This window comes from Mercurialis annua, linkage group LG2 (genome assembly GCF_937616625.2).
Source record: "Mercurialis annua linkage group LG2, ddMerAnnu1.2, whole genome shotgun sequence".
Classification (NCBI taxonomy): Eukaryota; Viridiplantae; Streptophyta; class Magnoliopsida; order Malpighiales; family Euphorbiaceae; genus Mercurialis; species Mercurialis annua.
In genome coordinates this window covers 26,541,775-26,685,953 of record NC_065571.1, presented here as the reverse complement: position 1 = coordinate 26,685,953, position 144,179 = coordinate 26,541,775, and the positions used below count along the sequence as shown (strand labels likewise).

At 34.5% G+C, this 144,179-nt stretch overlaps 1 long non-coding RNA gene across 2 annotated transcripts; it reads left to right on the top strand.

The window, feature by feature from the left end:
- The first annotated feature begins 172 nt into the window (after nucleotides 1-172).
- Nucleotides 173-2,705, top strand: LOC126669994 (uncharacterized). 2 transcript variants are annotated; one of them, XR_007638607.2, is made up of 3 exons: nucleotides 173-309; nucleotides 814-953; nucleotides 2,372-2,705. It is a non-coding gene; the product is annotated as an uncharacterized LOC126669994 (long non-coding RNA). The 2 variants fall into 2 exon arrangements; XR_008790183.1 differs by having other exon boundaries at nucleotides 814-1,652.
- Nucleotides 2,706-144,179: the final 141,474 nt, after the last annotated feature.

The following is a 144,179-nucleotide window of genomic DNA, read 5'->3' as shown; positions in this document are numbered from 1 at the left end:
AGATTTAGTGTTCGACGGATTAAATTGGACGAAAGAAAATTTATTGATTTAAAAGTAATGAGGTGGCAACTTCAAGGATTAAAATGGACTTTAATCCAAAACATACCAAAGAAGATGTTGACTCCATCATATTCCCATATTTATCTCATATCCATTATTCATTCAAAGAAAAAGAAAGAAAAAGATGGAGAAGAGAGGAAGAGATGGGGTTTGGAGCGTTTTTGGCAAAATCGAGCTACGGAGCTCATTTCTCGACCAAATTGAACGATTTTGGTGGCTATGGATTCAGGACGCAATCCTCTATTCATGGTAAGCATCAATTCTAGTTTTTATTGGGTAAATATTGGACGAAATTGAAGAGTATAGGGCTGTTTATTTTCGGCAAAATTGATGAATTGGTGATTGATGTGTGTTTGATTATTATGATGATTATAAGCTTTGAATTGCATGTTTTGATGATGGAATTATGAGTAGTTATGGTTGAAATATTTAAGATAGGTCATGGCCAAAATTTATTGAATTTAAGTGATAGATGTGGATGAGAAATTGAAGGTAAGTTTCGGCAATCATGAATGAATTTGGTGTGTTAATTATGTTGATGATTCTTGATAAATTTAAGCCATGAATTATGAGCTTTGATGGTTGAATTATTGATAAGCTAGGGCTGATATGTAAGAATTATTGAGTCTGAAAATTATGGAATTTTGAATGATTAAAATTGGACGAGAACTAAGTGATTTCGGCAATATGTCGGGTTTGCGTGTTTGAATGTTTGTTTGGCGATGATGAAACGTTGAGCGTATTTCTTCCTAGGTTCGGCAAGGCAATCGAACACACATGTCCTGCCCCTAGTAGGCAAAGGAATGTAGACCTTAGGAGCTTCGTGGGCAGTCCTCACATGACGAGAATGGAAGCATTCGTCGTTGGTTAAGCTCGACGAGCAACGGGTCGAGGTAAGGATATAGTTCGACGTTTTCAAAATAAGTATTGATTGAAGTTTTGTATGGTTAATATTCAAGGAATTTGGCCCTTGGCTAGTACAATGGTTTATGATATAAATACTAAGGTATTAGGTTCCGATAAGTTATAATTTACGAGATAAGTTACGCAAACTAGTAGGACGTTTTGCAGAAAACTATTCTGCAAAACAGCTCCGTTGCAAAGTCCGTATCTCGAGCTATATAACTCCAAATTAAGTTCCGGTTGTTGGTACGAAAACAAAAGGATGTTATCTAAATATGTCTATGTATATATTTATGAAAATTAGGAACCTAAGATGTTCATTTGGGACTGAACATTTTATTGTGCAGTCTGCCCTGTACTTGTAATAAGCTTTAAGGAAATAACTTCCGAGCTAATTTCTGACACCTTCGGATGCTAATCTCAGTCCGAGACCTGAACAAATGTTTTAGGAGACATCCTAAAATTTAATAATGTTAAGTTTGTTTAGAGGTCGGACTGTTGTAAATGAGCGGTTTCGATAACCGAAGTTGGCTAAAAATTATATTTTTGATATATAGCTATAGTTAGAATGTTAATAATTTAGGTTACTATCGAATTTCTGAAGACTCGCCGATGCGACTACTAACGGAAAACGAAACGTGATGAAAGATATTTCTTTGTTAGTTCTAGAAGATTTTGGATAGCAAGTGGTAAGTTTACAGTCTACTTTTACGTGTTGTTAATAAAAGCTATTTGTTTTGTTATTATTATTATAAATGCATCGTATAAAGTATTATTATTCATAATGATTATTATTTCTCATTGAATTTTTAATCTTTATGAAATAAAACTAGTATAGTGTCCGAGAAAACGAGCTACCTATTGGGCGTCAATAGGCTGTGTGATCACCAATGTCGGGGTCGGTCATTGAATTAGAATAGATAGATGCTTGTATTTAAAAATGTTTGATATGATCTCGTTAAATGATGACTGTGTTTGGGAGTAAGGAGGATTATGTTTTTGGTAGATACGAGGTTAACTCGGTTGAACTATCTCGGGACCCGTATCTAGTGAGTAACTCGGTTGAACTATCTCGGGACTCACACCTTGGGATTAAGCAGTGGCATGAGTAACTCGTTTGAACTATCTCGGGACTATGCCACATGGTAGGGTAACTTGTTCGAACTATCTCGGGACCGTACCACTTGGATTAAATTGATTTAATATAATATTAATGGATACAATATGAGTAGGATACGTATAGGAAATAGTATGAGTTTAAGATTAAGGTTTCAATCAGATCTACTGCTTGATATATACTATGTTCATATATATATATGTTTTGTTTTAAATGTGATGTTATTTTAGATAACACCATTAGTAAACGTAAACTCACTCAGTATTTCCCAAAATACTGACCCCCTCACAGTGTTTCATTTCAGGGTCATAGTAAAGGATGTGACGGACTTCTATCCTTGTTCCAGAAGTTCGGAGTTTGTACATAATCATAAGTGCTGCAGTAGTCGAGTCCTAGTAAGCGTGTAATGGTTTGTCAAACGGTTTTGAATATATAAACTATACTCTGATATGTATGATAGATTTTGAAACTGCGCTATTAAACCGTTTGTTAAAGGTGGAACGGGCTGTGCTGGATGTGAGACATCGCACTATAAGACCCAGGTTCCTATGTAATATCTTCAGGTTTTGAACTAGACATTTGTATACGTAAAGAATGGAAAGGCTTTCATGAAAATGTTTTTGTATATGATTATGGTTTTGTATTATCAATTTATTCACAAAAAATTTATACTCGTTTCAGGCTTGCTACGGGTTTCGGAGCTACCACTCCCATTCCATAGCGCCGGACGCGGCTCGAGATTTCGGGCCGTGACAAAAACAAATCCAAACGTTTAGCCATTTTAGTGATTTAAGCCAAACGTTTAAATCGTTACGAAACCAATCCAGACATTAAAATCGTTATGAAACAAATCCTAATGTTTCACCATTTTAGCGATTTAAGTCGAACGTCTAAAATGTTACGAAACAAATGCTAATGTTTCACCTTTTTGGCGATTTAAAACAAACATTTACAAACGTTACGAAACAAATCCAAATGTTTAACCTTTTTAGTGAATCAATCCAAACGTTTAAAACGTTACAAAACAAATCTAAACATTTCACCTTTTTAGCGAGTTAAGCCAAACCTTTCCAAACGTTAAGAAACAAATCCAAACATTTCACCTTTTTGCGATTTACGCCAAACCTTGAAAACGTTACAAAACCAATCCAAACGTTTAATACGTTACGAAACAAATCCTAAAGTTTCACCTTTTTAGCCATTTAAACCAAACGTTAACAAACGTTACGAAAAAAATCAAAACGTTTCACCTTTTTAGCGATTTAAGCCAAACGTTTAAAACATTAAGAAACCAATCCAAACATTTAAAATGTTACGAAACAAATCCAAACGTTTCACCTTTTTTAGAGATTTAAGCTAAACGTTTACATACGCTACGAAAAAAATCCAAACGTTTCACCTTTTTAGCGATTTAAGCTAAACTTTTAAAACGTTATGAAACCAATCCAAACATTTAAAACATTACGAAAAAAATCCAAATGTTTCTCCTTTTTAGCGATTTAAGCCAAACGTTTACAAACGTTATGAAAGAAATCCAAACGTTTCACCTTTTTAGCGACTTAAGCTAAACGTTTAAAACGTTATGAAACCAATCCAAACGTTTAAAATGTGACGAAACAAATCCAAACGGTTCACGTTTTTATCAATTTAATCTAAACATTTACAAACAGCAGGAAACAAATACAAACATTTCACCATTAGCGATTTAAGCCAAACGTTTACAAACGTTACGAAACAAATTTAAACGTTTAACCTTTTTAGCGATTTAACCCAAACGTTTAAAACGTTACGAAACCAATCCAAACATTTAAAACGCTACGAAACAAATCCAAACCTTTCACCTTTACACCGATTTAAGCCAAACGTTTAAAACGTTACATAACAAATCCTAAAGCTTCGCCTTTTTAGCGATTTAAGTCAAACGTTTAAAACATTATGAAACAAATCATAGACCTTTTTAGCGATTTAAGCCAAACGTTTAAAACGTTACGAAACCAATCCTAACGTTTCACCTCTTTAGCTATTGAAGCCAAACGTTAAAATGTTACGAAACAAATCTTAACGTTTCATCTTTTAAGAGATTTAAGCCAAATGTTTCAAACGTTACGAAACCAATTCAAACGTTTAAAACGTTACTTAGAAAATCCAAACATTTCACCTTGTTAGCGATTAAAGCCAAACGTTTACAAACATTACGAAACAATTCGAAGCATTTCACCATTTTAGCGATTTAATCTAAATATTTAAAACATTGCTAAACCAATCCAAACGTTGAAAACGTTACGAAACAAATCCAAATGTTTCACCTTTTTAGCGATTTAAGCCAAATGTTTAACACGTTACGAAACCAATCATAATGTTTAAAAACATTATGATACAAATTCAAACGTTTCCCCTTTTTAGCAATTTAAGCCAAACGTTTACAAACATTACGAAACAAATCCAAACGTTTCACTTTTTTAGTGAACAAATCCAAACTTTTAAAACGTTACAAAACCAATCCTAACGTTTAAAACGTCACAAAACAAATCCAAACATTTACCCTTTTTAGCGATTTAAACCAAACGTTTACAAACACTGCGAAACAAATCCAAATGTTTCACCTTTTTAGCAATTTAAGCCAAACGTTTAAAACGTTATAAAACCAATCCAAACGTTTATAACGTTACGAAACAAATTCTAAAGTTTCACCTTTTTAGCCATTTAATCCAAATGTTAAAAAACGTTACGAAACAAATCCAAACATTTCACCTTTTTAGCGATTTAAACAAAACGTTTATAACATTATAAAACCAATCCAAACATTTAAAACGTTACGAAACAAATCCAAACGTTTCACCTTTTTAGCGATTTAAGCCAAACGTATAAAACGTTACGAAACCAATCCAAACGTTTAAAACGTTATGAAACAAATCCTAACGTTTAACCTTTTAGTGATTTAAGCCAAACGTTTAAAACGTAACGAAACAAATCGTAATATTTCGCCTTATTAGCAATTTATGCCAAATATTTAAAATTTTACGAAACAAATCCTAACGTTTCCCTTTTTTAGCGATTTAAGCCAAACATTTGACAGGTTTCAAAACAAATCCAAACGTTTCCCCTTTTTATCAATTTAAGCGAAACAATTACAAAAGTTGCGAAACAAATCCAAGCGTTTCACCTTTTTAGAAATTTAAGCCAAACGTTTAAAACGTTACGAAATCAATCCAAACGTTACGAAATCAATCCAAACGTTTAAAACGTTACGAAACAATCCAAATATTTCACCTTTTTATCGATTTAAGCCAAACATTTACAAACGTCATAAAAAAAATCCAAACATTTCACCATTAGCGATATATGTCAAATGTTTATAAACGTTACGAAACAAATCCAAACATTTCACCTATTTAACGATTTAACCCAAAAAATTAAAATGTTACGTAACCAATCCAAACGTTTCAAATGTTACGAAACAAATCAAAACGTTTCACCTTTATAGCGATTTAAGCTAAACGTTTAAAACGTTACATAAAAAATCCTAACGTTTCACTTTTTTTGCGATTTAAGCCAAACGTTTAAAACGTAACGAAACAAATCCTAACGTTTCTCCATTTTAGCGATTTAAGCCAAATGTTTAAAACATTTCGAAACAAATCCAAACGTTTCCCCCTTTTTAATGATTTAAGCCAAACGTTAAATTTTTTTTGAAACAAATCCAAACGTTTCACCTTTTTAGCTAATTAGGCCAAACGTTTAAAATGTTACAAAACAAATCCAAACATTTCACCTTTTTAGCGATTTAAGCCAAACGTATACAAACATTGAAACAAATCCACACGTTTCACCTTTTTAGCGATTTAAGCCAAACGTTTAAAACGTTACGAAACCAATCCAAACGTTTAAAATGTTACGAAACAAATACTAACGTTTCACCTTTTTAGCGATTTATGCCAAACGTTTAAAACGTTACAAAACCAATCCAAACGTTTATAACGTTACAAACAAATTCTAACGTTAAACCTTTTTAGCCATTTAAGCCAAACGTTTAAAATGTTACGAAACTAATCCAAACGTTTAAAACGTTACGAAACAAATACTAACATTTCACCTTTTTAGCGATTCAAGCCAAACGTATAAAACGTTACGAAACCAATCCAAACGTTTAAAACGTTATGATACAAATTCTAACGTTTAACCTTTTAGTAATTTAAGCCAAACGTTTAAAACGTAACTAAACAAATCGTAATATTTCGCCTTCTTAGCAATTTATGCCAAATATTTAAAATTTTACAAAACAAATCCTAACGTTTCCCCTTTTTAGCGATTTAAGCCAAACGTTTAACAGGTTTCAAAACAAATCCAAACGTTTCACCTTTTTAGCAATTTAAGCGAAACAATTACAAAAGTTGCGAAACAAATCCAAGCGTTTCACCTTTTTAGCAATTTAAGCCAAACGTTTAAAACGTTACGAAATAAATCCAAACGTTACAAAATCAATCCAAACGTTTAAAACGTTACGAAACAAATCTAAATATTTCACCTTTTTATCGATTTAAGCCAAACATTTACAAACGTCATAAAACAAATCCAAACATTTCACCATTAGCAATATATGCCAAACGTTTATAAACGTTACGAAACAAATCCAAACATTTCACATATTTAACGATTTAACCCAAACATTTAAAACGTTACGAAATCAATCCAAACGTTTCAAATGTTACGAAACAAATCAAAACGTTTCATCTTTATAGCGATTTAAGCTAAACGTTTAAAACGTTACATAAAAAATCCTAACGTTTCATTTTTTTGCGATTTAAGCCAAACGTTTAAAACGTAACGAAACAAATCCAAACGTTTCTCCATTTTAGCGATTTAAGCCAAGTGTTTAAAACATTTCGAAACAAATCCAAACGTTTCCCCTTTTTAATGATTTAAGCGAAACGTTAAATTTTTTTCGAAACAAATCCAAACATTTCACCTTTTTAGCTAATTAGGCGAAACGTTTAAAATGTTACAAAACATATCCAAACATTTCACCTTTTTAGCGATTTAAGCCAAACGTATACAAACATTGAAACAAATCCAAACGTTTCACCTTTTTTGCGATTTAAGCCAAACGTTTAAAACGTTATGAAACCAATGCAAACGTTTAAAATGTTATGAAACAAATACTAACGTTTCACCGTTTTAGCGATTTAAGCCAAACGTTTAAAACGTTACAAAACCAATCCAAACGTTTATAACTTTACAAAACAAATTCTAACGTTACACCTTTTTAGCCATTTAAGCCAACGTATAAAACGTTACGAAACCAATCCAAACGTTTAAAACATTACGAAACAAATACTAACATTTCACCTTTTTAGCGATTTAAGCCAAATGTTTAAGACGTTACAAAACCAATCCAAACGTTTATAACGTTACAAAACAAATTCTAACATTACACCTTTTTAGCCATTTAATCGAAACGTTAACAAACGTTACGAAACAAATCCAAACAATTCACCTTTTTAGCTATTTAAGCCAAACGTTTAAAAAAATTACGAAACCAATCCAAACTTTTAAAACATTACGAAACAAATCCAAATGTTTCACCTTTTTTAGCGATTTGAGCCAAACGTTTACAAACGTTACGAAACAAATCCAAACGTTTCACCTTTTTGGCGATTTAAGCCAAACGTATAAAACGTTACGAAATCGATCCAAACGTTTAAAACGTTATGAAACAAATCCTAACATTTCACCTTTTTAGTGATTTAAGGCAAACGTCTAAAACGTAACAAAAAAAATCGTAATATTTTGCCTTTTTAGTAATTTAAGCCAAACATTTAAAATGTTACGAAACAAATCATAACGTTTCCCCTTTTTAGCGATTTAAGCCAAACGTTTAACACGTTTCGAAACAAATCCAAACGTTTCATCTTTTTTGAAATTTAAGCGAAACGATTACAAAAGTTACGAAACAAATCTAAACGTTTCACCCTTTTAGCGATTTAAGCCAAACATTTAAAACGTTACTTAACCAATCCAAACGTTTCACCTTTTTAGCGATTTAAGCCAAAAGTTTATAATGCTACGAAACCAATCCAAACGTTTAAAACATTAAGAAAACAATTAAAACGTTTCACCTTTTTAGGGATTTAAGCAAACGTTTACAAATGTTACAAAACAATCAAAACTTTTCACCTTTTTAGTGATTTAAGCCAAACGTTTAAATCGTTACGAATCCTATCCACACGTTAAAAACGTTACGGAATAAATTCTAATGTTTCACCGTTTTAGCGATTTAAGCCAAACGTTTAAAACGTTACGAAACAAATGCAAACGTTTTACTTTTTTAGCGATTTAAGCTAAACGTTTAAAAAGTGACAAAACAAATCCAAATGTTTGACGATTTTGGCAACTTAAGCCAGACGTTAAAAATATTACAAAACCAAACAAAACGTTTAAAACGTTAAGAAAAAATCCAAACGTTTCTCCTTTTTAGCGAATTAAGCGAAACGTTTACATACGTTACGAAACAAATCCAAACGTCTCACCTTTTAGCGATTTAAGCCAAACGTTTAAAATGTTACGAAACCAATCCAAACGTTTAAAACGTTACGAAACAAATCCAAACATTTCACCTCCTTATCGATTTAAGCCAAACATTTGCAAACGTCACTGCAATACCCCGTAAATTTTCAGCGTTTTTCCGACAAATTTTCTAATCGTTTTGAAGTAAAAATTGAAGTTAATGGTCTGATTTGGGTCGGGATTGAGTTTATTTTGTGGTTCAACCATTTAATATTTAAATAAAAAAAAAAGGAAAATCATTTAATTCTCGTACGAGACACAAGGTCTCGTACGAGACCTCTTTTTTCAAGGCCAGGTCTCGTTCGAGACCAGGAAATTTCGAACGATACCCAGCCTTAAATGGCTGAGTCTCGTTCGAGAAATGTCATCAGCGTTTGGGCTTGGTGACTGCGACTCTTGTCACTCGTTATTAACCTAGATCCGTGCGGTATTTAAAAACATTTTCTTGACAAAAAATCTACACCACACTTCCCTTAAACCCTAGCCGTCATCCTCTTTCTCGTTCTCTGAGAAACGAAGCAGTTATCATCCTCCAAAGGTTGCTGTTCCGGTAAGTTTTCTTGTTCCTCAAATTTCAGTTTTGGTTTATGAGCGGCGTTCCGTATTTTTGATCGTTCTCATTCGTTTCTTGATCGAAATCAGAATCGTTTGTTTCCAGACATTCTAGACTCGTGTACCTTTGAATCCCTATCTCGTTTCAATCGCCGTACGATTTCCGTTTTTGGATTTGCTTTAACTGTTCTTGATACTGTTGAGTTGCTGCCGATTGTCCTTTCACTTTGTGGTTTGATTTAGTTGATTCATGTTGTTTAGTCTCTATATTTTGGGTAGGCAAATCGTTGAATCTCAGTTTGTGCTTCGTCTCGGTTTCGCTTACTTCGTTTCCGTGTGATGTTAATTAATGGGTATTGATAAATCTCAAACATGAGTGTTGTTCTTATGATTTTGAGTTATTGTTTAGGTTATGTTTAATGATATAGATTGATTAAGTTTGAGAGTGAATTCTTATTTAAGGATAACACAGTAGCTAAAAAATGGAGTTTTACTTGGTGAATTGTTGTGTTAGGCGGGTTGTTGAGTTTTAAAATAGAGAAGATGGTTAATTTCTCATTTTGATCACCAAAATGTTTTGCTCAAATCAATTAAATCCTTAGAGTTAAACTTCACTAAAATACTTGGATTTTATTTGATTCATAAATTAAATATCGAAAACGATAGTTGATTATAAATTTAATTAATATAATTACTCGGGTAATTATATTTAATTAAGAATATAAATTTGGCATGAAATTGGCTAAATTACAATTTAGCCCCTGAACTTATTTTATAACTTAATTAAGTGGATTTTTGGTTGGTAACTTTATATTTTGTTTTAATTATAAACAAAAATGTTTAATTTGATTTTGAAAATCAAATTGGCTAAAGTACAATTTAGTCCCTAATTGGCTAAAGTACAGTTTAGTCCCTAAATTTTTATGAACCTAAAATGGTTAGATTTTTGGGTTGTAACTTGGGTTACTTGAAATTTAAGTTATTGAGTTCCGTTTTTTTTAAAATGGATTATTATTTTGTTAAATTATTTTATAAATATAAACTCGGGTTTATATTTTATAAACGTTTTGAGTTGGGTTAGACTTGGGTCACCCGACAAATAAGGTTAGCTTGGTAGTTATTAGTAACTTGACTAACCCACTATTTGGAAATTAATCATTATTTAAAGATTATTAAATAATATTTCTAAATCGAATTTTAAGCGAGAACTCAATAGACTTGTAATAATTGTGCATTGTTACCTTTTTGAGTATTTTGTGTTGTTCTGGATTGTTTTATTCCAACGTGTTAATTGTACTAGTCCTATGTGGTGTCTAGTACTCTCTAGAGATAGGGTCTGTTTTTAATAATTATTTTATTTGTCTTGACCCGTCTATTGTTCGTGCTTCAGAGGCGAACCAGGATTAGTTGCTTGCCAGTTATCACGTGGATTAGCAAGTAGTGAGTTTGTACTTACTATTTACCGCTTTATTAAATAAATTGTTATTTTAATATTAAATATATATACTGTACGTATATTTCGAACTGTTTTTATATTATGGCTCTTAGTTGGAACATGCTACCTAATGGGCATCATTAGGACCGCGTGCGCACCGGTAATGATCTGGGTAAGGTAAATATGGAAATGTGATAACTCGGTATGAGCATAGCTCTCGGGACCAAATAGAGTAACTCGGTGTAGCACAGCTCTCGGGACTCTGGATATGGTAAAGTGTGGTCAGTGGTAACTTGGTGTAGCTCAGCTCTCGGGACCAGACCTATTGGATTATGTTATTTATTTAGAATTGTGGATTAGGGTTCCAACTATTATTCCTAATATTGTTATTAAATGTTTTAAACGGTTTTAAAGGTTTTCCACTTAATAATTGTAGATAGTGGTATAAACTCATCTCAGTATATCTGACCCCGTTGTTTTTCCAATTTTTCCCGGGGTTATGATCTGAGAGAGTCTGGTGATCTCCGCATTTACTTTTCCTCGGAGGTTCCATTTATTTTTGATAAACTGTAAAACTTTTTTATTCTTAGACCGCAGTAGTAATTAGACGTCTTTATTATTATAGTTTTTGTCGGATTGGTTCGACTAGTTATATTGCTTTGGCATGTTACATTATTTACATTGGTTTATGTTAAATCTATTTTAGACTCGAAATTAGATAAGCAGGTTATATTAACTGTTGAATATTATAATTGTTAGATTTAGGCTGAAGTCTCGGTTGCGCCCGAGCATTGGTTTTCTGCAGGTTTACGTATTTATATGTTAAATGAAAGGCTAGCTACGGGTTTTGGTACTACATTACCCATACCCTAGCGCCGGTCGCGATTCATGAAAATGGATCGTGACAAACTTGGTATCAGAGCTTTGGTTTCAAACCAAGGCCATTTGGTTGCTATGTGTTTACTCTGTTAAGTATGGTTGTGTCTTAGGAACTACTGCGGATATAGGTTTCTGTCATGTCTTTAAAAATGTCATCTTTTGATTTTTAAAAATATTCTGCCTACACCAATAGGATTGCGTCGAGTCAGTCGTTATATGTTGATTTGATGCTGTTAAATGTTAATTTTATTTAACTTGGGTGAATACCTTGTTGCTGTTGATTTCTCGGGAAATCCTAATTGTTACTTGTTTTGTTTCATACTTGGGTATGAATTACGTGTTATTTAAATTGTTGTTCTTCAACCTTTAGGATATGGACAACGTTGTTCGTACTCGTGCTCGTGTTGCGGCAGAGCAAGAAGCTGAGGCTGATGATACGATTTCCATAGAAGTCGATCAGAACGTACCACCAGTTCCGGCCAATGCAGGACGTGGTAGAGGTAGAGGTGCTGGCAGAGGTAGAGGTAGAGGCAGAGGAGCTGGTGCTGGTAGAGGTGGAGCTAGAGGATGTGGTGCAGCAGGTGTTTAGGCACCGAATGTGCAGCAGGCACTGGAGGTGCAACAGGCACCGAATATGCAGGCGTTCGACTTCACTACTTTCTTGGCTGGGATTGTCGAGATGCAGAACAACCAGGCTCTTTTGCAGAATCAGTGTACTGTACTAGGTCAGTTAGCGCAGCAACAGCAACCTCAGGCTGGTGCTGTAGCTGGTATGGGTAGACTTGCTGGTGTCGATCATATTTTGACAGACAGAGAGGCGGTGATGACCTACACGAAGTTGACTCCGACTTCATTTGATGGGACAGGGGATGCTCTTGACTTTTTGGAGGAGTTTGAGTACAACAGTCAGAGGATTCAAGCTACTGATCGTCAATCAGTGATGCTTGTGGAGATGTCGCTAAAGGGTCCAGCTAAGGACTGGTTTCGCGATAACATCAGGCCAGAGATGGCTACATTGTCTTGGGCTGATTTTGTGACCAGGTTCAGAGGTTACTATCTACCCTTCTCCGTTACTGAGAATTTCAGAGAAAAGCTGCTAAATTTGAAGAAAGGGGATAGATCAGTGACAGACTACACTACAGAGTTTATACGTTTGTGGCGGTTTGCTACAGATATACAGGGTGATCGAGGGCGAGGGAACGACCGCTATGTTAGGGATTTAGGCTCGGAATTTCTTCATTTGCTGATAGGAACATACATGGAGTTTGCTCGGGTAGTGGATAATGCTCGACGGATGGAGAATTCATTGATTCAGTTTGGGACGATCTCTGACCCTTTCCAGAATCAGAAGGGAAAGAGTGATCTTCCTAGTGGGGGGCAACAGGCCCCAACGCAGCATCGTAGTGGAAACTACTACAGTGGCTCTTCTCAGGCCAATAGGGGGAGTCGCCGTACGCACAACAAGGGGAGGCATAATACTAGGAGTGCTCCGTACAGTTTTAGTAGCAGTGGGAGTAACCGTGGTTCAGGACGCGGGTACAGTGGTGGATCGAACATCCCGTTCTGCCAGAATTGCAGACGCAGACACTATGGTCAGTGTCAGTTAGCTCCTGGAGGTTGTTTCTCTTGTGGCCAGCCGGGTCATTTTTCCAGGGAGTGTCCGACATCTGGGCAGCAAATGTCTAACTCCAGTGTGGCGCAGTCGTCTTACTAGCAGCAGAGACCTGCGTTTACATAGGCTGTAGGGTACTCTCAACCTGCAGCATCTTTTGTTGGCCAACGGGGTCGTGGTTCTGGTGGCAGAGGTTTTGGTGGCCGTGGTAACGGTGGTAGAGGTTCCAACAATTATGGTACTGGGCAGAGTTTGCAGCAGCAGCCGCAGGGTCAGGCCAGAGTGTTCGCACTTACTCCTTTGGATGCGCGTGCATCAAACGCTGTGGTGCAATGTACCATTCCGATTTCTTTTACTGGTGCTTTGGTTTTATTTGATGCGGGTGCAACCCATTCATTTGTGTCTACGTGCTTTGCTGGGAAATTGGGTATTGCACCATCTATTTTGAGTGAACCTCTAGCTGTGTCTACACCTATGTTTGAAGGTGTAGTAGTGGACGTCGTTTATCCTTCTTGTCCAGTGGTTATTCAGAGTAGAGAATTATGTGTTGATTTGATTGTGCTTGACGTTCTTTCTTTTGATGTCATCTTGGGGATGGATTGGCTGTCGCGCCATTTTGCTTCTATTGACTGTCGAGGGAAGTCAGTCGAGTTTAGGATTCCAGGTGATCTACCTTTTTCCTTTTAGCGAGAAAAGGCGGAGACACCTAAGAATCTGATTTTCGCCATCAAGGCGAAGCGGATGTTAGGCAAGGGTTGCCAAGGTTTTCTTGCTGTGGTTCGTGATTTGGAGGCGGATAGTGGTGATATGCATAGTTGTCCGATAGTGAATGAGTTCACTGATGTGTTTCCAGAGGAATTTCCTGGATTACCACCTAACCGTGGTTGAGTTTTGCATTGATGTGGTTTCTGGTACACCTCCAATTTTGATACCGCCGTATCGGATGGCTCCTGCAGGGCTGAAGGAGTTGAAGGACCAGTTACAAGAGTTGTTGGATAGCGGGTTCATCAGACCGAGTACTTCTCCGTGGGGTGCTCCAGTTCTGTTTGTGAAGAAAAAAGACGGTTCCTTTCGACTGTGTATCGATTATAGACAATTGAACAAGGCTACTGTCAAAAACAGATATCCTCTTCCTCGCATCGATGATTTATTTGACCAGTTGCAAGGTGCAAAGTGTTTTTCCAAGATTGATTTGAGGTCTGGGTATCATCAACTTCGGATCCGTGATGTAGATGTGCCTAAAACTGCTTTTCGGACGCGGTATGGACATTTTGAGTTTCTGGTTATGTCCTTTGGTCTGACGAATGCACCAGCAGCGTTTATGGATATGATGAACAGAGTGTTCAAGCCGTTTTTAGATCAATTCGTTATCGTTTTCATTGATGACATTTTGATCTATTCTCGGAGTGAGGAGGAGCATACTTACCATTTGAGGACTATACTACATACATTGCGTGAGCATCAGTTGTATGCTAAGTTCTCAAAATGTGAGTTTTGGTTGGATCAGGTTACCTTTCTAGGACACGTGGTGTCGAAAGATGGGATCAAGGTTGATCCGAAGAAGATTGAGGAGGTTATGGATTGGCAGAGGCCGAGGTCAGATACCGAGATTAGGAGTTTTCTGGGTTTAGCTGGTTACTATCGTCGGTTCGTGCAAGATTTCTCCAGAATATCTGCACCGTTGACTAAACTGACACAGAAGGGTGTTAAGTTTGAGTGGACTGACAAGTGCGAGGCGAGCTTTGAGAAGCTCAAGGAGATTTTGACTACAGCTCCAGTTTTGGCATTGCCTTCTGGTATTGACGGTTTCACAGTGTATTGTGATGCGTCTCGGATTGGTTTGGGTTGCGTTCTGATGCAACATGGACAGGTGATTGCCTATGTTTCTAGACAGTTGAAGAAGCATGAGGTGAATTACCCTACTCATGATTTAGAGTTGGCAGCTGTGGTTTTTGCGCTGAAAATTTGGAGACATTACTTGTATGGTGCTACTTGTGAGATTTTCACCGATCACAAGAGTTTGAAGTATATCTTTGATCAGACAGAATTGAACTTGAGACAGAGGAGGTGGCTAGAATTGCTGAAAGACTACGACTGTACTATTCAGTACCATCCTGGTAAGGCTAATGTGGTAGCCGATGCGTGCGTTGAGTCGCAAGTCTTCGGGCAGTTTGGCTCATGTTTCTGAGATTGGGCGTAGACCCATGGTTAGAGAGTGCCACAGTTTGATAGCTTCAGGCTATGGTTTTCAGGTTTCTTAGGCTAGTTGTTTGTTTGCACAGTTGCAAGTGCAACCTGTTTTGATTGATTGGATCAACGCTTTACAAGCTGAGGATCCACAGTTAAAACGGATTATTGAGGAGGTTCAGCCGGACGATAACTCTGAGTTTACTTTTGTGGATGGTGTTCTGAGACATGGTTCGAGATTGTGTGTTCCGGATTCAGATGGTTTGAGGGACCAGATTCTGAAAGAAGCGCACAAATCTTCTTATAGTGTTCATCCGGGTTCTACTAAGATGTACCATGATCTTAAGGGTACCTACTGGTGGAGCAGAATGAAGAAGGATGTCGCTGATTATGTTTCTAGGTGTCTGACTTGCCAGCGGGTGAAGCTGGAGCATCAGAGACCTTTTGGCTATTTGCAGCCACTACCTATTCCAGAGTGGAAGTGGGAGCGGATTGCCATGGATTTTTTGGTTGGTTTACCACGTACTCGACAGGGGTACGATTCCATCTGGGTTATAGTTGACCGTATGACCAAGTCAGCTCATTTTCTTCCGATCAAGGTTTCGTATACTGCTTCGAGGTTGGCTCAGTTGTACATCGACAAGGTTGTCAGTTTGCATGGTGTACCGGTTTCTATTGTTTCAGACAGAGGTTCTGTGTTTACTTCGAGGTTCTGGAAAGCGTTACAGGAATCCTTGGGTTCTCGGTTGGATTTCAGTACAACTTTTCATCCTCAGACTGACGGTCAGTCTGAGAGGACTATTCAGACGTTGGAGGATATGCTCAGGATGTGTGTTCTCGATTTTCAGGGTAGCTGGGATACTCAGTTGCCGTTGATTGAGTTTTCTTACAACAACAGTTACCACGCAAGTATCGAGATGGCGCCATATGAGGCTTTGTATGGGCGTAAGTGTACATCTCCTATCTGTTGGGAGGAGGTTGGAGAGCGTAAACTCTCGGGAGCAGAGATTATTCAGATTACCTCAGAGAAGGTACCGTTGATCAAACGGAGGTTAGAGACTGCTTTTAGTCGGCATAAGAGTTATGCTGATCCGAAGAGAAAATACATTGAGTTTCATGTTGGTGATTTCATGTTTCTTCGGGTTTCGTCTATGAAAGGCGTGGTTCGTTTTGGTGTCAAGGGAAAGTTGGCACCGAGGTATATTGGTCCTTAAGAGATTTCAGAGAGGATTGGAGCTGTGACTTATCGTCTGGTACAGCCGCCAGACATGTCGTTAGTACATCCTGTGTTTCATGTGTCCATGTTGAGGAAGTGTATTTCTGATCCTTCGCACGTGATTGTGCCTCAGAGTGTTGAGATTGACCAGGAGTTGTCCTATGAGGAACAGGTAGTTGAGGTTGTTGATACGCAAGTGCGTAAAATGCGGAACAAGGAGATTCCGATGGTCAAACTTCTCTGGCGCAATCATTCTGTAGAGGAGTGCACTTGGGAGACCGAGTCGGATATGCGGAATCGCTATCCTTTTCTTTTTCCGTGAGGTACGATATTCCGATTTTATGTGATTTTTATGAGTTTTATTGGGTTACGTATTTTACTGCTGTTAATTGCTTATCGTGTTAAATTCGAGGACGAATATTTAATTAGTTGGGGAGAATTTAATACCCCGTAAATTTTCAGCGTTTTTCCGACAAATTTTCTGATCGTTTTGAAGTAAAAATCGAAGTTAATGGTCTGATTCATGTTGGTTCGGGATTGAGTTGATTTTGTGGTTCAACCATTTAATATTTAAATAAATAAAAAAAAAGGAAAATCACTTAATTCTCGTACGAGACATAGGGTCTCGTACGAGACCTCTTTTTTCAAGGCCTGGTCTCGTTCGAGACTAGAAAATTTTGAACGAGACCCAGCCTTAAATGGCTGAGTCTCGTTCGAGAAATGTCATCAGCGTTTGGGCTTGGTGACTGCGACTCTTGTCACTTGTTTTAAACCTAGATCCGTGCGGTATTTAAAAATGTTTTCTTGACAAAAAATCTACACCACACTTCCTTAAACCCTAGCCGTCATCCTCTTGCTCGTTCTCTGAGAAACGAAGCAGTTATCATCCTCCAAAGGTTGTTGTTCCGGTAAGTTTTCTTGTTCCTCAAATTTCAGTTTTGGTTTATGAGCGGCGTTCTGTATTTTTGATCGTTCTCATTCGTTTCTTGATCGAAATCAGAATCGTTTGTTTCTAGACGTTCTAGACTCGTGTACCTTCGATTCCCTATCTCGTTTTCGTTGAACGGTACGCTATCGATCTCGTTTCAATCGCGGTACGGTTTCCGTTTATGGATTTTCTTTAACTGTTCTTGATATTGTTGAGTTGCTGCCGATTGTCCTTTCACTTTGTGGTTTGATTTAGTTGATTCATGTTGTTTAGTCTCTAAATTTTGGATAGGCAAATCGTTGAATCTCAGTTTGTGCTTCGTCTCGGTTTCGTTTAGTTCGTTTCCGTGTGATGTTAATTAATGGGTATTGATAAATCTCAAACATGAGTGTTGTTCTTATGATTTTGAGTTATTGTTTAGGTTATGTTTAATGATATAGATTGATTAAGTTTGAGAGTGAATTCTTGTTTAAGGATAACACAGTAGCTAAAAAATGGAGTTTTACTTGGTGAATTGTTGTGTTAGGCGGGTTGTTGAGTTTTAAAATAGAGAAGATGGTTAATTTCTCATTTTGATCACCAAAATGTTTTGCTCAAATCAATTAAATCCTTAGAGTTAAACTTCACTAAAATACTTGGATTTTATTTGATTCATAAATTAAATATCAAAAACAATAGTTGATTATAAATTTAATTAATATATTTACTCGGGTAATTATATTTAATTAAGAATATTAATTTGGCATGAAATTGGCTAAATTACAATTTAGCCCCAGAACTTATTTTATAACTTAATTAAGTGGATTTTTGGTTGGTAACTTTATATTTTGTTTTAATTATAAACAAAAGTGTTTAATTTGATTTTGAAAATCAAATTGGCTAAAGTACAGTTTAGTCCCTAAACTTTTATGAACCTAAAATGGTTAGATTTTTGGATTATAACTTGGGTTACTTGAAATTGAAATTATTGAGTTCCGTTTATTTTAAAATGGATTATTATTTTGTTAAATTATTTTATAAATATAAACTCGGGTTTATATTTCATAAACGTTTTGAGTTGGGTTACACTTGGGTCACTCGACAAGTGAGGTTAGCTTGGTAGTTATTAGTAACTCGGCTAACCCACTATTTGGAAATTAATCATTATTTAAAGATTATTAAATAATATTTCAAAATCGGATTTTAAGCGAGAACTCAATAGACTTGTAATAATTGTGCATTGCTACCTTTTGAGTATTTTGTGTTGTTCTGGATTGTTTTATTCCAACGTGTTAATTGTGCTAGTCCTATGTGGTGTCTAGTACTCTCTAGAGATAGGGTCTGTTTTTAATAATTATTTTATTTGTCTTGACCCGTCTACTGTTCGTGCTTCAGAGGCGAACATGGATTAGTTGCTTGCCGGTTATCACGTGGATTAGCAAGCAGTGAGTTTGTGCTTACTATTTACCGCTTTATTAAGTAAATTGTAATTTTAATATTAAATATATATACTGTACGTATATTTCGAACTGTTTTTATATTATGGCTCTTAGTTGGAACATGCTACCTAATGGGCATCATTAGGACTGCGTGCGCACCGGTAATGATCTGGGTAAGGTAAATATTGAAATGTGGTAACTCGGTGTGAGCATAGCTCTCGAGACCAAATAGAGTAACTCGGTGTAGCACAGCTCTCGGGACTCTGGATATGGTAAAGTATGGTCAGTGGTAACTCGGTGTAGCTCAGCTCTCGGGACCAGGCCTATTGGATTATGTTATTTATTTAGAATTGTGGATTAGGGTTCCAACTATTATTCGTAATATTGTTATTAAATATTTTATACGGTTTTAAAGGTTTTCCACTTAATAAATGTAGATAGTGGTATAAACTCATCTCAGTATATCTGACCCCGTTGTTTTCCCAATTTTTCCCAGGGTTATGATCTGAGAGAGTCTGGTGATCTCCGCATTTACTTTTCCTCGGAGGTTCCATTTATTTTTGATAAACTGTAAAGCTGTTTTATTCTTAGACCGTAGTAGTAATTAGACGTCTTTATTATTATTATAGTTTTTGTCGGATTGGTTCGACTAGTTATATTGCTTTGGCATGTTACATTATTTACATTGGTTTATGTTAAATCTATTTTAGACTCAGAATTTGATAAGCAGGTTATATTAACTGTTGAATATTATAACATTTAGATTTTGGCTGAAGTCTCGGTTGCCCCCGAGCATTGGTTTTCTGCAGGTTTACGTGTTTATATATTAAATGAAAGGCTAGCTACGGGTTTTGGTACTACATTACCCATACCCTAGCGCCAGTCGCGATTCATGAAAACGGGTCGTGACAGTCACAAAACAAATCCAAACGTTTCACCATTAGCAATTTAAGTCAAACGTATATAAACGTTACGAAACAAATCAAAATGTTGCACCTTTTTAGCGATTTAATCCAAATGTTTAAAATGTTACGAAACGAATCCAAACGTTTCAAACGTTACGAAACAAATCCAAACGTTTCACCTCTATAGCGATTTAAAATAAACGTTTAAAACATTTCATAACAAATCCTAACGTTTCGCCTTTTTAGCGATTTAAGCCAAACGTTTAAAATGTTACGAAATAAATCCTAACGTTTCTCTATTTTAGTGATTTAAGCCAAAAGTTTCAATCATTTCGAAACAAATCCAAACGTTTTCCCTTTTTAATGATTTAAGCCAAACGTTAAAAACGTTCGAAACAAATCCAAACGTTTCACCTTTTTAGCGATTTAAGCCAAACGTTTACAAACATAACGAACAAATCCAAACGTTTCACTTTTTTAGCGATTTAAGCCAAACGTTTACAAACATAACGAACAAATCCAAACGTTTCGCCTTTTTTGATATTTAAGCCATACGTTAAAAACGTTTCGAAACAAATCCTAACGTTTTGCCTTTTTAATTATTTAAGCCAAAGGTTTAAAACGTTACGAAACCAATCTAAACGTTTAAATTGTTCGAAACAAATCATAACGTTTCACCTTTTTTGTGATTTGAGCCAAACTTTTAAAACAATAATAAACAAATCCTAACGTTTCAGCTTTTTAGCGATTTAAGCCAAACGTTTTGAAATGTTATGAATCAAATCTAAACGTTTAAAACAATACGAAAAAAAGCCAAACGTTTTACAGACGTTACGAAAAAAATCCAAATGTTTCACCTTTTTAGCGATTTAGGCCGTACGTTTAAAACGTTGCGAAATTAATCCAAACGTTACAAAACAAATTCTAACGTTTCACCTTTTTATCCATTTAAGTCAAACGTTTAAAACGTTTCGAAACAAATCCTAACGTTTCACCTTTTTAGCGATTTAAGAAAATGTTTAAAATGTTATGAAACAAATCCTATACCTTTTTAACGATTTAAGCCAAACATTTAAAACGTTTGTAACAAATCCTAGACCTTTTTAGCGATTTAAGCCAAACGTTTAAAATGTTACGAAACAAATCCTAACGTTTCACCTTTTTCGCTATTTAAGAAAACGTTTAAAATGTTACGAAACAAATCCTAGACCTTTTTAGCGATTTAAGCCAAACGTTTAAAAGGTTCGAAACAAATCCTATACCTTTTTAGCGATTTAAGTCAAACGTTTAAAATATTACGAAACAAATCCTAACGTTTAAAACGTTACGAAACAAATCCAAACGATTAAAATGTTATGAAAAAAATCCAAACGTGTAAAATGATACGAAAGAAATCCTAACGTTTCACCTTTTTAGCAATTTAAGCCAAACGTTTAAAACGTTATGAAACAAATCCTAATGTTTCACCTTTTTATCGATTTAAGCCAAAGGTTTAAAACGTTACAAAACAAATCCTAATATTTCACCTTTTAGGATTTAAGCCAAACGTTTACAAATGTTACGAAACGAATCCAAACGTTTCACCTTTTTAGCGATTTACGCAGAACGTTTAATACGTTACGAAACCAATCCAAACGTTTAAAAAGTTACGAAACAAATCCAAGCGTTTCACCTTTTTAGCGATTTAAACCAAACGTTTAAAACGTTACGAAACAAATCCAAACGTTTCACCTCATTAATGACTTAAGCCAAACATTTACAAACGTTACGAAACAAATCCAAATATTTACCTTTTAGTGATTTAAACCAAATGTTTATAAACGTTACGAAACAAATCCAAACCTTTTACCTTTTTAGCGTTTTAAGCCAAACGTTGAAAACATTACGAAAGTCCAAACGTTTAAATCTTTATAAAACAAATCAAAACGTTTCTCCTTTTTAGCCATTTAAGCCAAATATTTACAAACTTTACAAAACAAATCCAAACGTTTCATCTTTTTAAAGATTTATGCCAAACGTTTAAAAAGTTACGAAACCAATCTAAACGTTTAAAACGTAACGAAACAAATCCAAACGTTTCCCCTTTTTAGCGATTTAAGCCAAACGTTTACAAATAAAACGAAACAAATCCAAACGTTTCTCCTTTTTAGTGATTTAAGCCAAATGTTTAAAACGTTACGAAAAAATCCTAACGTTTCGCTTTTTTTAGCAATTTAAGCCAAGCGTTTAAAACATTACAAAAGAAATCCTAACTATTCCCATGTTTAGCGATTTAAGCCAAATTTTTAAAACGTTTCGAAATAAATCCAAATGTGTCCCCTTTTTAGTGATTTAAGCCAAAGTTTAAAACTCTACGAAACTAATCCAAACGTTTAAAACGTTACGAAACAAATCCTAACGTTTCACCCTTTTACCGGTTTAAGCCAAACGTTTACAAACTTTACGAAATAAATCAAAATATTTCACCTTTTCAGCGTTTTAAGCCAAATATTTAAAACCTTACAAAACCAATCCAAACGTTTAAAACGTTACGAAACAAATCCTAACCTTTCCCCATTTAAGTGATTTAAGCCAAACATATAAAACATAACGAAACAAATCCTACCGTTTTGCGTTTTTAGCGATTTAAGCCAAACATTTAAAATGTTACGAAACAAATCCTAAAGTTTCCCCTTGTTAGAAATTTAAGCCAAACGTTTAAAACATTATGGAACAAATCCAAAAGTTTCACCTTTTTAGCGATTTAAGCCAAACGATTACAAACGTTACGAAAAAAATCCAAACGTTTCACCTTTTTAGCGATATAAGCTAAATATTTAATACTTTATTTAACCAATTCAAACATTTAAAACGTTATGAAACAAATCCAAACGTTTCACATTTTTAGCGAATTAAGCCAAAAGTTTAAAACGTTACGAAAAAAATCAAAATGTTTCACCTTTTTAGCGATTTAAGTTAAACGTTTACAAACGTTAAAAAACAAATCCAAACGTCTAAAATGTTACGAAACCAATCCAAATGTTGAAAACGTTACGGAAAAAATCTTAATGTTTCACCTTTTGAGCGATTTAAGCTAAACGTTCAAAACGTTACGAAACAAATCCTAACGTTTCACCTTTTTAGCGATTTAAGCCAAACGTTTAAAACGTCACGAAAAAAATCCTAAACCTTTTTGGCGATTGAAGCCAAACGTTTAAAACATTACGAAACAAATCCAAACGTTTCACCTTTTTAGCGATTTAAGCCAAACGTTTACAAACGTTACGAAACAAATCCAAAGGTTTCACCTTTTTAGTGATTTAAGCCAAACGTTTAAAACGTTATGAAACCAATCCAAACGTTTAAAACATTACGAAACAAATCCAAACGTTTAAAACGTTACGAAAGAAATTCTAACGTTTCGCATTTTTAGCGATTTAAGCCAAACGTTGAAAACGTTACGAAACTAATCCTAATGTTTCCCCTTTTTATCTATTTAAGCCAAACGTTTAAAACGTTGCAAAACAAATTTTAGTGTTTCACCTTTTTAAGGATTTAAGCCAAACGTTTACAAACATTACGAAACAAATCGAAACGTTTCGCCTTTTTAGCGATTTAAGCCAAACGTTTAAAACGTTACCAAATAAATCCAAACGTTTAAAATGTTACGAAACAAATCTAAACGTTTTCCCTTTTTAGCGATTTAAGCCAAACGTCTACAAACGATACGAAACAAATCCAAATGTTTAAACATTTTAGTGATTTAAGCCAAACGTTTACAAACGTTACGAAACAAATCCAAACGTTTCACGTTTTTAGCAATTTAAGCCAAACGCTTAAAACGTTACGAAACTAATTCAAGCATTTAAAATGTTGCAAAACAAATACAAACGTTTCTCCTTTTTAGCAATTTCAGCCAAACGTTTACAAACATTGCGAAACAAATCCAAATGTTTCACCTTTTTAGCGATTTAAGCCAAATGTTTAAAACGTTACGAAACAAATAAAAACGATTAAAACGTTACGAATCAAATCCAAACGTTTCACCATTGTAGCAATTTAAGCCAAACATTTACAAATATTACAAAATAAATCCAAACGTTTCCCCTTTTTAGTGATTTAAGCCAAACGTTTACAAATGTTATGAAATAAATAAAACGTTTAAACCGTTACGAAATAAATCCACATATTTCACCTATTTAGTGATTTAAGCCAAACGTTAAAAACATTACGAAACCAATCCAAACGTTTCACCTTGTTAGCGATTTAAGCAAAACATTTAAAACGTTACTTAACCCCAAGCGTCTCGAACGAGACCCATTATATTTTTGCTGAGGAACGATCGTGCCTCACCCTTCAAGCCTTGTATATAAACATCAGTTCACGCTTTTCTTCTTCTAAACCTAAATTTCCATATCATTACTTCCGAACCCTAGCCGTCAATTACTCAAAAATGCTCTAGTAATCACAACCTACACTCCTCTCGATCACTCTCAACACCGGTAAGTAATTCTCATCGCTTTTCTCTGATAAATGTTCGATATCGTCTCGTGCCGTTATTAACTCGTAACTTCATTGTTTTAGCATCGTTTAAGTTGAGTTATCGCTGTTACATCAGACAACCTCATTCTTATTGATCCGTACGTAATTCTTATCAAATTGGTACGTTGAATCTCTTGTTTTTAATGCCGTTCAGTTACTTACTTTAGGGTTCGTATGGCTGCCGTTTTCTGAAATCTCATGAGCATGAAATTTTGTTAATGTTAGGCCTTGTTTAGCTTGTCAATTCGAACCTCATCCCATCTGTGAATCATCAAGACTATTGTTCTCCAAACGGTACGTACCAAACTCTCGTTTCGTCGCCGTTTTGATTTCATAGTGTTCATGTTATATAGCTGCCATTTCTTGTGTTCTGGTTACTGCTATTGGTTCCTGTGTGGTAGATGATTGTTCTATTGGTTTTTCTTTGCAGATGCGACACAGTTTCGTTGCTTAAATTGTTAATCTCGGCTTCCATTGTTATGCTTCTGTTCTTTGTTCTTGGTTTATGAATAGTAGGTTTATAATGTATTAGTTGCTGCAATTGTTAGATCATAGTTGGAGGGAGTGGCTATTTTGAATTAAAAGAGATGGCTAAATGGCATTGTGATCACTAAAATTGTTTTGTTTAAATCAAGTGAATCCCTCAAGTTGTTTCTAATTATTCGCACTTGAACTGAGGCTAATTAAATTTGATTTATAAATTGGTAATTTGAAAAAGATAATTAATAATATAATTACTCGGGTAATTATATTTATTTTGATCGATATGCCAATTCGGCTAATTTATATTTTGGACCCTAAAGTTTCTAAAAATTTATTCAAGTTAAGTTTTATCTGTTCGTCTTGTTTCTAGGATAACTTTTGGGTTTTGTTGATTTATAATTTAGTAAATTGAGAACGAGTAATTAATTTTGATTTCGAATATCAAATTGGCTAAATTACAGTTTCGCCCCTAATTTTATACTTAATTTGGCTAAGTGTTGGTTGTAACTTAGGTTACTTGAATTGGAAGACATTGAATTCTATTTTAAAATAGATACTTATTTTATTAAGTATTTTAATTTATAAACTCAGGTTTACAATTTAATAAGTTTTGGATTGGGTTAGACTGTGGTCGTCCAACAAGTTGGAAGAAGTTTGGTAGTTTTAATAAATCGGTTGACTCAGTAGATGGACTTTTAACTTGGATTAATTTAAATCATTTCTACGAATCATTCAATAATGTGTTTATATGATTTGTACTCCATAACTTGGGTTGTGATTGAATCGCATTTAATCTAAGTGTTTATTAAATATGGTTTGGTGTTGTCTTGTGCTAGTCCCATGTGGTGTCTAGTACTTTATAGAGTTAGGGTCTGTTTTTAATTATGATTTTAATATCTTATTTAGACCCATCGACTGTTCGTACTTCAGAGGCGAACCAGAGTTAGATTGTTTGTCAGGTTTCACGTGGAATAGCAAGTAGTGAGTTTATATCTCTATTTACCTCTTTATTAAGCAAATACTATATTTTGTATATGTATATGTATAAATAGCTTTTGAACTGTTTTTCAGCATTGTGGATTGATTTGGAACATGCTACTCGATGGGCATCATCGGGACTGCGTGCGCACCATTAATGATTATTATGGTATTGAGGTATGTTCGAGATGCGTCTCACCTAAGTGAGGGCACCGCTGGAAGATACGTCTCCTGGGCTCACTATTTATTAAGTGATAGTCGGGGATCAGTTATTGAAATATGTCTCACTGACACGACAATGGATTTAGAATTCTTGTTTAGGGTTTCATTGATAATCCATAATGAAAATGTTATACTAAATGTTTTAAAGGTTTTCAACTTAATAAATGTAATTTGTTATATAAACTCTACTCAGTAAATCTGACCCCGTTGTTTTCCCAAATTTTCCAGGTTTATGATTTGAGCGTTGGTCGATCTCTGTTTCTTCATTCTCGGAGGTTCTTTATTTATTTCAAAATAAAGTGTCGAACTATTTGAAAACTCTTAGACCGCAGTAGTATCAGATTACTTATGTTTTAGACCTATTTTGTTGGAGTGGTCCAACTGTTTTTTTATCAGTATTGGCATGTTTGCAATGTTTATGATTTTCATTGATATTGCCATACTAGTGGAGATTATTATTGAGACGAGCATACTTCGAATATATGTTGCTTATACGAACTGCTAGACTAGGATGAAGTCTCGGTTGCCCCCGAGCATGTGGTTTTCTCCAGGTACATTGTTTTATATATGTTATGATTGGTTATCCGCAAGGCTAGCTACAGGTTTTGGTAAAACCATACCCATACCTTAGCGCCGGTCACGATTCATGAACATGGGTCTTGACATTTAAAAATGTTACGAAAAAATCTTAACGTTTCATCTTTTTAGCGATTTAAGCCAAACGTTTAAAACGTTAGGAAACAAATCCTAACGTATCACCTATTTAGCGATTATAGCCAAACGTTTAAAACGTCACGAAACAAATCCAAAACCTTTTTAGCGATTGAAGCCAAACGTTTTAAACATTACGAAACAAATCCTAACGTTTCACCTTTTTAGCGATTTAAGCCAAACGTTGAAATGTTACGAAACAAATTATAGCGTTTCATCTTTTTAGCTATTTAAACCAAACGTTAAATATGTTACGAAACCAATCCAAACGTTTAAAACGTTACGAAACAAATCCAAATGTTGAAACATTACAAAAGAAATTGAAACGTTTCACCTTTTTAGCGATTTAAGCCAAACGTCAAAAACGTTATGAAACAAATCCTAACGTTTCCCCTTCTTATCGATTTAAGCCAAAACGCTTAAAACTTTACAGAACAAATCCTTATGTTTCACCTTTTTAGAAATTTAAGCCAAACATTTACAAATGTTACGAAACAAATCCAAAGGTTTCACCTTTTTAGCGATTTAATCCAAATGTTTAAAACGTTACGAAATCAATCCAAACATTTAAAAAGTTATGAAACAAATCCAAACGTTTCATCTTTTTAGCGATTTAAGCCAATCATTTAAAAATGTTACAAAACAAATCCAAACGTTTCACCTTTTTATTGATTTAAGCCAAACGTTTAAAACGTTACGAAACTAATCCGAACGTTTAAAACGTTACGAAACCAATCCAAGCGTTTATAACGTTATAGAAATAAATCAAAACGTTTCCCTTTTTTAGCGATTTAAGCCAAACGTCTACAAACGATACGAATCAAATCCAAATATTTAACCTTTTTAGTGATTTAAGCCAAACTTTTACAAACGTTACGAAATAAATCCAAACGTTTCACCTTTTTAGCAATTTAAGCCAAACGCTTAAAACATTACGTAACCAATCCAAACGTTTAAAACGTTACAAAACAAATCCAAACGTTTTTCCTTTTTAGCAATTTCAGCGAAACGTTTACAAACATTGCGAAACAAATCCAAACGTTTCACTTTTTTAGCGATTTAAGCCAAATGTTTAAAACGTTATTAAACTAATCCAATCGTTTAAAATGTTACGAAAAAAATCCAAACGTTTCACCTTTTTAGCGATTTAAGCCAAAAATTAACAAATATTACAAAAGAAATCCAAACGTTTCACCTTTTTAGTGATTTAAGCCAAACGTTTACAAACGTTACGAAATAAATCCAAACGTATAAAACGTTCCGAAATAAATCAAACATTTTACCTATTTAGCGATTTAAGCCAAACGTTACGAAACAAATCCAAACGTTTCTTCTTTTTAGCGATTTAAGCCAAACTCTAAAAACATTACATAACAAATCCAAACGTTTCACCTTTTTAGCGATTTAAGCCAAACGTTTAAAACGTTATGAAACAAATCCTAACGTTTCACCTTTTAAGCGATTTAAGCCAAACGTTTAAAATGTTTCGAAACAAATCTAAACGTTTCTCCTTTTGAGTGATTTAAGCCAAACGTTTAAAACGTTTCGAAACCAATCCAATGATAAAGCAGTACGAAATAAATCCAAACGTTTCACCTTTTTAACGATTTAAGCCAAACGTTTAAAACGTTATGAAACCTATTCAAACGTTTAAAACGATACGAAATCAATCCAAATGTTTAAAAAGTTACGAAGCATTCCCCTTTTTAGCAATTTAAGCCAAAGTTTAAATCCAAACATATCACCTTTTTATTAATTTAAGCCAAATATTTAAAATGTTATGAAACTAATCCAAACGTTTAAAATGTTACGAAAAAAATCCAAACGTTTCACCTTTTTAGAGATTTAAGCCAAACGTTTACAAACGTTACGAAACAAATCCAAATGTTTCACCTTTTAAGTGATTTAAGCCAAACGTTTAAAACGTTACGAAACCAATTCGAACGTTTAAAACATTACGAAACAAATCTTAACATTTCTCCTTTTTAGCGATTTAAGCCAAATGTTTCAAAGGTTACAAAACAATCCTAACGTTTCGCATTTTTAGCGATTTAAGCCAAACATTTAAAACGTTATGAAACAAATCCTATATATTCCCATGTTTAGCGATTTAAGCCAAATATTTAAAACGTTTCGAAACAAATCAAAATGTCTCCCCTTTTTCGTGATTTAATCCAAAAGTTTAAAAAGCTACGAAACCAATCCAAACGTTTAATACGTTACGAAACAAATCTTAATGTTTCACCTTTTTAGCGGTTTAAGCCAAACATTTACAAACGTTACAAAGCAAATCCATACGTTTCACCTTTTCAGCTATTTAAGTCAAACGTTTAAAACGTTACAAAAGCAATCCAAACGTTGAAAACGTTACGAAACAAATCCTTACGTTTCATCTTTTTTGTTATTTAAGCCAAACGTTTAAAACGTAATGAAACAAATCCTACCATTTTGTCTTTTTATCAATTTAAACCGAACATTTAAAACGTTACAAAACAAATTCTTATATTTCCCCTTTTTAGCGATTTATTACAAATGTTTAAAATGTTATGAAACAAATCCAAACGTTTCACATTATTAGCGATATAGGCTAAACGATTACAAACGTTACGAAACAAATCCAAACGTTTCACCTTTTTAGCAATTTAAGCCAAACATTTAAAACGTTACTTAACCAATTCAAACATTTAAAACGTTATGAAACAAATCCAAACGTTTCACATTTTTAGCGATTTAAGCCAAACGTTTAAAATGTTACGAAGCAAATACAAATGTTTCGCCTTTTTTGCAATTTAAGCCAAATGTTTATAAACATTACAAAACAAATACAAACGTTTCACTTTTTTAACGATTTAAGCTAAACATTTAAAACGTTACGTAATCAATTCGAACTTTTAAAACGTTACGAGAAAATCCTAACGTTTCACATTTTTAGTTATTTAGGCCAAACATTTAAAACGTTACGAAACAAATCCTAACGTTCACTTTTTTAACGATTTAAACCAAATGTTTAAAATTTTATCGTCACGATCCAAAATCGAGGGCCGCGACCGGTGCTAGGGAATCAGAATTGTAGTTCTGAAACCGGTAGCAAGCCTGAAACTCACTAAAACTGTTTCGCAATTAGCATTTAAAACTTGACCTTACAAACAGAAGCATTTAAACGAAGATATATTTATATACACTATTCAAACATTACAACTTGGTCGAGCTTACCGTTTTCGTACCTTGTACATACTAACCCGGCATATACTACTAGTATCAAAGTTACATCACGAAAATCTATCTCTGTGGTACAAAACATAACTATCATGGCCAACCAAATATATACATATTGACAGTAACCATGTAAAAATATGTTGCTGTGTTAGGCACGACATAGGTCAGACATTACACTACTGCAGCAACTGTGGAAGTTGGAAACATAGACAAATGGACTTCCGGTCAGTGACGGACCTCTAGCCAAATTCAGAGCCCAGGTACCAGAAAAACACACTATTGGGGAGTCAGCTATTAAGCTGAGTGAGTTATACTTTACTTACCATATTATAAAAATAAGCATTGCATTTATAATTTTTTTAAAATATATATACAATCACATTTTCAAACAATTCCAACATATACAGTCACAGCGATTGCAAACAATTCACTTAAGACAAGTATTTGATCCGATCGAAACCTTAATTTTAAACTCCTAACCTTTCCTATTCATATCGTATTCGTATCAAATCATTTCAATCCAAGTGGTACGGTCTCGAGATAGTTTGACCGAGTTAACAGCTACCACGTGGCATAGTCCCGAGATAGTTGAACCGAGTTAACTCATGTCACTGCTTAATCCCAAGTTGTGGGTCCCGAGATAGTTCAACCGAGTTAACCCACTAGATACGGGTCCCGAGATAGTTCGACCGAGTTAACCTCGTATCTGCCAAACATAAACCTCCTTCCATTTTATAATCACAAACATGATTAACATTTAATTAGCTCATATGAAACGTTTATATATGGAATATATAGACTTTAGAAACACCAGTGATCACACGGCCTTTTGACGCCCAATAAGCAGCTTGTTACTTTGGATCGCAAACAAATTCACATTTACAAATAATCGTCAAGTAACAAGCAAAATACTACAATCTAATGTTATGCAAGCAATTTAATCAAAACAATTCAATCATATTAAACAAGCAAATCCAATATAATACAATTCAGTCCAACAAAATCAATCCATATAATTTATGCGATGCATTTAATAATACTAATATATAGTATATATAAAATAGTTTTTAATAAGATAATAAGAGTAAGTGAAATATACTCACTATTTGCTATCCAAAACTTCGATAATAGCTAAGCGATGTCGCGTTCTATATGTTTAGAGTTCTGTTGGTAGTCGCCTTGTCGAGTCTACGCAAAGTCGATAATAGCTCGAATCAATAACAATCTAAATACAATTAATTAATCAAAAACTAGGTTTCTAACTATCGAAACCGTTTACTTAAAATAGTCTGACCCCTAAACAAAATTGACATTCTTAAATTTCATAATGTCGCCTACAACTTTTGCTTAGGTCTCGGACTGAGATTAACACGCGAAGGTGTCGTAATTTGTAATACCCCGTGTTTTCTGACTTGTTTTGGTAGTTTGGTTGTCTGTTTAAAGTTTTGTTTGTGATGGACATTGTTTGTGTTTTTGCTTCGTCATGTTCTCGTTGTGATTTCGACTAGTTTTTGGATTGATATATGTTCGGATTAGCATATGTGATACCTTGCTTGTGTCGTGTTGAGTGAATTATGTGTACCCCTTGAATCTCTAAGTATTTGATGTTGAATTGATTCATTTCTGGGTTGTTATCGATACAATGTTTAGATGTTTTCCAAATCTGCCATGCTGTAGTAAAACGTCCATATCTTCTAATTGAACCGTCGGATCGGGCTGCATTTTTTATATGTTGTGCCTAAGAGGATTATCTTTCATTCGACTGTTCGGATCGTCGTTTTGACCCTTTTTCGGGTCAACCGGACCTATGAACTGGACCTGCTGGGTAGATCAAGACGTAGGTCAGGTCCACTTCGTTTTTTTGGAGGATTTAAATAGACTTTTACTCGACTTAAACATCCCCTATTCAATTTTTAAAACCCTAAACTCATTCTAAACTATTCCTAGACGATTTTCCTTCAATTATTGGTGTACAAAACTCTTGGTAAGTGATTTAAATCTTGTTTTAAAATCTCAATTCTTAATTTAATCAATTGTGGCTTATGGTTTTCCATTCAAATCAATTTTGTAGCTTTGAATCAAACCCACCTCTGAAATTCTTTTACTCTCGGGTCTATGAAAGTATTTAATCCTTTTCCCTTTGGTTTTAATCGATTTATATCGCTGGGATTATTAGGTTTTAGTTATACCTTTGTGTTGTTGATTGTTGTAGCTTGGGTTTTGTATATGTTGTGGCTGATTCTTCATGCTTAGGGCTGATCTATAGTGTTTTGGCTAGCATCATTGTATTTAACATTATTGTGGATTGAATCTTGGTTATTGTAACATAGATTCAAAGGATAGATGGTGTGAATTGTATAAATTATTTTAGTTGAATCATTGGCTGCCCATACATTTTGAAATGGATCTATGTTATTAGAGTTAATGAAATCATGTTTGGTTGTTGTATATCCATAGGTTGAATTATTACAATGTTGTAGGGAATTGGAATACTATAAACTGTTTTGTTATTCTTGATTTTAGGGCTGTAAATAATAGAATTAGCATGTGTTGGATGAACTAAAATCAAATTAATAGAGTTGGATTAGTGGGCTCTGTGTTTATCAAATTGTTGGTTAATTGGCTTGATTATTGTGATCAATTGGCATGTCTTCACTAAAGGATTTGAATCTGAAGATAGAAATAGTTTATGCCAATTGCCATTTGTTTAATTCTTGTAGTGTCTTGGTATGTTGATTACAAGATTACTTTGGAATGCTACTTTGGCTAAGTATTGTTCTAGCATCCATAACTTGACTTGTTAAATTGTTAGATAAACGATATGGTTTGTGTTGTCTTTTTCAAGAAAGTTAATTTTTTGTGGATTTTATTTAAACACTTGTTATGTGTTGGTTAATTATTGGTTAAGCGATATTGAGTTCCTTATTTTTCAAACTTGGGTTTTGAATTATTATTTGATTCCTGATTTTAAACATTGGTTTACAACTTGGTTATGTTGGGTTGGGTTAGACTTGGGTCGCCGGACATGTAAGTTAAGCTTGGAAGTCTTGGTTGACTCGGCTAAGTACCATTTTAGCTTTTAAAATGTTTTACCAAATGATTTGGAAAGGTTTCCGGATTTTATTTAAAATGGAACTCAATAGGGCTTAACTTGTTGTATGGTTTTGGCTATGGTTTGAGTATGTGTATTTACTTGCTTTTGGCTTATGCGTTAGCATTGATTTTGGTATTTTGCTAGTCCTATGTGGTGTCTAGTACTCTCTAGAGTTAGGGGATGATATTAATTATGATTTATGTTTTCTTAGACTCGTCGACCGTTCGTGCTTTTGAGGCGAACCAGGTTTAGTTGTTTGCCAGGTTATCACATGGATTAGCAAACAGTGAGTTTGTACTTACTATTTACTGCTTTATTAAGTAAATTGTTATTTTAATATCTATATATATTGTAAACGTACAATTGCGAACTGTTTTTCCATTATGGCTCTTAGTTGGAACATGCTACCTAATGGGCATCATTAGGAATGCGTAGCACCGATATTGATCTAGATAAGGTATGTGATATATGGTGGTAACTCGGTGTGAGCATAGCTCTCGGGACCAGTAGAGTAACTCGGTGTAGCACAGCTCTCGGGACTCTAGTTATGGTTTAAGAGTGGTCGGTGGTAACTCGGTGTAGCTCAGCTCTTGGGACCAGGCCTATTGGTTTATGGATATATTTAGTATTGTGGATTAGGGTTCCAACTATTATACGTAATGTTTATATTAAATGTTTTAGAAGGGTTTTAAAGGTTTTCCACTTGATAAATGTAAATAGTGGTATGAACTCATCTCAATATATCTGACCCCGTTGTTTTCCCAATTTTTTCAGGGTTATGATTTGAGCGAGTCACCTGCTCTCCGATTCTTTATTTTCTCGGAGGTCTTACTTTATTTAATTAAAGTTATTGAACTGATTTTACTCTTAAACCGCAGTAGTAATTAGAAGTCTTATATGTTCTATACTTGTTATAAACTTATTCAATGGATTATTGCTGTTTTGACATTCTTTTATTAACTTGGGTTAATATGTACTTCTGCCATGTTTAAGACTCAGAGTTGACTGAGCACTTTATAATAAATGTTGTATATTATGAACTGCTAGAACTAGGCTGAAGTCTTGGTTGCCCCCGAGCATTGGTTTTCTTGCAGGTTTATGTATTTGTTGGTTATCCGCAAGACTAGCTACGGGTTTTGGTACAACCATACCCATACCCTAGCGCCGGTCGTGATTCATGAAAATGGATCGTGACAAAATTCAACTCGGAAGTTAATAATTTGGGGCTGTCCTAAATTCAGAGCTGTTATGCGCGACATAATGCTATGATTTATTTGAGCCACTTACAAGCCTAACTATCAGAAACTTATACTTAGACATTTATAGTCAACATCCTTAAGTTTTCGTACCAACAAATGGAACTTAATTTGGAGATATATAACTTGCGATATTGCCCTCGCAATAGCGCTGTTCTGCAGCACATACTTGACTCGTAACTTATGACTCGTCGAGATTTGAAATCTATTGCTAGCATACCTTAATACCAGCCCTCATACCTCACCACAAACATATTCATTTCATTTTTAAACACCATTCAAAATGCTTAGGCATAAACTACACATTTTGGCCGAATCATGTATCAACATTTCATCCAAGGTTTATCAATCAATCACAACCTATTTTCAGCTCTAACTATTAAATTCAATTCTCATATTCATCATTTGAATCTCACACTACCAATTTAGCTCCATGACTAAACCTTAGTCAATATTCTCAATCAAAATTTCATTCATTATTCAAGCAACAATCAACACAATTCTATAAGCCAAACTTATCAATTATCAAACATCGTAATCCTTATGAAATTACCGAATTCATTCAAGAAATTTTTCACCCAATTTCATTATCTTAACTTAGTAAATTTCAGAAATCCATCTTACCTTGGTTGATGACTTTGCAGAAGGTTTAAGCATCCAAAATCACCATCAAAGTGTTCCATATAAGCTCACCATCACCTTTGAACATTAAAACCACCAAAATCCTAAATTAATCACCAAAACCGAATTTGCAGTTCCCTAACTGAAACATTCAAACTTACCTCAAATTGAATCCATAATCTAGTAGAGGGTCTGTTCCTCGTTTTGTGACCGTGAGAATCGCTCAATTCCGTTGAGAATTGAAGAAGTTATGATGAATCAAAATTTTTGCATGAAGAACTCAATTCAAATGCCTTTTATAATTATGGAGAAAGTCTCTCTTTGGTCCTTAGGGTTGCCACCTCCATACCTTTCAATTTCTAACTTTTTTTTGTCCAATTTAGTCCGTAAATCGCTTAATCATTCGAACTTTATAAACTTTGTATTATTTATTTCCAAATAAATAATATCATCTCAATACCTCACAATTCCATCTCCGATAATTTATTTTAGCAATTTTTCGGCTAAAAACGCTCAAATTCCATTTTGAGCTAAAATGCACTTTTCCAACTTTTTCGTCCAATTCTCATTTTAATAATTATCGATAATCAATTTATCGATATTATTTTAATAAATACTAATTCCCGTCAATAATTTATTTAGTTTCCATTTTCCGGGAATTAAAGCCTTATTTTCCAATTTTCAAGCTTAAGTGCACTTTATCCACTTCTCCATATTTTCCTTTTTATGTCAAATTCTATTTCCTTTATGGAATCCTTAATATTGAATTTTTCTTATTAAAATCTAAATATCAACATACTCGAGTCCTCTTTTTTGTTTTAATTATTTTCCGACAATTCCTTTTTCTGGCCGCTTTAACAATTTAAATTTAGACACGTTGCCTACTTTGGCAATGTCAGACATACGGGATATTATAATTATGAAAGAAATCCTAGCTTTTCACATTTTTAGCAATTTAAGCCAAACGTTTAAAACGTTTTATGAACAAATCCAAACGTTTCACCCTTTTAGCAATATAAGCCAAACGTTTAAAACGTTACGAAACCAATCCAAATGTTTAAAACATTATGAAAAAAATACTAACGTTTCACCTTTTTAGCGATTTAAGCCAAACGTTTACAAACGTTATGAAACAAATCCAAGTGTTTCACCTTTTTAGCAATTTAAGCCAAACTTTTAAAACCTTAAAGAACAAATCAAAACATTTCCCCTTTTTAGCGATTAAAGCCAAACGTTTACAAACGTTACAAAACAAATCCAAATGTTTCAACTTTTTACCAATTTAAGCCAAATATTTAAAACGTTATGAAACAAATCAAAACGCTTAAAACGTTACGAAACGAATCCAAACGTTAAACCTTTTTAGCGATTTAAGCCAAACGTTTACAAACGTTACGAAACAAAGCCAAACGTTTCACCTATTTATCAATTTGTTACACCCCGTATTTTTCCGGCTTGTTCCGATGAGTTTTCCGATGTGTTTCAGGTTAATCTTTGGTGGTTTAGTTCCTTGGAACTTTGGTTTGATTTGCACAATAGTTATTTTGATGTTCAATCTTGTTTTGAGTGTGGTTCGGGCCGTGTTGATCGACCTTGGACTTATGGGCCGTAAAAATCATTATTTTTGGAAACAGAGGGTGTGTCACGGGCGTGGCAGGATCATCGCGGTCGTGATATGCCATCTGGGGCGCGATTTACTCATCTCGGGCGTGATACACCCATCTCGTGCGCGACGGAACACTGCTGAAACCGTCAGTTACTATAAATACTCCCTTATCTCGACCTAAGATCATTTCCAAACATTTTTAAAACCCTAGAACAGCTGAGACCACTGTCAATATCATTCCTACACTCATCCCTCTCATATTTCGATCCTTGGTGAGTATTTTGATCGTTATTCTTATGGTTTAATCATTAGTTTATCGATTCATTCAAATCTAGATTCAATAGCTCTTTGGTTATCAATTTTTGTAGGCTTTGATTGATATATTTTCTGGGTATTTTATTTCCTTTGAGTTCTAGAGGTATGTGCTCCTCTACTTTGAATTTTGGGTAGAGATTTATGTGTTGTTGCGATTGATTTATACTTTGGGTGTTGTGGCAATTATTTTCTGTTTTGCTATAATTAATTCTGGAAATATATGTTTTACGGCAGAGTTATTGTAATTAATTTTGGCTATACTTTGTGTGTTTGGATTTGTTGGTTAGATTTAAGAGTGGTATTGATTCGTGTTATGATTTGAGCGTAGAAATCACTATTTTAAGGTCGTCTGTGAATTGATTCTTTTAGCGATTGATTCGAATGATTGAATCTGAATTATTTAAGTTGTTATGAATTTATACATCTATATCTACTGATTTCAAGAGCTTTTGCTTTAAAGTGAGAATTTAAATTGAATTGGCTTTTGGAATCTCCACGATTTGCGAAATTGACGAATTTAAGAAAATTGAACGCATCGATTGAAAAATGGTTTTCAAATGATATACCTACTGATATAATATATTCTAAGTGATGTTTGAAAGGTTTTAAATCAGTAGTAACATACTTTGGTTCATCGATTCTTGGTTTTGAGTGGTTTGGCTAGTTTAGGCAATTTTCGGCAAAATTGTCATATTTGATTATTCGAGTGAATTGGCTTAATTTTGGTTTTGATCAAATTGTTAATGGCTGGAAACTTTGTTTATTAAATGGTTCAAACATATTTAAAGGATGTTAGTCTTATTCTAGGTTGTGGTTAACATTGGTTAAATGATATATAAGGCATGTAAGGTTTATATGGTTGTTATGAGTTGATTAAATTATTTAGTTTTTAGTTGTTACTTGAAAGATGTTGAATCTTGTTGATTCCATTTAAGGTGATATATTCAAGTGTACCCTGGGTGTTACTTGCCAAGTGTTGGCAAGCTTATTTGGATTTGTTGTTTTCTAAATTGTATCGTGGCATTATTAAGTTAGGGTATGAGTTCTTATTTAAAATAACTTTTGTTTCATTTGAGGTTTGATTTAAGACTTTGGTTTTCACTTTGGGTTATGGTTGAGTAGGGGTAGACATGTGTTGCCCGACATGTGATGTTGAGCTATAATGCAGTAAGGCTAACACACTACTTTGGGAACTATTATTGTTTTGAAAAGACTATTTAAGTATTTAAAACTTTTGTTTCGTTTTCAAAAATAAGAACTCACCTAAGCTTAACTTGCCTTATTTGTTAATTGGTTGCATGGATACTTGATTATACTTTGGTTACCTTGTTTGATTCCTTGGTTGCGTTGTGAAATGCTAGTTCTATGTGGAGTGTAGTATTCTTAGAGTTAGGGGTTGTTCGGATTTTGACTTATATAATGTTTTAGACCCGTCGACTGCGCGTGCTTCGGAGTCTACGTAGGGTTAGCTGTTTACCAAGATTCACATAGATAAGAAAGCAGTGAGTTTGTAGTGTTATTGACCGCTTTATTAAGTACCGCACATTTATTTTAGTATATCAAATGTTTGTGAACTGTTTTAAGGATTATGGATCTGAATTGAAACGAGCTATTCGATAGGCTTGTATCGAGACTGTGTGCACCGGTAAGTACTTTGGGATTGGCGGACCAATGTTTGGCCTACTTTGGGAATCGATGAGGATTTGTTCCCATCTAATTTGGGTTATATACTTTGGAATTTTATTTCAATACTGTTTTCCATAATCAAATATATATCTTAGTATAAAACGATTTGTTTTATGGGTTTTAAACTTAATAAATGTAAATAGCATTATGAACTCATCTCAGTATATCTGACCCCGTTGTTTTCCAAATTTTCCAGGCTTATGATTTTGAGAGCGTTGGTCATCTCCGATCTTTTGATTCCTCGGAGGTCTTTTTATATTATCAGACTAGTCAACTGTTTTACTTCTTAAACCGCAGTAGAACTAGTTGTCTCTATTATTGCACTTTGGTTTGTCGTAGTGGTACGACTTTTATATTATTATACTTTAGCATGTTACATTGGATTATTTATATATGAGGCATGTTTCATAGTTTCAAATTGCTATCAAGTAATTATACTAGAACTGCTATATAAGTTGTTAGACTTAGGCTGAAGTCTCGGTTGCCCCCGAGCATTGGTTTTCTTGCAGGTTTATATTGAATATAAGGTTTTCCGCGAGGCTTGCTACGGGTTTTTGTACGACCATACCCATACCCTAGCGCCGGTAGCGATCCATGCAATTGGGTCGTGACACAATTTAAGCCAAATATTAAAAACGTTACGAAACCAATTCAAACCTTTACAACATTACGAAACAAATCCAAATGTTTCACCTTTTTAGAGATTTAAGCCAAACATTTACAAACGTTACGAAACAAATCCAAATGTTTCATCTTTATAGTGATTTAAGCCAAACGTTTAAAATGTTTCGAAACAAATCCAAATGTTTCACCTTTTTAGCGATTTAAGCCAAACATTTAAAACGTTACGAAACCAATCAAAACGTTTGCAACGTTATGAAAGAAATCCAAATGTTTCACCTTTTTAGCAATTTAAGACAAACGTTTAAAACGTTATGAAACAAATCCAAACATTTCACCTTTTTAGCGATTTAAGCCAAACATTTAAAACGTTACGAAACCAGCCCATACGTTTAAAACGTTACGAAACAAATCCAAACGTTTCACCTTTTTTGCGATTTAAGCCAAAAGTTTACAAATATTACGAAACAAATCCAAACGTTTCCCCTTTTTAGCATGTTAGGCCAAACGTTTACAAACATTACGAAATAAATCCAAACATTTAAAACGTTACGAAATAAATCCAAACGTATAAAACGTTACGAAACAAATCGAAATGTTTCACCTTTTTAGCAATTTAAGCCAAACGTTTACAAACTTTACGGAACAAATCCCAACGTTTCACCTTTTAAGAAATTTAAGCCAAACGTTTACAAATACTACGAAACAAATCCAAACGTTTCCCCTTTTTAGCGATTTAAGCCAAATGTTTACAAACGTTACGAAACAAATCCAAACGTTTCACCTTTTTAGCAATTTAGCCAAATGTTTAAAATGTTACAAAACAAATCCAAACGTTTAAAACATTATAAAAAAATCCAAATGTTTCTCTTTTTTAGCGATTTAAGCCAAACGTTTACAAATATTACGAAACAAGGCTTAATCACCGAAAAATACCAAAACTATACGTCTTGTGTCAATTATAGCCAAACCTTATATGTCCTGTTTCTTTTTTAGCCATTTTAGAATCGAACCGGTTTTTCGGACACCGTGTCGTCCACGTCACCGCCAACTAAGCAATTAGCTGGCATGTCAGCTGAAATATTTAAATAAGGTTTGGCCATAACTGACACAAAATGCATAGATTTAGTATTTTTTGGTGAATAAAACTAATGTTAAAATTAAATAATTAAATGATTAATTATATTATAATAAAATTCATATATATTTAAAAACTAATATTTTTATTTAACGCTAATTAAAATTAATTTATTTGTTACTAAATTTAAATAATTCTAATAATTCTTTTTACATATTTGATGGATATATAATTAATTTAAATTCTATCAAAAAACAAAACATGTCATATTTATCTTAAAATTTATTTTTTTTAAATTCCAGTCATCGGTTCTTTGACACCGCCGCCATTTGAAACCCAATTGTTCGTCTTCCGACGAACAATCTGAGAGTAATATACACAACAAACATACGACAGTGTTCATAATTCAACTAAACTCACATAAACATTAAAATAATCACTGAATAGATTGCTTAGTTAAAGGACGAGTGTAATTATTTTCTTTTTTTTTTCTTTAAAAAGTGAAGCTCATTGTGGTGTAATCCAAATGTATCACCTTTTTAGCGATTTAAGCCAAACGTTTACAAACGTTACGGAACAAATACAAACGTTTCACCTTTTAAGAAATTCAAGCGAAACGTTTACAAATATTACGAAACAAATCCAAACGTTTCATCTTTTTAGCGATTTAAGCCAAACGTTTACAAACGTTACAAAACAAATCTAAACGTTTCACCTTTTTAGCAATTTAGCCAAAAGTTTATAATGTTACAAAACAAATCCAAACGTTTAAAACATTACAAAAAAATCCAAACGTTTCTCTTTTTTAGCGATTTAAGCCAAACGTTTACAAATATTACGAAACAAATACAAACGTTTCACCTTTTTAGCGATTTAAGCCAAACGTTTAATATATTACGAAACCAATCCAAACGTTCAAAACGTTACGAATCAAATACAAACGATTCACCTTTTTAGCGATTTAAGCCAAAAGTTTACAAATATTACGAAACAAAACCAAACGATTAAAAAGTTACAAAATAAATCCAAATGTTTCACCTATTTAGCGATTTAAGCCAAACGTTAAAAACATTAGGAAACCAATCCAAACGTTTAAAATGTTACAAATAAATCCAAACGTTTCCCCTTTTTAGCAATTTAAGCCAAACGTTTACAAACATTACGTAACAAATCCAAATGTTTCACCTTTTTAGCGATTTTAGCCAAACACTTACAAATATTACGAAACAAATCCAAACGTTTCACCTTTTTTGCGATTTAAGCCAAACGTTTACAAACGTTACGAAACAAATCCAAACGTTTAAAACGTTAAGAAACAAATCCAAACGTTTAACCTTTTTAGTGATTTAAACCAAACGTTTAAAACGTTACGAAAAAATCCTAACATTTCACCTTTTTTTAGCAATTTAAGCCAAACGTTTAAAACGTTTCGAAACAAATCTAAACGTTTAACCTTTTTAGAGATATAAGCCAAACGTTAAAAAAGTTACAAAACCAATTTTAATGTTTCACCTTTTTAGCAATTTAAGCTAGACGTTTCACCTTTGAAGCAATTTAAGCCAAACGTTTACAAATATTATGAAACAAATCAAAACATTTCACCTTTTTAGCGATTTAAGCCAAACGTTTACAAATGTTACGAAACAAATACAAACGTTTCACCTTTTTAGCAATTTAGCCAAAAGATTACAATGTTACGAAACAAATCCAAACGTTTCACCTTATAAGCGATTTAAGCCAAACGTTTAAAATGTTACGAAACCAATCTAAACGTTTAAAACGTTATAAAAAAAATCCAAACGTTTCTCCTTTTTAGCGATTTAAGCCAAACATTTACAAATATTACGAAACAAATACAAATGTTTCACCTTTTTAGCGAAACCAATCCAAACGTTTAAAATGTTACCAAACCAATCCAAACGTTTAAAATTTTACGAAACAAATACAAACGTTTCACCTTTTTAGCGATTTAAGCCAAACGTTTACAAACGTTACGAAATAAAGTCAAACGTTTAAAAAGTTACGAAATAAATCCAAATGTATAACCTATTTAGCGATTTAAGCCAAACGTTTAAAATATTAGGAAACTAATCCAAACGTTTAAAATGTTATGAAACAATCCAAAAGTTTCAAATTTTTAGGGATTTAAGCCAAACGTTTACAAACATTATGTAAGAAATCCAAATGTTTCACCTTTTTAGCGATTTCAGCCAAACGCTTACAAATATTACGAAACAAATCCAAACATTTCACCTTTTTTGCGATTTAAGCCAAACGTTGACAAACATTACGAAACAAATCCAAACGTTTAAAACGTTGCGAGACAAATCCAAATGTTTCACCTTTTTAGCGATTTAAGCCAACCGTTTAAAACGTTGCGAAAAAAATCCTAACGTTTCACCTTTTGGCGATCTAAGAGAAACGTTTATAATGTTACGAAACAAATCCAAATGTTTAAAACGTTAGGAAACAAATCCTAACATTTCACCTTTTTAACGATTGAAGCGAAACGTTTACAAATGTTACGAAACAGATCTGAACATTTCACCTTTTTAGCGATTTAAGCCAACGTTTACAAACGTTATGAAACAAATCCAAACGTTTCACCTTTTTAGCGATTTAAACCAAACTTTTAAAACCTTACGAAACAAATCCAAACATTTCCCCTTTTTAGCGATTAAAGTCAAACGTTTACAAACGTTACGAAACAAATGCAAATGTTTCAACTTTTTTTCAATTTAAGGCATATATTTAAAACGTTATGATACCAATCCAAACATTTAAAACGTAACGAAACAAATCCAAATGTTTCACCTTTTTAGCGATTGAAGCCAAACGTTTACAAACCTTATGAAACAAATCCAAACATTTCACCTTTTTAAGCGATTTAAGCCAAACTTTTAAAACCTTACGAAACAAATCCAAACATTTCTCCTTTATACGGTTAAAGCCAAACGTTTACAAAACGTACGAAACTAATGGGGTAATTGATTTTGGAGGTCACTATACTTTTCAAAAATTGCAAAATGGTGACCGAACTTCAAAACGTAACATTTTAGTTACTATACTATTTGGTTTTGTTAAGATAGAAGGATTTTTGGTCACCGAAGAAAAATATTTCGAGTTGATTTTTTGTTGATTATGTGTATATATGAAATATAAGGTATTATTTGTCATAAATAACCAAAATTTGATTACTACATATGTATAATTTGACCGTAAAACACTTAAAAACCTTCCAAAATCACATATTTGAAAGTTTTGTAACCATTTTGTTACGTTTTGAAGTTCGGCCACCATTTTGCAATTCTTGGAAAGTGCAGTGACCCCTAGAATCAATTACCCAAACTAATGCAAATGTTTCAACTTTTTATCAATTTAAGGCACATATTTAAAACGTTACAAAACCAATCCAAACATTTAAAACGTTACAAAACAAATCCAAACGTTTCACCTTTTCAGCGATTTACGCCAAACATTTTCAATTGTTAAGAAACAAATCCAAACGTTTCCCCTTTTTTTATCAATTTAAGCCAAATATTTAAAACGTTACAAAACCAATCTAGACGTTTAAAATGTTACAAAATTAATCCAAAAGTTTCCCCTTTTTAACAATTTAGGCCAAACGTTTACAAACGTTACGAAACAAATCCAAATATTTCACCTTTTTAGTGATTTAAGCCAAACGTTTAAAATGTTTCGAAACCAATCCAAAAATTTCACCTTTTGATCGATTTAAGCCAAAAGTTTAAAACGTTATGAAACCAATCCAAACGTTTAAAACATGACGAAAGAAATCCAAACGTTTCACCTTTTTAGCAATTTAAGCCAAACATTTAAAACGTTACGAAACAAATCCAAATGTTCCACCTTTTTAGCGATTTAAGCCAAACGTTTAAAACGCTACGAAACAAATCCAAATGTTTAAAACGTTACGAAACAAATCCAGATGTTTCACCTTCTCAGCGATTTAAAACAAAAGTTTACAGATATTACGAAACAAATCCAAATGTTTCACCTTTTTAGCTATTTCAGCCAAACGTTTACAAACGTTACGAAACAAATCCAAACGTTTAAAACGTTACGAAACAAATCCAAACGTTTCATCTTTTTAGCAATTTAAGCCAAACGTTTAAAACGTTGCGAAACATATCTTAACGTTTCCCCTTTTTAGCGATTTAAGCCAAACGTTAAAAATATTTAGAAACAAATCTAAACGTTTCACCTTTTTAGCAATATAAGCCAAACTTTTAAAACGTTATGAAACAAATTCAAACGTTTCATCTCTTTAGCGATTTAAGCCAAACGTTAAAAACGTTATGAAACCAATCCAAACGTTAAAAATGCTACGAAACCAATCCAAACGTTTAAAATGTTACGAAAGAAATCAAAAAAATTTGCATTTTTAGCGATTTATGCCAAACGTTTACAAACGTTACGAAACAAATCCAAATGTTTAACCTTTTTATCAATTTAAGCCAAATAGTTAAAATGTTACGAAACGAATCCAACGTTTAAAAAATTACGAAACAAATCCAAACATTTCACCTTTTTAGCGATTTAAACCAAACATTTACGAACATTACGAAACAAATCTGAACATTTCAGCTTTTTAGTGATTTAAGCTAAAAATTTAAAACGTTATGAAACCTATTCGAACGTATAAAACATTACGAAACAAATCCTAACATATCACCTTTTTAGCGATTTAAGCCAAACGTTGAAAACGTTACGAAACAAATCCTAACATTTCGCTTTTTTAGCGATTTAAGCCAAACTTTTAAAACCTTACGAAACAAATCCAAACATTTCCCCTTTATACGGTTAAAGCCAAACGTTTACAAAACGTACGAAATTAATGGGGTAATTGATTTTGGAGGTCACTATACTTTTCAAAAATTGCAAAATGGTGACCGAACTTCAAAACGTAACATTTTAGTTACTATACTATTTGGTTTTGTTAAGATAGAAGGATTTTTGGTCACCGAAGAAAAATATTTCGAGTTGATTTTTTGTTGATTATGTGTATATATGAAATATAAGGTATTATTTTTCATAAATAACCAAAATTTGATTACTACATATGTATATTTGACCGTAAAACACTTAAAAACCTTCCAAAATCACATATTTGAAAGTTTAGTAACCATTTTGTTACGTTTTGAAGTTCGGCCACCATTTTGCAATTCTTGAAAAGTGCAGTGACCCCTAGAATCAATTACCCAAACATTTAAAACGTTACAAAACAAATCCAAACGTTTCAACTTTTTATCAATTTAAGGCACATATTTAAAACGTTACAAAACCAATCCAAACATTTAAAACGTTACAAAACAAATCCAAACGTTTCACCTTTTCAGCGATTTACGCCAAACATTTTCAATTGTTAAGAAACAAATCCAAACGTTTCCCCTTTTTTTTATCAATTTAAGCCAAATATTTAAAACGTTACAAAACCAATCTAGACGTTTAAATGTTACAAAATTAATCCAAAAGTTTCCCCTTTTTAACAATTTAGGCCAAACGTTTACAAACGTTACGAAACAAATCCAAATATTTCACCTTTTTAGTGATTTAAGCCAAACGTTTAAAATGTTTCGAAACCAATCCAAAAATTTCACCTTTTGATCAATTTAAGCCAAAAGTTTAAAACGTTATGAAACCAATCCAAACGTTTAAAACATGACGAAAGAAATCCAAACGTTTCACCTTTTTAGCAATTTAAGCCAAACATTTAAAACGTTACGAAACAAATCCAAATGTTCCACCTTTTTAGCGATTTAAGCCAAACGTTTAAAACGCTACGAAACCAATCCAAACGTTTAAAATGTTACGAAACAAATCCAAATGTTTCACCTTCTCAGCGATTTAAGACAAAAGTTTACAGATATTACGAAACAAATCCAAATGTTTCACCTTTTTAGCTATTTCAGCCAAACGTTTACAAACGTTACGAAACAAATCCAAACGTTTAAAATGTTACGAAACAAATCCAAACGTTTCATCTTTTTAGCAATTTAAGCCAAACGTTTAAAACGTTGCGAAACATATCTTAACGTTTCCCCTTTTTAGCGATTTAAGCCAAACGTTAAAAACATTTAGAAACAAATCTAAACGTTTCACCTTTTTAGCAATATAAGCCAAACTTTTAAAACGTTATGAAACAAATTCAAACGTTTCATCTCTTTAGCGATTTAAGCCAAACGTTAAAAACGTTATGAAACCAATCCAAACGTTAAAAATGCTACGAAACCAATCCAAACGTTTAAAATGTTACAATGAAATCAAAAAAATTTGCATTTTTAGCGATTTATGCCAAACGTTTACAAACGTTACGAAACAAATCCAAATGTTTAACCTTTTTATCAATTTAAGCCAAATAGTTAAAATGTTACGAAACGAATCCAACGTTTAAAAAATTACGAAACAAATCCAAACATTTCACCTTTTTAGCGATTTAAACCAAACATTTACGAACATTACGAAACAAATCTGAACATTTCAGCTTTTTAGTGATTTAAGCTAAAAATTTAAAACGTTATGAAACCTATTCGAACCTATAAAACGTTACGAAACAAATCCTAACATTTCACCTTTTTAGCGATTTAAGCCAAACGTTTAAAACGTTACGAAACAAATCCTAACATTTCGCCTTTTTAGCGATTTAAGCCAAACTTTTAAAACGTTACGGAAAAAATCCTATCTATTCCAATGTTTAGCTATTAAAGCCAAATGTTTAAAACGTTTCGAAACAAATCCAAACGTATCCCCTTTTTAGTGATTTAAGCCAAACGATTAAAACGCTACGAAACCAATCCAAACATTTAAAAAGTTACGAAACAAATCCAAACGTTTCACCTTTTTAGCGATTTAAGCCAAACGTTTAAAACATTATGAAACCAATCCAAACGTTTAATACGCTACAAAACCAATCTAAACGTTTAAAAAGTTACAAAACAAATCCAAACGTTTCACCTTTTTAGCGATTTAAGCCAAACGTTTAAAACGTTATGAAACCAATCCAAACGTTTAGTACGCTACAAAACCAATCCAAGCGTTTAAAACATTACGAAACAAATTAAGACATTTTACCTTTTTAGCGATTTAAGCCAAACATTTACAAACATTACGAAACAAATCTAAATGTTTCGCCTTTTTAGTGATTTAAGCCAATCATTTAAAACGTTACGAAACCAATTCGAACGTATAAAACGTTACGAAACAAATCCTAACTTTTCACCTTTTTAGCGATTTAAGCTAATCTTTTAAAACGATACGAAACAAATCCTAACGTTTCGCCTTTTTAGTGATTTAAGCCAAACTCTTAAAACGTTACGAAACAAATCCTATTTATTACCTTGTTTAGTTATTAAAGCCGAATGTTTAAAACGTTCGAAAGAAATCCGAACGTGTCCCCTTTTTAGTGATTTAAGCCAAGCGATTAAAACGCTATGAAACAAATCCTAATGTTTCACGTTTTTAGCGGTTTAAGCCAAATATTTACGAATGTTATGAAACAAATCCAAACGTTTCACCTTTTTCGCGATTTAAGCCAAATTTTTAAAACGTTACAAAACCAATCCAAACGTTTAAAACGTTACGAAACAAATCCTAACGTTTCACCTTTTTAGTGATTTAAGCCAAACGTTTAAAACGTAGAGAAACAAATCCTACCGTTTTGCCTTTTTAAAAATTTAAGCCAAACGTTTAAAACATTACAAAACAAATCCTATTATTTCCCCTTTTTAGCGATTTATGCCAAACGTTTAAAATGTTATGAAATAAATCCAAATGTTTCACCTTTTTAGCGATTTAGTCCAAACGATTGCAAATGTTACGAAACAAATCCAAACGTTTCACCTTTTTAGAGATTTAAGCCAAACATTTAAAACGTTACTTAACCAATTCAAACATTTAAAACATTATGAAACAAATCCAAACGTTTCACCTTTTTAGCAATATAAGCCAAACGTTTAAAATGTTACGAAGCAAATCCAAACGTTTCGACTTTTTAGCGATTTAAACCAAACATTTATAAACGTTACAAAACAAATCCAAACGTTTCACATTTTTAACGATTTAAGCCAAACGTTTAAAACGTTACGAAACCAATCCAAACGTTTAAAACGTTACGAAAAAAATCCTAACGTTTCACCTTTTTAGCGATTTAAGACAAATGTTTAAAACGTTACGAAACAAATTCTAACATTCACTTTTTTAGCGATTTAAGCCAAATGTTTAAAACGTTACGAAACAAGTCCTAACGTTTCACCTTTTCAGCGATTTAAGTCAAACGTTTAAAACATTACGAAACAAATCCTAACGTTTCCCCTTATTACCAATATAAGCCAAAGGTTTCAAACCTTTCGGAACAAATCCAAACGTTTCACCTTTTTAGCGATTTAAGCCAAACATTTAAAATGTTACGAAAGCAATTCAAACGTTTAAAACAGTACAAAAAAATCCTAACGTTTCACCTTTTTATCGATATAAGCGAAACGTTTAAAACGTTTCAAAACAAATCCTAACATTTTACCTTTTTATTTATTTAAGCCAAACGTTGAAAACGTTACGAAACAAATCTTAATGTTTCACCTTTTTAGCAATTTAAGCCAAATATTTACCATTATGAAACCAATCCAAACGTTCAAAACGTTACGAAACAAATCGAAACGTTTCACCTTTTAAGCCAAACGTTTAAAACGTTACGAAACAAAACCTAACGTTTCACCTTTTTAGCGATCTAAGCCAAACGTTTAAAATGTTACAAAACAAATCCTAACATTTCACCTTTTTAGCGATTAAATCCAAAAGTTTAAAACGTTACAAAGCAAATCCTAGTGTTTCATCTTTTTAGTTATTTAAGCCAAACATTTAAAACATTACAAAACAAATCCAAACCTTTTACCTTTTTAGCGATTTAAGCAAAACGTTTACAATGTTACGAAACAAATCAAAACGTTTAAAACGTTACGAAACAAATTCAAACGTTTCACCTTTTTAGCGATTTAAGCCAAAACGTTTAAAATGTTATAAAATAAACCAAACGTTTCACCTTTTTAGCTATTTAAGCAAAACGTTTAAAATATTACGAAACAAATGCAAACATTTAAAACGAAACAAATCATAATGTTTCACTTTTTAGCGATTTAAGCCAAACGTTTAAAACGTTACGAAACAAATCCTAACGTTTCACCTTTTGGCGATTTAAGCAAAACGTTTAAAATGCTACGAAACAAATCCAAACGTTTAAAATGTTACGAAACAAATTCTAACATTTCACCTTTTTAGCGATTGAAGCTAAACGTTTCCAAACGTTGCGAAACAAATCCAAACGTTTCACCTTTTTAGCGATATAAGCCAAACATTTACTAACATTACGAAACAAATCCAAACGATTCACCTTTTTAATGATTTAAGCCAAACATTTAAAACGTTACGAAACAAATCCAAATGTTTCACCTTTTTTGCGATTAAAGCCAAACATTTACAAACGTTACGAGACAAATGCAAACGTTTCACCTTTATATCAATATAAGCCAAATATTTATAACAATATGAAACCAATCCAAACATTTGAAACGTTACGAAACAAATCCAAACATTTCACCTTTATAGCGATTCAAGCCAAACGTTTACAAACGTTACGAAACAAATCCAAACGTTTCCCCTTCTTTGTGATTTAAGCCAAACGTTTAAAACGTTTTGAAACAAATCCAAACGTTTGACCTTTTTAGTGATTTAAGCCAAACGTTTAAAACGTTACAAAACCAATCCAAATGTTTAAAACGTTACGAAACCAATCCAAACGTTTAAAACGTTACGAAAGAAAACCAAACTTTTCACCTTTTTAGTTATGTAAGCCAAACGTTTACAAACGTTACGAAACAAATCCAAACGTTTTACCTTTTTAGCGATTTAAGCCAAACGTTTAAAACGTTACGAAACCAATCTAAAGGTTTATAACGTTACGAAACAAATTCAAACGTTTCATCTTTTTAGCAATTTAAGTCAAACGTTTACGAATATTACGAAACAAATCCAAACGTTTCCCCTTTTTAGCGATTTAAGCCATACCTTTACAAACGATATGGTACAAATGCAAATGTCTAAAACGTTATTTAATAAATCCAAAAATTTTAAAAGTTACGAAACAAATCAAAATGTTTCAGTTTTTTAGCGATTTAAGCCGAACGTTTACAAATGCTACGAAACAAATCCATATGTTTCACCTCTTTAGCTAATTTAGCCACACTTTTAAAATGTTATGAAACCAATCCAAACGTTTTAAAAGTTACGAAACAAATCCAAACGTTTCACCTTTTTAGCAATTTAAGCCAAACATTTACAAACGTTACGAAACAAATCCAAACGTTTCCCCTTTTTAGTGATGTAAGCCAAACGTTTAAAATGCTTCGAAACAAATCCAGACGTTTCACCTTTTTATTGATTTAAGCCAAACGTTTAAAACGTTACGAAACCAATCTAAAAGTTTAAAATGTTACGAAAAAAATCCAAACATTTCACCTTTTTAGCGATTTAAGCCAAACATTTACAATCGTTACGAAACAAATCCAAACGTTTTACCCTTTTAGCAATTTAAGCCAAACGTTTAAAACGTTATGAAACCAATCTAAACATTTATAACGTTACGAAACAAATTCAAACGTTTCACCTTTTTAGCGATTTAAGCCAAACGTTTACAAATATTGCGAAACAAATTCAAACGTTTCACCTTTTTAGCAATTTAAGCCAAACGTTTACAAATGTTACGAAACTGTAATACCCCGTGTTTTCCGAGTTGTTTAGGTGGTTTGGTTGTCCGTTTAAAATTTAATTTATGATGGATTTTGGTTATGTTTCCCCTTCGACATATTCTCGTTGTGATTCCGACTTGTTTTCGGATTGATATATGTTCGCATTAGCATATGTGGTACCTTGGTTGTTTTGTGTTGAGTGACTTATGCGTACCCCTTGAGCCTTTAATTATTTGATGTTGAATTGATTTATTTCCGGGTTGTTATCGAAATAATGTTTACATGTTTTTCAAATCTGCATTTTTGATATGTTGTACCTAAGAGGATTATCTTTCATTCGACCGTTCGGATCATCGTTTCGACCATTTTTTGGGTCAACCGGACCTGCTGGGTTTATCAAGCCATAGGTCCGGTCCACTTCGTTTTTTTTGTGTTTCAGTGAGTAAACCGGTTCTATAACCGGTTCTACTGGGAAGAACCGGCCATAGAACCGGTGGGTTCGTTTCGGAGGCTTTAAATAGACTTTACTCGACCTAAACAGCCCCCTATTTAATTTTTAAAACCCTAAACTCATTCTAATCTATTCTTAGGCGATTTCCCTCTGATTATTAGTGTCCATAACACTTGGTAAGTGTTCTAAGCTACATTCCATCATTCAATTCATGGTTTATGTAATCAAATCGTTTGGATATTCATTGGTCATTTGGTTTGTCATTGTTGTAGCAATACATCCATTATTTCCCTGAGATTTCCCTTCCTCCTTAGATTAACAAGGTATTCAATCCACTCTTTTATCATTCAATTCGAATCTATGTGTTGTGTTGTGGTTGTGTTATGTATAAATCGATTATTGATTTTGATAAGGCTTTACCCACTGTTTTGTTTGATTGACTGGATGCCCATCCTTGATTTGGATTAGATCCTTGTATTTGTGAATGTTATATCATGATTTGGTCGAATCTTAGTCATATATCGAATTGGTTAATTGTTACAATATTGTAGCGATAATGGATTGTTATAAACTGTTTTGGTTGTTCTTAATATAGGGCTGTAAATGGTTGAAATACCATGAGTTTGGTCATCTGAAATCAAATTAATAGAGTTGGATTAGTTGGGTTTGTGTATATCAAGTTGTGAGTTAATTGGTTTGATAATTGTGATCAATTAGCATGTTTTGACTAAACGATTTAAATATGAAAATAGAAATAGTTTATGCCAAATTCCATTTGTTAATTTCTTATTGTGTTTTGGTAAATTGATTACAAGATTGCTTTGTGCTGTTACTTTGGCTTAGGTTGTTAAGTTTGTTGAGTTTCTTGGATTTCAAGTTGATATTTTTATAAAGGTTTCCGGATTTTTTAAGACTTGATTTATACTTTGGTTGTTGGGTCGGGTTAGACATTGGTCGCCCGACATGTGAGAAGAAACTGAGCGACGAGATGACTCAGTTGACTCATTACTTTGAAATTGGTTTTTACGAGAAAATGAATTTTTATGATTTATCAAAGAATGTTCCAAATATTACTATGGTTTTACTCTGGTTAGTTTGTGGTTCGGGTTAGACTTGGGTCGCCCTATTTGTGAGAAGATGCCTTGCAACTGTGGAGACTTGGCTAACTTACCTTGTTGGTTTTAAACTTGGTTTATGAATTTAACTAAGTTATTTGCAATGGATTTTCGGATTATATTTTAAAAATGGGAACTCACTTTAACTTAACTGGTTGTATGACTTTGGTGATAGTGTGAGTAAGTATGATTACTCCATGTTGGTTTCTGCTTTGGCATTTTGACTATTTATGTGTAATGGCATTATGATGGTTTGTACTTCAGATTGATTGATATCTGTGCTAGTCCTATGTGGTGTCTAGTACTCTCTAGAGTTAGGGGATGATATTAATTATTATTTATGTTTTCTTAGACCCGTCGACTGCTCGTGCTTCAGAGTCGAATCAAGTTTAGTTGCTTGCCAGGTTTTCACGTGGATTCGCAAGCAGTGAGTTTCTATCGCTATTTACCTCTTTATTAAGTGAATTGTGTGTTTTCATAGATACAAATGTTTGCGAACTGTTTTAAGTCATTATGGATCAGTATTGGAATGAGCTACTCGATAGGCGTGTATCGAGACTGTGTGCACTAGTAAGTACTCTGAGATCGGCAGACTAATGTCTTGCTTACGCTGGGAATTGACGAGGATTAGTTCCCGTCCACTCTGGGATTCAGTGTGATACGTCGTACTTACACTGGGATCATTTCAATATAGTATTTCCATAATGTTATATTATATTGGTATAAAAGTGATTTGAGGTTTTGAGGGTTTTCACTTAATAAATGTAAATAATTGTATGAACTCATCTCAGTATATCTAACCCCGTTGTTTTCCCAATTTTCCAGGTTTATGATTTGAGAGTTTGGGGTTGATCTCTGTTTTCTTGATTCCTTCGGAGGTTCTTTGTTTTTAATAAAACTAGTCAACTGTTTATTACTCTTAGACCGCAGTAGAACTAGTTATTCTTTATGATTATTATACTTTGGTTTGTCGGATTGGTCCGACTGTTTATTTATGTTATTGACATGTTATACTCTGATTTCGATTTTATATAAGTATGTTGTTAGAGTATCGGGTTTGAGCCGAGCAGTTATTTATATAATTGTTTATATAAATTGTTAGACTTAGGTTGAAGTCTCGGATGTCCGCGAGCAGTGGTTTTTGTGCAGGTTTAATTGATATTATGTTTGCCCGCGAGGCTAGCTACGGGTTTCAGAACAACCATACCTATACCCTAGTGCTGGTCGCGATCCTTGAAATTGGGTCTTGACAGAAATGAATCCAAACATTTAAAACGTTACGAAATAAATCCAAACATTTTAAACGTTACGAAACAAAACCAAATGTTTCACCTTTTAAGGAATTTAAGCCAAACGTTTACAAACATTAGGAAACAAATCCAAAAGTTTCCCCTTTTTACCGATTTAAGCCGAACATTTAAAACGTTGCGAAACCAATCCAAATGTTTAACATGTTACGAAAAAAATCCAAATGTTTCACCTTTTTAGCGATTAAAGCCAAACGTTTACAAACGTTACGAAAGAAATTCCAAAGTTTCACCTTTTTATCAATTGAATCCAAATATTAAAAACTTCATGAAACCAATCCAAACGTTTAAAACATTGCGAAACAAATCCAAACTTTTCATGTTTTTAGCGATTTAAGCTAAACGTTTGCAAATGTTACGAAACAAATCCAAACATTTCACCTTTATAGTGATTTAAGCCAAACGTTTAAAACGTTTAGAAAAAAATCCAAAAGTTTCACCTTTTTATTGATTTAAGCAAAACGTATAAAACGTTACGAAACCAATCCGAACATTTCAGCTTTTTAGTGATTTAAGCTAAAAATTTAAAACGTTATGAAACCTATTCGAACGTATAAAACGTTACGAAACAAATCCTAACATTTCACCTTTTTAGCGATTTAAGCCAAACGTTTAAAACGTTACGAAACAAATCCTAACATTTCGCCTTTTTAGCGATTTAAGCCAAACTTTTAAAACCTTACGAAACAAATCCAAACATTTCCCCTTTATACGGTTAAAGCCAAACGTTTACAAAACGTACGAAACTAATGGGGTAATTGATTTTGGAGGTCACTATACTTTTCAAAAATTGCAAAATGATGACCGAACTTCAAAACGTAACATTTTAAACGTTACGAAATAAATCCAAACATTTTAAACGTTACAAAACCAATCCAAACGTTTCTCCTTTTTAGCAATTTAAGCCAAACATTTACAAACGTTACAAAACAAATCCAAAATGTTTCACCTTTTTAGTGATTTAAGACAAATTTTGAAAATGTTATGAAACCAATCCAAAGGTTTATAACGTTACGAAATAAATCCAAACGTTTCACCTTTTTAGCGATTAAAGCGAAATATTTAAAACGTTATGAAACAAATCCAAACGTTTAAAATGTTATGAAACAAATCCGAACATTTCACCTTTTTAGCGATTAAAGCCAAACGTTTACAAACGTTACGAAACAAATCCAAACGTTTCACCGTTTTAGTGATTTAAGCCAAATGTTTAAAACGTTTCGAAAAAAATCCAAACGTTTCACCTTTTAGTGATTGAAGCCAAACGTTTAAAACGTTAAGAAACCAATCCAAACGTTTAAAACGTTACGAAAGAAATCCAAACGCTTTATCTTTTTAGCGATTTAAGCCAAACGTTTACAAAGGTTAGCAAAAAAATCCAAGACGTTTTACCTTTTTAGGAATTTAAGCTAAACGTTTAAAACCAAATCCAAACGTTTCACCTTTTTAGCGATTTAAGCCAAACGATTACAAATATTACGAAACAAATCCAAATATTTCACCTTTTTAGCGATTTAAGCCAATCGTTTACAAACGTTACAAAACAAATCCAAACGTTTAAAACGTTATTAAACAAATCCAATCATTTTACCTTTTTAGCGATTTAAGCTAAACGTCCAAAATGTTACGAAACCAATCCAAACGTTTAAAACGTTACGAAACAAATCCTAAAGTTTCACCGTTTTGCAATTTAAGCGAAACGTTTTGTAACATCCTGTATTTTTCCGGCTTGTTCCGATGAACTTTCCGACGTGATATGTTTAGTTTTGTGTGCCTTATGGTTCATACATCATGTTTGTGTATGTTTGTTACCTTGTTGTTTCAAGTCTTAGAGATAAGAGTTTCTTAAACTACTCTTGTCTCGATCGAGACAACGTGATATGTTTAGTTTTGTGTGCCTTATGGTTCATACATCATGTTTGTGTATGTTTGTTACCTTGTTGTTTCAAGTCTTAGAGATAAGAGTTTCTTTAACTCTTGTCTCGATCGAGACAAGGTTGTCTCGATCGAGACAAGAGTAGTTTATGAGGCAGAGAGTTTCTTTTTACTCTTGTCTCGATCGAGACAAGTCTGTCTCGATCGAGACAAGGCTTTTTCAGCTTTTCTGCAGCTCGTCGTTTTTGCTATTTAAACCCCCTAAACTCGACCAAAACTGATTTTACTCTTTTTCTAAAACCCTAAAATGACACCTACTCGCTGAATATCACCTCCTATTGATTCCTAAGCCTATTTTGATCATTGGTAAGTATTTTCCATCAATCTCTTATGGTTTAATCATAGTTTAATTGTTTCTAGTTTTTCTTAATCCTTTAGCTATCGTTTGATTGTAGGGTGATTTTGGTTATATAATTTCTGGGTTTTCGTTATTGAACCGTTCTTAATCCGTTCCAAGAGGTTAGTGGTTCTAATCCATTGAATTTATGTGTAGAGATTGTTAGGTTATGATTTGATTATACACCTTGGGTGCTTTGGCTTGTGTTTTCTATGTTGGTTTGAAGTTAAATCTGGAAATCTGTTAAATCAATGTTAATTGATCTCTAAACGTTGTTTATACAATGGGTGGTATGGATTATTTGCCTTAATTGATAAGTATATCAATTTGTTGATGTTTTGGATTTTAAATTATGTTTCTCTTTGAATAAAAATATGGAAATTTTTTAAAACTTGATCTTAGGTGGTTTAGATGCCAAATTATACCTTGGGGATATTAGAGGATTTGGTTATAATGAATTGCTATAAAGAATGTGGTTTTAACAAGTTGAATTCACTGTTTTTGAATTAATTTAAGTGGCTGGAAATGTTTCCATAGAATCGTTTTAAGGAACTAAAACAAGTACTTTGGGTGTTAAATTGTGTGGTAATCTATTCGATGACTTGGGTTGTTTTGCCTTAGCTATATGACATGCTTACGGTGATTTAATTAAATCACTTAGGCTGGAAACCGTTTTAGTAAATGCAAAGATGTTAGTTTACCTTGGGTTATTTGGATAATAAGTTGTTGTTAAGGCATTTAAGGTAGTAATGTTTTACAATGGTTTTAAAGGCTGTCTAAGTGTATAATTCAGATCTGAGTTCATTATTTCAATGTGTTTCCGAATCATGTTTATTTACACTTAATGTGTTTTATTTGAGAAGTATGAACTCTGGGTGGAATTGTCAAGTGTTAACAATTTATTGACTTATTGTTATTGTTTATGGTTTTGATTTGCTTTAGATTAAGCTTATAGTGAGTTCTTGTTTCAAATACATTGGTTTGGTTTTTAAGGATTTAACTTTGTATTTTACTCTGATTGGGTCGGGTTAGACTTGTGTCGCCCGACATGTTGTGTCGAGCATATAGTTGATATATGGCTAACACACTACTCTGGGATTTGTTGGATTTCGAAAGATGTTGTTTGAATTATATTACTCTGGATTGTCTTTAAAACGAGAACTCACCTAAGCTTAGCTAATGATTATATTGGTTGGATGTAAGTACATTGGCTTTGAGATTACCGTATTTCGAATGTTGATCTTTGGTGGTGTTAAGATGCTAGTCCTATATGATGTCTAGTAATCTTAGAGTTAGGGGTTGTTCATATTTTAACTTATATATTATTTTAGACCCGTCGACTGTTCGTGCTTCGGAGTCTACGCATGGTTAGCTGTTTGCCAAGATTCACGTGGATAAGCAAGTTGTGAGTTTGTAGTGCTATTTCCCGCTTTATTAAGTACCGCAATTTATTTTAGTATTATAAATGCTTTTGAATTGTTTTAAGCGACTATGGATCTGGATTGAAACGAGCTACTCGATAGGCTTGTTTCGAGACTGTGTGCACCGGTAAGTACTCTGGGGAACGGCAGACTAAAGTCTTGCTTACGCTGGTATATATATGACGAGGATTTGTTCCCGTCCACTCTGGGTTTATCGGTATGCTATGTCATACTTACGCTGGGATCATTTCAATACTGTTTTCCATAATCATACTATATTAGAATAAAAATGTTTTGATTTAAGGGTTTTAAACTTAATAAATGTAAATAGTATTGCGAACTCATCTCAGTATATCTGACCCCGTTGTTTTTCCAAATTTTCCAGCTTTATGATTTGAAAGCTGGTCCACTCCGATTCTTTTTATTCTTCGGATGTTTTTATGTTATTTAGAACTAGTTATTTTATATTACATTTGATATTACACTTTGGGATTATCGATTTGATTGATTTATTTATTATTAGCATGTTTACTCTGGATTACATTATTGTTATATGTAAGGCATGCTGTTTACCATTTCAGATATTTAAGCTATTTATATTAGAACTGTAATATAAATTGCTAGACTTAGGTTGGAGTCTCGGTTGCCCCCGAGCAATTTTCTGCAGGTTTAAATGTTTAATTGTTTTCCGCAAGGCTTGCTACGGGTTTTGGTACGACCATACCCATACCCTAGCGCCGGTCATGATTCATGAAATTGGGTCGTGACAAAGTTGGTATCAGAGCTTTAGTTTCGAATTAAGGCCAAATTTTTGCATGTTATATGTTTATCGTTTTAAGGCATGTTAAGTTGTGGTTGTGTTATAGGATCTACTGCGGAATTAGAATTCAAGTCTTGTCTTTTGAAACGTCATCTTTTATTTTCAAAATTTTCTACCTTCATCTATAGGAATGTTGAGTGTTGGTCTTATTATGTTACTGATGCTTTACTTTGGAATGTTTATTACTTATACATTGGGTGATTTGTTGGTTGGCTGTTGTGCCATATATGAGATCTATTTTCGGTGATGTTTTGTCGGCTGTTGTACCCATCAGGGACAAAAGGTGCGGGTTAGATAAGAAGTGTTGGTTATAATGCGCATATGCGAGGGGGTGAGGGGATAATTTAGCGGCGAGGATAGCCGAAGATGGCACATCGATCACTTTTGTTTGTAACTGCTCAGATTACCTAAGCACGACGCAAAGTGTGCGTGAAATGCATATAGGGTTTACTTTGGGTGATGGTTTGTTGGATGTTATGCATTATCTGATGTTTACCTTGGGTGATTAGTTGTTGGCTTTTACGCCTTGGATGATTTTGATTATAATTGGATTGCTTTCACCCTGTTGGTGAGTACAATTTGTTTTTGGCTGTATTCTTGGGTGCTAAATAGGTTGGCACGTAATATGATACGTTAGGCGTTGGCCTTGTATGGTTTTTTTTTCTTAAGGAATTTTTTGTAAAATTTTTAAGCATGTTTTTTTTGGCTTTATATTGTTTGACCGCACGTTGGTTTTATAGTTTTTACTAAGGAAATTTTTTTGATTTGGTTTGTATTTTGACAAGAGAGTCGGATGATCGGTCTGGTCATAGTACTTTAAAAATGTGATTTTTGGATACTTTGCAAGTAAAATAAATTACACGTATTTTGGAATTTTATGTTCGTCTTGGTGTTGACAAAATGAATCTTTTCAAAATAAAATAATTTTTGAAAAGTGATATCGTTTTGACAAACTTATATTGCCTTTGTGATTATACCATGTTGTAGTGTCGACATTTGAAATGTCATTGGTGAGATGTTTTGGTATGTTATATTTTGACAGGGGTATGCGTTTATTAAAATGATTGTTTGTGATAAAGGATTTTTCTCACTTGAATAATTGTGATTTAAAAACTTATGTTCGGTTTATTTTATTTGACTCGATTAAGTGTTTACTGAATGACTATTTGAGATTATAGATCTCCTTACCTTTGTCTTTGAATTGATGTTTGGGTTACGGTGAGCTCCTATTTTTGAAAATATTGAGATTTTATTTAAATGTTTTCCCGGGTTTACAAATGTTTTTGAATATGTTTTGTAAATGGTTGTTTTGGGTTGACTTGGGTCACCCAAAATTTAGGAGTTAAGCTTGGTAGTTGTAATGACTCGGCTAACTCGATGGTTTTAAAGATTCAGAAACTTTGGGATTTTTAATCACTTGATTTATAAAAGAGGTTTTCCGGAAAATGAATTTTTAACCGTGGGCTAAACTAGAATTTAAAACATTTGTGATTGATTTCCTATTTTAGAATGAGTTTTGGTATCTTTGGTTCGATGGAATGCTACATGTTGTTCTTGATTTCAACGAGTCGTAGTGTGTTATAGCATGCTTTGTTTTTGTCTTTTTAATATCGTTGGGTTAATTGTGGTTAATGGCATGCTTGAGTGGTTTATGGTTGGTAGAATTCGTAATACTTTGGTTTTGATTTGCGTTATATACCTCGCAAGTTTGTTTGGACTATGTGGATTGTTTTATTTTGTCTATTCATGCGGAGTATCATGTGAGGTAATTTCTTTCACGCAGTTCTTTGGCTTAACCTTGATGTTTGCTTTTGAATTGTGAGTCGAACCTTCGTTTGTGCCCTATATAGCTTTAGTTTCTATTTGGGTTATGCTAGTTTTGGTGTGTTGTTTTTAGGATCGAGATCTTTGAGAAGTGGTATATGATGACAGTGACTATCGGGAACATGTCACGACCCAATTTCATGAATCGTGACCGGCGCTAGGGTATGGGTATGGTTGTACCGAAACCGGTAGCAAGCCTCGCGGAAAACAAATAAACATTTAAACCTGCAGAAAACTGCTCGGGGGCAACCGAGACTCCAACCTAGGTCTAGCAATTTATATTATAGTTCTAATATAAATAACTTAAATATCTTAAATGTTCAACAACATGCCTTATATATAACAATATCGTAATCCAGAGTAATTATGCCAAATATAAATAATCGAATATATCGACAATCCCAAAGTGTAATATCAAATGTAATAAATAAACTAGTTCTACTGCGGTCTAAGAGTTTGAAAACAGAAACTATTTTAATAACATAAAACCTCCGAAGAATCAAAAGAATCGGAGTAGACCAGCTTTCAAATCATAAACCTGGAAAATTTTGGAAAACAACGGGGTCAGATATACTGAGATGAGTTCGCAATACTATTTACATTTATTAAGTTTAAAACCCTTAAATCAAAACATTTTTATACTAATATAATATGATTATGGAAAACAATATTGAAATGATCCCAGCGTAAGTATGACACAGCATACCGATAAATCCAGAGTGGACGGGAACAAATCCTCGTCATATTTATATACCAGCGTAAGCAAGACTTTAGTCTGCCGTTTCCCAGAGTATTTACCGGTGCACACAGTCTCGATACAAGCCTATCGAGTGGCTCGTTTCAATCCAGATCCATAATCCGTAAAAACAGTTCACAAACATTTATAATATTAAAATACGACGCTGTACTTAATAAAGCGGTAAATAGCACTACAAACTCACTGCTTGCTTATCCACGTGAAACTTCGGCAAACAACTAACCCTGGTTCGACTCCGAAGCGCGAGTAGTCGAAGAGTCTAAAAATAAATCATACGTTAAAATTGCTCCAACCCTAAGAATACTAAACGCCACGTAGGACTAACACATATAAAAAGCCAGATAAATCACAGAGAAACACAATCTCGAATAAATTATATTGCCGTAAATAAATCAAGCCTATTGAGTTCATATTTAAAAATCACCCGAAAATATTAATTAAATGATATTTAATTAATAAATGAAATCCTTTCCTCAAATAGTGGGGTCGCCGAGTTTCTTAAAACTACCAAGCTAATCCCACATGTCGGGCGACCCAAGTCTAACCCGACCCAACCATAAAATCAGAGTTATAAACCACAGTTTATAATTTAATATTTACTAAAATAATTATCGTTATCAAAATAGAACTCAATAGCTTGAAACCCAAGTAATTAATTACCACCGGCAAATATCTCAAATAATTCAATAACAATTTAAGCCAAAATATCCCTTTAGCCCGCTAATCCAAAATCTCAATTTATTAATTAAAATAATAATTAATCATAATTATTAATTTAAATAAAATATCAAATTTTCCCTTAATAATAAATCACATAAATAATTTAGAAGCTATATTAAAATTTAATCACGTTGGCACCTAAAGACAAAGATAAAAGTGTCACCCGAGAATTTGTAAAAAAATTAATTATCCAATCCTATTTAAACTAGTAATAATAATGATAGAAATAATAATAATAAATTTAATTATAATTAAATTCAAATATTATTATTATTAATATTATTTTATATTTTAAAATAATATTGTCGAGTTGGAAGGATGTTAATTTGAAATTAAAATTCCCGAGTTAAAACAACATTACTTACATAAATTAACATTTAACTTTAAGGACTAAATAGGTTATAAGACACTAAGCATTTAATTGTGCCAAGGATATAATTTATATAACCTATTAGCAACATTTACCATCTTCTCCAATTTGATTTTTCAAACCCGCCATACATGCCATTTGATTACAGAAATCAAGCTCCAACTCTTTATGAATTCAAAGCTTACCAAGACACCTCACAACAATAATTAAATCTCAACTTTAAATCAATAACGACATCCAGAACCCGTGAAACATGTTAACCAAAAATAATATTTCAAAACTTTTAAATCGTTCAACAAAGCCACAACCAAATCAAAATTAAAACGACGAGATCGAGATATGGCTCACAACCCAGAGCCTAAAACAATCACAACTTGAATTACAAGAGACACATAACCAGTAAAAATCACAGAAACTAAGCCTATCAATTATAAACAAAGACTGGCAGTAGCTCATTAAGTTTTTCATAACTTATAACTATATAAAACGATGAAACGGCGGCGATTGGTACGGGTTCATTTACGTACCGTTTGACGAACGAAAAGTGTAGAATCGAAGAGGCGTGAGTCTACTTCCACAGGAAACAAACAGAATTGATTTTGACCTCCGAACGGCTGTCAAACGAATTGAAATCCCAAGAGGTCGATTTAAAACTCAAAAACAGAATTTACGTAAACGCGGCAACGGTTACAGCAATTACGAGAAAGATAACGTACCGTTGTGCGAAGCAAAAGTTGGAATTTGTAGGTACGTGAGTCTTCTTCGACTGGAACGTTTCGGAACTGAAAATAACGTCCGAAAGAGTGAGAACGAATCAATAAACGGAGGTGACGTTTTCAGCAAAAACTGAGAACAAAACCCAGCAACTTACCAATGATTTCCTCCAACTTTGATTGATGATTGCGGGAAGAATTCTCAGCGAAATTGAGTAATGAAGGAGGCTAGGGTTTGTATGAAGTGTGGTAATGAATTAGGGTTTAAAAAACGACTTAAATAGTGAAGGGATCGAGCTGAAAATAGGGAGCAAACATGAGTCCCGGTTCAGCACGAGACCAGCCAAAATGAACTAAGGTCTTGTTCGAGACCTTAGTTCTCGAACGAGACCTTTCAGAAATTTGGAAGGTCTCGTTCGAGAATAAAGATTTCGAACGAGACTTTCCCTAAAACATTTTATTTATTTTTTTTAAATTTATTTAATTATTAAATAACAACAACCCCAACCAATTCCAAACCCAATCAATCAAATTTAAATCAAACTCGTCGCACTCCCCGACGATTTTCAACTACGTAAATGACTCAAGATAATATCGAAACTCAAAATAAATTCTAAAATTTTACGGGATATTACATTCTCCCCAACTTATTAAAAATTCGTCCTCGAATTTAACACAATAAACACATAGTACCCAAAATAACACAAACACAAGTAAAAACTCACAAAAATTCGCATAGCAATTAATTTTCGTATCTCAAGGAAAAAGAAAAGGATAGCGATTCCGCATATCCAACTCGGTCTCCCACGTGCACTCCTCAACAGAATGGTTCCGCCAAAGAACCTTGACCATCGGAATCTCCTTGTTTCGTAACTTACGAACCTGCGTATCAACAATCACTATCGGAACACTATGCACATCACCACTGCCACCCTCTAAATCGCGAACCACCGCTAAGAAAGCCTGGCAACCCTTGCCCATCATACGCTTGGCCTTGATCGCCGAAATTAGATTCTTAGGTGCTTCTGTCTTTTCTCCTTGGAAGGAAAAAGGCATATCACCAGGAATCCCAAACAATACCGACTTCCCTCGACAGTCGATAGAAGCAAAATGGCGTGAAAGCCAATCCATCCCCAAGATGACATCAAAAGACAACACGTCAAGCATAATCAAATCAGCACTAAGATTCCTACCATGTATAACCACAGAACAAGACGGATAGACCACGTCAACCACAACACAAATAGACAAAGGCGTAGATACAGATAATGGCTCTAACAACCTAGATGGTGTCATACCCAACTTAGCAGCAAAACTCGAAGAAACAAAAGATTATGTTGCACCCGCATCAAATAAGACCAAGGCATCTACAAATGAAATGGGAATAGTACCTTGCACCACGGTGTTTGATGCACGAGCATCCTGAGGAGTCAAAGCAAATACTCTGGCCTGACCCTGTGTAATACCCCAAAATATTTTAAGGTAATTACGTCGTGCCACGTGTCGTGATTTCCGATAAATTAAATTAAAGGGAATTTAATTATATCGGAAATTTAGAATAAATTTTGATAAGTTAGTTAGCGGGATTTGAGGATATAACTTTGAAAAATTAATATAAAATAAATTATAAATCCCGTGACGGAAATTATTTCGTTGAAGTCCGTGAAATAATTTATATTATTAGAGGTAAAAGTTTCGAATCGATCGGAGATCGTTTAAAATTTAGACGCGAATAGGTTTTGGACTGAATTGTAAGTTTTGAAAAGTTTCAAGGACCAAAGTGTAAATTAGCCAGAATATATAAGATTTCCTTCAGGCGAAGGAATGATCCAGATGCCTCACTTCTCCTTCTTCGTTTCATTTCTTTCAAACGGCGATCGATTACGGTTCGTTGCGCGGTTTCCGTTTCTCGTCCGTTTCCGACGTTTAATAGCTCGAATTGATCGTATTCACAAGGCGAATCACGGTAAGCTTGACGTTTTATCGTTTAATCGAATATATTTTGAGTTATATCAATTCAAAGTTTTAGGCCACGAAATGATTTTATCGTTTTATCGAGTATAGGATTGATATATAGCGTTTTGAGCTTAGAATACGCGTTTTGGTTGAGTTTGGAGCGTTTTTACGTATAAAGCAGTTCAGAAACCCCGGAAATCGATTCCGGGGGATCGTGCACGACAGTGCACGCTCGTGCACTTGTGGTACACGAACGTGTACCATCAATGGTGCATGAACGTGTACCAAAGTACACGAACGTGCACCAATACATGGTACACGACCGTGTACCAAGGTGCACGAATGTGTACCATCAAGGTGCACGATCGTGTACCCCCATACACGAACGTGCACCCTCTGATTCTCGCACCCCGATTCTTCGTACCTCGATTGAATTAATTGAATTCGCGTATTGAATCTGAAATCAAATAGTAGTTAATCGATTAATGTGAATAGTTAACCTAATGAGGTTAAACGGGAATTGAATTAGAAGTGATTTACGATCCGTAAACGAGTTTGATACCGTTTATCGGAGTATTCGTGAGAAGCACGACGATTAATGAAAGTAAAACGTGTCGAGTCTCGAGTCTAGAGTCAATCTTAGAATAGGATTCTAATACAAGTCAAATGTTTTAAAAACTGTTTTAGATCCGGCGAGGCAAGAAGCAGCTGGCCCAGTAGTTCGGGAAGCTTGACGTTTTAAAGCCTCGACGTATTTTTGGATAAGCGTTTTCTGTGAGTTTATACGATTTGCTTTTAAAGTATTTATTTAAGCAAATATTTTATATTGCTTTATGTTGTTTTGCATGATTGCGATGCGAATTCTTTTTATGAATTGGATATGCTTGATTTGAAACCAGTATTGATCCGATGGAACGTGCTACCTATTGGGCGACAATAGGACTGTGTGATCACTAGTTTTTATGTGACTCAGCTGGGAGCTGATGATGATTATGAAATGTACGATTGGGTTTATGATTTTGATACGAGTGAGCACTCGGCTACAATGTAGTCTGGAGTCCCCGTATTTAGTGGCTGGGCCACCAGCGAGTTGGACTCGCAATTTGATATTAATGATTGGGTTGCTTGATTGATGATTAGTATGTTTGAGGATTAAGGTTTCAATCAGATCTTATACTTGGCTGTGTACGATTGAATATCGTTTTATGTTTTATTTGAATACTTATTAGTAAATGTATGAACTCACTCAGTATATCCCAATATACTGACCCCTCACAGATTTCCTTTCAGTATAAAGACGCTTTGAAGCAACGGACTTCTAACCTACTTCCAGAAGTCTGTATTTTTGAGTATGTAAAGAAATAGTACTTTACTCTTAAAGCTGCAGTAGATAAGTATTTTGTGAGTCAGCTTGTAATGTATAGTTTTCTGTAAATATAACTTTAATGTTTTTAAAGTTTTAAATGTTACGCTAGCTGCATTTTGATATTTGACACGACCAGAGGATATGTATGCCTGGCATGTGTGCTTCTGCATGACACGTGTTTATGTATGTCATGCATGACGTTTATGTTTCGCGAAAATTATTTTACGATTTTAGGCTTGCTACGGGTTTCGGAGCAACCACTCCCATTCCCTAGCGCCGGTCTCGGCCCTGAGATTGGGTCGTGAAAATGTTGGTATCAGAGCATGGTCCAGTTACCATTGCTTATGTTATAAGAGTGATTGATTTTTCTAGGACTCTACTGCAGCACATAGGACTCGAGTCTTGTCTTTGTACATATTCGTTTGATTTTCAAACTTTCAGCTTTCCCTCTAGGATGTGAGTCTGTCTTACGGGTGCGTTTGCATGTGATGAGATGCGCGTTTAATTCGTTATGCGCTTGTGATTATATGCGATTATGTGGCTAAGTAACGCTGTTTGTCTTGGTCAGGATGTCTGACCAACGACAAAAAGTAGAGCGAGCTGCCGCTACAGCACGAAATGTTATAGAAGGGGGCGCATGACGTCCATCTAGAAGCTCAAGATGAGTCTTCTGTTCAGGGTGGAGGTGGTGGCCAAGAGGCCCAGGCGCAGGCACCTGGAGTGCAAGCGCAAGCCCAGCAACCTAATGTTGTGGGTTTTGATCTGAACCAGTTTCTTACTGGAATTGCGGCTATGCAAGCCAATCAAGCTGAGGTTCAGAATATGCATCGTGAACAGCTACAGCAGCAACAGTTACGCAATGTGGCTTTCACTGACCGAGATATCGTCTTGGCTTATATGCGCCTTAAGCCAACTAAGTTTGACGGCTCAGGCGATGCTCTCAATTTCCTCGAAGAAGTAGAACGTAACGCGCAACGCCTGCAAGCCAATGAGAGACAGACCATCATTATGGTGGAAATGTCAATGAAAGGACCCGCGAAAGATTGGTTTCAGCAACACATTCAGCCAACCATGGACACTATGACCTGGGCTGTATTTGCAAACCACTTTAGAGAATATTTCTTACCATATGCGGCGACGGAGAGTTATCGTAGTCAGTGGTTGACCCTAAGTAGAGGCAATCGGTCTGTGCAAGAGTATGTGACAAAGTTTACCAGAGTGAGTAGGTTTGCACCAGACCTGACTACGGACCCAGCAGAGTGAACTCAAGGTTTGTAGAGGGTCTAGGAGCTGAATTTGTGAGTCTGACGTCTGATATCGGAAGAACCCTAGTACAACTGATCGATAGTGCTAGGCAAATGGAAGTTTCTCTGATCTGTTTTGGAAAGATTCCCGATCCTTCCAATGTTGCGCCTGTGAGGAGTGATGTTTTCCGCAGCGTACAGAGCGCACCTACCCAATCATACGTTAGGAGTTATTCTCGACCCCATCGCGTCAGCAGAGAAATAAGAAAGCTCGGTATGGAACCAGAGTCAGTACTTCAGGCACCGGATTTAGTGCCAGATCGGTGAGTGACATGGGAGGCGGAGTTCCTTTATGTCTGAATTGTAATAGGAGGCACTACGGCGCGTGCTATATTGCTAGTGGAGCATGTTTTAACTGTGGTCAACGGGGCCATTTTGCTAGAGATTGTCCGAGGCAGATGCCCCAGGGTTCAATGACTACTGTGATGCAGCCTTCTTATCAGCAGCAGGGGACTGCACAGCAGGCAGCATCAGGGTACGATCAAACAGGAAGTACCTTCACTGGTCAGAGAGGCCGTGGTTATGCAAATCGAGGAGGCAGAAATGGCGGAGGACGCGGTACTAGTCAGACTTCGCAGGCAGGCGGGAGTCAAGCCAAGGTCTTTGCACTGAATCCTCAGGAGGCTCAGGCTTCCAATGCTGTGGTGCAAGGTACCTTTCCTATCGCTTCTCAAGACGCACTAATTTTATTTGATCCGGGCGCTAGGCATTCGTTTGTTTCGCCTAGCTTCGCTAGTAAGTTAGAAGTGCAACCAGCGTATCTTAGGAATCCTTTGTCAGTAGCTACCCCAGTCGGAGAGAGTGTGAAAGTTAATATCATTTATCCGTCCTGTCCTGTCAAAGTTCAAGGACGAGATTTGTTAGTTGACTTGATTTTACTCGAGGTATTAGCTTTTGACGTCATTCTAGGAATGGTTTGGCTAGCTCAGCACTACGCCAATGTGGATTGTCGGAAGAAGACGATAACGTTTAACACGCCTGGAATTGAAGCGGTTTCAATTCAGGGTGACAAGATGGAATCTTCTACGAGTATTATTTCAGCTATTAAAGCTTGTCGTATGTTAAAGAAGGGGTGTCAAGGATTCTTAGCGATAGTACGAGACGTGGAGAAGAAAAGTGCAAATATAAGTGATGTGCCAGTTGTATCGGAGTATCCAGATGTTTTTCCAGAGGAATTACCTGGATTACCCCCAGATCGCGAGATTGAGTTTTGTATCGAATTGGCTCCTGGCACGAAGCCAATATCAATACCCCCTTATCGGATGGCGCCAGCAGAGCTCAAAGAACTTAAGGATCAGCTGGAAGAATTGTTTGATCGTGGTTTCATCAGACCGAGTGTATCCCCGTGGGGTGCACCAGTGCTATTTGTGAAAAAGAAGGATGGATCGCTTCGACTATGTATCGATTATCGACAGCTGAATAAGGTGACGATCAAGAATAAGTATCCGTTACCTAGAATCGATGATTTATTCGACCAGTTACAAGGAGCGAAGTACTTTTCCAAGATCGACTTGAGATCAGGCTATCATCAGCAAAAGATTCGCGATGATGATGTTCAGAAGACTGCTTTTCGAACTCGATACGGTCATTATGAATTTCTCGTTATGTCATTTGGATTAACGAACGCCCCAGCAGCCTTCATGGACTTGATGAATAGAATATTCAAACCGTACTTGGATCAGTTCGTGATCGTGTTCATCGACGATATTTTAATCTATTCACGTTCAGAAGAAGAGCACGCTCAACATCTGCGGATAGTACTACAAACGCTAAGAGAGCATCAACTTTACGCCAAATTCTCTAAATGTGAATTTTGGCTAACGGAAGTGGCTTTCTTAGGTCATGTGGTGTCACAAAGTGGCATTAAGGTTGACCCAAAGAAGATCGAAGCTGTAATAGAATGGAAGCGACCTGAATCGATTACTGAAGTCCGAAGTTTTCTCGGATTGGCAGGATACTACAGACGATTTGTACAGGATTTTTTGAAGATCGTTGTACCTTTGACGAAGCTAACTCAGAAGAACGCGAAATTCAACTGGACGAATCAGTGTGAGCTCTGTTTTCTGAAACTGAAAGAGTGTCTGACGGCGGCACCAGTCTTAGCACTACCAGAAGGAGCAGAAGGATTCACAGTTTACTGTGATGCGTCAAGAGTTGGACTAGGATGTGTCCTTATGCAACATGGTCGAGTAATAGCGTACGCGTCGCGACAGCTTAAAAAGCATGAAGCGAATTACCCGACGCATGATCTAGAGCTAGCAGTAGTGATTTTTGCGCTGAAGATTTGGAGACATTATTTATACGGCGCTACGTGCGAGATCTTTACAGATCATAAAAGTTTGAAGTACATTTTCGACCAGCGAGAATTGAACCTCAGACAGCGGAGATGGATGGAGTTATTAAAAGATTACGACTGTACGATACAATACCATCCAGGCAAGGCCAACGTCGTGGCAGATGCCTTAAGGAGGAAATCGGCAGGAAGTCTCGCGCACGTTACAACGTCATGGCGGAGACTATTAATCAACGAGATTCATACGATGTTTAGCCAAGGAATGGAGTTCGAGATCTCATCTCTCGGAAACCTAGTGGCTCAGTTAACGATACGATCAACGTTGATAAATCAAATCAAAGAGTTGCAAGCGGACGACCCTCAATTAAAGCATTTAATTGAAGAAGTTCAACAAGGAAAGAGTCAAGATTTCAGTATCGTCAACAGAATACTGAAATACGGAAATCGAATGTGCGTTCCAGATGTGGAAGACTTAAGACAAAAGATCATGGAAGAAACGCATGGAACGATGTATAGTGTTCATCCTGGTTCCACAAAGATGTACCATGACATCAAAACAACGTATTGGTAAAGCGGAATGAAGAAGGACATCGCGGATTTCGTGGCGAAATGTCCAACTTGTCAGCAAGTCAAATTGGAGCATCAGCGACCTTACGGATTTCTTCAGCCGTTACCCATCCCGGAATGGAAATGGGAGCAAATCACGATGGATTTCGTAATTGGATTACCCAAGACGCAGAAAGGATTTGACTCTATTTGGGTAATCGTGGACCGTTTAACGGAGTCAGCACACTTTATACCGATTAAAACGACGTATTCGGCAGCAAAATTAGCTCAGGAGTACATCGATAAGATCGTAAGCTTACACGGAATTCCCGTGTCAATCGTTTCAGATAGAGGTTCCGTATTTACCTCTCACTTTTGGAAGAGCTTACAAGACGCGTTAGGAACACGATTGAATTTCAGCACTGCGTTTCACCCTCAGACAGACGGTCAGTCTGAGCGGACAATTCAAACATTAGAAGATATGCTTCGACTGTGCGTACTAGACTTCGGAGGGAGTTGGGATACGTATCTACCTTTGGTAGAATTTGCCTACAACAACAGTTACCATTCGAGCATCAAGATGGCACCATACGAAGCGTTATACGGTCGCAAGTGTCGATCCCCTATCTGTTGGGACGAAGTCGGTGAGCGAAAGCTCACTGGAACAGAGATCATTCAGATTACGTCAGAGAAAGTACCGTTGATAAAGCAGCGTTTGAATACTGCTTCCAGTCGACAGAAGAGTTACGCGGACCCCAAGAGGAAAGACATCGAATTTCAGATCGGAGATTACGTGTTTCTCAAGGTATCACCGATGAAAGGAGTGATTCGCTTCGGAAAGAAGGGCAAGTTGGCTCTGAGATATGTCGGACCTTACCAGATCATAGAGTGCATAGGCTCAGTTGCCTACAAGTTAGAGTTGCCACCGGAGATGTCGCAAGTTCATCCTGTCTTTCATATTTCCATGCTTCAGAAATATGTACCAGACCCTTCTTGAATAATTCAACCACAAGTAGTGGACGTGAGCGAGGAACTAACATATGAAAAACGGCCCGTGCAGATTGTTGACACGCAGATACGACAATTGCGAACGAAGACGATTCCAATGGTAAAAGTTCTTTGGAGAAGCCAGTCCGTAGAAGAGTGCACGTGGGAGACAGAAGAGGATATGAGGCAGGAGTACCCATATCTATTTACTCAAGGTATGTGGCTAATTTTAAATTTGAGGACGAATTTATTTTAGGGGGGGTGAATGTAATACCCCAAAATATTTTAAGGTAATTACGTCGTGCCACGTGTCGTGATTTCCGATAAATTAAATTAAGAGGAATTTAATTTAATTATATCGGGAATTTAGAATAAATTTTGATAAGTTAGTTAGCGGGATTTGAGGATATAACGTTGAAAATTTAATATAAAATAAATTATAAATCCCGTGACGGAAATTATTTCGCTAAAGTCCGTGAAATAATTTATATTATTAGAGGTAAAAGTTTCGAATCGATCGGAGATCGTTTAAAATTTGGACGCGAATAGGTTTTGGACTAAATTGTAACTTTTGAAAAGTTTCAAGGACCAAAGTGCAAATTAGCCAGAATATATAAGATTTCCTGCAGGCAAAGAAATGATCCAGATGCCTCACTTCTCCTTCTTCGTTTCATTTCTTTCAAATGGCGATCGATTACGGTTCGTCGCGCCGTTTCCGTTTCTCGTCCGTTTCCGACGTTTAATAGCTCGAATTGATCGTATTCACGAGGCGAATCACGGTAAGCTTGACGTTTTATCGTTTAATCGAATATATTTTGAGTTATATCGATTCAAAGTTTTAGGCCACGAAACGATTTTATCGTTTTATCGAGTATAGGATTGATATATAGCGTTTTGAGCTTAGAATACGCGTTTTGGTTGAGTTTGGAGCGTTTTTACGTATATAGCAGGTCGGAAACCCCGGAAATCGATTCTGGGGGATCGTGCACGACAGTGCACGCTCGTGCACTTGTGGTACACGAACGTGTACCATCAATGGTGCACGAACATGTACCAAAGTACACGAACGTGCACCAATACATGGTACACGACCGTGTACCAAGGTACACGAACGTGTACCATCAAGGTGCACGATCGTGTACCCCCATACACGAACGTGCACCCTCTAATTCTCGCACCCCGATTCTTCGTACCTCAATTGAATTAATTGAATTCGCGTATTGAATCGGAAATCGAATAGTAGTTAATCGATTAATGTGAATAGTTAACCTAATGAGGTTAAACGGGAATTGAATTAGAAGTGATTTACGATCCGTAAACGAGTTTGATACCGTTTATCGGAGTATTCGTGAGAAGCACGACGATTAATGAAAGTAAAACGTGTCGAGTCTCGAGTCTAGAGTCAATCTTAGAATAGGATTCTAATACAAGTCAAATGTTTTAAAAACTGTTTTAGATCCGGCGAGGCAAGAAACAGCTGGACCAGTAGTTCGGGAAGCTTGACGTTTTAAAGCCCCGACGTATTTTTGGATAAGCGTTTTCTGTGAGTTTATACGATTTGCTTTTAAAGTATTTATTTAAGCATATATTTTATATTGCTTTATGTTATTTTGCATAATTGCGATGCGAATTCTTTTTATGAATTGCATATGCTTGATTTGAAACCAGTATTGATCCGATGGAACGTGCTACCTATTGGGCGCCAATAGGACTGTGTGATCACCAGTTTTGATGTGACTCAGCTGGGAGCTGATGATGATTATGAAATGTACGATTGGGTTTATGATTTTGATACGAGTGAGCACTCGGCTATGGTGTAGTCTGGAGTCCCCGTATCTAGTGGCTGGGCCACCAGCGAGTTGGACTCGCAATTTGATATTAATGATTGGGTTGCTTGATTGATGATTAGTATGTTTGAGGATTAAGGTTTCAATCGGATCTTATACTTGGATGTGTACGATTGAATATCGTTTTATGTTTTATTTGAATACTTATTAGTAAATGTATGAACTCACTCAGTATATCCCAATATACTGACCCCTCACAGATTTCCTTTCAGGATAAAGACACTTTGAAGCAACGGACTTCTAACCTACTTCCAGAAGTCTGTATTTTTGAGTATGTAAAGAAACAGTACTTTACTCTTAAAGCTGCAGTAGATAAGTATTTTGTGAGTCAGCTTGTAATGTATAGTTTTCTGTAAATATAACTTTAATGTTTTTTAAAGTTTTAAATGTTACGCTAGCTGCGTTTTGATATTTGACACGACTAGAGGATATGTATGCCTGGCATGTGTGCTTCTGCATGACACGTGTTTATATATTTTATGCATGACGTTTATGTTTCGCGAAAATTATTTTACGATTTTAGGCTTGCTACGAGTTTCGGAGCAACCACTCCCATTCCCTAGCGCCGGTCTCGGCCCTGAGATTGGGTCGTGACACCCTGTCCCTGTTGCGGTGCCTAAGAAGAACTGTAACTACCCGAGCCTCTACCACCGTTCCCACGGCCACCAAAACCACGCCCTCCTGAACCACGGCCCCGCTGGCCACCAAACAAAGCGACATGTTGAGAATACCCTGCCGAAGGAGTGAAAACAGGTCTCTGCTGCTGAAAGAACGGCTGAGCAACACTAGCCGACGACATCTGCTGTCCGGATGACAGACACTCCCTAGCAAAGTGACCCTGCTGGCCACAAGCATAGCAACTACCTGGTGCCACTGTGCAATGTCCCGAATGTCTGCGCCTGCAGTTCTGACAAAACGGGACGCTAGAAGTACCACTGTAACCGCGACCAGATCCACGGCTACTCCCACTGTAACCAGAACTGTGAGAATACGGCTGATACCCTTTTCGAACACCCCCTTTCTGACTCTTGTACTGGGAAGGCTTGTGCTGATAGCTGCTGCTACCACCCTGCTGCCCACTACTCTGAACAACACCGCTCGCCCTCGTCGTCTCAGACATTTTCCCAAAGTGCAGTAAATTTGCCTCCATCCGACGGGCACTGTCCACCACAGTAGAAAATTCCTTGGTCGTCTCAGTCAAAAGACTAATAAAGTCAGCACCCAGACCCTTCACATATCTGTCGTTCACCCTCTGCTGTTCAGTCTGCAGATCTGGGGCAAAGCGACTCAGTCTCACAAACTCAGTAGTGTACTCATGTACCAATCTGTCTCCTCTCCTCAGAATCAACAGTATGTCTCTGAAACCCTCTGTCACTGAGAAAGTTAGATAGAATTCCTTGAATTGAGTCACAAAATCCGCCCAAGTAATAGTAGCCATAAATGCGCGAATCTCCCTGCGAAACCAGTCATTTGCAGCACCCTTCAAGGACATCTCCACTAGCATAACGGTATGTCTCTCAGAACCTGTAGTCTCGGAGCATTCCGCTCAACCTCCTCCAGAAAGTCTAGGGCGTCGCCGTCGCCCGCAAACTTAGTCGGCTTCAGCCTTAAATAAGCCAACACCAAGTCCTTGTCAGTGATTCCAGCACCACCAACCGCAACACCACCAGCCTGTGGTACCTGTTGCTGCACAATCTGCCCCAGCATAGCATACAGGTTCTGCATGGCGATCTGTCCCGCCTGCAGTTGTACTTGATTATTCTGGAGTGCAGTGATCCCAGCTAAAAATGTCATGAAGTCAAATGGGTCGATAGGAGCTTGTGGTACACCTAGTGCCTGAACGCCTGCACCATCACGTCCCCTACCTTTGCCTCCAGCAGCCTGACCTCTCCCACCCCGACCTCTGCCAGCTCGGCCTCTACCAGCCGGAACTCCACTTGCACGTCCCCCGCCAACTTGAACCTCTGGTTCATGCTGGTCAACCTCAATCGACATAGCGTCATCAGCTTCAGCCTCAGCCTGAGCTGCAGCACGCCCACGAGTGTTCATTCCTAAGAATAAAACAACAAATCTCAAACAATGCCCAAATGGCAACACCCAGAGTTTAATTTAATAGTTCACAAATCAACAATTTATCCAGAGTAATAACACTAACATTCCAGAGTAAAGCAAAAATTTCGCAAGTAAAACATTAGTAACACATAAGACCGACTCAAACATCCCTAAAGGTGAACGTAGAAAGTTTGAAAACAAATGATGACGTTTCAAAAGACAAACTTGAATCCTAATTCCGCAGTAGATCCTATGACACAATAACAACACTTAACATGCCTTAAAGCGATAAACACATAACATGCAAAAAAATTGGCCTTAGTTCGAAACTAAAGCTCTGATACCAACTTTGTTTTTGTCTTTTTAATATCGTTGGGTTAATTGTGGTTAATGGCATGCTTGAGTGGTTTATGGTTGGTCGAATTCGTAATACTTTGGTTTTGATTTGCGTTATATACCTCGCAAGTTTGTTTGGACTATGTGGATTGTTTTATTTTGTCTATTCATGCGGAGTATCATGTTAGGTAATTTCTTTCACGCGGTTCTTTGGCTTAACCTTGATGTTTGCTTTTGAATTGTGAGTCGGACCTTCGTTTGTGCCCTATATAGCTTTAGTTTCTATTTAAGTTATGCTAGCTTTGGTGTGTTGTTTTTAGGATCGAGATCTTTGAGAAGTGGTATATGATGACAATGACTATCGGGAACAATTAGTGGTTCTGGTTATCCTGGATAAGGATATTGAAATTCTAATCCGAGAAGATAGATTAGTGTATTAATATATTGGTGCGTACGTCAAGTTGGACGGTGCGATGCCGGAACAGAAGGTGAGTTTTGTAGTGACGAATATTATATATCGTTTCTCTTTAAGTATAATTTTTGTTCGGTTGAGGTTAATTTGGATATTATTTATGCATACGAGAATTTAGTTGTGTAGTCGATTTGAACGGTTATGTTAGTATCGTATGATTTGGTAGATTGCAAGTACGAAATTTGAAAAATATTTTGAGATTATCGAGTGCACATCTCATAGAGGGTAATGTCTAGCAAATGTTTTATCAAGTAAATGATTTTAAATGTTGATTTGTTAAAGTGTTTGATTTTTTTTTATTACGTAATTGTGCCCACACATGTCATGAACATGCATTTTGAATGTCACGAATAGGGAATTGTATTGAGTAAAAAGTATGTTCATTAAAGAATAGCAAAATAAATAATTTGTCCATGCATAATAGTACATGCATCATGTGCACTGAAAAGATTAGAGTTGGATACAACTCTTTGGGGATGAGAGATGTCATCACCCTGGCACACAATTATGTAAAAGAGATTTGGCAATAAAGTGTTTTTGAGAAAAATGTTTTAAAACGAACTCGCGAGTCACGTTGGGATAAATGTATTTATAAAGTTGATGAATTTCAAATGGTTTGAAATTTTACCGAAAGGTAGCTAGACAAATACTCTTGGTGATGGTGCTGAATTGAGGACGATTACGTTATGATTGATTGGTCTGTAGTATCATAATTTTGTGTTTCGTAGGAAGTAGTATTGGATATAAGGTTGCACTCGAGTTATTGTTGTAGTAAGTATGATAGGATTTTGAGGTCAGATTGGAAGGCTTACGTGCTAACTTCCGAGTTGTGATTTGAGAGTTGTTGGATTAGGGGATTTGGTTATGCTCCACGTGTGTGTATATATTGTGATTTTAAAAGAAGTTTGGTTTTTACATGTTCGATTTTGTTTAAACATTTTGGTATACTCAAATAGAATATTTTGCGAGCGAGGATTTTCTTAATATAAATATATTTTCCCATTTTGACAAAGGATATAATTTTATCAAGTTTGAATTAAAGAGAATAAATTTTTTGTTAGTTGAACGGTTTTAGATATTTGAAAACTTATTTGAAAGTAAGGTGTAACTGTAAATTCAAATACGAGTGTTTTGAAAATTTTAATGTGTTCTGTAAAAGTATCTTGGTTTTAAATATAAGAGGAGTTATAAGATATTAATATCTTTAAAACAGAAGAGGGAAGTTGTAAATTTTATAATTTGAATTATTTCCCTATGAGTTTGGTTTTGAGCATAACCAATGACCCGATTACTGGTGAATGTGATTTAGGTGATCTCTTGTTAGCAAGTTTACAGTTATATTTGGTGAAACAATTTTGAAAATTTCAGTTGGTTCGGATTTATGAGTTAGCTGATTCGAGAATCGTGATGGGTAGATTTCGACAATAAAGGTTGGTTGATCGATACTATTAATTGTGAATTTTTGTTGTTGAAAATTTGATATCATTTTGTTTGGTTGTTTAACCTTTTATGTGCGGCATAGATTTAGTTTGTGAAACAAAATTGGTATGTATGTTGGTATTGAATTACCTTAGGTAACTTCAAGCTGTATGCTTCTTATGGTATGAGTGGAAGAATCTTTCTCAATGGGTCGGTTTGTATGTAACTTGGAGATTTGGTTATCATAGGTTAAAGTAATATATTTTTTGGAACGTCGGTAGGTGAGTACTTGTTTATTGATTAGTTAAGGTTGATGGTCTTGTCGAGCTTAGTTCTTGTCGTGTGTACAACTCGAATTTCATAATGTTTTAAAGTTGGCTGATTTATATTGGCGAGAACCTTATCTAGTTTATTTTGGACTAGACCGTTCGTTTGATATAACAAGTTTATTTATATATTTGATATAGGATACTAAATGTAGAGATGTTAAGTAGGTGACAAGGATTGCATGATGTTATTAATGGGGATTTCGAGGTTTTCATTTGAAGTGTTAGATTTTGGTATTGTAAGAATTACGATTTGAGTTTTGGGCTTGTCCTTGCACCTTGTTAAGGTTGTTGAAATAGCTGTTACAACTCGAGCGAGTTGTTAACCTCCCTTGTGAGAATGTTTAATGTTTATAGTTGAATAAGTTTGAAGGTTTATATTTTGTTTGTTCAAGTAATAGTATTGGAGCACTGAACTGTCAAATTTATAATCGTGCAGATATGTAGTGTGAGAATTGAGTTTTTATTTTATTAAAATGGTTATTTGAGTTATCATTCGAGGTACAACTTGTCGAGTTGTGGTTACGCAAGTGCGTAGGTTGATGAGTGGAGGTATGCATATGGTTTCAGTTTGTTTTTCGTTTATATAGTTGGGGAATATACTTGGAAGACGGAGTCTGATATGAGGAACCGTTATCCTTTCCTCTTTCCTTGAGGTATGTTGGGATTGTTGTTGCTTTAAGCTATGCTAATACGTTGGGTTTTGGTGATTACTTTGTGTGTTACATTTTGTGATTGATTCTTTAGGTTTGCGTTACGTGTACTACTCTGGTATGTTTATATGTGTTTAGTGCTCAATTTTGTTGTTTTAAAATCGAGGACGATTTTGTTATTAAGTTGGGGAGAATGTAACATTCTGTATTTTTCCGGCTTGTTCCGATGAACTATTTGACGTGATATGTTAAGTTTTGTGTGCCTTATGGTTCATACATCATGTTTGTGTATGTTTGTTACCTTGTTGTTTCAAGTCTTAGAGATAAGAGTTTCTTTAACTCTTGTCTCGATCGAGACAAGGTTCTCTCGATCGAGACAAGTCTGTCTCGATCGAGACAAGGCTTTTTCAGCTTTTATGCAGCTCGTCGTTTTTGCTATTTAAACCCCCTAAACTCGACCTAAACTGATTTTACTCTTTTTCTAAAACCCTAAAACGGCACCTACTCTCTGAATATCACCTCCTATTGATTCCTAAGCCTATTTTGATCATTGGTTTGGTTTTTAAGGATTTAACCTTGGATTTTACTCTGGTTGGGTCGGGTTAGACTTGTGTCGCCCGACATGTTGTGTCGAGTATATAGTTGATATATGGCTAACACACTACTCTGGGATTTGTTGGATTTCGAAAGATGTTGTTTGAATTATATTACTCTGGATTGTCTTTAAAACGAGAACTCACCTAAGCTTAGCTAATTATTATATTGGTTGGATGTAAGTACATTGGCTTTGAGATTACCGTATTTCGAATGTTGATCTTTGGTGGTGTTAAGATGCTAGTCCTATATGATGTCTAGTAATCTTAGAGTTAGGGGTTGTTCAGATTTTAACTTATATATTATTTTAGACCCGTCGACTGTTCGTGCTTCGGAGTCTACGCATGGTTAGCTGTTTGTCAAGATTCACGTGGATAAGCAAGCTGTGAGTTTGTAGTGCTATTTACCGCTTTATTAAGTACCGCAATTTATTTTAGTATTATAAATGCTTTTGAACTGTTTTAAGCGATTATGGATCTGGATTGAAACGAGATACTCGATAGGCTTGTTTTGAGACTGTGTGCACCGGTAAGTACTCTGGAAAACGGCAGACTAATGTCTTGCTTACGCTGGTATATATATGACGAGGATTTCTTCCCGTCCACTCTGGGTTTATCGGTATGCTATGTCATACTTACGCTAGGATCATTTCAATACTGTTTTCCATAATCATACTATATTAGAATAAAAATGTTTTGATTTAAGGGTTCTAAACTTATTAAATGTAAATAGTATTGCGAACTCATCTCAGTATATCTGACCCCGTTGTTTTCCCAAATTTTCCAGGTTTATGATTTGAAAGCTGGTCCACTCCGATTCTTTTTATTCTTCTGAGGTTTTTATGTTATTTAGAACTAGTTATTTTATATTACATTTGATATTACTTTTTGGGGTTATCGATATGTTTGATTATTTATTAGGGACGATGACAAAAGTATCTAAAATTTTAAAAATATTTACAAAAATATCTATAAACTTTTTTTATTTACAAAAATACGACTGATTTAAAATTAATTACAAAAGTATCAAAAAATGAAAATTAATTACAAAAGTACGATTTGTATAATGTCGGTATAATTATGGTATAATTTTGGAATATTAAAACTATTAATCAGATAATTTAAAAATAATATTTAATTTATTATTGGTATAATTTCAGTATATTTTTGGTATATTGATTATAAATTTTTAAATATATTTTCTAGTTGATAACATGTATTTTTTTTTATGTGTATTTTTCACTATAGTTGGTAATGAACTAGAAAATTTGTATACTCTTGGTATACTGATGGTATAATTTTGGTATATTATTAATTTAATTTTCAGTATACGATTTGATGTAATTTTGGTAAATTTTTATTTAATATTAATAAAATCTCAGTATGTATAATGTTGGTATAATTTTGGTACAATGTTGATATAATGTTAGTTTATTAGTATACTAACATTATACCCACAGTATACACCGTATGTTTGATATTATTTTTTATTTTTTTGTACTTTTGTAAATATTATTAATATTTTTGTAAATGAAAAAAGTCAACATATACTTTTGTAATTGTTTTCATTTTTTTTGGTAAATGGTGTAATTTCCTCTATTTATTATTGGCATGTTTACTCTGGATTACATTATTGTTAAATGAAAGGCATGCTGTTTACCATTTCAGATATTTAAGCTATTTATATTAGAACTGTAATATAAATTGCTAGACTTAGGTTGGAGTCTCGGTTGCCCCCGAGTAGTTTTCTGCAGGTTTAAATGTTTAATTGCTTTCCGCAAGGCTTGCTACGGGTTTTGGTACGACCATACCCATACCCTAGCGCCGGTCATGATTCATGAAATTGGGTCGTGACACGTTTAAAATGTTACAAAACAAATCCAAACGTTTAAAACGTTATGAAACAAATCCTAACATGTAACCTTTTTAGCGATTGAAGCGAAACGTTTACAAAGGTTAAGAAACAAATCCAAACGTTTAACCTTTTTACTGATTTAAGCCAAACATTTACAAACATTACGAATCAAATCCAAACGTTTATCTTTTTTAGCGTTTTAAGCCAAACATTTAAAACGTTACGAAACAAATCTAAACGTTTCACCTTCATATCAATTTAAACCAAATATTTAAAACATGATGAAACCAATCCAAACGTTTAAAATGTTGCGAAACAAATCCAAACATTTCACCTTTTTAGCGATTTAAGCCAAACGTTTACAAACGTTACGAAACTAACCCAAACGTTTAACCTTTTTAGGGATTTAAGCCAAATGTTTAAATTTTTTTGAAACAAATCCAAAAGTTTGACCTTTTTCGTGACTTAAGCCAAACGTTAAAAACGTTACGAAACCAATCCAAATGCTTAAAACGTTACGAAAGAAATCCAAACTTTACATATTTTTAGCGGTTTAAGCCAAACGTTTACAAACGTTACGAACAAATCCAAATGTTTTACCTTTTAGCGATTTAAGCCAAACGTTTAAGACGTTACGAAACCAATCCAAACGTTCAAAACGTTACGAAATAAATCCAAACGTTTCACCTTTTTAGCGATTTAAGTCGAACGTTTACGAATATTACGAAATAAATCCAAACATTTCCCCTTTTTATCAATTTAAGCCAAACGTTTACAAACGTTACGATACAAATCCAAACGTTTAAAACGTTACGAAATAAATCTAAACATTTTAAATGTTACGAAACAAATCAAAACATTTCACCTTTTTAGCGATTTAAGCCACACATTTAAAATGTTACAAAACCAATCCAAACGTTTAAAACGTTACGAAACAAATCCAAACGTTTCACTTTTTTAGCGATTAAAGATAAATGTTTACAAAGGTTATGAAACAAATTCAAAGGTTTCTTCTTTTTATCAATTTAAGCCAAATATTTAAAACGTTATGAAACCAATCCAAACGTTTAAAACCTTAAGAAACAAATTCAAAAGTTTCACCTTTTTAGCGAGTTAAGCCAAACGTTTACAAACGTTACAAAATAAATCCAAACGTTTCACCTTTTTAGTGATTTAAGCAAAACGTTTAAAACGCTTCGAAATAAATCCAAACGTTTCATGTTATTGGTGATTTAAGCCAAACGTTTAAAACGTTACGAAAGAAATCCAAACTTTTCACCTTTTTATCGATTTAAGCCAAACATTTATAAAAGTTACAAAACAAATCCAAACGTTTTACCCTTTTAGTGAATTAAGTCAAACATTTACAACGTTACGAAACCAATCCAAACGTTTAAAACGTTACGAAACAAATCCAAACGTTTCACCTTTTCAGCGATTTAAGCCAAACGTTTGCAATTATTACGAAACAAATCCAAACATTTCACCTTTTAGCAATTTAAGCCAAACATTTACAAATGTTACGAAAAGAATCCAAACATTTAAAACGTTACGAAATAAATCCAAACATTTTAAACGTTACGAAACAAAACCAAATGTTTCACCTTTTTAGCGATTTAAGCCAAATGTTTACAAACGTTAGGAAACAAATCCAAACGTTTCCCCTTTTTTATCGATTTAAGCCGAACATATAAAACGTTGCTAAACCAATCCAAACGTTTAAAACGTTACGATACAAATCCAAATGTTTCACCTTTTTAGCGATTAAAGCAAGACGTTTAAAAACGATAAGAAATAAATCCAAAAGTTTCACCTTTTTTATGAATTTAAGCAAAATATTTAAAACTTTATAAAAGCAATCCAAACATTTAAAACGTTACGAAACAAATCCAAATGTTTCACCTTTTTAGCGATTTAAGCCAAACGTTTACAAACTTTACGAAACAAATCCAAATGTTTCACCTTTATACTGATTTAAGCCAAACGTTTAAAACGTTACGAAACAAATCCAAACGTTTGAGACGTTACGGAACAAATCCAAAAGTTTCATCTTTTTAGCGATATAAGCCAAACGTTTACAAATATTACAAAACAAATCCAAACGTTTCACCTTTTTAGCGATTTAAGCCAAACGTTTACAAACGTTACGAAACAAATCCAAACGTTTGAAACGTTACGAAATAAATCCAAACATTTTAAACATTACGAAGCAAATCGAAACGTTTCACTTTTTAGCAAATTAAGCCAAACGTTTACAAACGTTACAAAAAAAATTCAAATGTTTCACTTTTTTAACAATTGAAGCCAAATATTTTAAACATTACAAAACCAATCCAAACGTTTAAAACTTTACGAAACAAATCAAAAGATTAAACTTTTTTAACTATTTAAGCCAAACATTAAGAAACGTTATGAAACAAATCCAAACATTTCACCTTTTTAGCGAATTAAGCTAAACATTAAAAATGTCACGAAACCAATGCAAACGTTTAAAATGTTACAAAACAAATCCAAACGTTTCACCTTTTTAGCGATTGAAGCCAAACATTTACAAATGTTACGAAACGAATCAAAACATTTCACCTTTTTATCAATTTAAGCCAAATATTAAAAACGTTACGAAACCAATCCAAACGTTTAAAACGTTACGAAACAAATCCAAATGTTTCCCTTTTTTTATCGATTTAAGCCAAACGTTTACAAACATTACGAAACAAATCCAAACATTTCACCTTTTAAATGATTTAAGCCAAACGTTTAAGACGGTACGACACAAATCCAAACGTTTCGCCTTTTTAGCAATTTAAGCCAAACGTTTAAAACGGTACGACACAAATCCAAACGTTTAATATATTACGAAACAAATCCTAATGTTTCACCTTTTTAGCGATTTAAGCCAAACATTTAAAATGTTACAAAACAAATCCTATCTATTACCCTGTTTAGCTATTTAAGCCAAATGTTTAAAATGTTTCGAAACAAATCCAAACATGTCCCCTTTTTGGTGATTTAAGCCAAACTTTTAAAACGTTACAAAACCAATCCAAATGTTTAAAACGTTACGAAAAAAATCCTAACATTTCACCTTTTTAGTGATTTAAGACAAACGTTTAAAACATAACGAAACAAATCCTACCGTTTTGCCTTTTTAACGATTTAAGCCAAACATTTAAAACATTACGAAAAAAATCTTAACGTTTTCTCTTTTTAGCGATTTATGCCAAACGTTTAAAACCTTATGAAACAAATCCAAATGTTTAACCATTTTAGAGAGTTAAGCCAAATGATTACAAACTTTACGAAACATATCCAAACGTTTCATCTTTTAGCGATTTAAACCAAACATTTAAAACCTTATGAAACAAATCCAAACGTTTCACCTTTTTAGCGATTTAAGCCAAACGTTTAAAACGTCACGAAGCAATTCAAAACGTTTCACCTTCTTAGCGATTTAAGCCAAACGTTTATAAACGTTACAAAACAATTTCAAACATTTCCTCTTTTAAACGATTTAAGCCAAACGTTTAAAACGTTAGGAAAATAATCCAAACGTTTAAAACGTTACGAAAAAAATCCTAACGTTTCATCTTTTTAGCGATTTAAGCCAAACGTTTATAACATTACGAAACAAATCCTAACGTTCACTTTTTTGCGATTTAAGCCAAACGTTTAAAACGTTATGAAACAAATCCTAACGTTTCACCTTTTTAGAACATTTAAAACGTTATGAAACTAATTCAAACGTTTAAAACGTTATGAAACAAATCCTAAAGATTCCTGTTTTTAGTGATGTAAGCCAAACGTTTAAAACGTTACGAAAAAAATCCAAACGTTTAAAACGTTACGAAACGGAACCTAACGTTTCACCTTTTTAGCGATATAAACCAAACGTTTGAAACATTACGAAACAAATCCAAACGTTTCCCCTTTTTAACGGTTTAAGCCAAACGTTTAAAACGTTACAAAACCAATCTAAACATTTGAAACGCTACGAAACAAATTCAAATGTTTTCCTTTTTTAGCAATTTAATTCAAACGTTTACAAACATTAAGAAACAAATCCAAACGTTTTTCATTTTTAAGGATTTAAGCCAAACGTTTAAAACGTTGTGAAACAAAATCCAAACATTTCCCCTTTTTAGTGATTTCATTCAAACATTTATAAACGTTACGAAACAAATCCAAACGTTTCCCATTTTTAAGGATTTAAGCCAAACGTTTAAAACAATTCCAAAAGTTTCCCCTTTTTAGCGATTTAAGCCAAACGTTTACAAACGTAACGAAACAAATCCAAATGTTTCCCTTTTTTAGCGATTTAAGCCAAACATTTAAAACGTTACAATACAAATCCAAACGTTTCCCCTTTTTAGTAGCTTAAGCCAAAAGTTTACCAACGTTGCGAAACAAATCCAAATAAACCAAACATTTAAAAAATTACGAAACCAATCCAAAACTTTAAAATGTTATGAAACAAATCCAAACGTTTCAACCTCATTAGCGATTTAAGCCGAACATTTAAAACGTTACGAAACCAAATCCAAATGTTCCACCCTTTTAGCGATTTAAGCCAAACGTTTAAAACGCTACGAAACCAATCCAAACGAATAGAACTTTTAGAAACAAATCCAAACATTTCCTCTTTTTAGCAATTTAAGCCAAACGTTTACAAACATTACGAAACAAATCCAAAAGCTTTACCTTTTTAGCGTTTTAAGCCAAAAGTTTTCGAACATTACGAAACAAATCCAAACGTTTCACCTTTTTAGCGATTTAAGCCAAACGTTTAAAACGTTACAAGACCAATCCAAACGTTTAAAATGTTGCGAATTAAATCCAAACGTTCCACCTTTTTAGCGATTTAAGCCAAACATTTAAAATGTTACTAAACAAATCCAAACGTTTCACCTTTTTAGCGATTTAAGTCAAATAATTATAAAGGTTACGAAACAAATCCAAACGTTTAGCGATTTAAGCCAAACGTTTTAACATTACGAAACAAATCCTAACATTTCGTGTTTTTTGCAATTTAAGCCAACCGTTTAATATGTTACGAAACAAATCCGAATGTTTCATCTTTTTAGCAATTTAAGCCAACCGTTTAAAACGTTAAGACACAAATCAAAACATTTAAAGCGTTACGAAATAAATCCCGAACGTTTCACCTTTTAGCTATTTAAGCCAAACGTTTAAAATGTTATAAAACAAATCCAAATGTTTACCTATTTAGCGATTTAAGGCAAACGTTTAAAATGTTACGAAACAAATCCAAACGTTTAAAACGTTACGAAATAAATCCTAACGTTTGACATTTTTAGCGATTTAAACCAAACGTTTAAAATGTTACGAAACAAATCGAAACGTTTAAAACGAAACAAATCCTAACGCTTCAACTTTAAATCAATTTAAGCCAAATATTTAAAACGTTACGAAACAAATTCTAAAGTTTCATCTTTTTAGCGATTTAAGCCAAAACTTTACAAACATTACGAAACAAATCCAAACGTTTCTCCTTTTCTGCGATTCAATCCAAACATTTACAAGCATTACGAAACTAATCCAAACGTTGCACCTTTTTAGCGATTTAAGCCAAACATTTAAAACAATACCAAACTAATCCAAACGATAAAAACATTACGAAACAAATCCAAACATTTTGCCCTTTTAGCAATTTATGCCAAACGTTTGCGAATGTTACAAAACAAATCCAAACGTTTAAAACCTTACTAAACAAAACAAAACGTTTAAAATATTACGAAACAAATTCAAACGTTTCACCTTTTTAGTGATTTAAGCCAAACGTTTACAAACGTTATGAAACAAATCCAAATATTTCACCATTTTTGCGATTTAAGACAGACGTTTAAAACGTTACGAAACCAATCCAAACGTTTAAAACATTACGAAACAAATCCTAGCGTTTCACCCTTTTAGCTTTTTAAGCCAAATGTTTAAAACGTTTCGAAACAAATCCAAACGTTTCACTTTTTTAGCAATTTAAACCAATTCTTTAAAACGTTTCGAAACCAATCCAAACATTTAAAACGTTACGAAATAAATCCAAACATTTACAAACGTTACGAAACAAATCCAAATGTTTCACCTTTTTAGCGATTTAAGCCAGACGTTCCAAACGTTCCAAAACAAATCATAACGTTTCAACATTTTAGCGATTTAAGGCAAATGTTTAAAACGTTTTGAAACAAATACAAACGTTTAAAACGTTATGAAACAAATCCAAACGTGTAAAACGTTAAGAAATAAATCCAAAAGTTTCGCCTTTTTAGCGATTTCATCCAAACGTTTACAAACGTTATAAAACAAATCCAAACATTTCACCTTTTAGGGATTTAAGCCAGACGTTTACAACATTACAAAACAAATCAAATCTTTTCACCCTTTTAGCGATTTAAGCCAAACGTTTATAAACGTAACGAAACAAATCCAAATGTTTCACCTTTTTAGCGATTTAAGCCAAACATTTAAAACGTTACGAAACAAATCCAAACATTTACCCTTTTTAGCGGTTTAAGCCAAAAGTCTACCCACGTTGCGAAACAAATCCAAATAAGCCAAACGTTTAAAACATTACGAAACCAATCCAAATGTATTAAACGTTACGAAACAAATCCAAACATTTCTCCTTTTAGCAATTTAAGCCAAACGTTTAAAACGTTACGAAACCAATCCAAACGTTTAAAACGTCTAGAAACAAATCCAAACGTTTACAAAAGTTACGAAACAAATCCAAACGTTTCACCTTTTTAGCGATTTAAGCCAAACACTTAAAACATTACAAAACCAATCCAAACGTTGAAAACGTTACGAAACAAATCCAAACATTTTGCCTTTTTAGCGATTTATGCCAAACATTTAAAACGTTAGTTTAAAACGTTACGAAACCATTTCAAGCGTTTAAAACGTTACGAAAAAATCCTAACGTTTCCCCTTTTTACAGATTTAAGCCAAACATTTAAAACGTTAAGAAACAAATCCTAACGTTTCACCTTTTAGCAATTTAAGCAAAACGTTTAAAACGTTACGAAACAAATCCAAATGTTTCCCCTTTTAGCGATTTAAGCAGTTTGCTTAAAATGTATCGAAACAAATCCAAACATTTCACATTTTTGGCGATTTTGAGCCTAACGTTTAAAACTAATGAAACTAATCCAAACGTCTAAATTGTTAAGAAAAAAATTCTAACGTTTCACTTTTTTATCGATTTAAGCCAAATGTTTAAAACGTCATGAAACAAATCCTAGCGTTTGAACTATTTAGCGATTTAAGCCAAACGTTTAAAACTTATTTAACTAATCCAAACGTCTAAACCGTTAAGAAACAAATCCTAACATTTCGATTTTTTAGCTATTTAAGCCAAATGTTTAAAACGTCACGAAACAAATCCTAGCATTTTAACTTTTTAGCGATTTAAGCCAAACGTTTGAAACGTTACAAAATAAATCCTAATGTTTCACCTTTTTAGCGATTTAAGCCAAATGTTTAAAACATTTCAAAACAAATCCAAACATTTTACCTTTTTAGGGATTTAAGCCAAACGTTTAAAACGTTAAGACACAAATCCAAACGTTTAAGACGTTACGAAACAAATCCTAACTTTTTACCATTCTAGCGATTTAAACCAAACATTTAAAAGTTACAAAACAAATCCAAACGTTTTACCTTTTCATGATTTAAGCCAAACATTTGAAATATTACGAAACAAATCTAAACATTTCACCTTTTTAGTGATTTAAGGCAAACGTATACGAACGTTACAAAAGAAAATCCAAACGTTTCACCTTTTTAGCGATTTAAGCCAAACATTTGATACGTTATGAATCCAATCCATGCGTTTAAAACATTACGAAAAAATTCCTAATATTTCACCTTTTTAGCGATTCAAGCCAAAAGTTTAAAACGTTACAACACAAATCCAAATGTTTCACCTTTATAGCGATTTAAGCCAAACGTTTAAAATGTTATAAACAAATCCAAACTATTAAACCGTTACGAAATAAATCCTAACGTTTCTCCTTTTTAGCGATTTAAGCCAAACGTTTAAAACGTTACGAAATAAATCCTAGCATTTTACCTTTTTAGCGATTTAAGCCAACGTTTAAAACGTTACGAAACAAATCCTAACGTTTCACATTTTTAGACATTTAAGCCAAACGTTTAAAATGTTACGATACAAATCCAAATTTTTAAAACGTTATGAAACAAATCCTAACGTTTCGCATTTTTAGCGATTTAAGCCAAACGTTTAAAACCTTACAAAACAAATCGAAACATTTTGCCTCTCTAACGATTTAAAGTCAAACGTTTAAAATATAACGAAACAAATCCAAACGTTTAAAACGTTACGAAACGAATCCAAACTTTTCACTTTTGTTATCAATTTAAGCCAAACGTTTAAAACATTACGAAACCAATCCAAACGTTTAAATTTGTTACGAAACAAATCCAAATATTTCAGCTTTTAAGAGATTTAAGCCAAAAGTTTACAAACTTTACGAAACAAACCCAAACTTTTTCCCTTTTTAGCAATTTAAGCCAAATATTTAAAACTTTACGAAACCAATCCAAACGTTTAAAACGTTACGAAACAAATCGAAACATTTCACCTTTTTAGCGATTTCAGCCAAACGTTTACAAACATTACAAAACAAATCCAAACGTTTCTCTTTTTTAGCGATTTAAGCCAAACGTTTACAAACATTACGAAACAAATCCAAACGTTTCCCCTTTTTAGCGATTTAAGCGAAATGTTATGAAACAAATTCCAACGATTCACCTTTTTCAATCCAAACATTTAAAATATTACGAAACAAATCCAAACGTTTCATCTTTTTAGCGATTTAAGCCAAACATTTGCAAACGTTACGAAACAAATCCAAACGTTTAAAACGTTACGAAACAAATCTAAATGTTTTCACCTTCTTAACGATTGAAGCCAAACGTTTAAAAACATTACAAAATAAAAACAAATGTTTCACCTTTTTACTGATTTAAGCCAAACGTTTACAAATGTTACGAAACAAATCCAAACATTTCAGCTTTTTAGCGATTTAAGCCAAATGTTTAAAACGTTACGAGACAAATCCAAAAGTTTAAAACGTTATGAAAAAAAAAAGAACACGTTTCACCTTTAACGATTTAAGCCAAACGTTTACAAATATTACGAAACAAATCCACACATTTCACCTTTTTAGCGATTCAAGCCAAACGTTTAAAACGTTACAAAACCAATCCAAAGTTTAAAACGTTACGAAACAAGTCCTAACGTTTCACCTTTTTAGCGATTTAAGTCAAACGTTTAAAACATTACGAAACAAATCCTAACGTTTGACGTTTTTAGCGATTTAAGCCAAACGTTTAAAATGTTACGAAACAAATCCTTAACCTTATAATCGATTTAAGCCAAACGTTTAAAATGTTACGAAACCAATCCAAACTTTTCAAACATTACGAAACAAATCCTAATGTTTCCCCTTTTTAGCGATTTAAGCCAAATATTTAAAACGTTACAAAACAAATCCCAAAATTTTACCTTTTTAGCTATTTCAGCCAAACGTTTAAAATGTTACGAAACAAATCCAAATGATTAAAACGTTACAAAACAAATCCTAGCATTTCACCTTTTTAGCGATTTAAGCCAGACGTTTAAAATGTTAGAAAACAAATCCAAACGTTTCACCTTTTTAGCGATTTAAACTAAACGTTTTAAATGTTACGAAACAAGTCTAAACGTTTAAAACGAAGCAAATCCTAACGATTCACTTTTTTAGCGATTTAAGCCAAACGTTTAAAACGTTATGAAACAAATCCTAATGTTTCACCTTTTTGCAATTTAAAACATTATGAAACAAATCCAAATGTTTCACCTTTTTAGCGATTTAATGTAAACATTTAAAACGTTACGAAACCAATCCAAACGTTTCACCCATTTAGCGATATAAGCCAAACATTTAAAACGTTACGAAACCAATCCAAACGTTTAAAACATTACGAAACAAATCCAAACGTTTCACCCTTTTAGCGATTTATGCCAAACATTTGCAAACGTTATGAAACAAATCCAAACGTTTCACCTTTTTATAAATTTAAGCCAAACATTTAAAACGTTACAAAACCAATCCAAACGTTTAAAACATTACGGAAAAAATCCAAACGTTTCACCTTTTCAGCGATTTAAGCCAAACATTTACAAATGTTACGAGACAAATCCAAACGTTTTACCTTTTTAGCGATTTAAGCCAGACGTTTACAACGTTAAGAAACCAATCCAAACGTTTAAAACATTATGAAACAAATCCTAACTTTTCACCATTTTAGCGATTACCAAACGTTTAATATGTTTTGAAACAAATCCAAATGTTTCACCTTTTTGGCGATTTAAACCAAATGTTTGAAACGTCACGGAACAAATCCAAACGTTGAAAATATTATCATACAAATCCAGACATTTACAAACGTTACGAAACAAATCCAAACGTTTCACCTTTTTAGCGATTTAAGCCTGACGTTTAAAATCTTTCGAAAGCAATCCAAACGTTCAAAACATTACAAAAAAGAATCCTAATGTTTATAACATTACAAAACAAATCCTAATGTTTCACCGTTTTAGCAATTTAAGGCAAACGTTTAAAACGTTTAGAAACAAAATCCATATGTTTCACCTTTATAGCGGTTTAAGGAGAACGTTTAAAACGTCACAAAACTGACCCAAATGTTTAAAACATTACGAAACAAATCCGAACATTTCCCCTGTTTAGTAATTTCACCCAAACGTTTACAAACGTTACGAAAAAAATTAAAACATTTTACCTTTTTATGGATTTAAGCCAGACGTTTAAAACGTTATGAAACAAATCCAAAAGTTTCACCTTTGTAGCGAGTTAAGCTAAACGTTTACAAACGTTACGAAACAAATCCAAACGTTTCACGTTTTTAGCGATTTATGCCAACCATTTAAAACCTTTCGAAACCAATCTAAACGTTTAAAACATTACGAAACAAATCAAAATGTTAACCAACATTGTGAAACAAATCCAAACGTTTCCCCTTTTTATCAATTTAAGCCAAACGTTTAAAAATTACAAAACCAATCCAAACGTATAAAACGTTACAAAACAAATCCAAATGTTTCCCCTTTTTAGCAATTTAAGCCAAACGTTTACAAACGTTGCGAAACAAATCCAAATGTTTCACCCTTTTAGCGATTTAAGCCAAACATTTAAAATTTTACGAAACCAATTCAAACGTTTATAACATTTTGAATCAAATCCAAACATTTCACCTTTTTAGCGATTTAAGCCAAACATTTATAAACGTTACGAAACAAATCCAAACGTTTAACCATCTTAGCGATTTAAGCCAAAAGTTTACAAACGTTACGAAAAAAATCCGAATGATTCTCTTTTTTAGCGATTTAAACCAACCGTTTTTAACGTTACGAAACCAATCCAAACGTTTAAAACGTTACGAAACAAATCCAAACTTTTGACCTTTTTTGCGATTTAAGCCAAATGTTTAAAACGTTACGAAACAAATCCAATCGTTTCACCTTTTTAGCAATTTATTCAAAACATTTATAAAGGTTACGAAACAAATCCAAATTTTTCACCTTTTTAGCAATTTAAGCCAAACATTTAATACGTTACGAAACCAATCTAAGCGTCTAAAACGTTACCAAAAAAATCCTAACGTTTCACCTTTTTAATGATTTAAGCTAAACGTTTAAAACATTACGAAACAAATACAAACGTTTCACCATTTAGAGATTTAAGGCAATTGTTCAAGACGTTACAAAACTAATCCAAACATTTCACCTTTTTAGCAATTTAAGCCAAACGTTTAAAACGCTACGAAACCAATTGAAACGCTAAACCGTTACGAAACAAATCCAAACTTTTCACTTTTTTAGCAATTTAAGCCAAACTTTTAAAACGTTACGAAACAAATACTAGCATTTCACCTTTTTTGTTATATAAGCCAAACGTTTAAAACATTATGAAACAAATCCGAACGTTTCCCCTTTTTAGCGATATAAGCCAAACGTTTAAAACGTTTCGAAACAAATCTAAACGTTTCACGTTTTACCGATTTAAGGTAAACGTTTAAAACGTAACGAAACCAATACAAACATTTAAATTGCTTTGAAAAAATCATAAGGTTTCACCTTTTTAGTGATTTAAGCCAAACGTTTAAAACATTACGAAACAAATCCTAGCATTTAATTTTTTTTAGCGATTTAAGACAAATGTTTAAAATATTGTGAAACAAGGCCTTATGTTTCACCTTTTTAGCAATTTAAGCAAAATGTTTAACACGTTACGACACGAATCCAAACGTTTAAAACGTTATGAAACAAATCCAAACATTTCACCTTTTAGCAATTAAGCCCAACGTTTAAATGGTTACAAAACTGTCACGACCCATTTTCATGAATCGCGACCGGCGCTAGGGTATGGGTATGGTTGTACCAAAACCCGTAGCTAGCCTTGCGAATAACAAACAATTACATAAACCTGCAAGAAACCAATGCTCGGGGGCAACCGAGACTTCAGCCTAGTTCTAGCAGTTCATAAAATACAACATTTATATAAATGCTAGACCAATTCCTAGTCTCCAACATATCATAAATATTCAATAACCCAAGTTATTATATTAAAGCCAACTTTAATTAAATCAGTAGAATAATTCGGATAAAAAATATTAAACAAATACGACTTATAATTGCTATTGCGGTCTAAGAATAAAATCAGTTTAATGACCTTCATAAAATAAAGTAAAACCTCCGAGGAAATAAAGAATCGGAGAGCAGCTGACTCGCTCATATCATAACCCTGGAAAGATTGGGAAAACAACGGGGTCAGATATACTGAGATGAGTTAATACCACTATTTACATATATCAAGTGGAAAACCTTTAAAACCGTTTAAAACATTTAATAACAACATTACGTTTAATAGTTGGAACCCTAATCCACCATACTAAATTTAACCATAATCCAATAGGCCTGGTCCCGAGAGCTGAGCTACACCGAGTTACCACCTACCACTCTTTATCAATATCTAGAGTCCCGAGAGCTGAGCTACACCGAGTTACTCTACTGGTCCCGAGAGCTATGCTCACACCGAGTTACCACCACATATCAAACACCTTGTTTAGATTAATACCGGTGCGCACGCAGTCTAATGATGCCCATTAGGTAGCATGTTCCAACTAAAAGTCATAATGGAAAAACAGTTCGAAATATACATACAGTATATATTTATATATTAAAATAACAATTTACTTAATAAAGCGGTAAATAGTAAGTACAAACTCACAGCTTGTGAATCCACGTGAAAAACCGGACAAGCAACTAAACCTGGTTTGACTCCGAAGCACGAGCAGTCGATGGGTCTAAGAAAATATAAATAATAATTAATATCATCCCCTAACTCTAGAGAGTACTAGACACCACATAGAACTAGCACAGATATCAATCAAGCCAAAGTACAAACCATCATAATGCCATTACACATATTTAGCCAAAATGCCAAAGCATAAACTAACGTGGAGTAACCATACTTACTCGGACTGACACCAAAGTCATACAACCAGTTAAGTCAAATTGAGTTTACACTTTAAAAACATAATCCGGAAATCCATTTCAGATAATTTTGTTACATCCATAAAACCAAGTTTAAAATCAACAAGGTGAGTCAGCCAAGTTTCCACAATTGCAAGGCATCTTCTCACAAATCGGGCGTCCCAAGTTTAACCTGAATCAAAGTCCAAACAGAGTAAAACCAAAGTTTAATATTTGGAACATTCTTTGATAAACCATGAAATCCATTTAAAAAAAAACAGGGAACTCAATAAGAACTCAATAACCAAAATATCATAATACTCACAAGGTTCTCCAAAAAAGTCCTCAATGGACAAACATGTTCAAACGGCTAACATAAGCCTCACAACAAACTAGCACGCTAACAATCCTTCTAATATAATCCAACAATGCTAAACAACTCATACAACATGCTTAAACAGCAAAGACATAATATGGCAATGAGTTTAATACTTAGCCAAAATCGGCAACACAAGCCAACATCAATACAAGAATGCTATAACCTTATAATGAATCCAATTCATATCAAAAAGTGGAAACCAATTACATTTTCAGATTCGAAACAATTAGTCAAACACCATACTTATTGAACAAAACAAGTTATGGCAATTTGACAACCAATTTGACACAACACATATTCCTCTTTCTATGAATCTTCAATAATAATAATCAATCAATATTAACATGCGAACCGAGTTATGGGCAGCCCTATTTCTTCAAAACAGTTTATACATACAACACAAGTTATACTTCGATTCATAAGCCACAACAATCAAGATTCAACCCAACAACATACCTATTACAATGTTAAAAATAAATACATCGTAGATCAGCCCTAATCATATAGAAACAACCACAAACATATACAAAACCCAAGCCACAACAATCAACAATACCAAGGTAAAACTACAACCTAACAATCTCAGCGATATAAAACGATTAAAAGAAAAGGAAAAGGGATTAAATACATTGATAGACCAAGGAGTACAAGAATCTCAGATATGGGTTGGATTCAAAGCTACAAAATTGATTTGAATGGAAAACCATAAGCCTCAATTGATTAAGCTAAGAATTCAGATTTAAAAACAAGATTTAAATAACTTACCAAGAGTTTTGGACATCTAGAATCGAAGGGAAAACGCCAAGGAAGTGTTTAGAACGAGTTTAGGGTTTTAGAAATCAAAAGGGGGCTGATTAGGTCACAGAAACTGAGTTTAAATAGGCAAGAACGAAGCTAACCAGACCTACGGCCGGTTGACCCACTGTCCTAACCAAAAAATGAAGTGGATCGGACCTACGGCTTGATCTATCCAGCAGGTCCGATTCCCAGGTTCGGTTGACCCGAAAACGGGTCCAAACAACGATCCAAACGGTCAAATGAAAGATAATCCTCTTGTGTACAACATATCCAAAGGGCAGCCCGATCCGACGGTTCAATTGGGAGATATATACGTTTTACTACGGCATGGCAGATTTGGAAAACATGAAAACATTGTTTCAATAACAACCCGGAAATAAATCAATTCAACATCAAATATTTAGAGACTCAAGGGGTACACATAAGTCACTCAACATAACAGAACCAAGGTACCACATATGCTAATCCGAACATATATCAATCCGAAAATAAGTCAGAATCATAACGAGAACATGTCGAAGCGAAAACACAACCAAAGTCCATCACAAACCAAATTTATACGGACAACCAAACCACCAAAACAAGTTTGAAAACACGGGATATTACATTCTCCCTAACTTAATAAAATTCGTCCTCGAATTTAAAACAAAACTACCCACGTAAAACATATCATAAAACTATTTTCCGTCCGAACAAAATTACATGTAACAAACGTGAAAACACATAAATATGTTACCCAAAGTAATCAACGAAAGCAATTATAAAAATTCTGCATAATGAACTTTGTCTCCCAAGTCACCAACCGAAACTGTAACCATAGTAATTCCGTGCTTAACGACCTACGCACTTGCGTAAGCAAAATCTCAACAGGTTGTTCGCCGAACGATAAAAAAAAACCACCACTTTCATAAATCGAACAATCTTAAAAGGTCACAAAAGCCTGAATACTAACTTCCACTTAACATAAAAATGATAATGCCCTTTCTAGGTGAAATCAAACGAAGGAATGCAAACTCTCCCATATAAAGCTCGACTTAGATACTTAGGATAATCAAGAACGAACCTTGAATCTTTTTCAATGATGACTCTAATTAAAATTTCCACCCAGAGAAGGTCTACACAAGACAAAACACGCCAAAAATACATACGGGGTATTACTATCGCGACCCATTTTCATGGATCGCTACCGGCGCTAGGGTATGGGTATGGTTGTACCAAAACCCGTAGCTAGCCTTACATATAACCTTATAAATACATAAACCTGCAAGAAACCAATGCTCGGGGGCAGCCGAGACTTCAGCCTAGTTATAGCAGTTCATAAAATACAACAGTTAAATAATAAATGCTCGATCAACTCTGAGTCTCTAACATGACATAAATATTTAATAACCCAAGTTATCAAATTAATGCCAACAACAATTAAATCAATTGAATAATTCTGATAACAAGTATTAGACAAGGACGACTTCTAATTACTACTGCGGTCTAAGAATGAAATCAGTTTAATAACTTTAATAAAATAAAATAAGACCTCCGAGGAAATAAAGAATCGGAGACCAGCTGACTCGCTCAAAATCATAACCCTGGAAAAATTTGGAAAACAACGGGGTCAGATATACTGAGATGAGTTGATACAACTATTTACATTTATTAAGTGAAAACCTTTAAAAACCTTAAAACATTTGTAAAGCAATTTATCATTATGGATAAGCATTGAAACCCTAAACCACAAATAATCTTAATCCAGTTGTTGTGTCGGTGAGACGTATCTCCATAACCGATCCCCGACTGTCACTTAATAAACACGTGAGTCCCAGGAGACGTATCTTCCACCGGCGCCCTCACTAAGGCGAGACGTATCTCAAACCTACCTCAATACCATATGATCATATACCGGTGCGCACGCAGTCTCGATGATGCCCATCGAGTAGCCCATTCCAATTCAGATCCATAATGTTGAAAACAGTTCGAAAGCTGTATATACAATATATATATATATATATATATGCAAAAATACAATTTACTTAATAAAGCGGTAAATAGCGATATAAATGTTAGTAGTATGTGCCCTAGGGCCATTTGATCATGTATATTTGTAGAACTAATCCCAATGGAAAAGATATATATGTTCTAATTGAACTAAGTGTCTCATCAACTAAGTGTTCATTTATTACGTATTGTCCTTATCACATTGTGGTAGAATCTATTCTTAAGGTGTTAAGAATATGAGTTACAAATTTTATTATACATGTGATCTAAATAACAGTTCATGATCGATGGGGTCCTACGAATAAGGGCATCGTATTATCCCGGAAAGATTGTCACCTCTGTTTATTCTCCTGATTAGTAAGGAGTTACTAATTATAGGAAGTAGTGAGTCTCATACTACTTGATGGAGATCGGGATAAACATGTGGACACTCAAGATGTTGAGTGGGTCGAACAAGTGATGCTAGATGACTTATACATGGTATTTCATCAAAGTCAATTTAATGTCATCTAGTTCATAATTGTACATATGTCCTTTGACTTGCGGTGACACTATCTTGTATATAGGTGATTAGAGTTTGATACTCCTTATCCCTAGATCTTTCATGAGCTAGGGTCGCGGGATGTGTTGGCTCTAGTTAGTTGTATATGGAGATAGGGGTTTAACCAAGAGAGGATTTATCACTCCAGATGAACGGAGAAAAGATTCTATGCTATCTCAAATTGTTCTTGATGGATGATAAAACCTGCGCGGGTGTATATGACTTACTTAGAAAGTTGTTTCTAGTGGAAGTCATATTTATCAAGAATAAGAACTGAGATGAGGTCATATGATTAAGACAAACAGTGTTTGACTTAACCGTGACACTAGTCGAAATCAGAATCTTAGATGAAGGGAATTTTGAGTGTACGGTAATTATGAACATTGGTTCATAAAGAATGCATCGAAACATTCATATCTATTTGGGGGTCGTGATATGTTGCTAGACGTCACTCACGATCTACGAGAATTAATAATTAATGGGATTTAATTATTTAATATAAGAAAGGCGTTTCTTATGACTCTCGTTGCCATATAGATGTGAACCTAGTTAGTCACACACAATAGGGTGTGCAACCGATTGAGTTTACGAGAGATCGATTTCATATAGATACTAGCATATCTCGGAAATTAATCTAAGATGAAAAACAAGTATAAATTAGGGACTAATTTGTAAGAGTTATAAATTAGTAGGCACCTAATTGTATTTTATCCATGTCATGTGATGATATCACGATGATGTCATGTGATGATGTCACGATGATGTCATGTGATGATGTCACGATGATGTCATGTGATGATGTCATGTGATGATGTCACGATGATGTCATGTGATGATGTCACGATGATGTCATATGATGATGCCACGTGATGATGTCATGTATGTCTCTGTGTGTGACACCTAGCATCCGACGTGTTAGAAGGTGGCAACACCTATGCTTGATGTGTGACACCTCGCATGTGATGTGTCAGATGGTGGCAACACCTATGCTTGGTGTGTGACACCTAGCATGTGAGGTGTCGAATGGTGGCAACACCTTTGCTTGGTGTGTGACACCTAGCATGTGAGGTGTTGCATTCTTAAGCAAAGCTCTACCCTATAAATAGAGGTTGCCTTTGCTCATTCTAAACACACCACACTTAAGAGAGCATATTTGAAGGAGTTCAAGTAGTCATCAATCACAGAAAAGCTTGGAGAAAGTTTTTCATACATCCCAGCAAAGACGTAATCGAGGCGAGAGTTTGAGCTTAGGGTTGCTCAGCAAGAGAAACTCTTGCAGATTACTTCAAGGCGAGGATTCAATCGGACGCATACTCGTGTGGACGAGCTTGAGGTCGCCGTACTATCGGGACTACAAGAATCGTTGGAGAATCGACATAGGTATTCTTCTTACGGTTTCTAGATGCGTGCTTTAATTACTAGATGATACGACGATCCATTTGTTATTGATATGATCAATTTCTGGATCCGAATTGTTGGAATTCCAATTTTGAATTGAAATATACGATTCAGATCCTCACGTCCCGCTGCACCAACAGTGGTATCGAAGCCACCGTATCAGCAAGTATTAAAGCTTTACGATTGAATGCATGTATTAATAATCATGGACTTAGGAATTATTAATTGGCATGTAATTTATAATTCCGAGGGCTTAGGTCTTGTTTGCAAAAATGAGCAAACAGTATTGTGACATTAATTACATTTGATTAAATTCTGTCTAGGAGATTGGTACTTAAGTGGTCTGCTCGTGACCCTCCAATCTATCCTGGAAATTTTTCTAATGTGATTATTTAACACAATACGTGACTCGCTTGTGCATTATGTTGTCGTCAACAAAACATGCGGAACAAATAATAGTTTGCTCATTCTTTTGTGGCTAAATAATGAGACCTAGGAAGTCCATGATCATACATGTGTGATTGCATGATTCATTTTAGCTTTAATATGTATGAGATGCATGCTAAAATGTGTTGTGGGCTTAGTGAGACCGGAATAACTTAAAACCCTAAGAAATCTTCCTAAAAGTAAAAGGATTAAGTTTATATTGATTAATCATTAAATTGATTTATCAATGGCTCTCCATTGGAGCAATTAACTAACACGCTTTGAGTTATCATCTTGTCGGCTATGGATACATAGGGGTGAGATGATACCCTCAAGAGATGTTGTCGAGTTTATTGTTAAGCATGCGATGTTGCGGGTGTAGTCGATATAATATACGTCGAGAAAGGCAATTAGGCGTACCAGAGTCATATATTATTCAAATCGATACATCTTAGTTGATTCAATGGGTTAAACTTAACTAATGTGGAAACCCAAGAATAGCATTAAGTACTTGAGGGTGAAAGCATTAGGAGCCGGAAATGATTGAACCTCATATGAGATATGATGAACAAGTAGTTGTTCACTTATATATCATTTTGATCCCAAGAATAGCATTAAGTACTTGAGGGAAAGATAAATGAGTATAAAAATTCAATCACCCGCTTGAAATCTTTTCCAACAAAGATTCACGTTTCCTATTTTGGAAGTGTAGGATTCGAAAAAGATAGTGGGAGGCCATTTTGATAGAGACCAAATCATTATGGTTAAATATACAAAATAACACGAATACTAATTAGAGATCTTTGCTATCTAAAGGATAATAAGATTAAATAGAATCCTTTTAAGTGACATTCACGATAGTAATCGGCTAGTGGTTTAAAACTATTTTTTGATTGATTAAGATATCTAGATGCCTCCAAGGCTTTTGCAAAAAAGAAATGCACATTGGTTAACAAAGAAAAGTATTTTCGTTTGTTAAGATGTAGGACAGTATAAGTCATAGCCGGAAATATTTGGAATATTTAAAAGGCGGTTCGGTCAATAAAAGAAAGTGTTTCTTTTGTCAAACCGAAAGACATTGAAATGGAAATTACATTAAGTATTGTGAATACTTAAAGGGCAATGACGAGAGGAACGACAATTCCATCAAGAATGTGTCCATCTCATATTCCAATGTCAATTGCTCATTTAAAAGCTTGAGCATTGAATACCGATGCTAATTCTCACATTTGTTTATCTTTTACGGATTTAGTAAAAGTGAGAAAGAAAGGAAAAGGATGAAGTAATCTTAAATCTCGGGAATGACGCAAGCGTTGCGACAAGAGCTATAGGATCAACTTCAATTTTCTTAAATAAACATAAGTTGTACGTAAACAAGTTTTTTGTACTCACCCAATATATATAGAAATATCATATCCGAATTTGTATGACATATTTGGTAGTTGATTTTCTATTTACAAAGGATGTTTGTAGTATTATGTTTGATAATACGGAGTTGGGTATGGATATGTACAAAATGTTCTTTATGACTTGAATAAAGATGTTTAATGCAAACGATGTTTTGGAAATTAATACCATAAGTTATCAAACTTCTAAACAACTTTGGCATTTATAATTAGGACATATTGCAAAAGATAGACATAACAAGTTAGATAGGATGGGAATCTTGAGCAATCAAGATTTTGCATCTATTTCGATTTGTGAGTCGTATCTTAAAGGCAACATGGCCTGATTATTCTTTGTGGGACAAAGAGGTAGAGCTAAAGCCGTTTAAGAGATCATACATAGTGATGTATATGGTACGTTTAAAGAAACGGACCAAGGTAGATACTTATACTTCATTTTCTACATCGATGATTTATCATGATATAGTTAAGTTTGTCTTATGAAGAACAAACATGAAGATTTTGAAATGTTCAAATGACTTCAAGAATGAAGTAGAAAACCAAATTGGAAAAGGTATTAATACTTTACGATGTGATCGAAAAGGGAAGAATACTTGAGTACAGAATTTGGTATGTTCCTAAAAGGAATGTGGTATTATTTTTCAACTTACTCTTTGGGAACACCATGGTTGAACGGTGCGTCTGTCAAGAAGGACGTATCGTACATTGTGGGAAATGATACGATCAATAATGAGCTATATACTGACTTATCCATCTCGTTATAGGGTCAAGCACTTCTTACCGCAAATAAAATTCTAAATTAAATTCCAACTAAATTTGCACCATAGATACCTTATGAGATATGGTATGGAATCAAGTCTTAAGGATGTTAAGATTTGAGGGTGTTCGGAACATATCAGGAAACTGATATTCGATAAATTTGGAATCAAAATCAATCATGGAAAGGTTATGTTGGATATCCTAAAGACAGTTTATGATATTGTTTCTATATTCGAACCGAACAAACAATCGTTGTTTAACGGTGGTAGTCTTTCTTAATAAAGCGTTTATTCAAGAGGGACACTAAGAAAGGAATATAGAATTAGATGAGGAGTCATCTAGTTACCAACAAAATAATGAATCAATGAAGATTGATCAAACCCACTAAAAGCCGGAGTTAGTAAAAGATGTATCTACATTAACAACTCGAAGATTAAGTAGAGTATCTCGTCCACCGTAGAGAGATGGTTTTCCCACATGATAAACAAGAGTTGTTTAGTCATGGAGTAAAAGATCAAGTGTTGATCCCTCTACTTATGAGGAAACTATATGTGATATAGATTCTTCAAAATTGGTTTGAAGGAATAAAATCTAAAATGGATTCCATATAAAGAAACCAAATTTTAGGAGCTAGTCGATCCATCCAAAGGTATTATACCAATAAGGTTTAAATGGATCTTCAAGTGTAAAATTGGTACTAATGGAAAGGTGGAGACATTTAAAGCAAGACTTGTTGCAAAAGAGTTTTGCTAGAGGCAAGAAGTTGTATTGTGAATACACTTTATCGCCGGTAGCCATGCTTAAGTCCATCAAGATTTTTCTTACCAAGGCTACACATTCAGATTTTGTGGTTGGACATATGGATGTAAGAACCACATTCCTTAATGGTTAAATTAAGGAGTATATCTATATGGAACAAGCCGAGGATTTTGAATCCGAAGAAGGTTCCGAGGCGTGTATGCTAAAATGATCCCTAGTGGATGGAAACAAAGCTTCGAGATTCGTCGTCTTGATAAAGCCGTAAGGAGTTACGAATTTATTAAAAACGATGATAAACCCAATGTTTACAAGAAGGTTAGTGGGAGCGGACTCACTTTTGTGATCTTGTATCTAAATAACATATTACTAATACATAATAATATCGGAATATTAAGTTCTAAAACTTTGGTTTATCTAATACGTACTCCATCAAAGTCCTCGGAGAAATAACTTATATTCTCAGTGTTGGAATCTATGGAGATAGATCTAAGAGAATAAGTAGTTTCTCCTACAGGCTCTTCTTAGAAAAGATATTTAAGTAGTTCAATATGGAAGTTGTAAGAGGATTGATACTAGTTAGCCATGAAATTCTTCTTTGAATAGGAATGTCTTCTGAGACTTCTGAAGAAAGAAAGAATCTAGCAAAGATACCATAGGCTTCGGCAATTGGTAGTCTGACGTATGTGTTGTCACTTACAAAGCTAGAAATTTGTCTATGCGGTTAGTGGGACTAATCAGTTTCAATCAAATCCATGTTGAGAACATTGGATGGTCGTTAAGGATATCTTTAAGTACTTATGAAGAACTAAAGATATGGTCTTAACTAATGGAGAACAAGGTTTTTTAAGTAGACCGTTTTACAGATTCTGATTAATAAATCAGATATGGAAGATAGAGAGTCTATCTCCAGATTCATATTTATCTATAATGAAGGAGTAGTAAGCTAGAAGTGTTCTAAGCGAGAATCAACTCTAGGTTCCATTATAGAAGCCGAGTATATTATGGCATGAGATGTTGTAATAGAAGGTGTTTGGATAAAATAGTTCTTAATAGAACTAAGTATGGTTTCTTCCATTAAGTCGACAGTTCCTCTTTTCTTCGACCACAATGGTGCTATTGCCATAGCAAAGGAAACTGGGTCTCACAGCTTATCCAAACATAAGGAAAGACATTATCATATTATCTAAAGAAATTGTTTGAAAGAGAAAATTGTTTCTCTAAAAGATAGCATCAGCTGATAACACGGCTGACCCACTGACAAAGCCCATGACTTAGAGTCATTAAGGTTTACATGACATAGAGTCATTAAGATTTACATCTTGTAAAGATGGGGCTTAGATATAGTTGCCAATGGCACTAGTGCAAGTGAGAGATTGTTAGTAGTATGCGCCCTAGGGCCATTTGATCATGTATATTTGTAGAACTAATCACAATGGCAAAGATATATATATTCTAATTGAACTAAGTGTCTCATCAACTAAGTGTTCATTTATTACGTATTGTCCTTATCACATTGTGGTAGAATCTATTCTTAAGGTGTTAAGAATATGAGTTGCAGATTTTATTATACATGTGATCTAAATAACAGTTCATGATCGATGGGGTCCTACGAATAAGGGCATCGTATTATCCCGGAAAGATTGTCACCTCTGTTTATTCTCCTGATTAGTAAGGAGTTACTAATTATAGGAAGTAGTGAGTCTCATACTACTTGATGGAGATCAGGATAAACATGTGGACACTCAAGATGTTGAGTGGGTCGAACAAGTGACCCTAGATGACTTATACATGGTATTTCATCAAAGTCAATTTAATGTCATCTAGTTCATAATTGTACATATGTCCTTTGACTTGCGGTGACACTATCTTGTATATAGGTGATTAGAGTTTGATACTCCTTATCCCTAGATCTTTCATGAGCTAGGGTCGCGGGATGTGTTGGCTCTAGTTAGTTGTATATGGAGATAGGGGTTTAACCAAGAGAGGATTTATCACTCCGGATGAACGGAGAAAAGATTCTATGCTATCTCAAATTGTTCTTGATGGATGATAAAACCTGCGCGGGTGTATATGACTTACTTAGAAAGTTGTTTCTAGTGGAAGTCATATTTATCAAGAATAAGAACTGAGATGAGGTCATATGATTAAGACAAACAGTGTTTGACTTAACCGTGACACTAGTCGAGATCGGAATCTTAGATGAAGGGAATTTTGAGTGTACGGTAATTATGAACATTGGTTCATAAAGAATGCATCGAAACATTCATATCTATTTGGGGGTCGTGATATATTGCTAGACGTCACTCACGATCTACGAGAATTAATAATTAATGGGATTTAATTATTTAATATAAGAAAGGCGTTTCTTATGACTCTCGTTGCCATATAGATGTGAACCTAGTTAGTCACACACAATAGGGTGTGCAACCGATTGAGTTTACGAGAGATCGATTTCATATAGATACTAGCATATCTCGGAAATTAATCTAAGATGAAAAACAAGTATAAATTAGGGACTAATTTGTAAGAGTTATAAATTAGTAGGCACCTAATTGTATTTTATCCATGTCATGTGATGATGTCACGATGATGTCATGTGATGATGTCACGATGATGTCATGTGATGATGTCACGATGATGTCATGTGATGATGTCACGATGATATCATGTGATGATGTCACGATGATGTCATATGATGATGTCACGTGATGATGTCATGTATGTCTCTGTGTGTGACACCTAGCATCCGACGTGTTAGAAGGTGGCAACACCTATGCTTGATGTGTGACACCTAGCATGTGATGTGTCAGATGGTGGCAACACCTATGCTTGGTGTGTGACACCTAGCATGTGAGGTGTCGAATGGTGGCAACACCTTTGCTTGGTGTGTGACACCTAGCATGTGAGGTGTTGCATTCTTAAGCAAAGCTCTACCCTATAAATAGAGGTTGCCTTTGCTCATTCTAAACACACCACACTTAAGAGAGCATATTTGAAGGAGTTCAAGTAGTCATCAATCACAGAAAAGCTTGGAGAAAGTTTTTCATACATCCCAGCAAAGACGTAATCGAGGCGAGAGTTTGAGCTTAGGGTTGCTCAGCAAGAGAAACTCTTGCAGATTACTTCAAGGCGAGGATTCAATCGGACGCATACTCGTGTGGACGAGCTTGAGGTCGCCGTACTATCGAATCGTTGGAGAATCGACATAGGTATTCTTCTTACGGTTTCTAGATGCGTGCTTTAATTACTAGATGATACGACGATCCATTTGTTATTGATATGATCAATTTCTGTATCCGAATTGTTGGAATTCCAATTTTGAATTTAAATATACGATTCGGACCCTCACGTCCCGCTGCACCAACAATAAACTCACTGCTTGCTAATCCACGTGATAACCTGGCAAGCGATCTAATCCTGGTTCGTCTCCGAAGCACGAATGGTCGACGAGTCTAGACAATGTATAAATAATAATTAAAAACATACCCTAACTCTAGGGAGTACTAGACACCATTTAGGACTAGCACATATAATAACACTCCAACGTATAATCAAACACATAAGATTAAAACGTATTAAAACTATAACCCAAGCTATAGAAATCAAACCATATAAGTTATATACATTAAATTACAATTCTAGTAATTTATTGAACAATTTAATTTAACCCAAGTTAAAATCCATATCAGTGAGTCAGCCGAGTTATTAAAACTGCCAAGCTTCTTCCCACTTGTTGGGCGATCATAGTCAAACCCAAAACAAAGTTAACCAAAATAAAACCCAAGTTTACACGGGAAAAATATAGTCTTTTAAAAACAAGAACACAATCCATCGTTTAGCCAACAATCGGCAAATCACACCATACCAACATAAGTATGTTAAACTTCTTTTAAATGAACCAAAAAGGATCAAATCACAACTTAACCACAACATGAACTTGACTAATAAAGTGAAACAACACAAATAAAGTAATTCACAACCAAGCAATGCCAACATGCCAATAATGATACAAAACAGTCCCAATACGATTATGGACATCAACTATATCGTTGAAATGTACTCAACGCATAAACAAGGTGAAATCATGCATTATAAGCCATATAATCAACCTATGATTTACCAAGCATGTCAAAAATATAACATTGATTCAAACACATAAGATCAGCCCCAAAACATGAATTTCCAGCCCTCTATAACAATGCTAAAACAGCAATTTAACAACCCATTAACATACGAAATCAACTAGCACTTAAACTCAATATTGGCATGAGTTCTAATGGTTAAATCAAGTCAATCTAATGGTAAGCACCCTATTATAGATTTGACATGAACATACAGAGATCGAATCAGCCATAACATGGGTAAATCACATTAGAACACAAACTAGCAACCTAACACATGAATCCCTACTTATAAATCAAAGGATAGCAACACATACCATTAAGAAGCAAGATGAGCGAAAGAATCGAATGAAAACAATGAATCGACACACACAACACACAACACACTCAACCTGATATCTTTGTTAAAAACTCTACATATAAAAGAAGTATCCAACTAGCTACAACCAAACTGAACTTATACCTAAGGGAAATAACACATCAAATTCGTTCCTACGAAACCTACCGCCAGTTCTCGCATCACATCATTAACTTGATGAGAACACCAGTATATTAATACACCGATCTATCTTCTCGATTCGGAATTTCCAATATCCTTTCCAGGATAATTAGAAACTATCATCCATTCCAAGGGAGTACTTCCCTTATCTTCCTCGATATCAAAACCCAAGGATTTCGATCCAACAACAATATAGCAAACCCAGCTTATCCCCAATTGATACTATATCAAAACAGGGTCTAAACAAAAGTTCGACTCACAATCGAACCAAAAATCAGATAATTACCATAACCGCATGAAATAAATCATCCCACGTGCTACTTCGCATGAGGAGACGAACAAAAACAATTAACTTAGTCCAACAAGTAAGCGAATTATACAACGCAAAACAAAACCAAAAAATATTACGATTTTACAACCCATAAATCATGTAAGCATGTCATTGAACAAAATTAACCCAAATATACTTTGAGGCAAATTCAGGACATGCTGCAACCAGCTTGAATTTTCGTACCAAAATTATCTTATAACTATATCATCCTTTAAGAATGCGCTTTAAATTCATTTTGAAATTTAAAAGTCAAATACGAAAACTTTCAAACTTTTTTTTTGAGCCCCACGGTTAAAACAAAATCATTTTCTGTAAAAGTCTCTTCTTAGTAATCAATTGCTTTAAAATGGATACCCAAGTATCTCAAACCATAAAATCATTGAGCTAGCCGAGTCATTACAACTACCAAGCTCAACTCTTAAATTTGGGTGACCCAAGTCGAACCCAATACAACTGTTTATAAAACATAATCAAAACATTTGTAAATCAGAAAAATATGTGAATAAAATTTCCATCCTTTAAAAATTGAGAGCTCAACTTAACCCAACTGCTAAACGGCAATTTAAAAACTCAAGTGAGAAATCCTTAATCTCAAACAACCATTTCCGTAACTCTAAAAATTTAAAACACAAGAAAATTCTTTTTACAAGCAACTTAACCAAAAATCAAACTTTTAAAGAATAAACTCAAACTTCTTTTTTGATTCTGTGTCAAAATACAAATTAAAAAAAAACACTTTTCTTAATGCAACATGTGGTCAAACCATATATGACCACAAAACACGTTTTAAAGTTTAACCCAAATCTCATTAACAGAAAAACAAGGCTAGCGCCCAACATGCGATCACATTTAAAATCAACAATCGAGGTCAAAGTAAATATGTACTTTATTAATAAGGTAAAAGCAATTCAACGCATCACGTAAAATAAATGTAACCATACCATATATTCTGAATCGGTTCAGGCATAAACGCCAAGGTTTATCAAACAACATCATACCCAAGTATGAGTTTTTAGAAACTTTTTACCAACCTAAGATTTCCCGAGAAATCAAAAGAAATAGTAATCACCCAAGTGAAATAACCTCAACTTGATATAACACAACGATTAACATCCAAGTGAAATAAATTGTCAATCATAGCATCAACAACAAATAAAGACTGACAGACATCGCCTATAGGATGTAGGCAGAAAGTTTGAAAACAAAAGATGACGTTTTAAAAGACAAGACACGAATCCTAATTCCGCAGCAGTTCCTAAGACACGACATCAACTTATCATGCCAAACTAATAAACACATAATATGCATAAGGCCTTGGTTTGAAACCAAAGCTCTGATACCAACATTGTCACGACCTATTTTCATGGATCGCGACCGGCGCTAGTGTATGGGTATGGTTGTACCAAAACCCGTAGCTAGCCTTACAGATAACCTTATAAATACATAAACCTGCAAGAAACCAATGCTCGGGACAGCCGAGACTTCAGCCTAGTTATAGCAGTTCATAAAATACAACAGTTAAATAATAAATGCTCGATCAACTCTGAGTCTCTAACATGGCATAAATATTTAATAACCCAAGTTATCAAATTAATGACAAACAACAATTAAATCAATTGAATAATTCTGATAACAAGTATTAGACAAGTACGACTTCTAATTACTACTGCGGTCTAAGAATGAAATCAGTTTAATAACTTTAATAAAATAAAATAAGACCTCCGAGGAAATAAAGAATCGGAGACCTGCCGACTCGCTCAAAATCATAACCCAAGAAAAATTGGGAAAACAACGGGGTCAGATATACTTAGATGAGTTCATACAACTATTTACATTTATTAAGTGAAAACCTTTAAAAACCATAAAACATTTGTAAAGCAATTTATTACTATGGATAAGCATTGAAACCCTAAACTACAAATAATCTAAATCCAGTTGTCGTGTCGGTGAGATTTATCTCCATAACCGATCCCCGACTGTCACTCAAATAAACACGTGAGTCCGAGGAGACGTATCTTCCACCGGCGCCCTCACTAAGGCGAGACGTATCTCGAACCTACCTCAATACCATATGATCATATACCGGTGCGCACGCAGTCTCGATGATGCCCATCGAGTAGCCCGTTCCAATTCAGATCCATAATGTTGAAAACAGTTCGAAAACTGTATATACAATATATATATGCAAAAATACAATTTACTTAATAAAGCGGTAAATAGCGATATAAACTCACTGCTTGCTAATCCACGTGATAACCTGGCAAGCAATCTAATGCTGGTTCGTCTCCGAAGCACGAATGGTCGATGAGTCTAGACAATGTATAAATAATAATTAAAAACATACCCTAACTCTAGGGAGTACTAGACACCATGTAGGACTAGCACATATAATAACACTCCAACGTATAATCAAACACATAAGATTAACACGTATTAAAACTATAACCCAAGTTATAGAATTCAAAACATATAAGTTATATACATTAAATTACAATTCGAGTAATTTATTAAACAATTTAATTTAACCCAAGTTAAAATCCATATCAGTGACTCAGTCGAGTTATTAAAATTGCCAAGCTTCTTCCCACTTGTTGGGCGACCATAGTCAAACCCAAACCAAAGTTAAACAAAAATAAAACCCAAGTTTACATTCTGAATAACTTGAATGAAAAGTATAGTCTTTTAAAAACAAGAACACAATCCATCGTTTAGCCAACAATCGGCAAATCACACCATACCAACATAAGTATGTTAAACTTATTTTAAATGAGCCAAAAAGGATTAAGTCATCCATTTAAACGTTAAACTCAGATTTGAAACAAGATTCAAACCACAACTTAACCACAACATGATCTTGACTACTAAAGTGAAACAACACAAATAAAGTAATTCACAACCAAGCAATGCCAACATGCCAATAATGATACAAAACAATCCCAATACGATTATGGACATCAACTATATCGTTGAAATGTACTCAACGCATAAACAAGGTGAAATCATGCATTATAAGCCATATAATTAACATATGATTTACCAAGCATGTCAAAAATATACCATTGATTCAAACACATAAGATCAGCCCCAAAACATGAATTTCCAGCCCTCTATAACAATGCTAAAACAGCAATTTAACAACCCATTAACATACGAAATCAACTAGCACTTAAACTCAATAATTGGCATGAGTTCTAATGGTTAAATCAAGTCAAACTAATGCTAAGCACCCTATTACAGATTTGACATGAACATACAGAGATCGAATCAGCCATAACATGGGTAAATCACATTAGAACACAAACTAGCAACCTAACACATGAATCCCTACTCATAAATCAAAGGATAGCAACACATACCGTTAAGAAGCAAGATCAGCGAAAGAAACGAATGAAAACAATGAATCGACACACACAACACGCTGGAAAAAGGGTTCGAATAAGTTAACAATCGATATACGCGAGAAGGAATTGATTTAACAAAGAACGAAGTGTTAGAATCGCTTACCGAATCTAAGAACGTGAGAGATAATAAGTGAATTCGTATTTCACAGAGTCTTTTAAGTGCCTAGGGTTTATAAAATAAGTGGGGGCTTATATGGGTCGAATAAAGGGTCTATTTATATGCTCCAACACAAAATTACAGGTGAGGCGCGATGCGAGGCGCGTTCGTCCCATCGCGCCTTCACTAGGCGCAGAAAACTTATGGGGCGCGTTGCGAGGCACGATGGCCGATCGCGCCCTCCAACGCGCCCCAATATTTGATCCAACGGTTAACGTTTTCTTGGTCACAACATATCCAAAAATGAGCCTGATCCAACGGTTAAATTGGGACATATGCATGTTTTCTCAAAACATGTCAGATTCAGAAGGTACACGAATACATCATCGATTATTAACAGAATACGAATCAAATCGCCATCGAAAACTCACACGACACATGCGACACATACAAGATACAACTCAAACCCCAAATAAAGTGTCACACTTTCTAACTCCACCATTAACAATCCAAAACTAAGTCGGAAACACAACGAAACTATGACTGAAAACCACGGGATATCACAATTACATTTCCCCCAACCTATGAAAAATTCGACCTCGAATTTCAAATCTGAACTTATTTGTACTATAACCGTCACAACACACCTATGCGCAAAATTTTGATTCTAACAATTCGGTGCTCTAACAATTACATGATCAATCCAATGTGAATAATCAACAATTATCCAACTGAGAGTCACAATTACTCTATACCGTAGTGGCTTCTAAAACCAGCTCGAATCTTAACAATTATAAAGACCTCGATATCTAAATACAACACTACTAGGATCATCCAGTCCAATGTCTAACATCAAATTCGATAATACAATCAACTTCGTGAATTATGAAACACAAAAATGCATACCGTTATTCCTAAGAAAATATGAAGTCATAATAATAGAATCTCTAGATTAGTAATAAATAATCTCATACAAAATATAAAATCCGTCACTATTTTTTTATTTTGTGACGAATTGTGACAGAATTTTCCGTCAAATTCCGTCAGTAGTCTTATTTAATTTTTTTTTTATTTTGTCACTTTGTGACGGAAATAATTCCTTCACAAGTGCTATAGGGAGCATAGAGTGTCATAACCCTTAAATTATTGAAAAATAATAAAAACCCTATTTCCTTTACATTCTCCGTTTTTTATCTACATGATCTGTTGAGTTTTAATTCGTATGAGATGTGGCCGTTGATCTCGAGAATTGAAAGTGTGGATGAAAATTTACCTTTTCCATTTTCTCTCTTTTTCCAAACCTAATGTTCTTTTTTTCTCTAGTGCAAGAGAGACCTCGCCGTCGTTCTGCTCATTCATTTCCTCGCCGATGTTTTGGTCCATTCTTCGCCGCCGGTCTACTCCTATCCAACAGGAGCAAATTTATGGCTAGAGACAAATGAGTAAAATATATATAAGTAAAAGAAATTTGCTTTAAAATTGAGTTGTTTCAATTATGACATATTTTATTGTTTAATTAGTGGCTTAATCCTGTGGGGTTTCTTGAAGATCTAGTAATTGAATATCAGTAAGATTTAGTTCTTATCTCATTTCTATTTGTGATTTTTTAAACTTTCGAGTCAGGAGAATAATGAGATATAATGATATAGGCTTTAGGATTGCTAATCATTTGCTTTTGATTTTACTCTTTCTACGTTAATGTATTGTATTTATGTAATTGATATGTTTACTATTACGGTAATTAGTTTGTTTGTCTAAACTCTAGCATGTGTTCTTATCTAGGAAGTTTGGTTCCATTGTAAACTCAGTTTTCAATTCAATGCTCCATTTATTTTCCTATAAATATGTTTTGACCCCATAATTCAGACCTTAGAGACATAATAGAGCTGAGCTGATCTATTATGCAACTCACAATATTTTAGACTATGTGCATTATCTGAATTTGAAATTACAGTCAAAGTAGATCTCCTCAACAATACCAAACACTTCGTCCATTTCTTGCTATAAATAGATTATTGTGTTTATTCAATTCATGGTCATTGAATCATTTAAATGGAGTACCATTAGTTGTATGGATAACCTTGTCAATAGTTTTTAATTTTTTGACTGAGGTCAGAACAATTAGCAAATAATAAAAAAAGATTAGTGCATTTGTTTGTGCATGCATGCATGTCAACGTGATTCCATTTGATTTGCGTTATTAGGTGGATGCTTTGACAACGAAGCATGCTAAGGAAGGCTTGGATTTGCAATTACTAAATCAGGTCACTGAGCTAAGTAGTCTTGTACACACTGAAAAGCTCTTTGTAATTATGCTTCTGTAACTTTTCATTTGCAACTTTATTTTCCAGCATTGACTGATTAAACTTATTACTTTTTATTGTATAGTTACTTTAGAGTTACATGGTGCAAATCAGCAGCCAGGTGTGTTTATCGTCGGTGCAGCTAAAAGTACTTGCAAAGGGAAAACCAATCGATACTGATGTGGATTTGAGTGCAATTGGGAAGATGAAGGCTTGTGGAAATTTTAGTGGAGACGATCTTAAAAAGATGGTACGTTTGGCCAGGTTTATGATTTATGTTTATAGCTGTAATGAATTTATGGATCACGATTCTTGTTGTTTATTACTGTACTACTCTTTTCTAAGTTCTAATAACCAAACTTTGATTTAGGCACTGATAGAGAAGACTAGTTAATTTATCTCAATATTTTCAATACGAGATGACAAAATGATTATTATTAATGCATTTGCTTGAATATGTGTCTTGTTATTCTATACAGATTTATTTTATACTTTCGCCACCATGTATCAGTGCAAAAACTACCGAATTTGGGGTATTTTAGTTTTATCTTTTCTTTCTACTGTTTTGCAGATCTAAAATGTTCAGGTTATATCAAATCAACGAACCTATCTCGAGCCGCAACAACAAGAGCTGAACAACATATACCAACAATATCGAAATAACATCGATACCATTAACACAACCACATCGACGATGACCAGAAATATCAGTACCACGACCAGTAGCAGGAGATTTTGTAAATCTTTAAATTATATAAGCTTTGTACTAAGACAATTTTTATATATCTTAAAACAAGAGTATGTATAATTAATTCTTTAATTAATGGATCTGTACAATTAAATTTATTATGTCCTTTTGCCATTATTTCTTTAAAATCAATAATGAAAATAGGAATTCGTAAAGTCAGTTTAGTGATAGAAATAGCTGCCACTAATCAAAATTTGTACCAAATTTGTGACAGACTAGTGACAAAATTATTCATCACAAATGAGATTCAATCACAAATTTGGACGGATTAGGACTGAAAAATCTGTCACTAATTAGGATCCGTCACAAATCTGTCACAAATTAGTGAAGGATTTGTGACGGAAAATCCGTCACATATTTGTGACGGATTTTTCAGTATTGTCCATTGACATTTGTGACGGAATTATCCGTCACAAATCCGTCACTTATTTGTGACGAATTACATTTTCCGTCACAAATGTTTTGTTACGCCCAAAATTGTGACGGACAAAAATCCATCACAAATCCGTCACAAATCTTGTGACGGATTTTTCCGTCACAAATCGCCTTTTTTTTTAGTAGTGTTAGAGTTTTAAGGCAAACGTTTATACAGGTTACGAAACAAATCTAAACGTTTCACCTTTTTAGCAATTTAAGCCAAACATTTAATACGTTACGAAACCGATTCAAGAGTTTAAAACATTACGAAAAAAATCCTAACTTTTCACCTTTTTAGTGATATAAGCGAAACATTTAAAATGTTACGAAACAAATACTAAAGTTTCCCATTTTTAGCGATTTAAGCCAAACGTTTAAAATGTTACGAAACAAATCCTAACGTTTCCCTTTTTTAGCAATATAAGCCAGACGTTTAAAATGTTTCGAAACAAATCCAAACGTTTCATCTTTATAGCGATTTAAGCCAAACTTTTAAAACGTTACGAAACCAATCCAAATATTCAAACCGTTACGAAACAAATCCTAACGTTTCACGCTTTTAGCGATTTAAGCCAAACGTTTAAAACGTTACGAAACAAATCCTAGCATTTCACTTTTTTAGCAATTTAAGCCAAACATTTAAAAAGTTACGAAACAAATCCTGACGTTTCACCTTTTTAGCAATTTAAGCCAAACATTTAAAACGTTACGACACAAATCCAAACGTTTGCTCTTTTTAGCGATTTAAGCTAAACGTTTAAAATGTTACGAATCCAATCCAAACGTTCAAACAATTACAAAACAAATATTAACATTTCACCGTTTTAGCGATTTAAGCCAAACGTGTAAAACGTTACGAAAACAAATCCTAGCATTTCACCTTTTTAGCAATTTAAGCCAAAACGTTTAAAACGTTTCGACACAAATCCAAACGTTTAAAACGTTACGAAACAAATCCTAACGTTTCACCTTTTTAGCAATTTAAGCCAAACGTTTAAAACGTTACAAAACAAATCCAAACGTTTTACATTTTTAACGATTTAAGCCAAACGTTTAAAATATTACGAAACAAATCCAAACTTTTCACCTTTTTTAGAAATTTAAACTAAATGTTTACAAATGTTACGAACGAAAATCCAAACGTATCACCTTTTTAGCGATTTAAGCCAAACATTTAAAACATTACGAAACCAATCTAGACGTTTAAAACTTTACGAAACAAATCCAAACGTTTCACCTTTTAAGCGATTTAAGCCAAACCTTTAAAACGTTACGAAACAAATACAAACATTTCACCTTTTGAGAGATTTAAGGAAATTGTTTAAAATGTTACAAAACCCATCCAAATGTTTCAATTTTTTAGCGATTTAACCCAAACGTTTAAAACGCTACGAAATAAATCGAAACGTTAAACCGTTACGAAACAAAACAAATCCTAACATTTAACTTTTTTTGCGATTTAAGCAAAACGTTTAAAACGTTACGAAAAAAAATTAGCATTTCACCTTTTTAGCGATTTAACCCAAACGTTTAAAACGTTAGTAAACAAATCCTATCGTTTCACCTTTTTAGCGATATAAGCCAAACGTTTAAAACGTTTCGAAACAAATCCAAACGTTTCACCTTATTAGCGATATAAGCCAAACGTTTAAAACGTTACGAAACCAATCCAAACGTTTAAACTGTTACGAAATCAATTCAAACATTTTAACCGCTACGAAAAAATCCTGACGTTTCACCTTTTTAGCGATTTAAGTCAAACGTTTAAAACGTTACGAAACAAATCTTAGCATTTCATCTTTTTAGCGATTTAAACCAAACATTTAAAAAGTTACGAAGCAAATCCTAATATTTCACCTTTTTAGAAATTTAATTAAAACGTTTAAAGCATTACAAAAGAAATCCAAACGTTTAAAACGTTACGAAACAAATCCTAATGTTTCACCTTTTAGCGGTTTAGGCCAAACGTTTAAAAGGTTACAGAACAAATCCAAACGTTTTACCTTTTTAATGATTTAAGCTAAACGTTTAAAATATTAAGAAACAAATCCAAACATTTAAAACGTTACGAAAGTGTAATATCCCGTAAAATTTTTAAATTTATTTTTGTAATTTCCGACGTGGTTCCGGATGTATTTTGTGGGGTATTTGAAGTTTCGTAAATTAATTGTGGTTCGATTCATCTTCGGTTCGGTTTTAAAAAAAAATATAAACTTCTCCTTTGGGTCTTGGTTCAACCAAATGGTTGAACCAAGGGATAAACCAGGTCTCGTAAGAGACCTGATGAAATCCCGTAAGGTCCCGTACGGGACTGTGCCTGTCCCGTACGGGACTGTGCAAAATTTGCACTGGTCCCGTTCGGGACCAGGCCTTTTCCCGAACGGGATCAGGCCAAATTTTTGGCCTTTCCGTTCGGGAATGATTTGCAGCCCTCACCCCTTCGCCCAGCCCTTTTCGACCTCGTTTTCGGCCCACTTCCCTTCGTTATTTAAAGTCGATTTCTTCACAAAAACCTTCATCACGCTGCAAACAAACCCTAGCCGTTTTCCACTTGTCATTTCGCTGAGTATCGAATCCGTAATCATCCTCCAAAGTTGCTGTTCAGTAAGTGTTCTTAATTCTTGATTTCCAGATTTTTTACCTTTGAACGATATTGCGTAATTTGGTTCGTTCTCTTTCGTTTCTAGATCAAAATTGATTCCGTTCGATTCCAGACGATCTAGACTCACGTACCTACGTTTCCCTACCTCAGTTTCGCTGAACGGTACGCCGTTGATCTCGTTTCATTCGCCGTACGATTTCCGTTTTCTGTTTGCCTATTATCTGTTCTTGTTTTTTTTTGTTTCTGCCGAGTCCTTGTGTGAATTTTGGATTTGGTTTTGCTTGTCTTTTGATTATGGATCCCTTGGCATGATTAGTAGTTATTAGATCAAGCTTTTAATTGAGTTGTTTCATCTTTAATTCTCGGATCCGTAGTGTTTTGGTTGCTCTTGGTTATCATTGCTTGATCCCTTCACTGCCGTATTATGATTCTTAGTGTTGAATGTTTATGGGTTTGAATTAGGTGATTAGTGTGTTGTTCTTTGATAAATTAAGTTGCTTGGGTGATGAAGATTGAGATGTGAGCTTAGTTTCAGAATCAAAAATGGTGATTTTGGTTGTTTGGCATAGGCGGGCTGCTTTCTTTTTGAACAAAGAAGATGATGGCTTAATAGCCACTTTAGCCACCAAGTTATTTTGCTTAAATAAAATCAATCCTTTAAGTTTAACTTTAACTAATAACTTGGGTTTTATTTTGTATATAAATTAAATAGTGGAAATGATAGATATTTATAAATTAAGTTAATATAATTACTCGGGTAATTATAATTGTTTTCAAATGTCGTTTTGTCAAAAGTTGGCTAAATTACAATTTAGCCCCTAAACTTATTTTACAACTTAATTAAGTGGATTTTTGGTTAATAACTTTATTGTTGGTTTTAATTATAAAATAAAAGTAATTAATTTGATTTTTGGGTATCAAATTGGCTAAATTACAATTTAGTCCCTAATTGGCAAAAGTACAGTTTAGTCCCTTATTGGCTAAAGTGCAATTTAGTCCCTAAACTTTTATTTGACTTATATGATTAAGTTTTTGGGGTTGTAACTTGGGTTACTTGAAATTGAAGTTATTGAGTTCCGTTTTTAAAATGGATTATTATTTTGTTAAATTGTTTTATAAAGATAAACTCGGGTTTATATTTGATAAACGTTTTGAGTCGGATTAGACTTGGGTCATCCGACAAGTGAGGTTAGCTTGGTAGTTATTGGTAACTCGGCTAACCCACTATTTGGAAATTATTTGTTATTTAAAGTTATTAAATTATATTTATAAATTGGATTTAAGCGGGAACTCAATAGACTTATATTAATTGGGCTTTATTACCTTTTGGTTATATTTGTGTTACGTTGGATTGTTATTTACTACGTGTTAATTGTGCTAGTCTTATGTGGTGTCTAGTACTCTTTAGAGTTAGGGTCTGATTTTAATAATTATTTTATTTGTCTAGACTCGTCTACTGTTCGTGCTTCAGAGGCGAACCAAAGTTAGTTGCTTGCCGGTATTTCACGCGGATTAGCAAGCAGTGAGTTTATATTTACTATTTACCGCTTTATTAAGTAAATTGTTATTTTAATATTAAATATATATACTGTACGTATATTTCGAACTGTTTTTATATTATGGTTCTTAGTTGGAACGTGCTACCTAATGGGCATCATTAGGACTGCGTGCGCACCGGTATTGATCTGGGTAAGGTATTTATGGAAATGTGGTAACTCGGTGTGAGCATAGCTCTCGGGACCAGGTAGAGTAACTCGGTGTAGCTCAGCTCTCGGGACTCTGGTATAAGTGTGGTCAGTGGTAACTCGGTGTAGCTCAGCTCTCGGGACCAGACCTATTGGATTATGATTATTATTTAGAATTGTGGATTAGGGTTCCAACTATTATCCGTAATATCGTTATTATATGTTTTAAACGTTTTTAAAGGTTTTCCACTTAATAAATGTAGATAGTGGTATGAACTCATCTCAGTATATCTGACCCCGTTGTTTTCCCAATTTTTCCCAGGGTTATTATCTGAGAGAGTCTAGTGATCTCCGCATTTACGTTTCCTCGGAGGTTCCTTCTATTTTAATAAAATTGTAAAACTGTTTTATTCTTAGACCGCAGTAGTAACTAGACGTCCTTGTTATTATTATTTATTTTGTCGGATTGGTTCGACTGGTTATATTGCTTTGGCATGTTTTATTATTTTTATCGGGTTATGATAAATCTATTTTAGAATCAGAATTGAATAAGCATGTTATATTAATTGTTGATTATTATATCTGCTAGATTAGGTTGAAGTCTCGGTTGCCCCCGAGCATTGGTTTTCTGCAGGTTTATGTGTTTATGCTTTATAAGAAAGGCTAGCTACGGGTTTCGGTACTACATTACCCATACCCTAGCGCCGGTCGCGATTCATGAAAATGGGTCGTGACAAACTTGGTATCAGAGCTTTGGTTTCAAACCAAGGCCATTGCTTGCTATGTGTTTACTCTGTTAAGTTTGATTGTGTCTTAGGAACTACTGCGGATATAGGATTCTGTCATGTCTTTAAAAACGTCATCTTTTGATTTTTAAAACATTCTGCCTACACCATTAGGATTGCGTCGAGTCAGTCATTATTTGTTGATTTGATGCTTTTAATTGTTAATGCTATTTCACTTGGGTGAACATTTTATTGCTGTTGATTTCTTGGGAAATCCTATATGTTGCTTGTTTTGTTCATACTTGGGTATGAAATTTTTGTTATTTAAATTGTTGTTGTTCAATCTTAGGATATGGACAACGTTATTCGTACTCGTGCTCGTGCTGCGGCAGAGCAAGAAGCTGTGGCTGATGATGCGATTTCTATGGAAGTCGACCAGAACGCACCACCAGTTCAGGCAAATGCTGGACGTGGTCGAGGTGGAGGTGCTGGCAGAGGTAGAGGTGCTGGTAGAGGCAGAGGAGCTGGTGCTGGTAGAGGTGGAGCTAGAGGGCGCGGTGCAGCAGGTGTTCAGGCACCGAATGTGCAGCAGGCACCAGGGGTGCAGCAAGCACCAAATTTGCAAGCGTTCGACTTCACTACTTTCTTGGCTGGCGTTGTCGAGATGCAGATCAATCAAGCTCTACTGCAGAACCAGTGTAATATACTGGGTCAGTTAGCGCAGCAACAGCAACCTCAGGTTGGTGCTGTAGCTGGTATTGGTGGAATTGCTGGTGTCGGTCATGTTCCAACAGACAGAGAGTTGGTGATGACTTACTTGAAGTTGAATCCGACTTCTTTTGATGGTACTGGGGATGCTCTTGACTTTTTGGAGGAATTTGAGTACAACAGTCAGAGGATTCAAGCGTCTGATCGTCAATCAGTGATGCTTGTGGAAATGTCGCTGAAGGGTCCAGCTAAGGATTGGTATCGCGATAACATCAGGTCAGTTATGGATACTTTGCCTTGGGCTGATTTTGTGACCAGGTTCAGAGGTTACTATCTACCCTTCTCTGTTACTGAGAGTTTCAGAGAAAAGCTGCTCACTTTGAAGAAGGGGGATAGATCAGTGACAGACTACACTACTGAGTTTGTACGTTTGGGGCGGTTTGCTACAGATCTACAGGGTGATCAAGAGCGAGTGAACGACCGTTATGTTAGGGGTTTAGGCTCGGAGTTTCTTCCTTTGCTGATAGGGACAAACATGGAGTTTGCCCGGTTAGTGGATAGTGCGCGGCGGATGGAAAATTCGATGGTTCAGTTTGGGACGATCTCTGACCCTTTCCAGAATCAGAAGGGAAAGAGTGACGTTCCTAGTGGGGGGCAGCAGGCCCCAGTGCAGCATGGTAGTGGGAACTACTACAGTGGCTCTTCTCAGGCCAACAGGGGGAGTCGACGGACTCACAACAAAGGGAGGCATAGTGCCAGGAGTGCTCCGTACAGTTCCAGTAGCAGTGGGAGTAACCGTGGTTCAGGACGCGGGTACAGTGGTGGATCGAACATTCCGTTCTGCCAGAATTGCAGACGCAGGCACTTTGGTCAGTGTCAGTTAGCTCCTGGAGGTTGTTTTACTTGCGGCCAGCCGGGTCATTTTTCTAGGGAGTGTCCGACATCTGGGCAGCAGATGTCTAACTCCAGTGTGGCGCAGTCATCTTATCAGCAGCAGAGACCTGCGTTTACACAGTCTGTAGGGTACTCTCAACCTGCAGCATCTTTTGGTGGCCAGCGGGGCCGTGGTTCTGGTGGCAGAGGTTTTGGTGGCCGTGGTAACGGCGGTAGAGGTTCCAACGGTTATGGTACTGGACAGAGTTCGCAGCAGCAGCCGCAGGGTCAGGCCAGAGTGTTCGCACTTACTCCTCAGGATGCGCGTGCATCAAATGCTGTGGTGCAAGGTACCATTCCGATTTCTTTTACTGATGCTTTGGTATTATTTGATGCGGGTGCGACCCATTCGTTTGTTTCTACTTGTTTTGCTGGGAAATTGGGTAGAGCACCATCTGTTTTGAGTGAACCTCTAGCTGTGTCTACACCTATGTCTGAAGGTGTAGTAGTGGACGTCGTCTATCCTTCTTGTCCTGTGGTTATTCAGGGTAGAGAACTATGTGCTGATTTGATTGTACTTGATGTTCTTTCTTTTGATGTTATCTTGGGGATGGACTGGTTGTCACGCCATTATGCTTCTATTGACTGTCGAGAGAAGTCAGTCGAGTTCAGGATTCCAGGTGGTCTACCTTTTTCCTTTCAGGGAGAAAAGGCAGAGACACCTAAGAATCTGATTTCCGCCATCAAGGCGAAGCGGATGTTAGGCAAGGGTTGCCAGGGTTTTCTTGCTGTGGTTCGTGATTTGGAGGCTGGTGGTAGTGATATGCATAGTGTACCGATAGTGAATGAGTTCACTGATGTGTTTCCAGAGGAATTGCCTGGATTACCACCTGATCGTGATATTGAGTTTTGCATTGATGTGGTTTCTGGTACAGCTCCGATTTCGATACCGCCGTATCGGATGGCTCCTGCAGAGCTGAAGGAGTTGAAGGACCAGTTACAAGAGTTGTTGGATAGCGGGTTCATCAGACCGAGTACTTCTCCGTGGGGTGCTCCAGTTCTATTTGTGAAGAAGAAAGACGGTTCCTTTCGACTCTGTATCGACTACAGACAGTTGAACAAGGTTACTGTCAAGAACAGATATCCTCTTCCTCGCATCGATGATTTGTTTGACCAGTTGCAGGGTGCGAAGTGTTTTTCCAAGATTGATCTGAGGTCTGGGTATCATCAGCTTCGGATCCGTGATGCAGATGTACCTAAGACTGCTTTTCGGACTCGTTATGGACATTTTGAGTTTCTGGTTATGTCCTTTGGTCTGACGAACGCACCAGCAGCATTTATGGATATGATGAACAGAGTGTTCAAGCCGTTTTTGGATCAATTTGTTATCGTCTTCATTGATGACATTTTGATCTATTCTCGGAGTGAGGAGGAGCATGCTTACCATTTGAGGACTATACTACAGACGTTGCGTGAGCATCAGTTGTATGCTAAGTTCTCAAAATGTGAGTTCTGGTTGGATCAGGTTACCTTTCTAGGACACGTGGTGTCGAAAGATGGGATCAAGGTTGATCCGAAGAAGATTGAGGCGGTCATGGATTGGCAAAGGCCAAGGTCAGTTACCGAGATCAGAAGTTTTCTGGGTTTAGCTGGCTACTATCGTCGGTTCGTGCAAGATTTCTCCAGAATATCTGCACCTTTGACTAAACTGACACAGAAGGGTGTCAAGTTTGAGTGGACTGACAAGTGCGAGGCGAGCTTTGAGAAGCTCAAGGAGATTTTGACTACAGCTCCGGTGTTGGCATTGCCTTCTGGCATTGATGGTTTCACAGTGTATTGTGATGCGTCTCGGATTGGTTTGGGTTGCGTTCTGATGCAACATGGACAGGTGATTGCCTATGCTTCCAGACAGTTGAAGAAGCATGAGGTGAATTACCCTACTCATGATTTAGAGTTGGCAGCTGTGGTTTTTGCGCTGAAAATTTGGAGGCATTATTTGTATGGTGCTACTTGTGAGATTTTCACTGATCATAAGAGTCTGAAATATATCTTTGATCAGAGAGAGTTGAACTTGAGACAGAGGAGGTGGTTAGAGTTGCTGAAAGACTACGACTGTACTATTCAGTACCATCCTGGTAAGGCTAATGTGGTAGCCGATGCGTTGAGTCGCAAGTCTTCGGGCAGCTTGGCTCATATTTCTGAGATTGGGCGTAGAACCATGGTTAGAGAGTGGCACAGTTTGATAGCTTCAGGCTATGAGTTTCAGATTTCTCAGACTGGTTGTTTGTTATCACAGTTGCAAGTGCAACCCGTTTTGATTGATCGGATCAAAGCTTTACAAGCTGAGGATCCACAATTGAAACGGATTATTGAGGAAGTTCAACAGGATGGAAATTCTGAGTTTACTTTTGTGGATGGTGTTCTGAGACATGGTTCGAGACTGTGTGTTCCGGATTCAGATGGTTTGAGGGACCAGATTCTGGAAGAAGCGCACAAGTCTGCTTATAGTGTTCATCCGGGTTCTACTAAGATGTACCATGATCTTAAGGGTACCTACTGGTGGAGCGGGATGAAGAAGGATGTCGCTGAGTATGTTTCTAAGTGTCTGACGTGCCAGCAGGTGAAGCTGGAACATCAGAGACCTTTTGGCTATCTGCAGCCATTACCTATTCCAGAGTGGAAGTGGGAGCGGATTGCTATGGATTTTGTGGTTGGGTTACCACGTACTCGACAGGGATACGACTCCATCTGGGTGATAGTTGACCGTATGACCAAGTCAGCTCATTTCCTTCCGATTAAGGTTTCGTATGCTGCTTCGAGGTTGGCTCAGTTGTACATCGACAGGATTGTCAGTTTGCATGGTGTACCGGTTTCTATTGTTTCAGACAGAGGTTCTGTGTTTACTTCGAGGTTTTGGAAGGCGTTACAGGAATCCTTGGGTTCTCGGTTGGATTTCAGTACAGCTTTTCATCCTCAGACTGACGGTCAGTCTGAGAGGACTATTCAGACGTTGGAGGATATGCTCAGGATGTGTGTTCTCGATTTTCAGGGTAGCTGGGATACTCATTTGCCGTTGATTGAGTTTTCCTATAACAACAGTTATCATGCGAGTATCGAGATGGCGCCGTATGAGGATTTGTACGGGCGTAAGTGTAGATCTCCTATCTGTTGGGAGGAGGTCGGAGAGCGTAAACTCTCGGGAGCGGAGATTATTCAGATTACCTCTGAGAAGGTACCGTTGATTAAGCGGAGGTTAGAGACTGCTTTTAGTCGGCATAAGAGTTATGCTGATCCGAAGAGGAAAGACATTGAGTTCCAGGTTGGTGATTTCGTATTTCTTCGGGTTTCGCCTATGAAAGGCGTGGTTCGTTTTGGCGTCAAGGGAAAGTTAGCACCGAGGTATATTGGTCCTTATGAGATTTCGGAACGGATTGGAGCTGTGGCTTATCGTCTGGTTCTACCGCCAGACATGTCGTTAGTGCATCCTGTGTTTCACGTTTCTATGTTGAGAAAGTGCATTTCTGATCCTTCGCACGTGATTGTGCCTCAGAGTGTTGAGATTGACCAGGAGCTGTCCTATGAGGAACAGCCAGTTGAGATTGTCGATACGCAGGTGCGTAAATTGCGGAACAAGGAGATTCCGATGGTCAAAGTTCTCTGGCGCAATCATTCTGTAGAGGAGTGTACTTGGGAGACCGAGTTGGATATGCGGAATCGCTATCCTTTTCTATTTCCGTGAGGTACAACATCTTGTTTTTCTGTGACTTTGTAGTTTTTACTTGTATTACGTGTTGTTCTGATGTGATTTACTTGTCGTGTTAAATTCGAGGACGAATTTTTAATTAGTTGGGGAGAATGTAATATCCCGTAAAATTTTTAAATTTATTTTTGTAATTTCCGACGTGGTTCCGGATGTATTTTGTGGGGTATTTGAAGTTTCGTAAATTAATTGTGGTTCGATTCATCTTCGGTTCGGTTTTAAAAAAAAAATATAAACTTCTCCTTTGGGTCTTGGTTCAACCAAATGGTTGAACCAAGGGATAAACCAGGTCTCGTAAGAGACCTGATGAAATCCCGTAAGGTCCCGTACGGGACTGTGCCTGTCCCGTACGGGACTGTGCAAAATTTGCACTGGTCCCGTTCGGGACCAGGCCTTTTCCCGAACGGGATCAGGCCAAATTTTGGCCTTTCCGTTCGGGAATGATTTGCAGCCCTCACCCCTTCGCCCAGCCCTTTTCGACCTCGTTTTCGGCCCACTTCCCTTCGTTATTTAAAGTCGATTTCTTCACAAAAACCTTCATCACGCTGCAAACAAACCCTAGCCGTTTTCCGCTTGTCATTTCGCTGAGTATCGAATCCGTAATCATCCTCCAAAGTTGCTGTTCAGTAAGTGTTCTTAATTCTTGATTTCCAGATTTTTTACCTTTGAACGATATTGCGTAATTTGGTTCGTTCTCTTTCGTTTCTAGATCGAAATTGATTCCGTTCGATTCCAGACGATCTAGACTCACGTACCTACGTTTCCCTACCTCAGTTTCGCTGAACGGTACGCCGTTGATCTCGTTTCATTCGCCGTACGATTTCCGTTTTCTGTTTGCCTATTATCTGTTCTTGTTTTTTTTTGTTTCTGCCGAGTCCTTGTGTGAATTTTGGATTTGGTTTTGCTTGTCTTTTGATTATGGATCCCTTGGCATGATTAGTAGTTATTAGATCAAGCTTTTAATTGAGTTGTTTCATCTTTGATTCTCGGATCCGTAGTGTTTTGGTTGCTCTTGGTTATCATTGCTTGATCCCTTCACTGCCGTATTATGATTCTTAGTGTTGAATGTTTATGGGTTTGAATTAGGTGATTAGTGTGTTGTTCTTTGATAAATTAAGTTGCTTGGGTGATGAAGATTGAGATGTGAGCTTAGTTTCAGAATCAAAAATGGTGATTTTGGTTGTTTGGCATAGGCGGGCTGCTTTCTTTTTGAACAAAGAAGATGATGGCTTAATAGCCACTTTAGCCACCAAGTTATTTTGCTTAAATAAAATCAATCCTTTAAGTTTAACTTTAACTAATAACTTGGGTTTTATTTTGTATATAAATTAAATAGTGGAAATGATAGATATTTATAAATTAAGTTAATATAATTACTCGGGTAATTATAATTGTTTTCAAATGTCGTTTTGTCAAAAGTTGGCTAAATTACAATTTAGCCCCTAAACTTATTTTATAACTTAATTAAGTGGATTTTTGGTTAATAACTTTATTGTTGGTTTTAATTATAAAATAAAAGTAATTAATTTGATTTTTGGGTATCAAATTGGCTAAATTACAATTTAGTCCCTAATTGGCAAAAGTACAGTTTAGTCCCTTATTGGCTAAAGTGCAATTTAGTCCCTAAACTTTTATTTGACTTATATGATTAAGTTTTTGGGGTTGTAACTTGGGTTACTTGAAATTGAAGTTATTGAGTTCCGTTTTTAAAATGGATTATTATTTTGTTAAATTGTTTTATAAAGATAAACTCGGGTTTATATTTGATAAACGTTTTGAGTCGGATTAGACTTGGGTCATCCGACAAGTGAGGTTAGCTTGGTAGTTATTGGTAACTCGGCTAACCCACTATTTGGAAATTATTTGTTATTTAAAGTTATTAAATTATATTTATAAATTGGATTTAAGCGGGAACTCAATAGACTTATAGTAATTGGGCTTTATTACCTTTTGGTTATATTTGTGTTACGTTGGATTGTTATTTACTACGTGTTAATTGTGCTAGTCTTATGTGGTGTCTAGTACTCTTTAGAGTTAGGGTCTGATTTTAATAATTATTTTATTTGTCTAGACTCGTCTACTGTTCGTGCTTCAGAGGCGAACCAGAGTTAGTTGCTTGCCGGTATTTCACGCGGATTAGCAAGCAGTGAGTTTATATTTACTATTTACCGCTTTATTAAGTAAATTGTTATTTTAATATTAAATATATATACTGTACGTATATTTCGAACTGTTTTTATATTATGGTTCTTAGTTGGAACGTGCTACCTAATGGGCATCATTAGGACTGCGTGCGCACCGGTATTGATCTGGGTAAGGTATTTATGGAAATGTGGTAACTCGGTGTGAGCATAGCTCTCGGGACCAGGTAGAGTAACTCGGTGTAGCTCAGCTCTCGGGACTCTGGTATAAGTGTGGTCAGTGGTAACTCGGTGTAGCTCAGCTCTCGGGACCAGACCTATTGGATTATGATTATTATTTAGAATTGTGGATTAGGGTTCCAACTATTATCCGTAATATCGTTATTATATGTTTTAAACGTTTTTAAAGGTTTTCCACTTAATAAATGTAGATAGTGGTATGAACTCATCTCAGTATATCTGACCCCGTTGTTTTCCCAATTTTCCCCAGGGTTATTATCTGAGAGAGTCTAGTGATCTCCGCATTTACTTTTCCTCAGAGGTTCCTTCTATTTTAATAAAATTGTAAAACTGTTTTATTCTTAGACCGCAGTAGTAACTAGACGTCCTTGTTATTATTATTTATTTTGTCGGATTGGTTCGACTGGTTATATTGCTTTGGCATGTTTTATTATTTTTATCGGGTTATGATAAATCTATTTTAGAATCAGAATTGAATAAGCATGTTATATTAATTGTTGATTATTATATCTGCTAGATTAGGTTGAAGTCTCGGTTGCCCCCGAGCATTGGTTTTCTGCAGGTTTATGTGTTTATGCTTTATAAGAAAGGCTAGCTACGGGTTTCGGTACTACATTACCCATACCCTAGCGCCGGTCGCGATTCATGAAAATGGGTCGTGACAGAAAGAAATCCAAACGTTTCACCTTTTTGGCGATTTAAGACACACGTTTAAAACGTTACGAAACAAATCCAAAACATTTATACAGGTTTAAGGCAAACGTTTATACAGGTTTTGAAATCCAAACGTTTAAAACGTTACGAAACCAATCAAAATATTCAAACTGTTACAAAACAAATCCTAACGTTTCACGTTTTTAGCGATTTAAGCCAAACGTTTAAAACGATACGAAACAAATCCTAGCATTTCACCTTTTTAGCAATTTAAGCCAAAACGTTTAAAACGTTAAGACACAAATCCAAACGTATAAAACGTTACGAAACAAATCCTAACCTTTCACATTTTTAGCGATTTAAGCGAAACGTTTAAAACGTTACAAAACAAATCCGAACATTTTTCATTTTTAACGATTTCAGCCAAATGTTTAAAATATTACGAAACAAATTCCAAACGTTTCACAGTTTTAGAAATTTATGCTAAATATTTACAAACGTTTCGAAAGCAAATCCAAACGTTTTACCTTTTTAGCGATTTAAGCCAAACGTTTAAAATGTTACGAAACCAATCTAAATGTTTAATACGTTACGAAAAAAAACTAAACGTTTCACCTTTTTAGCGATTTAAGCCAAACGTTTAAAACGTTACGAAACCAATCTAAATGTTGAAAACGTTACGAAACAAATCCAAACGTTTCACCTTTTTAGCAATTTAAGCCAAACATTTAAAACGTTACGAAACAAATCCAAACGTTTCCCTTTTTTAGCAATTTAAGCCAAACGTTTATAAAGGTTACGGAACAAATCCAAACGTTTCCCTTTTTTAGCAATTAAAGCCAAACGTTTATAAAGGTTATGAAACAAATCCAAACGTTTCACCTTTTTAGCGATTTAAGCCAAACGTTTAATACGTTACGAAACCAATCCAAGCGTTTGAAACATTACGAAAAAATCCTAACGTTTCACCTTTTAGCGATTAAGCCAAATGTTTAAAATGTTACGAAACAAATCAAAACGTTTCCCCTTTTTAGAGATATAAGCTAAACATTTTAAACGTTACGAAACAAATCCTAACGTTTCCCCTTTTTAGCGATTTAAGCCAAATGTTTAAAATGTTTCGAAACAAATCCAAACGTTTCCCTTTTTTAGCAATTTAAGCGAAACGTTTACAAACGTTACAAAACCAATCCAAACGTTTAAAACATTACGAAACAAATCCAAACGTTTCACCTTTTTAGCGATTTAAGCCAGACGCTTAAAACTTTACGAAACAAATCCAAACGTTTTTCTTTTTTAACGATTTCAGCCAAACGTTTAAAATATTACTAAACAAATCCAAATGTTTAAAACGTTATGAAACAAATCCAAACTTTTCACTTTTTTTATCAATTTAAGCCAAACGTTTCAAACCTTACGAAACCAATCACAACGTTTAAAACGTTACGAAACAAATCCAAATGTTTCACATTTTCAGCGATATAAACAAAACGTTTACAAATGTTACGAAACAAATCCAAACGTTTCACCTATTTAGCAATTTAACCCAAACGTTTAAAACGTTTCGAAACTAATCAAAACGTTTAAATTGTTACGAAATAAATCCAAACATTTAAAACATTACGAAACAAATCCAAATGTTTCACATTTTCAGCGATATATACAAAACGTTTACAAACGTTACGAAACAAATCAAAACGTTTCACGTATTTAGCGTTACGAAACAAATCCAAACGTTTACAAACGTTACAAAACAAATCCAAACGTTTCACCTTTTAGCGATTTAAGCCAAATGTTTAAAACGTTGCAAAACCAATCAAAACGTTTAAAACATTACGAAACAAATCCAAACGTCTTTTTAGCGATTTAAGACAAACATTTAAAACGTTTCGAAACAAGTCCTAACGTTTCACCTTTTTATCGATTTAAGCTAAACGTTTAAAATGTTACGAATCAAATCCTAACGTTTCCCTTTTTTAGAGATTTAAGCCAAACGCTTAGAACGTTACAAAAAAAATACAAACATTTCACCTTTTTAGTGATTTATGCCAAACGTTTAAAACGTTACAAAACCAATCCAAACGTTTAATACGTCATGAAACAGGACCAAACGTTTCAGATTTTTAGCCAAACGTTTACAAACATTACGAAAAAATCCAAACGTGTCTGCTTTTTAGCGATTTAAGCCAAATGTTCAAAACATTACGAAACAAATCCAAATGTTTAAACCATTACGAAACAAATCCAGACGTTTCACCTTTTTAGCGATTTAAGCCAAAACGCTTACAAAATTTACGAAACAAATCCAAACGTTTCACCTTTTTAGCGATTTAAGCCAAACGTTTAAAACATTACAAAACCAAGCCAAACGTTAAAAACGTTACGAAACAAATCCTAACGTTTCCCCTTTTTAATGATTTAGTTAATCGTTTAAATCGTTACGAATCAAATCCTAATGTTTCAAATACAAACGTTTCCCCTTTTTAGCGATTTAAGCCAAATGTTTGAAACGTTACGAAACCAATCCAAACGTTTAAAACATTATGAAACAAGTCCAAATGTTTCACCTTTTTAGTGAATTAATCCAAACGTGTAAGACGTTACGAAAACAATCCAAACATTTAAAACATTACGAAACAAATTCAAATCTTTCACATTTTTAGCGATTTAAGCCAAACGTTTACAAACGTTACGAAACAAATCCAAACATTTCACATTTTTAGCGATTTAAGCAAAACGTTTAAAACGTTACAAAACAAATCCAAACGTTTTACATTTTTAACGAATTAAGACAAACGTTTAAAATATTACGAAACAAATCCAAATGTTTATAACTTTACAAAAAAAATTTAAACGTTTCACCTTTTTAGCAATTTAATCTAAATGTTTACAAACGTTACGAAAGCAAATCCAAATGTTTCACCTTTTTAGCGATTTAAGCCAAACATTTGAAACGTTACGAAACCAATATAAATGTTTAAAACGTTACGAAATAAATCCAAACGTTTCCCTTTTTTTTTATCAATTTAAGCCAAACGTTTAACACGGTACGAAACAAATCCAAACGTTTCCCCTTTTTATCAATTTAAGCCAAATGTTTATAAAGGTTACGAAACAAATCCAAAGGTTTCCCCTTTTAGCGATTTAAGCGAAACGTTTAATACGTTACGAAACCAATCCAATCGTCTGAAACATTACGAAAAAAATCCTAACGTTTCACCTTTTTAGCGATTTAAACAATATGTTTAAAACGTTACGAAACAAATCCAAACGTTTCCCCTTTTTAGAGATTTAAGCTAAACGTTTTAAACGTTACGAAACAAATCCTAACGTTTCCCCTTTTTAGCGATTTAAGACAAATGTTTAAAATGTTTCGATACAAATCCAAACGTTTCGCATTTATAGTGATGAAAGCCAAACGTTTAAAACGTTACGAAACAAATCCAAACGTTTTAACCGTTACGATACAAATCCTAACGTTTCACCTTTTTAGCGATTTAAGCCAACCGTTTAAAACGTTACGAAACGAATCCCAGCATTTCATCTTTTTAGCGATTTAAGTCAAACGTTTAAAACGTAACAAAACAAATCCTAATGTGTCACGACCCATTTTCATGAATCGTGACCGGCGCTAGGGTATGGGTATGGTTGTACCAAAACCCGTAGCAAGCCTTGCGGATAATCATATAAGTACATAAACCTGCAAGAAACCAATGTTCGGGGGCAACCGAGACTTCAGTCTAATTCTTGTAGTTTATAAAAATCACAATAATCACAATTATTTCTTGCAAGTTAATATAAGAATGCTAAAATAATATATAAATCAATTTAATAATTGTATAACAAGTATTAGACAATTAAGACTTCTATTTACTACTGCGGTCTAAGAATGAAATCAATTTAATAACTTTAAGTAAAAATAAGACCTCCGAGGAAATAAGAATCAAAGACCAGCTTACTCGCTCAAAATCATAACCCTGGAAAAATTTTGGGAAAACAACGGGGTCAGATATACTGAGATGAGTTCATATAACTATTTACATTTATTAAGTGAAAACCTTTAAAACACTTTTAAAACATTTGTAAAGGAATTTATCATTATGGATAAGCATTGAAACCCTAAACCACAATATACTAAATCCATTGTCGTGTCGGTGAGACGTATCTCAATAACCGATCCCCGACTGTCACTCGAATAAAACATGTGAGTCCCAGGAGACGTATCTTCCACCGGCGCCCTCACTAGGTGAGACGTATCTCTAACCTACCTCAAATACCATATATGATCATACCGGTGCGCACAGAGTCTCGATGATGCCCATCGAGTAGCCCGTTCCAATTCAGATCCATAATGCCGAAAACAGTTCGAAATCTGTTTATACAATATATACATATATACAAAATACAATTTACTTAATAAAGCGGTAAATAGCGATATAAACTCACTGCTTGCTAATCCACGTGAAAACCGGCAAGCAACTAATCCTGGTTCGCCTCTGGAGCAAGAACAATAGACGGGTCTAGACAAATAAAATAATTATTAAAAACAGAACCTAGCTCTAGAGAGTATTAGACACCACATAAGACTAGCACAATTAACACGTCAGAAATAAACAAGCCAGAACACACAAAAATACCCATTAGGTAATAAAGCCCAATTAATATAAGTCTATTGAGTTCTCGCTTAAAAACCAATTTATAAATATTATTTATTAATCTTTAAATAATAAATAATTTTTCAAATAGTGGGTTAGCCGAGTTATCATTAACTACCAAGCTAACCTCACTTGTCGGGCGACCCAAGTCTAACCCAACCCAAATATTTTGTTAAAAATATAAACCACAGTTTATAATTCTAAAATAGTACTTCTGATAAAATAATAATAATAATAATAATAAAAATTAAAATGTAAATTAGCCAAATTGGCACGTCAAGTTAAAGTTTAACTTAAATAATAATTACCCAAGTGATTATATGAATTTTGGCTATAAAATAATTATCGTTTTAGAGTATAATTATTAATACCAAGCTAATTATAAATAAAATAACATTATTTTCCAGATTTAAAAATAATGTAATCAATTAAAAAAAAATTAACAATCAAAACGATAATCGAAAATTTCATTCCAAATCGATATAAATTAAATCAAAAAAAAAAACTTTTGATTAACATAAATAATCCAATCTATAAGAAGCCTAAATTTCAAAGCCATTAAAATAGAACAAAAGAAGAGAAGGAAAATTGGCCAATTCATTTTGAAAATAAAATTACCGCCACTAACAACCATTAAACCAAATAAAGAAATCATACATCATAATAACCTATTCAATAATCAATCCCATTCCATCATCACCATTACCCTTAGATAACAAAAGAAACCAACGGCCATAACCCAACCTATTACAGTAACTATTTCCGTTCTTCAACTTAATAAGGCGAGAAATATTCAAACAATTACACAACTATGACAACCCAAGACATGTTGATTTTTAACAATAAAAACAAACCACAACCAAAACAATTTAACAGGAACAGAGCCAAATAATGAACAATAATCAGTTGCATGAACAAAGCCCAATAATAAACAAAGTTCAACGTCGGAATTCATGGCCAATGGAACAAATAAATTTCTGATCTCAAACGACTACTAACTCAGTTTACCATAGCCTTAACAAACATAAATAACATTAGGAAAATTGAAATCTTCGGCAGCAACAATTCAAGAAGAACACAGTCAAAAGATAACCAAAACGATAAAACGACGGCGCGTATTACGGATAGATTAACGTACCAAAATTACGATTTCAAACTTCAGAATCGAAGAGGATTGAGTTAGCTACGACGGTAAACGCACGGAACTTGATTTGGTGCAAAAACAATTGAGATATTAATGAGAAACAGGATGCTACGTTAATGAACTAAAACTGAAATTTAGCTAAGAAATCTTACCGATTTTACAAGCGATGAAAGGGAGTTTTAGCGTATGATTTCGGTGAATTTGAGATGCTATTTGACAGCTAGGGTTTACTAATAATGAATATAAAATTTTAGAGTTAAAAAGAACGGTTTTTAAACGACATATATATAAGGAAAAAAAAAAAGAATGGTCGAAGGTATGCTACTGCTATCTCCAACTTCTAAACAACAAAAAGTAGGTTGAATCATGAAGATTCTCTTAGTGCATGGGTTGTATGGGCCACCAAGCCCAATAAAAAAAATAAACCATTCCTTGATGGGTTTGCATAATTCATGGGTCATACTGACTCGACGAAAATCGAACGTGAATCGAACTACGACCTAATCAACGAACGACTCAAATAAAATTAAATTTAAATATAATTTAAAAATAACAAAAAGAAAAATACGGGATATTACATAATGTTTCACCTTTTTAGCAATTTAAGCCAAACGTTTAAAAGGTTACAACATAAATCCAAACGGTTCCCCTTTTTAGCGATTTAAGACAAACGTTTAAAACGTTACGAAACCAATCGAAACGTTCAAACTGTTACGAGAAAAATACTAATGTTTCACTTTTTTTAGCGATTTAAGCCAAACGTTTGAAACGTTACGAAACAAATCCTAGCATTTCACCTTTTCTACGATTTAAGCCAAACGTTTAAAATGTTACGAAATAAAATCAAACGTTTCAACTTTTTTAGCAATTTAGGCCAAAACGTTTAAAACGTTACGACACAAATCCAAACGTTTAAAACGTTACAAGACAAATCCTAACTTTTCACCTTTTTAGCGATTTAAGCCAAATGTTTAAAACGTTTCAAAAAAAATCCAAACGTTTTACCTTTTTAACGATTTAAGCCAAGCGTTTAAAATATTACGAAACAAATCCAAACATTTAAAACGTTACAAAACAAATCCAAACGTTTCACGTTTTTAGCAATTTAAGCCAAGTGTTTACAAACGTTACGAATGAAAATCCAAATGTTTCACCTTTTTAGCGAATTAAGGCAAACATATAAAACGTTACGAAACCAATCTAAACGTTTAAGATGTTACAAAACAAATCCAAACGATTCCCTTATTAGCAATTTAAGCCAAACGTTTAAAACGTTACAAAAGAAATCCAAACGTTTCACCTTTTAACGATTTAAACGTTTCATCTATTAGTGATTTAAACCAAATTTTTAATACGTTGAGAAACCAATCCAAGCGATGAAAACATTACGAAAAAAATCCTAACGTTTCACCTTATTAGCGATTTAAGGCAAACGTTTAAAACGTTAAGAAACCAATCCAAACGTGTAAACCGTTACGAAACAAATCCTAACGTTTCACCTTTAAATATAAGCCAAACTTTTAGAAACTTACGAAACAAATCCTAGCATTTCAGCTTTTTAGCGAGTTAAGGCAAACATTTAAAATGTTATGAAACATAGCTTGACATCATCCTTTTAGCAATTTATGCCAAACGTTTAAAACGTTATGACACAAATCCAAACTTTTAAAACGTTATGAAACAAATCCAAACGTTTCACCTCTTCAAAGATTTAAGCTAAACGTTTAAAACGTTGCAAAACAAATCGAAACGTTTTGCCATTATAGCGATTTAAGCCAAACGTTTAAAACGTTACAAAACAAATCGGAATGTTTGACCTTTTCAGCGATTTAAGCCAAACGTTTAAAATATTACTTAACAAATCAAAATGTTTAAAAAGTTATGAAACAAATCCAAACTTTTCACATTTTTTTTATCAATTTAAGCCAAACGTTTAAAACCTTACGAAACCAATCCAAACATTTAAAACGTTACGAAAGAAATCCAAATATTTCACATTTTCAGCGATGTAAACAAAACGTTTACAAACGTTACGAAACAAATCCAAACGTTTCACCTATTTAGCAATATAAGCCAAACGTTTAAAACGTTTCGAAACCAATCCAAACCTTTAAATCGTTACGAAACAAATCCAAACGTTTAAAACGTTACGAAACAAGTCCAAACGTTTCACCTTTTTAGCAGTATCAGCCAAACGTTTACAATCATTACGAAACAAATCCAAACGTTTCACCTTTTTAGTGATTTAAGCCAAACGTTTAAAACGTTACAAAACCAATGAAAACGTTTAACACATTACGAAACAAATCCAAACGTTTCGTTTTTTTTAGCGATTTAAGCCAAACATTTAAAACGTTACGAAACAAGTCCTAACGTTTCACCTTTTTATCGATTTAAGCTAAACGTTTAAAATGTTACGAATCAAATCCTAAGGTTTCCCCTTTTTAGAGATTTAAGCCAAACGCTTAGAATGTTACAAAAAAAATGCAAATGTTTCAACTTTTTAGTGATTTGTGCCAAACATTTAAAATATTACAAGACTAATCCAAACGTTTAATACGATATGAAACAAGTCCAAAAGTTTCAGCTTTTTAGCCAAACGTTTGCAAACATTACGAAAAAATCCAAACATGTCAGCTTTTTAGCGATTTAAGCCAAATGTTCAAAATGTTACGAAACAAATCCAAACGTTTAAACCATTACGAAACAAATCCAGATGTTTTACCTTTTTAGCAATTTAAGCCAAAACTCTTACGAACATTACGAAACAAATCCAAACGTTTCACCTTTTTAGCGATATAAGCCAAATGTTTAAAACATTACAAAACCAAGCCAAACGTTTAAAACGTTACGAAACAAATCCTAACGTTTCCCCTTTATAGAGCTTCAAGCCAAACGTTTAAAACGTTACGAAACAAATCCTAACATTCCTCCTTTTTAGCGATTTAAACCTAACGTTTAAAACGTTATAAAACAAATCATAAACCTTTTAAGCAATTAAAGCTAAACGTTTAAAACATTTGGCTTATATCGAAAAAAGTCAATCATTTACAAAACCAATCCAAACGTTTCCCGTTTTTAGCAATTTCAGCCAAACATTTACAAACATTACGAAAAAAATCCAAATGTTTCATCTTTTTAGCGATTTAAGCCAAACGTTTACAAACATTACAAAACAAATGCAAACATTTCACCTATTTAGCGATTTAAGTCAAACGCTTAAAACGTTACAAAACCAATCCAAATGTATAAACTATTACGAAACAAATCATAACGTTTCACCTTTTTATCAATTTCATCCAAACATTTAAAACGTTACGAAACAAATTCTAATGTTTCACCTTTTTAGCGATTTAGGTTAATCGTTCAAAACGTTACGAATCAAATTCTAATGTTTCAAATACAAGCATTTCCCTTTTTAGTGATTTAAGCCAAACGTTGAAAACGTTACGAAACCAATCCAAACGTTTAAAACATTATGAAACAAGTCCAAATGTTTCACCTTTTTAGCGAATTAATCCAAACGTGTAATACGTTATGAAAATAATCCAAACGTTTAAAACATTACGAAACAAATTCAAATATTTTACGTTTTTAGCGATTTAAGCCAAACGTTTACAAACGTTACGAAACAAATCCAAACATTTCACTTTTTTTAGCGATTTAAGCCAAACATTTCACTTTTTTAGCGATTTAAGCCAAACATTTAAAACGTTACGAAACCAATCGAAACGTTTAAAACGTTACGAAACAAAAGAAAATGTTTTCAACTTATTAAGGATTTAGGCCAAACGTTTACAAACGTTACGAAATAATTCCAAATGTTTACAAATATTACGAAACCTTTTTAGCGATCTAAGCCAAAAGTTTACAAACATTACAAAAAAAATCTAAATGATTCAACTTTTTATTAATTTAAGCCAAACGTTTAAACCGTTACGAAAGAAATCGAAACGTTTAAAACATTACGAAACAATTCCAGACGTTTTACCTATTTAGCGATTTAAGCCAAACGTATAAAAACATTAGGAAACAAATCCAAACGGTTCACCTTTTTAGTGATTTAAGCCAAAGGTTTACAACATTACAAAACCAAGCCAAACGTTTAAAACGTTACGAAACAAATTCTAACGTTTCACGTTTTTATAGATTTAAGCAAAACGTTTAAAACGTTACGAAACAAATCCTAATGTTTCACCTTTTTAGACACTTAAACTAAACGTTTAAAACGTTATAAAACAAATCCAAAACCGTTTTAGCGATTTAAGCCAAACGTTTAAAACGTAACGAAACCAACCTAAACGTTTAAAACATTATGAAACACGTCCTAACGTTTCATCTTTTTAGCGATTTAAGCCAAACGTTTAAAACGTTACGAAACCAATCCAAACGTTTAAAACATTACGAAACAAATCCAAATGTTTCACCTTTTTAGCGATTTAAGCCAAACATTTAAAACGTTACGAAACCAATCGACTCGTTTAAAACGTTACGAAACAAAACAAAACGTTTTCACCTTTTTAAGGATTTCAGCCATACGTTTACAAAAGTTACAAAATAAATGTTTCCCCTTTTTAGCGATTTAAGCATAACATTTATAAAAAATACGAAAAAAATCCAAACGTTTTAGCTTTTTAGCTATTTCAGCCAAACGTTTAAAACGTTGCGAAAGAAATCCAAATGTTTAAAACATTACAAAACATATCCAGACGTTTCACCTTTTTAGCGGTTTAAGCGAAATTTTTACAAACACTACGAAACAAATCCAAACGCTTCACCTTTTTAGATATTTAAGCCAAATGTTTAAAACATTACAAAACCAAGCCAAACGTTACAAATGTTATGAAACAAATCCTAACGTTTCACCTTTTTAGAGATTTAAGCCAAACGTTTAAAACATTACAAAGCCAAGCCTAACGTTTAAAACATTACGAAATTAATTCTAACATTTCACCTTTATAGAGATTTCAGCCAAACGTTTAAAACGTTACCAAACAAATCCTAACGTTTCACCTTTTTAGCGATTTAAGCCAAACGTTTAAAACGTTACAAAACCAATCAAAACGTTTAACACATTACGAAACAAATCCAAACGTTTCATTTTTTAGCGATTTAAGCCAAACATTAAAAACGTTACGAAACAAGTCCTAACGTTTCACCTTTTTATCGATTTAATCTAAACGTTTAAAATGTTACGAATCAAATCCTAACGTTTCCCCTTTTTAGAGATTTAAGCCAAACTCTTAGAATGTTACAAAAAAATGCAAACGTTTAACCTTTTTAGTGATTTGTGCCAAACATTTAAAATATTACAAGACCAATGCAAACGTTTAATACGATATGAAACAAGTCCAAAAGTTTCAGCTTTTTAGCAAACGTTTGCAAACATTACGAAAAAATCCAAACATGTCAGCTTTTTAGCGATTTAAGCCAAATGTTCAAAATGTTACGAAACAAATCCAAACGTTTAAACCATTACGAAACAAATCCAGATGTTTTACCTTTTTAGCAATTTAAGCCAAAACGCTTACGAACATTACGAAACAAATCCAAACGTTTCACCTTTTTAGCGATATAAGCCAAATGTTTAAAACATTACAAAACCAAGCCAAACGTTTAAAACGTTACGAAATAAATCCAAACGTTTCCCCTTTATAGAGCTTCAAGCCAAACGTTTAAAACGTTACGAAACAAATCCTAACATTCCTCCTTTTTAGCGATTTAAACCTAACGTTTAAAACGTTATAAAACAAATCCTAAATCTTTTAAGCAATTAAAGCCAAACGTTTAAACGTTACGAAACCAATCCAAACGTTTCCCGTTTTTAGCAATTTCAGCCAAACGTTTACAAACATTACGAAATAAATCCAAATGTTTCATCTTTTTAGCGATTTAAGCCAAACGTTTACAAACATTACAAAACAAATGCAAACGTTTCACCTATTTAGCGATTTAAGCCAAACGTTTAAAACGTTACAAAACCAATCCAAATGTATAAACTATTACGAAACAAATCATAACGTTTCACCTTTTTATCAATTTCGTCCAAACATTTAAAGCATTACGAAACAAATTCTAATGTTTCACCTTTTTAGCGATTTAGGTTAATCGTTCAAAACGTTACGAATCAAATTCTAATGTTTCAAATACAAACATTTCCCCTTTTTAGTGATTCAAGCCAAACGTTGAAAACGTTACGAAACCAATCCAAACGTTTAAAACATTATGAAACAAGTCCAAATGTTTCACCTTTTTAGCGAATTAATCCAAACGTGTAAGACGTTACGAAAACAATCCAAACGTTTAAAACATTACGAAACAAATTCAAATGTTTCACCTTTTTAGCGATTTAAGCCAAACGTTTACTAACGTTACGAAACAAATCCAAACATTTCACTTTTTTTAGCGATTTAAGCCAAACATTTCACTTTTTTAGCGATTTAAGCCAAACATTTAAAACGTTACGAAACCAATCAAAACGTTTAAAACGTTACGAAACAAAAGAAAATGTTTTCAACTTATTAAGGATTTAGGCCAAACGTTTACAAACGTTACGAAATAAATCCAAATGTTTACAAACATTACGAAACCTTTTTAGCGATCTAAGACAAACGTTTACAAACATTACAAAAAAAATCTAAATGTTTCAACTTTTTATTAATTTAAGCCAAACGTTTAAACCGTTACGAAAGAAATCCTAACGTTTAAAACATTACGAAACAATTCCAGACGTTTTACCTATTTAGCGATTTAAGCCAAACGTATATAAACATTAGGAAACAAATCCAAACGGTTCACCATTTTAGTGATTTAAGCCAAAGGTTTACAACATTAAAACCCAAGCCAAACGTTTAAAACGTTACGAAACAAATCCTAACGTTTCCCCTATTATAGAGCTTCAGGCCAAACGTTTAAAACGTTACGAAACAAATCCTAGCATTCCTCCTTTTTAGCGATTTAAACCTAACATTTAAAACGTTATAAAACAAATCCTAAACCTTTTAAGCAATTAAAGCCAAACGTTTAAACGTTACGAAACCAATCCAAACGTTTCCCGTTTTTAGCAATTTCAGCCAAACGTTTACAATCATTACAAAATAAATCCAAATGTTTCATCTTTTCAGCGATTTAAGCCAAACGTTTACAAACATTACAAAACAAATGCAAACGTTTCACCTATTTAGCGATTTAAGCCAAACGTTTAAAACGTTACAAAACCAATCCAAATGTATAAACTATTACGAAACAAATCATAACGTTTCACCTTTTTATCAATTTCGTCCAAACATTTAAAACGTTACGAAACAAATTCTAATGTTTCACCTTTTTAGCGATTTAGGTTAATCGTTCAAAACGTTACGAATCAAATTCTAATGTTTCAAATACAAACATTTCCCCTTTTTAGTGATTTAAGCCAAACGTTGAAAACGTTACGAAACCAACCCAAACGTTTAAAACTGTCACGACCCAAATTATTGAGCCGAGACCGGCGCTAGGGAATGGGAGTGGTAGCTCCGAAACCCGTAGCAAGCCTAAAACCACTAATAATTTTTCGCAATAAAAAGTATAATATATGATATATATATTAAAACATTTTTGGAAGAACTCTTTTTAAATAATACACTTATAGATATTAAAGTATTATATCAGAGTCTACAATATAAAATATCATTTGAAGTTAAAGCGTCTATCTAATACTAACAACTACTGACTACTGCAGCTCTAAGAACTCATACTTGTGCAAGTCCAATGACTTCTGGCACAGTGGAGCTGGTTTGTCTGATCCGACTCTGTCTACCTGCAAACATCAGAGTGAGGGGTCAGTATTTGGGAAAATACTGAGTGAGTTTGCAAGTTACTTATAGTATTATCAAAATATAGCGTCACACGCTTAATACATATATAATTTTATGATATAAACAAACATTATTAATTTCAAAAGTGTGAGTCCAACTCACTAGATACGGGGACTTCCAGACTACACCGTAGCCGAGTTCTCACTCGTATCGAAATCATAAAGTGTGAGTCCAACTCACTGGTGGCCCAGCCACTGGTGGGCCCAGCCCACTAGATACGGGGACTTCCAGACTACACCGTAGCCGAGTTCACTCTCCTATCAAATTCATAATATATTATGCATAGACATATATTAATTCTTAATCATAAAGTCAAGTACTCTAGACTGACTCACCAATGATCATGTAGCCTATTGACACCCAATAGGTAGTTGGTCTCTTCGGACCGCACATTAGACACTTATCTCCAAAACAACGAATACAACAACATTCATATAATCAAATCTATCAAACAAAACAGCTTATACGAGCAAATCGTATAGATACGAGATATTTAATATCAATACTCATAATATAAGAAAATAACTTTTATAATAATACGCAAAAATAAATTGCCACTCACAGTGACCGCTTTCCGAAATATAATAGTATAAAGATCCCATGAACTTTCATTCGTCGTTTGATCACATAGCTAATCCAGCTCGTCGGCCTGGTAGCTCGTTGATACTTCAGTTACTTAGTCAAGTTACCTGTACGTTTAATCCATAAACGTAGGCTTAGTATCAAAACCCTAAATTATAATCTTAGGTTAATATAATCGTATTTCAAATACGATTCTTAACTTTGATAGTATTCTAATACTTACTCGAGACATTCGTCATATCTCTTATTCCTTAATTCTTAAACTTAGGTTCCTTATATCTCGGAACCTTAATCGAACTCATTATGTTCGATATCCAAATTTCTTGTTTTCGGGGTCCGTGATACACTTTTAATATCCGACTTACTTAAAGTCGGAAAACGGAGTCATAGCGGGGCGAAAATATTATATAGGGGCTTCACGTAAACTATGCGCCCGCATAGTCTACTTGCGCGCCCGCGCAAAGTACTTGCGCGCCCGCGCAAGTTTGTTACGCGCCCGCGTAACTATGTTACGCGCCCGCGTAACTTTGTTACGCGCCCGCGTAACACTCGCTCTTGGCCATTCCGACGTGCTTCCGGCATGAAAACGTTCCAAACACATCCGAAACGCTTAATCTAAGCTCAAAACACTATAATCCAATTCTAATATCGATTAAAACGATATAATCGTTTCGTGGCCTAAAACTTTGAATCGATATAACTTAAAATATATCTGTTTAAACGGTAAAACGACAAGCTTACCGCGATTCGCCTCTGGAATACGATCAATTCGAGCTATTAAACGTCGGAAACGGACGAGAAACGGAGATCGAGCGACGGAACGAGACGGTCGCTCTTTTCTTTCTTTTCTCCTTCTGGAGATTTCTTTCTTCTCTGATTCCTTATGGTTAAGGAAATGTGTATATATAGTTTGGCAAATTTGCCAGTTCAATCCTTCATTTCTTTAACTTAAACCATTTCTCTTTTAAACTTTAATAATTAACCAAATGGTTAAATTATCCTTCTAACTCAATTACTTACGTATTATTTATATCCAAATAAATAATACTAACCCAAAATTATTATTTCCATCAATAATCTTCTAATTGCTATTTCCGAGGCTTAATTGGCTAATTTGCACTTTGGCCCTTAAAACGTTTCAAAAGTTACAATTTAGCCCAAACGCATCCGCGTCCAAATTTTAAAAGGTCTTCGATTGACCCGAAACTTTTACCACATATACTATAAAACATTTCGCGGACCTTGGCGAAATAATTTCCATTTTAAGCCGTAGTGGCTAAATTACCACTTTAGTCCCTGTACCTTATTTCGAGCTTTTCTTGACATTTCTCCTTCTAATTCCAATTCTAACTTTAGAATTGAAATATAATATTAAGTTTCTCGAAATAATCTTTTTTTTAAAACCGTCCTGCTAATATTTTATACTTATCTTAATTTCTCGGAAATCCTTCCGATATCGCTACTCCGGCGATGCAACACTGGACACGTGGTCCAATTAAATACTTAAATATTTTGGGGTATTACATTCTTCCCCCCTTATAAAAATTCGTCCTTGAATTTTCATATACTCTTCTTACTTACTTTAATCCTTTTTTACATCTAGAATTGTATTCATAATAGGAATACCGTGTTCGTCTTTTAATGCTGGTCAGCGCAAGGAATCGTCATTCCAATTTCTATACTTCTTGCACTTTGATGTCAGTTATCACTGACAGCCTCACTTTTGATTTCATCTCTTTGAACTTTTAGTTTCTTACTGCAATCCAATGGCAGTTCGTCTTAATGACATCTTATTACTAAAGACAATAATCTTTGTTATTCAACATCTCCCTTTTATGACGACATTAGTCGTATTCATATGTATCTATGATTCGCCGTTCTTAATTCTTT